Below are 139,922 nucleotides of genomic sequence, written 5' to 3' on the forward strand. Positions count from 1 at the left end.
TTCTGTTCTGCGTGGCAGAAAGTGTGTTCGCTGTGCGATGTGCCCAGCTTGCCCACCAGCTGCTGGAACTGAGGCCCTGGTGGGGGAAAAGCAGCCACCACATGGTAAGACCTATCACTCCCTCCACAGCCTTGACTCCCCAAATTTTCTGGGAACCCCTGCCAGACAGCCCCCATCCCTCTGCATGGGACTTCCACTTGAGAACTAGGACAATAGTTTTCTCCCCAGGACCAAGGGAGAGACTTGGAAGCTGAGAGGTCAGATCTCCCAGCTAAGTCACACAGCTGACACCTGGTTCCCCCAAGGCCCAGGACTTGAGGGGGGGAGGGAGGTATTTGGGCTCCAACTGTAGGGCACTCCAAAGCTATGGCCTGGCGCTTGCCTGGTGGGAGGATGAAGGGATGCCTTTGCCTCAGAGATCCTCCCAGCTGTCCCCTCCTTCCATTTCCTGGGGTGTCCTGGAGGAGGAGACCCAGACACAGATCCCACAGCCTGGCAAGCCGCCTGTCTCTACCGATGCAGGAGATCCTACAGCCTGTGGAGGGCCAGGACCTGCTGAGCTGCTCCAGCTCTGGGCCGCTGACACTCTGATGGCTGACGCCACACCCAAACCACTGGGGCCCTGCAACCAAGTCTGCACTGTGACCAGGCCAGGAGTCCTGGAGCCAGCCCAGGAGGACTCAGTGGCCATTCCTGGACCTGAGTGGGGATTTTAACCTCCCCGCTCCCGGTCCACCCAGCCCATGCACTGAAACGAGACTTTATTCTGAAGTTATTAAAAAGAACAGAGATGCTCCACAAGGATGCATGCAGCGGGGGAGGGACTCGGCCAGGGGTTCTGTGCTTCTTTCCCACTCAGGATGCTGGGGGGGGGGGCAGGGCTCCAGGGTGTGTCTGCCCATCTAACTGTGGGCTTGTGTGTGTGTGTGTGTCTGAGGGAGGCAAACTGCACAGAGGGGTCCATGGGTCTGTGTTCATCCAAGTGCTGAAAGACAGGCCGGCAGGGGGGGCGGGGGGGGGCGGTGCAGAGGACTCAGGGCTGGCTGCGGGGATCAGGAGGTTTTCCTTTGGCAGCATAACCTCCAGGCCAACAGAAGCTGAGCAGGAAGGGCCGAGCCCCTCCTGCAGGAAAGGGTGACTCAAGCTTTTCCCTTACCCCTCCCCGCCAATCCTCTCCCCTCCAAATAAAAAGACCTCTCCTCACCTGTGCTTGGTTTCTCCCCTCTCCACCCAGGCTGAGATGCACGGGGGTGGGGGAGCTTGCCTGGTAGTGAGGGAGGGAAGTCTGGACTCGGGGCTGTGCGTGTGGTAGGGAGGGAGGCTGGCTGAAATTCTGACATCTAGAAAGGGGAAGGCTGAGGAGGATCAAGCCAGAGCCTGCGTGTCTCCCTATCATCGCTGAAGGCAGATGCTGCTTTCTTGGCCTGGAGGGTACTAACCGCTTGCTTGGGTGTTGGGGAGACTGAGGGGTTCCCTTTTCCATAGGCTCCCCGCAGAGTGCAGACGCTGGGGGGAGGTCCTGTCTGCCCCTAGCCTGGATGGACACAAGGGAGAGGAAGCTGAGGGCCGGAAGAGGACCAGTGAACGCAGGGAGGAGGGGGGAACCTGGCTCCTCACTCAGAACTGGGAGGCGCTGCTGGGGTCGCACTGCAGCAGACGCACGATGGACGGGTCGCTTTTGGCTCCGCGGATGAACTCCTCCAAGGACAGCTTGCCTGCAGGACGAGGGCAACAGTGATTGGGGAGAAGGCAGCCCGGAAGTAAGGGGAGGCAAAGCCGAGCAGCTGGAGGAAAAGGGGTGTGGCGGCCCCGCCCCGTCCCCGCCCCTCACCATCGTTGTTAGTGTCCATTTGGCGGAAGATTTTCTCAGTCCTCTTTTCAGGGGTCGACTCGTCCTCCGGCATCTTCATCACCGACGAAACCATTTTGTAAATGGCCTGGGGATCGGGAATGGAAGGCAGGGGGTGAGAGGAGACTGCCTGGGCCACCCCCCAACCCCCACTCTTCAAATACGCCCCCAGCTACACTGATGATTATCGTTCCCGCCAGGGTGAGGTGGGGAGGGGGGCACGGAGGCGTAGGGAACCGGAGGGTTCACGAAAGAGTGTCTGGGAAAGCTTCCCAGAAGAGGGGGGCGCTATTGGAGTGAGCCCTGACCAAGTTCCCTCGGAGCGCTAAGTGGAAAAGAATTGCTGATCGAGAGACCTGCGTATGCAAAGACCCACAGCGGGAAGCTCTTGAGAGGGCGCCGGAAATTTGGGGGTGGCTGAGTGCAGGGGATATGTAGAGATGTTGGAGGACATCGAGGCCGAAGGTTCCGAGGATCAGTACGGAGTTAGCACTGCTTCTCAGAAACTCGAGGCCGCGGGCGCTCGTGGAGGGACAGGAGGCGTTTGCGCTGCGGTATCGCTGTGGCCGGCAGGGGGCGCTGGGCAGCACCCCAGGCTGGAAGGCGGGAGGCAGCTGGGCCCAGAGAGGGCGGGGATCATTATGCAAATAAACGCAAATGAGCATCTGCCAGGGGCGGGGACAGCCTGGGCCCAGAGCTGCAGTCGCCACTAGCTGGAGCTCTGGAGGCCACACTAAGGGAGGTTTTTGCGCTAAATGTATACAGAGCACGTAGGAATAGACTGAGTCCTGGAGCTCAAGGACCGGACCGACCCATCATATCAATCTTCCAGCTTTTTGCTACTGAAACCATCTCCAAGGAGCCTGCCTCTCTTCTCCCATACCAAAATTGACCCTGCCTCAGATCCAGCTTTAGCCTTCACACTGGTCTCTCCCAACCTCATTTCTTTGGTTCTGTCCCCCACTCTCTGCCTCTGAAAGCTCTTTCCAAACACAGATCTCCACCACCACGTCCCCCGCCCAGCAGACCGCCCCCTTTTTCCAGTTATACACAAGCCTCCCCCCCCCCCCCAGGCCTGCCATGCACTCAGCTCCTTCTGGATGCTGCCCCACGCTTCTTCTGCTGCCTCCCACTCCTCCTTGTGGCTCAGCTTACATAGCGCTTTCTTAGGGAGTCCTTCTCTGATCCAAGCTGGGTCAGGGCCCATGTGCTGGCACAGAGCCTCCTGGGCTTTTCCTTTGGGGACACCTCTCTGGAAATAATTACGCCTTTGTTGGATTGTTCCTAGTCTCCAGCATACAAATAAGGACCGTGGACATCTAGCTAGTGCGCATATCCCCAAAACTGAGCACAGTGCTGGGCACCTGGCAGGAAGGTCCCTTTTGAAAGCAGTTGGCACCTCCCACTGTCCACTGTACCAAGTCCAAACTGTTTGGCCCTTAGCATTCAAAGTACTTCACACTGTGGTCCCTTAACCTCTCTACCATCAGGTCTCTCCTGGTAGGTGATTCTGCCACAACCAATATGACTGCACATTTCAGATTTCCTAGCATTTACAGCCTTTGCCTGGGACAATAATACCAGCTACCATTTACCAGGCACCTACTATGTGCCAGGTACTTTACATGCATTATTTCTAAGCCTCACAACAGCCCTGAAAAGTAGGTATCATGATCCCCATTTTCCAGATAAGAAATAGAGGCTCAGAAAGGGAGTTGATGGCAAAGACAAGATTAGAACCTGCTCCCTCTTAGTTGCTGGATAGATGCTTGTGGAGTGGACCTGGAGTGGCATCCTGGTTCCAACGATCACTTGCTGTGTAGCCTTGGACAAGTACTTAACCTCTGTGAACCTCAGGTTCCTCATCTGCAAAATGGGAGCAGTATTGTCTAGAGGATTAAGTGAGATCCTATGTGTAGCACAGTGACTGGCTAAAGTAAGTGGTCAGTAAACGGCAGCTTGTATATAATAATTACTCATCCACCACATCCTCAGTTCTTCCCTGTCACACTTATACCCCTGTCATCAAGCTGGTCAGTGAGCTGGTCCTGCTCTCCCACCAGAGCAGGAGCCCCAGGATGCAATTTCTTCCCTTCTCGTGGACTCCCCTCTTGGCCACAGGGCAGGGTCCTGAGAAGGACTGTGCGAGTGACTTAAAGAGTAAATGCTCCCCTTGTGACAACTCTACTCCCAGGCCTCCTAATTAATTGTCTGGAATTGCTGCTCATTCATTGTTTCACTGGAGCTGACTTGTAATTAATTGGTCACGGGGGTTAGTAGAGCTCTGTCTGCACTGACCGGCTGGGACTGACTGATGGGCTGAGGTGAGGAAACCAGGGCCCAGAGAGCAGGGGCCAGCCAGGGAGTCCCGAGAACGCCCAAGGAATGGGACCCACTGGCGCCTCCAGCAGGCCAAAGTCGATACCAGTGCAGCCACACTAAGTGGTGAAACATGAACGCCCTGTTCCCACTGGTTGGTATCCAGCTGCTGCCCAATCCCTGAATAATCTGCCACCACCCTGGCTACCCCAACCCTTCCACCAGGACCCCCAGGACTCCCCACTGTCCATCAACTACGGATTTAATGCCTGGCCCACGGGAGTCATTGACAAACATAAAGGCTTTCCCCTAGTGATAGGCATAGGGAGGGGACCACATCCCAAGGCAGCCCATTCTACTCCAGCTGGAGAGAACAGACCAATGCCCTTAGTAACAGAGAAGCCAAGAGTCCAGTAGGGGCTGGATGAGTTGGAAGTGGAGAGCAGTCAGCAGAGCCGAGGGACGAAAAGAGAAAGGATTCAGAGAGGCAGAAGGACAGGGCGCAAGAGCTTGTGCAAAGCTGCGCAACAGGATTACTCAGGGCACGTTCCAAGGACGTGGAAAAGGCCATTCTGGCTACAGCAGAGAGTGTGCAGAGGGGAAAATAAGGTTTACCAAGTGCCAATTGCACACTGGGCCTTCTGCCAAAGTGCCTACCTCACTTTATACCTATAGTGGCCTTGAGGGTTAGTTAACATCCTCACTTTGCAGAAGGTCAGGAAAGCAGTGAACGAGAAATTGGATGGGTAAAAATAGGACCAGAGCCTTGAGGGTCTCTAAAGCTGGCCTGCGGGGCTGGATGCTTTAGAAGGTTTTTGAGATAAAGCTGACAGGTCACACTTAAATTTGTATTCAAATGGTGTTTGTTTCAGATCTTTAAACCTGTGAGATCAGAATCACCATCCCTATTTTTCAGGGCGGGGGGCGCACCATCTAATGGTTGAGGCCAGCTCCAGAACTGGAAGCCAGACCTCTTTCAAGAGGCAACTCTGCCCTGGCTGGTGTGGCTCCGTGGACTGAGCATGGGCTGTGAACTAAGGGGTTGCTGGTTCAATTCCCAGTCAGGGCACATGCCTGGGTTGCATGCCAGGTCCCCACTCAGGGGTGGACAAGAGGTAACCACACATTGATGTTTCTCTCCCTCTCTCCCTTCCCCGCTATCTAAAAATAAAGTAAATAAAATCTTAAAAAAAACACAAAAAACAAAGAGGCAGCTCTGAGTGGTGGTCAGCTTGAGCCTGACCCCACTTATTTGCTGTGTGACCTTGGACAAGTCACTTCACCTCTCTGAGCTTGACAAGGTTGTTGTAAAGATGCTCCGAGCTTACGGCTCTAAGCATCTCACCCAGCACAAGGTTATTAGCGGGCCCTCAACTGGTTGGGATGTGGCTCAGTAACCAGATGGAACGTGGCCCATGGATCCAGGCGGCCCACTCAGAGGCTGTGTGACCTCAGCAAAATGTCTTTACCTCTCTGAGAATTTGTTTTCTCTTGAGTAAACAAGGAGTGATAAAAACACAACTAGCCTGTACCCTGCAGAAATGTCAAACCTTGCAAGACAAAGAAAGGCTGAAGAACTGTTACAGACTGAAAGGGACTAATGAGACATGGAAACGAAATGCAGTGCGTGATCCCAGATCGGGCGAAAAAGAACATTGCAGAGACAGTTGGCAAAATTAGAATATGGTCTGTAAGTTAGACAACAACATGGTTTCTATGTTAAATGTCCTGACTTTGACAACCATACTAGGGGTTACATAAGGGAACATCTCTGTTCTCAGGAAATATATCCTGACAGACTCAGGGATAAAATGGGCTGCTCAGAACAACAACAAAACATCACACGCACACTCACACACGGCAGAACAAAAGTGGTCCAATGTTTATGGGTGAATCTGGGTGAAGTGTACACGGGAGTTTACTCAACTTTTCTTTAGATCAGAAAGTATTTCCCGGTAAAAAGTGTGATGAATGGACCGTGAGAGTAGCACCCGCCGCCACCTACCCACAAGGGAGGGCTGTCAAGAGGCTAAAGAGAGTTGGTGGGGCAGCTGCTGGGCCCCGCGCCTGGCATTCCGAGGGGCCCGGGGGCCCACCTGCACGATCTCGAGCATCTCCTCGCGGCTGATGTAGCCGTTGCCGTCCAGGTCGTACATGCTGAAGGCCCACATGAGCTTCTGCTCCAGGCGGCCACGCGAGGTCACACTCAGCGCGATGATGAACTCCCGGAAGTCGATGGTGCCGTCACTGTTGGTGTCGAAGGTGCGGAAGACGTGCTCAGCGAACTTGGAGGCGTCACCGTAGGGGAAGAAGTTGGCGTAGATCTTCTTGAACTCGTCCACGTTGAGGATGCCTGTGGGGCAGTCCTTGAGGAAGCCCTTGTACCACTCCTGCAGCTCCAGCTCCGAGAACTCCGTGTTCTCCCGCAGGTCCTGCAGCATCTCCGGCCGCAGCTTGCTGTTCTGCTTGCCCATGGCCACTGAGCCGATCCCACCTGGGTTCCCAAGAAAGTCAAGGAATGGAGAGGAGGAGTCAGGCCCTCCTGGTCCCTTGACACCACTCCAGGAGGGGCCCCAGTCACCAGCGCCCCCAGCCTCTCTTTGGACCCAGTGAGAGAAGGAGCTGGCCCGAGATCACACACCCTGCACCGAGGTGTCCTGCCTGTGACAGGCTCCACACCATTCCCCAGAACTTCACTTCCCCAGGGCACAGGCATGGGGACAGCGGGAGGGAAGGGGGCTCATGTTCCCTAAGGTCCCTCTCGGGGGCAGCCGCTGAGCCTTTACCGGGAGACACGATTTCACCCTCACAAAGCGAAGCCTGGGGACTAGTCCCATTTTACAGATGAGGAGACAGGATCAAGGACGTGAGGTGACTGGGTTCAAGTTACACAGCCATGGAGTGACAGGGCTGACTCCGAGAGCTGTCCCGGGAGGTGAAGAAAGGCTTCCGGTCCTCCTCCCTCCTGTGCACTGCCCCTTCACTGTCTCACATATGTCAGTACCACGAAACACCTGCAGCCCAGACGCAGGCCTGCTCGCACCTGCACCTGCCAACAGGTGGCGTAAGGCAGGTGTTAGCCTGGGTCCCAGAACCAGAACAGCGGAGTTGGAATCCCAGGTCTGCGTCTTCCCAGCTACCTGACCTGGGGCGATTTCCTTAAACTCTCTCTGCCTCATCTGTAAAGTGAGGGTCACAGTACCTACCTCATTATAGTGGTGGAGTTAAATTAGTTAATACATAGAAAGCATTTCAAACGATGTTTGCACATATAGTGCTTCATAGGTATTAAATAAACAGTTGCCACAAGACTCCTGCACAACAATACACAGACAAATACACACTGACACATAGGCTACACAGCCCCCCACTCCACACATCGGTGCCCATGCCACTTACATGCCAGCCCACGCCTACCGTGGGTTGCCATGCCTCCACACGAGACAACATTCCTTCTGCTGTACAACTCACATGTACTGACACAGGGCACCACACATGCACAACTCCCATGCCCTCTGCATCAAGACACACCAGCCCACGACCCCACATGTCCCACATATGCCATCACGCTCCCATGCTGACACCTCTCACATGGCCATCTGCCAGTGGGACCCCCAGGCACCCTTGCCATCTTTCTCTTCCAGAGGGGGCTGCAGCCCTTCTCAGACCTACAAGGGGCCCATTTTCCAGGGAGACCTGTGGCCAGCCAACCCTCCCCCAACACTTACCTTTCCTCTAGTCCACCCAGAAAGGTCCCCTCAGTGCAGGAGCTTAGAGTGTGGAGGGCAAAGGGGATGGCAATGGAGAGGAGACAGCCGGATAGCTCTGGGCAAGGATGTGGGAGTGTGTGCAGGCAGATCTTCCCTCAGCTTGGGTCTCTGACACTGGGCAAGGTGGCTCCTTGTGTGTGCATTTGCACAAAGCTCAGTGCACATGTAGGTGAGTGTGTGCGTGCGCTCACGGATGCTCACTGCATTTGTCTCCCCGTATGTTTCAGTGCCCCGAATGGGTGACTAGGTATGCACCCAATTACAGTGTGAGGGGGCTGTGCCTGTGTGTGTCCTCAGCAATATCTCATATGCGTGTTTCTGCAAGTTGGTCACCCTCCTTTCTAAATCAGCCCCTTTGGACCCAAGCTGAGCACCCACAGAACAAATGTGTGGGAGGGGGCTGAGAAATGCATGGGGCTGGGGTGGCGGAGTGGGTCTCTTAGTCCCTTCCTCAAGGTCCTAGGAACTGGGTCATCCGGGAGGGGGCAGATGGATGTGCTGGGCAGGAGAGATCTTCCAGTGCCCCTTCTTCCCTGCCACCCTCAGAGTTGCCCCCCCCAGTGGAAGACGTGGAAACCAGGGTGGTAGAAAATTCTGTTGTCTTGCAAAACATCCCCCTCCCAATCCCCCAAATGGCAAGGACCCACTGCTCCACCTCAGAAACCCGCCTCCAGGACCTTCCCTGAACCTCTTCCCAGCTCTCGCCCTGAGCTTCTGCCTCAATCCTTTCAGCACTGGAAGAGCTCCGGGCTAGTGGCCCCTCCTGGAGGGGGCGCTCTGAGCGGCCGAAGCAAGACTCCTGCGGGCTGTCCACTCGAAGGTCAGGACCCTGGAGAGCTCCACGGGTTTTCCCCAGAGAGCCCCCTCTCCCTGCGCACCCGGAGGGAAGATTCCTGCGAGGCGCAGAGCGGCGGGGTTGGGGAGCCCTGGACGTGGCCCCCTACCCCCGGCATGCCCCCTCCCCGCATCCCCCAGCCCCGGCTAGAGCGGCCCCCACTCACCCAGCGACGCGGAGACACCGACTGCGCAGGGAAGGCGGCGCTGCTGCAGCGCGCGGCGGCAGAGGCGGCCGGAGGGGCGGGCGGGGGGCCGGGGGGAGGGACTGCTAAGGAGACGCCCCGCAGCGTTCGCCCCGAGTCCCTCCTCTGGGGGGGGCGGGCCCCGCTTCCTCCCTTTCCCCTCCAGCTCTGGGGGTGGAGGGAGCGATGACTAGGCTCCGCCCCGCCCCTGCCCGGGAGAAGGAAGGGGATGCCCTCACTTCCCCGCCCCCCTCGCCGGGGAGCACCCGCCGCAGGAGCGGGGGGGCGGCGGGCCGCGGTCTCCACGTCTTCAGCCTCTCGACTCAGGTGGCTCGAGCGGGATGGCGGGGCTCAGTGCCCAAACACCTCTTTCCGAAGCCGAGGCCAGCAACACCCGGCCGCTTCAACGCCTGCCTCCCCCACCCCTACCTGGGCGCTGAGCCGCACGTCGGATCCGGATCCCGGCGGTGCGCTAATTGCCCTCGCTGCCCCCGCGCCTCAGCTGGGAAACATAACCCGGGGCTCTTCGGGGAGAAGGCAGCGCCCACTCCTCCACCCTTGAGGTTCTCTGGGACCAGGCACGCCCCCACCCCACCTCCGCCCTAGAGAGCGGAGCGCACCCCCGTATCCTGACCGCCCTTCAGGGTCTGCCTCGAGCCACCCCTCTCGAAATGGACCCCACCTCCCGACATGGATCTAACGTGCTCCTCCCCCACCCCATCCAGGAGCCCCCGCCCCCGCCGCCTCCCTCCCTGGTCTCCGCCGAGTGGGTTGGGGAGCATCTCTCTGCAGCCGGGGAGGAGGATTCTGAGCGGCGTCGAGGTCCGGCCTCAGCAGCAACCCCCTATCCTGAGCTCGAATTTTGCCCGTGCTCCATCTCTTAGAGGTGGTCCTTATTGTCCCCACCTCACAGATGAGGAGCCAAGTTCAGAGGGGTGACATGATCTTTCTGGGGTCCGACAGCTGGCGAGTAAAAGGCTTGGACTTTAGTCCACGTGCCGGCAGCCATCCATGGCGCACGCGTCCGTCCAGCACGAGCTGCGCGCCCAGCAGGGTTTTTGGCAGCGAGGTTACGGGAGCAGGCAGTAAACCCTGGACACGGAATACGAGTCCAATCTATTATAGGGCGCTGGACAGGTGTTTTTGGAAAAGCTGAGACCCGTCTGCCGAGGCTGGGATGGTGGCGGTGCTCAGGGCCATGCTGAGGACTGAGTTCCTTCCAGGTGAGACGGGAAGTTCTGGGGGCTTTGAGCAGAGTGAGGGGGTCTGACTTCCAGGTCAAGCTTACTCAGGCATTCTGTCAAAAGCAAACTTTGAGGACTGGGGACCAGGGTGGGACCAGGGGACCATCTTAGAGTGCGACATGACCGGGGCCTCGTTTCCGGAGGTCTTGAAGGCGGGCCGACTCCATTCGTCCTCTGACCGGGAGCTACCCTCCTCCCAATTCCGTGGCAGCAGCTGGGACCCTCCTGGCTCCCGGGGCTCATACCAAAGCTCCACCTCCAGGCTCCCAGACCAAGCTGCTTAGGCCGTTCGAGTGCCGGGCCTGAAGCCCCTCTTGCTTGAGGACAAGCAGGGAAGGGAGGTCCCAGCTGGAGGAGCTGGGGGGGCCAGGCTGTGGGGGACTGGGAGGCAGCTGGGCCCTCCAGAACATCCGTTCCGATGTGCGCCTTGGCGCTGGTGTTGGGACCCCCGATGGAGGCGTGAGAGACGCCAGACATGCGTGGGTGGTTCCCAGCTGCCTCCTGCGCCAGGACCTGGGGGTGGGGAGAGACTTGCTGCTTAGCCTGCACCTCAGGCCCTTTGAGCGACAAGCTCTCTCCCCTCTCCCCAGTAAGCGGGGAGGACCTTCTGTGCTTGGGCAGGGAGAGCGGCCTGCCCTGCAGTCATCGCTTCAGGCCCTCCTCCCCCTCCCCCCCTTCTGCCACCCACCGGAAGCCAGGATGCTCCCAGTCCGTTCTAGGTCCTCTCGCCCATCCTGTGGGTCTCAGTTTACCCTCCCGCGGGCTGCGCAGCCCCTCCCTCTGCTTCCCCCACTTTGCCACCCCAGCTCCATCTCCTCCAGGCTGACTCCTCCGCTCAGCCTGGCAGGAGGCCACTTCTGCTAGCCCCACGGGTTTTCTTCTCTGTGAGGGGGCTCTGATGCCCCAGCCCTCAGGACCCCCAGTCTTCATCCTGCCTCTTCTCTCCAGAGGGGGCTTCTGAAGGCAGAACCACAGCTCGTCCTCAGTCTGGGTGCCTCACCTCCCTTTGACTCTCCCTGCCCCTCAAGTGAGTAGGTGGGTCTGGAGGTAGAGTCTGGGCCCCGGGGGAAGGCTCTGCTGGGTGCTTCCCATCAGCCACCTCTCCTCTCCCAGGAGCCTAAGAAGCTCTGGGAGACCCCTGTGAGCAGAATGGGGAGGCTTGGGGTTCCCTACGCCGCACATCAAGGTTCTTGGCTCAAGACCTTGTGCCTTGAGAGTCAGCTCAGAAAGGGGGGTGGACAGGGGGCAGTTGTCAGGAGGCCTGGTCCCTCACTTCTGGATGACATGCAGCAAGTATCTTCCCCATCTGAACAGAAGGTTTAGACAGGGGACCTGGGTGCCTTAAGGTTTTCCAAGATCCGAGCAGGGACAAGACAGACCTCATTCACTGCCTCAGCGTCCCCCTCGGGCCTGAAATTCTGGACAGGAGCATACACAGATGAGGCCCCAGGGGCCCTGGGACCCTGCCCATGTGCCTCCCTCAAAGCTCTTTTGCACAGGTGGGAGTGTCCTTGCTGATGATATTCAGCCCTTCCCACCCCAGACTGGGGCGCCTAGAAGGAAGAAAAGGCCTGTCTTAGGGAAGATGTAGAGGGTGGCTGGGAAAAGAACGGAGCAGTGGGCAGGGGGCGATGGGAGGTGGAGGAGAGGGCAAGTCCGCAGGGAGGGGACGTCTCCAGCACCTGACGAGGGAGGAGAGGGCTGGCCACCTTCCCCTCACACCTAGAGAGGAACACAGCTGGAAGGATGCCGGAGAGAACAGTAGGGCCCAGGAGAGAGGGCGCCACTCGGCTCCCGAGCACCTACTGGATGCAGAGCGCTTTGCATGTATCACCGCATTTGACCGGCACTCATCCTGAGGAGTTAATAGTATTATTGCCATTTTATAGATGTGGAGACTGAGGCTTCAGAGAAGTGGAGTACCCTGCCCTAGGTAACACAGCAAGAAAGTAACAGCGTCAGCATTTGAACCAGTTCTATCTGACTCAGGAGCCCTTGCCCCTGCCTAGAAGGCTGGCAGGGAGGTAGGGGGAGGAAGCCCCTCCCCAACCCCTCAGAGGCCCAGCCCTCACCCTCCTCTTTTTGGTCCCAAATGATTTGGAAAATCCTGATGGGAGCAGATGGTGGGGACAGATGGAGGGAAAATCATCTCAGGTCTGAATTACACAAACAAACATTGATAAAGTGATTAAAACCTCAAGCCACCCTTTTCCAAAGGGCCCTGCCTACCCCAGCCTGGAGCACAGTGGACCCTCAGTGGAGGCCTGGGGGTCTCCGAATGCCCAACACCTTAGCCCAATGGATCCCGGCTTTCTGCCTGCCCCCCTCACCGCCAGGGACCACCCCCGGACCAGAGCCCAGGGCGACAGAGCTGCCAGGAGCACAGCCTGGGCCTGACTGTTCCCGAGAAAGTGGGGCCAGGAGGAACATAGTGAGGCGGCAGCTGGGGGTGTGTGGGAAAGTCCTGCGAGCCGCGACTGTGGAACTGGAGTCCGCAGCGGGAGGGGCGTCACGGTGGGGCCAGGGCCCCTGAGTAAACTTACTTTATAAGTGGGGTTTGGAGAGATGACTTGTCCACCCAGGTCACTTAGCAGCCTTGTAGCTCCCACAGAGGGGGGCAAACCCTGACCCACCCCCCACCCCACCCCCAGGGGACGGGGCAAGGTCCTGGAAGCTGCAGTTGGTTCCTTCATCTATAAAATTGAAAGAGTAGTAATACAATAATAGCGCCCCCACCCAAGGGGCATTGTGAGGATGGAGAGAAAACCTGTGCAGTTTGGGCACTGGGCCTGCACAGTCTGCGCCCAGTAAATGTGAATTCCAATCAGAGAATAGGGACTGCTTGGTGTGGGGGATGGGGAGATGGTTGGAGGTGGTCCCTCTACAGAGCAGAAGTTTGGGCTTGCAGACCCCCCCGGGGCTGCCAGGCTCTGCAGCAGAGAGATGCCTGCGATGCCCCCCAAGAACAGCACTGATCCCCAAGAAGGCAGCTGATCTCTCAGCCAAGCCCAGAAGCTGAGAGAGAGAAAGGGGCTGCATCTTTGCTGGTCCCTTGATACGAGAGCACAGACTTCATAGGACGACAGACCCCATGAAGATCCTGGGGTGGCCCCTTCCCAGCTTGGCGAACGCTGGCAGGAACACCCCCTAACCCTCCAGCTCCTCAGCAAAACCTGCGTTTCCAGCTGCCTCCTGGACTTGCTCCCAGAAGCCCACGGACACCTTGCACCCAAGCCAGCCGGTATCAAACACATCACCTTCCATCCCAGGCTGCCCTGTGCCTGGGGCCCTCCGCATCCATTAAACAAGCCGAAGCTCCACCCCATCAGGGACCCCTCACCTCCACACCTCCTTCTTTCCCAAGTCAGCCCTTCTTACTGGAGAATGTCTCTCGGGCCAGCCCTGTCCTCACCCCAGGGCCTCCTCTGCCCCTCTGCCTTGTCAGATGGCCCTACATGATCACTCTGGCCCTTTCACAGCTCTCTCCACCTTCCATTTCTCTAAATCAAGTCTCCTTCCGCTCTGCTTAATAACCTTCCATGGCTCCCCGTGGCTGACCCGAGTGAACAGACAGGCAAGCCTCTCTGTGAGTGACATGCCCCAGCCCTCACCTCCCACCTCAGTCTTACCGGCCTTTAAGTCCCTCACCAGTCCAGCACCTCCTGGACCAGACGGCCAGGACCTTCCCTACACCGAAAGAAGGGACCTGGAGTCAAGGCCGGGGAAGGGGCTTACTGCCCCCCCCCATGCCTGCATGTGGGCTTTAAACTGGAGGGGGCAGTGAGGTGGCACGGGCAGCTGGAGTCACATCCCACCGACCCTTGCTGCACCAACAGTCCCTCTCAGCCTCTGCTGGTGAACGAACTCTTGGCTGGAAGGGCCTCAGGCTCCGTCATAGAAGGGCGGTGACTTGCTTGAGGTCCTCCGGCCAGGCTCACCCATCTGCACGCCCCCCAAATCAGAAGTGACCCCTTCACATCTCTTTTGACAGATAAGCATTTGGGTCTTTTTTCCACATCCCCCGTGCTGGGCAGTGTGCTCCAGCCACTCCCCCTGGTCTGTCTGTGACCCTCTGAAAGTTCCCAGGTCCACAGCACATGGAAGTGGGGCAAAGGGCAGGAGGCTGTGCGTTCACTGGTGACCTCATACACGGTTCTGTCTGATGTGTCACAGCCTGCATATGGAACACTGAAGACTTGAGTCAAAATCTGGAAGCCTCTGGCAGCCCAGCTCTGCCCTGGGGGGTTGCCCATGGCCTCAGGGTGACTCTCCTCCCAAACCAGAAGAGCGGTTGGAATCCCCAGGCCCCTCTGTGCTCATGCAGTGCAGGGCTGGGCCGGGGCTGGGGCCGCAGGCCTGGCCCACCCACCACGTGCCATCTGTGTCCTCCTGGAGCTTCAGTTCTTCTGTGAAATGCCTCCTTCCCAGGACCGCTGTGAGGAGCCCTGGAAGACTCTGTGGAGGGCAATACACACAAAGGAGGCTGCTCTGGGACCCTCTAGGGCGCAGGGGGGCGCTCATACAGCCCCGAGGCAGGTGCACAGAGCAAAGGTAATATCCCAGCTCAAGGCTTCTACTGGCACCTGCTATTGTCCCTATTTTACAGAAGGGGAAACTGAGGCAAAGAGTGAACAAGTGCCCTGCCTGAGACTGCATGGGGTTAGAGCCGGATCCAAGATGCAACCCAGCTGTGCTTCTCAAACCCTCTCCCGGGGGCCAGGTTGCCTTGCAGACAGGAAGGCTTCCCTGAGAGTTCAGAGGGACCCAGACTCCCAGAACCCAACCCCTGGAGGCTGAGGTTGCCATATTCCAGGGGCCTCATGCTCCGATCTGTCTCCCTTGCTGGGAAGACTGACTGGGTCAGCTTCTCATTTCTGGAACCTTAGGTTCTCCCTGAGGCTGGGGATTGCCTTTTTGTTTCCATAGTAACAGTGAATAGAGGGGCCTCCAGAATCAGTGCAGAAATACTGCACAGAGACCTGCAAGCATGCATGTGCCCCGGGAATCCCTGGATGGGCAGCCTTGGGTGGGTGCACACATGCACACACATTGCTCACACACACTTTTGCACATGCACACGCCCAGTGCGTATGTGTGCACCCATGCCCCTTGTGAGCACAAGTGACCAAGCCGAGATTTGAGCCCAGGACCGTCTGGCTCCCGCCCTGTCCACCAGATCCTTTAATGCCAGACCCACAGATGCAGATGGGGAGGCCTGGCACGGGGCAGGGCCAGAGCTGAGGCCTCCCGACTGGAACGTGTGGGATCCCGGGGGTGTGATGGGGTCCTCAGGTTCCCTCTCAGGCCTCCTACCACTCCTGAGACTGAGGAGTGCGGGGAGCTCCAGAGGACAGCAGGGGGCTTTCCTTCCAATTATTTTTTCCCAGTTAGCAGGAGAGGAACTTTGAAGAGCAAGAACGAAGTCCGCTGGGAATTTCCTGCTGGTGAAGTCACCTGGGTTCTCTTGTGAGCTCCCTGCCCTTCTTGCAAAAGCAGGAACCCAGCTGCTGGGGGCCTGGCTCTCTGACCTCGTGGGCCTCTCAGGCAGGCCCTGGGGAAACAAGGGGATTGAAGGCCGAAGCTAGGCCAGGGGTCACCCTGAGCCAGGAGTATGTCTTCCAGGAGGCAGCTTTCAGCAAGAGGATGACCTGAGACTGAAAACATGCTGCTGCGAGGTAGTGAACTTCCCACCCTTGGAGGCGCCCCAGGGGAACAGACCCTGGATGCTTCTGGGTTAGAAAATTCAAAATAAGCAATGACCGAGTCCTGCACCCTTATCATAGTCATTGCCGTCGTTATAGCTACCACGGATTGGACACCCTTTGTGTCAGGCACTTTAAGATATATTACAACTGCCACCCCTGCTATTAAAAATAGCAGCTCCAGCCCTGGCCAGGTGGTTTATTTGGTTGAAGCGTCATCCTTTATGCCAGACGGTGGAGGTGTTTTCCCCGGTGGGAGCACATAGCTAGGCGGTGGGTCCAATCCCCAGCTGAGACGCACGCAGGAGGCAGCCAATTGATGTTTCTCTCCCTTCCTCTCTCTCTAATGTCAATACATATGTTCTCGGGTGAGGGTTAAAAAACAATAGCAGTTCCTGTGCGTTCGGCCCGTATGTGGCTGATCTTCATTGTCTCCTCACGGAACTATTGGGCATGAGCCCATTTACAGGTGAGGGAACTGAGGCTCAGAGGTTCAGTGACTTGTGCTCAGTGCAGCAGCAGCAGCAAGATTCAGGCTCCGCCTGGCTGCTGAGTCTGTGGTCTGCGCACGTGTGGACGGGCCAAGGGAGCAAAGCAGGAGGCTGGGCGACCTCTCCCAGCCAGGTGCTCTGTCCCCTTCCCTGTTCTGGGCTAGAGTGGCTTCACAATGACCAAGGTGGACGCCCTCTGCTGGCCGCGTCCTGGCTCTGCAGAGCCTGTTCTTTCAGATCAGGGGAGATCCTCCTGTACCTGGGATGCTGGAGCCCTGGAGGCTTGGACCCTGCCTTCAGATGGTGATACCTGAGGCCACCCAGCCACTCAGGGGCTGAGCTGAGGCTTGAGCCTAATAGCTGACCAATTCCCAGGTTCTTGGCCTTCCACCCTCCCTGGTGAGGAAGAGACATTACTTCAGTTGCCTTCCCTTCCTGCCGCACGCCCCTCCACGTCTTAGAGGCTATGGTTTGTAGCTGAGAATTTGTCTCCAAAAGCAAACCTGGGTCCAGGGCTTGAGGCAGTTTGAGACATGGAGCTGCCACTGACAGGCTGAGTGACGTTGGGAGACATTGTCACCCTTTCTGAGCACTGTCAGATGGGAGTCAGCTCCTGCCAGACTCTGAGGAGGTCCCCTTCTCCCAGTCGGAAAGATCCCCTCCTCCCCCTTCTGGTTCCTCCCTCCTCTCTCCTCTCTCCACCCCCTTTCTTCCTCTCTTCCTCCTCTTTTCCAGCCCCCATCACCACTCCCACCCCTCCGTGGTATGGGTGTTACTATTATCTTCGTTTTCAACAGGCAGCACCTGAGGCTCAGAGAGGCAGAGGAACTAGCCAGAGACACTCAGCCATGTGTTTCTGGTTTAGAAGGCAGACTTTGGAGAGCTGACCCCTGCCCCGTTTGCTCTCCACCTCCTCTCTCCTCACTCCCCGCATCTCATCCCTCAGCTCCTCCTACAGAAAGTGTCCTGAAGCCTCTGTCAACGTCTCTCCCTCTCCTTTGCCACGCCCCCCCCAGGCCAGGATCCATCATTTCTAGCCAGGCGACTGTAGCAGCCCCCTCGCCTCCTCACCGGTCACCTGGCCCAGTTTTCCACAGTCCCGTCTATGCACTGCAGCAGGTATTGTGAACCTTTTATTTTATGTAAACGGGATCACACCACGTCTCTCTTTAAGGCTCCCATTGCAAGCGGAATTAACCTAAACTTTTTCACAGCCCTCCCCGCCCCAGGCCCTATGCCCTTATCTCTTCCTTCCTGCTCAAGCAGCCCCAGTCTCATGGCTTCAAGTTTTCTTAACATACCAAGCTGGCCCCTGCCCCAGGGCCTTTGCACTTGTGGTTCCTGTGGCTGGAGCACCTTTCCTGTGATGTGTGCTATACCTGCCTGCTTCTCCTTCCTCAGTCTTAGCTCATCTGGCACCTCCTCAGGCCACACACTACCTCACATTACCCCACCCATTCTCTACCACAGTTAGCGTGGTTTTTTTTTTTTTTCTAGCCCCTGTGAGTCCCTGAAGATACTGTATTTAGTTAGTGGCTCACTTTTATTGCCTGTCTCTCCCACTAGAAGTCCATAGGGGTGGGTGGCCCTGGTTCACAGCTATGGCCCCAGGACCTAGCATAGCGCCCGACACTTCATAAGTGCTCCATAAGTATTTGTTAAATGAGAAAAGCCCTCCAGAGCCCTGACTTCTTTTGCCAGCTTGGAACAGTCTTTCAAATCAGCCCTATTTTCCCACTGTCATTGTCACGGCCCAGAGCCTGTCAGAACCCCTCCCACCCACCTGCCCACCCTACTCTGTTTCCCTTCCACAGAAACACAGCAATCCCAGGCCTCGGGACCAAATATTCTTTTTCCCCTCTGTCCTTTCCCCCTCATTTGACTAATCCTCACCTGTCAGTAGTAATTTAGCTCAAGCATCACCTCCTCCCAGCAGCCTTCCATGTTTTTCCTTTCAAGTTAATGCTTACTTCTGGCCCCTGTAGATTATTGGTGCCTCCTGGTCCCGAGAGTAGTCTGCTGTCTGTATTTTAAGAATGTGTTTCTCCTTCTCTACCATGGGAGCCCCTCTCAAAGGCAAGGACCAATCTGGCTCATCACCAGTCTGCCTCAGCACTCAGCACTCAACACCAGGCTGGCCTGGTGCAGGAGGTCCTCGGGAAATGCAGGGCTGGGCTGGTCTCATCACTGCTGCAGTAGGGGTGTTGGGGGTAAGACAGGTCAAACCAGTATCTCCCAGCCATGTGACTTCCTCTCTTTGAGCCTCGTTTTCCTCATCTGTAAAATGGGTGTAACAATCCCGACTTCTTGGGGTTGAGAGGGTTCCAAAGAAGTTTCTCTTGTGTATGTAACGTGTTGGCACATGGATGGGGTCGGGGCAGTGGCGGGGCCCTTCCCAGGTGTGGTCTGGACCCTGAGCTTAGCAACTGTCTCTTTGAGTTGCAAGCCTCCTCAAGCCCTCCAGGGTTGGAGAATGTGTGTCTTCTAGAATGTATGTCTTTCCTGGCCCGGGGCCTCTGCCTTGAGACACCCTCGGAGGTGAAGGCAGGAGGTAGGCAGACTGGATCAAACCCTAAACTTGGGGCCGAATGAACGAATTTGAGTCTTGGCTCTATAATTCACTGGCTGTGTGACTCAGAGCAAGTCCCCACATATCCGGAAGCCTCGGCTGCCCTATCTGGAATGGGAGCTAATGAGACACAGCCTAAGACTCAACATTACCTGGACAAACAGGCACGTCGTTAGTGGGAGTTTGATTATTATATCCCCAAAGCAATGTCCTGCTCTTCTGATTCTTCATATGGTTTGGGGTGTTGTGCATCGAGGGGCCTTCTACACCGGGCCACGGCCGTTCTGTGCGGCAACCAGGAGCCTTCCCATGGTTACCTGGGATCTGGCTGTGGTACCTGCAGCCTAGGTTAGGTGCCAGGACTCTGGGAAGCTCTAGATGCTCAGGGGCACCCAAGTGCTCCTGACCCCCCAGGTGCCAATGTGTAAGTGGCCAGCCAGCCCCCTAGGAGGGGCCTGGGGAACCTTCCCAATGGACCCACATCAGTGTGGCTCGGGAGGGCAGAGGCCCGCCCGCCAACCCCTGCTCAGATCCTCATTTGTGCACAGATTCATCTTTCCACTGCGGTATTTCCAGAATAGATGTTAAATAAATGTGCGCTGAGAGAACAGAATCATTCCATGCATTCAACAAACACTATGAGCACCTGCCGCACTTAGCTCTGCGTTAAGAGATTTGCATGGAGTGGATGGCCTTGGGGACTCCTCCCCGAGACCAGCCAGGGTGCCTTTGGGTCTTCCCAGTTCTTCCAGCCTCCAACCCAGCTTCCCAGGGTTGCCACACTCTGAGCGTCACGACTTTTCCCAGCATCAAGGTCATGCCCAAGCACCCCATGTGTCATGAGGTCTGGGAAGGTTGTGCCCCTACATTCTCCCCATCTTTCCGGCCCAACTTCAGCAATCCTTCCCCGTCCCTCTCAAACTCTCAGACACAGCCAATGCTGTGTGCTCCCCCCTCCCAATGCCCTACATCTACCTGGGGTTATACCGAGAGCGACCAGCAGGTGGTGCTGAGGCTCCTTTTTCCCCAGCGCTGGACCGGACTCCAGACCCCACTAGGACCCTGTCCCTCCCTCCTTTCCTCCCCAGCAGGAACAGGAGTGGGCTCTGTGCCCTCCAGATGACCCCTCTCTTTCCTGCTGGCTCCTGAAAGGAGACCTAAGAAAACGCCAGTTGCTCCAGCAGGCCCTGGGTTGTCCTTTCCTGCCTGGTGGGTGAGGGAGTCCCTAGGGGCCAAGCTGCAGCTGGCGGGGCGGGGCCGGGTAGGGTGGGGCAGAAAGCAGCTGCCGGAGAGAGAAAGAGAAAAGAGAAAGGAGAGAGAGAAGAAGAAAAAGAAAAAGAAAAAGAGGAAGAAAAGATAAAGGACAGAGAGAGGAGCTCTGGTTCCCAGGCTCCTATCCCAAACAGGCGGCTAGGGGCCTGCCCTCTGGACCAGGGCCACAACTGAGACCCACTCCAGAACCAGGTATGTGGCTGAGGACGCACATGGGGCTGGGGGAGTGTCAGCCTGCCCAGCAGAGCAGGCCTGGGGGTACTGAGGGGCTGGCCAATGAAATTTTGCTGCTCAGCAAGACCCCCTGCGTCCTCTCCCTTCTCACCCCTCCCAAGGTGATCAAGTAGAAACTCTGCGAGCATTAGGAGATGAGGGCTCTATGGTTGCTCTCCACTCATGGTGTGAATTTGCACCAAGCTCTTTCCATCTCTGGACCCGGGTTTATCAATATAAAAGGGGGAGTGGGGAACCATCTTGAAGATGGTTCTATGGGGTAACTTTGCAAGGGGTCCCCTCACAAAGGATTAGCCCTCCCAGGGGCGTCTGGAAGACCAGGAGGCCTTTAAGATCCAAAGGAATGCCTTTCTAATGGTGGAATTTCGGACGGTGGGGAGAGGGGCTCATTTGGAGAGATGGGCCGCCCCTCCAAGCTGCAGGCCCTGGGGCCTGGTCTATGCCTCTCTCCGCAGCCTGTTCCTCAGGGACTTGTGGGGGAGCGTGTCGCAGGGTGGGGGAAGGGAGTTTCCCTAGCTGTTCAGAGATCCTCCTTTGGAGGAGGATACAGTGGGTGCGGGGTGAAGACATTTTTCTTGCACTCCAAGGTGTGAAAAGAAGTGGATTGGGTAGAATGGGGTGTGGGACTGAGGTAGAGAGAGTGGTAGGCATATGGATGTCCCAATGTAATGAGGGAGGGGTCACCCAAGCCCTGTTATTAACGGTGGCTGCTTGCCCTGGCTCCAAAGCCTCTGCTCTTTAGAGTCATTAGCTCATTCACTGTTCACAGCAATCAGCCCTGTGGGTATGGGAGGGGTGGGGGCACTGGAACCGCTCCTCCCTCCCCCTGCTCTTGGGGAAAGGTTGCTCCAGATTGCTCCCTGGGTGGGAAGGGCTGGCACAGTGTTCTAGGCTCTCAGGGATCCCAGTGTGACCAAGCTCACTTTAAGTGGGTGGCGGTCGTGTGGAGCACAGGTTCCAGAATTGGATCAGCCTGTGTTCAAATTCTGGCTCTGCGGTGGGTCCTTGGGCAAGTCCAGGAACCTCTGCAGTCTCCTGTGCAAAATCTGAACAGCAGAGCAGGGCCTTATTGGTGAGAAGTCAGCAACATATTGCAAGTAAAGCTCTTCGCACAGTATGTGCCACCTAGTAGAGGCTCACTGTCACTCTCCTTATGGAGATAGAAAGGGAGGCCCCAAAAGGGGAAGGACTGGCCAGAGGTCACAGAGCCTGGGGTCACAGAACTAGGCCCTCCAGTGAGCCAGAGCCCCTACTGTGTGCACCCAGCACCTACCCTGCACTCCACAGTCACCCCATCCTTACTGTGATTAGGCCCGCCAGCTCACTCCTGCCTTAACCTGCAAGGCCTAGGGTCTGGGGTAGAGTGAGGAGTGAGTACCTCCAAAAGCCAAAGGATGGAAGAGGCAGAGAGAAGCATCTCCGTAACACTTGTTCTCCTTCTCCCTTGGTAAAGAGCAGAGATGGGGTTCGTGTGCGGGCTCTGTGCGGGGAGAGGGGCAGCGAGGTTGGGGCTGAGCACGGCGGGAGTGGAGAACCCCGTTTGCGCTCCTGCACCGGCGAGAGGGTGGGAGCGACCAGTTGTGGAGCTCCAGTTGTCGAGCTCTGTGGACCCAGTGGCCGGCCGAGTGGGGGGCGGGGTGGGTGGGGGCGCCCTCGGCCCTCGGCCCTCACTCCGCCCCGCGCCTCTCCCAGCAGCGGGGGTGCCCCCCTCCCCCCAGGCGCCCGACGTGGACGCGGCTGCCGCCGCCGCCACCGCCGCCGCCGCGCGGGAGTCGCTGTCCGCGGAGCCGACATGCAAGCGGCGCGGGGCGGCGTGGGGCGGCCGGGCCGCGGGCCCAAGTGCGAGCGCCAGCGGTCGCCGGGCACCGGAGCCGCGTCCCCCTGCGCCGCCCCAGACCGGCTGGCCGGAGCCGCGGCCATGCACCTCGGGCCGCCCCGCGCCACACTCCGCCTGTGGCTGGGCTGCGTCTGCCTCGCGCTCGTGCAGGCGGGTAAGGGGGCCCGGGCTGGGGCTCGGCGCGGGCTGGGCGGCGGGAGCCCTCAGTTCCTTCCCCCCCGCTCTCCCCGCTCCCTGGGAACCCGTCTCTACCCCCTCACTGCTGCTCCCTAACACCACCCTCAGCCTCTTCCCTGCCATCTTAACCCCCAATCCCATCCTCCAGCCCCTCCCCATCCTTTCCAGCCACCCCAGCCCTGGGATGTGGACCTTGTGATCCTCAGTCCCCTCATTCCATTGCCCTGAGCCTAGGCCTTTGCCTCAGTTGTCCTGGCTCCCTTCTCTGGCCCCGGGAGCATCTGAGGACACCAGTCCCCCCACCGTGGGCCTCCCTCCCTGTCCCCAAAGGCTGCAGGCCAACTCCACAGGTCAGAGAGGAACGGGGTCCCAGTAGGGTCCCAGTGTGCGTGAGCATGTGTGTGAGGACATGTATGAGGACTGGCCCCGGTGGCACCTGGTGGGTGAGGGTGGCCCCCTTAGCCTGGTGCAGTCGGTGTCTGGCCTGTCCCGTGAGGCCTGGCCTCATCCTCGCCCAGCCTCCCTGAGGCTCGCTCTCTCTCTCTGTCCCTTCTGGCTGCCGCTCCCTCCTTCATGTCTCCCTGTGCATCTCTCCGTGGCCCAGCACTGCCTCTCTCACTGCTTCCATCAGTGTGTCTGTCTCTGACACCCCACTGGACCGCTGTCTGGTCTGTGTGCCCCCACCCGCCTGTGTCCCTCTGGCTCCCAGTCCACGTCTGGCTTTGTCTCCTCTTGGATCTCAGACCCACTCATCTGTGGGGTGAGGGTGCGGCTCAGGCCCAGGTCTTCCCCCGTCAGCTCCTGCCCATCGTGAGATAGAGGCTGTGTGACTCCACTGACCTCCTAGAAGGTTCTTCCTTCCCCGACCCCCGGTGCCCCACCACTTCCTCCTGCTCCCTTCTCAGCTGACCCCCTTCCACCCTCTTCCCACATCCAGAAGGCGCCACCTACCCTGTGTTCTTGATTCCTGCTCTGAGTGACCCGGTCCCCCTGCCACCCCCACCTGGCCCTCAAGCTCACAGAGGCCCTCCCACTTCGCTCTGCCTGGATCGCGGCGGCAGTCCGGGGGACCCTCTCTCCGTCCTCACCCAATGCCAGGGCTCCCCCCAGCCTGCCGTTTCTCGGCCCACGCATCTTACCCCTTTCCTCAAGGTCACTCAGTTGACAGTGCAGAACTGTGGAAAGAGCACTGGGCTGGGATTCCTTTGACTGCTTTCCATCAGACTACCCTTCAGCTCCTGCAGCCCTGGCTAGCTGTGTCCCCCCAGCCAGCCCCCCCCTTCACGCCCCCCCCATTAGAGCTAGCTGGGGCCCAGGCCCCTCAGTTTCAGCTTGGACCCCGAGTAGGGCCACTTGTGGCCATCTGAACACAGGGAGCCTGGGCCCTCTCTGGCCTGGCCCTGCCGCCCTCCAAGGGACTGAGGCCCAAGTGCCACGCCATGGAGGCCTTGGTTCTTCCTCCCCCCACTGCATGGCCTGCCCCAGGTTTCCACCCCTGAGGCAGAGGGCCTGGGCCTCCCAGCAGGGGGGGCTCAGGCTCAGGTGCCTTCCTGTCCCCAGACAGCCCCTCTGCCCCAGTGAATGTCACTGTCAGGCACCTCAAGGCCAACTCCGCGGTGGTGAGCTGGGATGTCCTGGAGGATGAAGTTGTCATTGGATTTGCCATCTCTCAGCAGGTAACCCTCCGGGAGGGAAGAGCACATCCAGACAGCAGGGGTCGATGGGGCAGGAGAAAGGAAGAGGACTGAGGAGCAAGGCGAACGGGTAGAGAGTTGTACATAAGGCTTGAAAGGGGGGGCTCCAGAGGGGCTCAGTCAGTGAAGGGGGCTCCGGAGCCTTTGTTTGGAGCCTGAGAACTAAGAGTGTGGTTTGGATCTTAAACAGACCTGAGGTTTGGACCTGGCTCTGGTCCTCACGAAATGTGTGGCTGTGGGCCGCTTCCCTGCCCTCTCTGACCTGTCTCCCCATCTATAAATGGCGATGGTGATACCTGCAGAGATGAGGGGATGCAGAAGTCAGGTCCTGTATGCAGAGGGCTTAGCACGGTAGCCGGGTGAGCCTGTTATCGCCACCAGGGAGGCGCAGAGTAGGGCGGCGACTGAGCCCTGAAACAGGTGGCTCTTGCCTTGGCAGAAGAAGGACGTGCGGATGCTGCGCTTCATCCAGGAGGTGAACACCACCACCCGCTCGTGCGCCCTCTGGGACCTGGAAGAGGACACAGAGTACATCGTGCACGTGCAAGCCATCTCCATTCAGGGCCAGAGTCCGGCCAGCGAGCCAGTGCTCTTCAAGACCCCGCGAGAGGCGGAGAAGATGACCTCCAAGAACAAAGGCAGGCCCCTTTGCTGTTTGGGGGTGGAGGGTGGGGAAGGGCTGGTCAGGGCCACAGCAGTAGGAGATTGGGTACATAAACGCTTAGTTCTGGACTGTCTTATTGCTGCGACTCCAAGTAACCATCAACACATTCCAGAACCTTTTTTTAAAAGATGTATTTATTTACTTTTAGAGAGGAAGGGAGAGAAAAAGAGGGAGAGAAATGATGTGTGAAACATACATCAATCGGTTGCCTCTTGCACACCCCCAACTGGGGACCTGGACCACAACCCAGGCATGTGCCCTGACCGGGAATCGAACCAGTGACCTTTTGGTTTGCAGGTCAACGCTCAGTCCACTGAGCCACACCAGCCAGGGCTACAACTCCCTTTTTTTTTTTTAAAGATTTTATTTATTTATTTTAGAGAGGAAGGGAAGGAGAGAAATATCAATGTATGGTTACCTCTCGTGAGTCCCCTGCTGGGAACTGGCCTGAAACCCAGGCATGTGCCCTGACTGGGAATTGAACCGCGATCGTGTGGTTCACAGGCCTGCGCTCGATCCACTGAGCCACACCAGCCAGGGCTACAACTTCCTTTTGATAGATGTGTGGGCACCTATAGAAACAAGCACTCAGTGTCAGGCTCGGCCGCAGAGAAATGGCTGGCGGAGGACAGGAGCCCAGCCCTGTTTTCTCTCTCCCCACAGACGAGGTGACCATGAAGGAGATGGGGAGGAGCCAGCAGCTGCAGACGGGCGAGGTGCTGATCATCGTCGTGGTCCTGTTCATGTGGGCCGGTGAGTCTGACCTCCGGGCCCTTCTCCACCCCACCTCGGGGCTGGGGAGGACCCTCACCAGACCCTTCTCTCACAAAAACAAAGGGTGAGGGGTTTGGAGAGGGCTACGAGGTCAGAAGTTCCAACTCCTGCCTGGGACAGCTCTGGGGACCAGATCTGCGCCCTTCTCTAACTCAGCCCTCACCAAAAAAAAAAAAACAGCGGAGGGGGAACTGCCTTGCGGTGACATCCGCAGCCCCTCTGGCCGCTGCGCTGCGGGTCCCTGGGCCTCCGGGAGCAACTCAGGCTCGGGACACGCGCTCACCTCCTCATCCTTCTGCACTGGCTCAGAGACGCCTCCGTAAAACCTCCCCAGTCCGAGCACCAGAATGTCACTCCTGCCTCAGTGCCTCCGCAGCGCAGTTTGCCCCTCCTCCCACTTTTAAACCCCACTCAAGGATATGTTCACTGATTTTAGAGAAAGAGGGAGAGAGAGAAACATCGATGTGAGAGCAGCGTGGGTCAGTTGCCTCCCATGTGCACCCCACCCAGGCATCGAACCCACAACCTTTTGGTGTGTGGGACAGTGCTCCACCCAGGTGCGCCACCTGGCCAGGGATGTTTGTCCCTCTCTTCAGCCCATCTTAGATAAGTTAGTTGGACTTATATCTCTTTTCCCATTTATCTGTGAGCTCCCTGAGGATCAAGATCAAGTCTCATTTTTGTCCTTGGCCAGCGTGGCCGGCACAGCCACCCCATATGTACAGCGCTGCCCTCCAGGTAGCGCTACGGCTGTGACGGAGGAGAGGCAGCCTCGGGTTCCCAAGCAGCTCGGTCTGGGAGCAGCCAGGCCCCTCCTTACCTGTGACTCAGTGGGACGAGTGCCGAATAGGACCTTGTGTGGGAGCAGAGGAGGGGAATCAAAACAGGAAAGGCACGAAGAGCGGTAACGTGGATTTGAGCATGGCAGGGTGAATAGGAGTTCGCCAGGCAGCCAAAAAGAGGAAGGAAGGGTGTTCTGGGCACTGTGTGTTCAAGAAACAAATGAAGTTCACTCTGGCTCAGTGCAGCTGGGAGCCAAGGAAAAGGGTGAGAAGTGGGGGAGTCAAGGATGGTGAGGCCGTGCAGCGGACTGGAGTCTGTTCTGAGGGACCTGGCCGCCGTGCCGAAGCTGCGTTAGCATGGCGGGTGGGAGGGCCGGCTCTCTCAGGTAGAAGAATTTGGAAAACAATGTCCCACAGGCACATAGAAAAGCAGGCACTTGGGAAAAAGCAGGCAAAAACAAAGGTTTATACAAAAGAGGAGGTTTGCTTATGGTGCATTATTAGACTTGGCACAGATAGTATTACATCATCACAACAATATAAACAGTGAATTAACCCACAGTTGTCACGTGATTCTGTTAGGGTGGCAGGGAAGGAAGCAGGGGGAGTTGTGAGGCTTTATACACATTCAGCAGGGTACAGGCACTGGGGCGCACATCCCAGCTCTGCCCCTGGGCGGCCTTGCGTGGCAGCATCCCCTCTCCTAACCCGGGCGAGGTGAGGGACCCTCGCGGTGCTGTGAGGGGCGAGTCGGCTAGAGTGGGTCAGTGCCCAACACGGGGCTTGCCGCGTGTTTCTGTTCTCCCCTAAAAGATAAGAGGATTCAGAGATTTAAAAGGGGGGAAGGGAGGAGACACAATCACATGCATGTTGTAGAGGCCAACCCAGCGGCAGCGAAGGGGACGGTTGGCAAGGTCACAGGTTGGACGCAGGAGCCGGAGGCCAGAGGCAGACTGTTGCAGTTGTGCAGGTGAGAGACCATCTGGAGCTCGGCACCTGACAGGAGCTCAGCACCTGACAGGAGCTCAGCAAGTGCTCATGGGAGCGAGGCAGGTGGCGAGGACTCTGACTGCTCTCCCTTGTCCCCCCAGGCGTCATTGTTCTCTTCTGCCGCCAGTACGACATTATCAAGGACAACGAACCCAATAACAACAAGGAGAAAGCCAAGAGTGCGTCAGAAACCAGCACACCTGAGCACCAGGGCGGGGGTCTTCTCCGCAGCAAGGTGAGGGCTGGACTGGGACCTGAGTGGGTGGCCCCAGGTCTCCTGCACTGGGAGTCCCTGGATGGCAGAAGGGGTCAGCTCTGGGCCTGGCATGCCTGCAGCCAGGCTGAGCCAAGCCTGGCTGCTGCCTGTGTAACCCAGGGGATACTGCAAATTGATTTTGGATCCTGTCCTTCTGCAGGGAGCCAGGGGCCGGTCGGGGTTAAGAGTGGGGGCCCGGGAAGCGAATGGGGAGGACAGAACTCCTGACTGGTGTGGGACAAGAAGAGAAGGGCTTCCGAGCTCATCTCTGCTCCGGCTGTGCTGTGTGACCTTGGGCAGGTGCTTCATTACTCTGCATCTTCATTCCCTCTTGTGTAAAACAGATATGAAACCTTTCCAGTGCTGGCTCTGAGCAGCGCCGAAGACAGACAGTAGAGGATGTGAGAGGATCTCATGGTTCTGATGATGATTATCCAACAAACACCTGGCCCTCTCTACATTTCCTCCTCCCTGCACCCTAAACCCTCTGGCGTTCCGTCCTGTCTCTTGGCTTCTCTCTTTCTGGCACATTTTCCTGAAGCCTCTTATTAACCCCCATCTCCAGAAGCACCTCAACAACGTCTGTGGCTGAGGCTGTACTGAGAGGCAGATCTGCAGGATGTGAGAACCAGCCAGCAGGATGGCTCTGCGGGGGTGGACTTGGTACCAGGGACGGTGGGTCCAGGACCCGGGCTTGGCCATTTGCTGAGTGCAGCTGAAGGCTGGGTTTGGAAAGGCCGAGACGAGACACCAGGCAGGGCTGCTTCCTTCTCATACTCTCTCTGCTTCCAACCTCACAAGAAGTCTGTTCAGTTAGCCCTGGCCACTTCTCTCATCTTCCCCTCCCAGTTTTCAAACAAGCTCTCGGTGAACATCATCGAAGCGTGACCCCCTGTCTGCAGGGAGAAGGATTTTTCTTCTCTGCTGGTCCCCAGGTCCACAGGCACAGGGAGAGGGAGGGCCGCGGTGGGGGGAGGTGCAGCCAGCTGCACCCTTGTCTCTCCCGCCATGTCCAAGTCTGGTGAAGGAGGCTGAACTACAAACCCAAATTCTGCAAAAAATAAACAAGCCGCACCACTCAAAGGCCTGGCCCCATTCTGTAAAAGGCAAAGCTGCATGAGACACGGCCTCCTTTCTGCCTCTTCTCGTCTCCTGGACTGGATTTCTTCCTGAGAAGATGCACAGACTTCTGGGAGATGACGGGAACCTAGACTGACCGAAGCTGTTGTTCAGACCAAGGACCCCCAGGGAAGCCACGGGGCCACCCGCCGGCAGGGTCACGGCTGCCATCAAGCCTTCTCTGGATCCAGCCATCAAGGACTCGTTTGTGGTGTGAGGCGCAACTTTGTGAGTGTGACATGTTACCTGATTTGTCTCTTGGAAAACACGACCGAAGGGCTCCACTCCAGGGAAGAGAAGGGCTGCCCGAGCTGGCTGCCTGCATCCTGGCTTCTCTGGCCCTTCCTTTGACTGTAGAACCGTCAGTCTGGGCCTCTAAGAAGGAAAAGTTGAAAGACACCTGGAAGGTATGGGCCCCATTTCTTCTTGAGGAAAATCTCTCAGAGTTGTTTCAACGCTAGCTTGGACAACAGAAAAGGAACATTCCCACGGGTCATCCTGAGGACCGCTGGACCACGAACACTAGTGGGAGCTGCTGGAAGGCAGGCCTGGCCTCTGGGGTCTCCATATCTTGCCATCTCATCCAGGGTTCTGTGAAAGCTAGCCAGGGTCCTCATGTCCTTCCCTAGAGCCTGTGTGGTGTGAGGTGACAGGTGTCTCTCTCCACTGCCCCTTTCCGGTTAAAAAAAAAAAATGGTGCTTGATGAGGGAAGACAGACTCTTCTCTAGACAAGTTACAGCTGCTGAGTGCCTGCACGGGGAGAGACGGACCTCTGCATCTTCCTGCAGTGGCTACAGGCAGGAGTGTGGGAGGACTGCGCCTAGCACAAGCGTGGCACACAGTAGGTGCTCTGTGAATACCTGTTGAACTGAATAAGAGCAATAGCCCCCAAGCCAGAGAGCTGCAAGCCATCACCCAGTGACCACCCCTTGCTTCCGGTCTATAAAAGCTCTCCTGGCCGGGCCAGCCACCAGTCTGCAATGCCCGAGTGTGAAGCAGAGGGAGGGAGGAGGGACAGGGGAAAAGGCAGATGTTGGCAATACTAAGGGCTTCCTCATGGGAGGGCATGAGGCTTCACTCATTGTCTTGTGACTTCCATCCCTGCTGAATGGGGCTGCAAGGCCAAGGCTCCTTAGGGGAGAGGTCCTTACCTCTGATCCAGTTCGAGCAATAACCACTTTTTAAATGTAAAATAAAGAGACAAATGAAAAGGCACATCCTTGTCGTCTGGTAAATGCCCAAACGTTGCCCTCTTTTTCTGGCGGTTGGCAGCCAGTCAGTTCTCTCTCCATTTTGGCCTGCAGCTTCCCAGGGACACGCCTGCCAGCCAAGCTGGAGTTGGAAGGCAAATCTTGAACAGATGGGGGTGCACGTGTAGGAGGAGAAAATAGCTGCTCCATCCCCGCCCCCCAAACCAAGCTTAGGCTGCCTCACCACATAGGTATGCAGGCTGGTGCTGTTTTTAAAACAAAGGGCTTTCCCCTCGGCTGGGGCTGGTGCTCTCCATGGCCGAAGGAATGCTGTTCCATCTCTCCCAGGGGTGAGGAGGGAAGTGAAGGGCACTGCCAAAGCTGCCTGCTGCGAGCAGCACAGTGGGCGCAGCGCGCTGTTCGGGGCCGGGAAAGGAACATCACTCGGATCCGAACGGCAGACTGCAAGGTAGAGCGATGGTGCCTTTAGCTAAGGAGCAAACCGTGTTCGGGGCACCTCGCACATTTTGATCAGAACCAGCAGGAGCTCAGGCAGCAAATGTCTGAGCTCAGGGAAGGCTGTTCTGAGAGCAGAAGGGAGCAGGTCTCAGAGGCTGAGTGGGAAATTCATTAGCACACGGAGCTCTAAGCCAAATCCCAGAGCGCTACTTCCCAGGTCCTCGGTCTGCGTCGCCGAATGCTGGAGGAGCCCCCGAGTCAGCGTCAGGCGGAGGCAGCCGTGGGTGGGATTCAGGAAGCACTGCTCACGGCAGTTTCCTGTCTCCCCCTAGTCTGTATGCAGTGCATCAGCCGAGGGGACGAGGGGAGACGAGCGAACACACTCCTGGCTCAAACTCCACTGCCTTTTAATTAGCTCCCTACACCCCTGAGTTCTTTTAACAATTGAGCTTTTCCTGAATCAACATAATGGCACAGAACCCCACAGCTATGACTTGGGAAGTGGTCCTTTCTGCACCGCTCACTTAGCTCCACAGACTCCTCACAGTGTGGGCGGGGCCCAGGCCAATTCTGAGACTGAGCTCGGACTTGCAGACCACACAGAAGCCTGTGGAGAGGATGCAGGACTGACCGGCAGGGATGCGTGCGGCTCAGTGTGTTGATCGCCTTGGGATGCACCTAACACCTCAGGCCAGTTACTGGGGAGGAGGGCGGTTTCATCTGCCAAAACAAAGCGGTAAGGACAGAGGACTCCCAGGTGCCCCCCACCACACCTGGACTGGGCACTTGGGTCTGTTCCTCCTCAGTCCAGCTCCCTCAAGCACTAGCTTTTCAGGATGGGTGACCTCTAGAATCCACTCCTAAGATCTCTAATTCAGCTCTTTACAGAAATACATAAATTCAGACCTCCCCTTTACTTCTCACCTCCTTTAAACCTATTCCAGTTTTTGGATTTTGCTTTCAACAAGTGGCCACCAAGAACAAATTGTGTATATAAACAGGACGCCACACCTCCCCCAGCCCCAGCTCCAACCCCACCGAGTCCCCAAAATATTTCCAGACCCTCAAATGTCACTGGAAGCTGCATCGAAGAGCTTGCAAACAGTGCCTTCATGATACATTTCAGGACGAACACATGGACTGTTTTGAAGATTATCCAAATGATTACACTCCACCCCCTTCTTAATGGATGCTAGGGAGGGTCAGGTTTTCTTTCTGTCTACGGAATGTTCCAGCTGTCACGGGGGATGACAGGTGGGGAGGCAGGGGCTGGTTCACTGAGGAATTCCACCACTGACCAGCTGACACTTCTGGTGACAAGGGGCAATTCCCCTCACCCCGCCCCCCCACCCCCACCCCCGCCCCAACAGGTGCTCTGGCATACAGTGCAGGCCTGCTTTGAATCAGCCCCGGGAATAACCCGTTCTCTCTTAGAAAAGCAGAACACCACTCAGAAGAGCAGGGGACTGTTTTTCTAGTTTTAGGTGCCTGTTTTTGTCCCCACCCCACCCCACCGTAAAAGCTCAAAACAGGAGAATGCTTTAAAGAATGGTTACAGAATGAGCCCATTCCTTTTAGAGAAGGTCGGTTTCTCCTCCCCTTCCCATAACATGGAACAAACAAAGGATAAGAGAGGGACACACCATTTCAGAAAATCCAGCCCGGTCTCTGAAGCCCGCAATCCCATATTGGTAAAAAGGAAATAAGCAATTAGCGGACACAGGCTCATCTACCTGACTGGGTTAAAGCAGAGGTGTACGGGCCAGACAGCCCTCATATCCGGGCGAGAATATCAAACAGTATTTAGCAAATTTAAACTGAACCTTTTGCTTGGACTGTAAAATATATACTAGATAAAATTTATAGAGCAGCAGCACAGAAAGCCTGTCCAAACATGTCGCCACTTATTTTCTCAGTAAGAGCTGAGATTTGAAAAGCACTGGCTGACATAGGTGCTGAGCTATTACTGCCGTCCCTTTCATCCTTGCCCCTGGGGGGTAAGTCTAAGAAGCTCAGGTTCACAAAAGGATCTAAGGAACACTGTCTACCCGTACTTATCCAACCTTCAGCCCAGATTCTAGGAGCAGTCAATTTCCAAAGAACCGTCAATTTTGTACTATCAATTCTGACTTCACAACCCTTTCAAAGGGAGAATGTCCCAGGAGAGGGTCTTCCTTAATCAGGGCTAACTCTGGAGAGTAGACACGAAGGCCGGCCACACAAACATGGGAAGAAGGCAAGGTGACGCCTATCTGATTGGGCTGAGCCCTCCCCCCTCCGCAGGAACGGCAGCGCAGTGGTATTTCGGGCTCTCCCCACGTCAGGCTCCTGACATGCCCTATATGCAGCTGCAAATCCCAATCACTTCCAACCTCCCTTCACTGCTGGAACGCCGTTCTCAACACTGTAATTTACCCTCCAAAGAACAGGGAGCACGCACCCTTGCCTCCCCAGTACCACATTCTACTAATTGCCGCCCCCTCCCATATCCCACTAACCTGCCTACGCAAAGGAGGAAGGACCCTCCCTTCCAAGCCTGCAGCAGACGGTCCCAGAGCATATGCCACTAACGAGAACTTTTATTTCTTTTTAATGACATTAAACACAACTGCTACAAGAGAAGAAAACATGATAAAGAGGAGGCACCAAACTTGTTTCATAATTGATCCTGACAACAACTCAAGTAGCACAGGGTCCGCATTAGAGGCAAAACTACAAATAAACCACATAAACAGCACGTTTTTACTCTGCTTTATCAATCCCCCTGTGGTGAGAATGTCTTCATGGATGAAGGAAGCTGGTCAGGCAGTTAAATGTACATAACGTGAAATACAGCAAGAATTCCACATGAAATACTAGGCTTAGAGGCCAACACCAAACATGAGATGCATCTTTAAAAATATTAAAACTCCAGATTTCACCCACTACCACCTTTAAGGCGAGCATGCCTGATAATGAGTTTTCTTTAGCTTTTTTCCTCCTTAAAGAATATCATGTGAACTGCTCGAGAACAGTTTCTCCTCCTCCAGTCCAACAGATTTAATTAAGCTGCTAAAGCTTTGGAAAAACAGAATTATGTGAGCAGAGAGGAAATGTGATTGTCACATTTTATAGTTAACCCGTCAGTCATTTGATTGGCAAAGGTGATGCTCCCATTACACATTCAGACTTAAACCCTTTTGCACCGAGAAAGCAGAAACATGAGTCTTAGATTTTTGCCAAAGCGAAGCACTGTCCCTTTAATGGGCTATCTATGGGGAACCAGCACGCTATTCCAGCTATAATTATAATGGAATGTAACTATATAATTGTAACAGCCATGCTGTGCTCCCAAAGGTAGATGTTTGCTCGTCTCACTCTCTCAAGCTAATTTCGGGAAACCTGGAGAAGTGACTCATGACTGACAACAAAAACAGATTTGACCCTTGCCTTTGAACAGAACTTTTTAGCATTTTGGTCTCAGAATTAAACCAAATGTCCAAAGAGCAAGAATCCTTAACTGGATAAAAACAGTAAATACTTAGGGGCATCCATCTACATTTATTGGTGGCTGAACGACCAAGCTTTTCCCAAGTCCGTTTCTGAAGCAGGGAAGGATGTTCCGGATAGGTCACTCACAACAGAGACGGGGCTGGTGAAGCCACCAAACCAGACAGAGGCAGCTGGCCCGGTGTCACAGGCTGCACTTCAACGACTAGGTACGACCTCCACAGACAGGGAGCAGCAGCACGAATGCCGGACTGCACCATCACCCACACGACGCCTTGGGCTGTCCGTCCGCAAAGAAACAGCAAATGGCTAAGACAGGCGTGAAGAGGGCTGCACAAAGCCTGTCACTCGGGTTTGCAGCCTGATAAGGGACCTCTTCCTCAGACATGAAGAAGATGAATTTTGGGCACCAGTAAACTTTACTCCTGCATGAAGGCGTGGGTTTGCTTAGGCCAGGGGCGTTTTGGCTTAATGTTGGCTTTCAGGAGGCAGCCACCTTCAATTTAAAGAAAATAAAAACTGTATCAACTGAACACTGCTTACACACCACACACACACATACACACACACATGAACTTTATACAAAAAATTCAAGTCAGCAATGGGCATTTCCAAAAGGTGACAAGTTCTTTAAATAAAAATATTGTGAAAAATAAAACTCAAACTCTCCGAAGCACAAAAGAGCAGGAGATGAGCGGCTGCTCGGGACAGGACGCCACACAGGGACGTCCACTGTGGGTGGGACGTGGCGAGCGAGCTGCACGGGAGGTCGTCTCAAAGACTCTGGAACCGCTGGTGGCTTCGCTGATTCCTGTCCACCCACTCGGTCAGACTGTACCTCTCCAGAGGTTTCGGTCGGAACCGGGCATAGTTTCTATCAGGAGAGAGGGAAGGAAAACCAGAGAAGATGAAGGCTCCGGCTGGCATGGCCATGTGTATACCACCATTTTAAGAATATCATTACTTAAAGAAATCAAGTATGAATTTTTATATTTTAATTCTCACAACCATTACAGAAGTTTTATATGAAACTTACATTAGAACTGCTGTTTCCTTCCACATTCCAAAGCTATCCAATTCCCCTCAGACAGGCAATATGGTGTAAGTGGCACATGCACAAATGTTCCAAGAAAGCCCCATGTACAATGCGCGCTAATGATTAAGTGGGGAACACTCCTCCCCCCAGAAACATTTAGAACAGGATCTACATCTCAATGCTTGCATCGGAGTTGTACTTCCGGCTATGCCGGCCTCACTGTCTGGCACAGCTCAAGGTTGCTCAGGACACAGCAGTTAAAATTAGAATAAAATTCCCAGAGAAGGTAAATTGTCATGTGAGTATCACACTCCAAGTTTGGAGACTGAACAATTAATAGCAGACTTAAGGGTTTCTTGAGAGCCTCTTCAGTCGTGTGCTGGGCTGGGCTCTGGACATGACCCACTGAGCTGATGGAAGTCCAGTCTCAACTCCAGCCGCTCCTAACGACCACCTGGGAGGCTTTTTAAAGATAGTGATTCTTAGCCCCCGTCTCACCACCAGACTTACTGATTTATAATCCTCGTAGTCAGAGCCTGGACATCTGTATTTTTAGACACCCCACAAGTGATTACAAGGAATAGCCAGGATTGAAAATAATTCTAACAGTACCTGGCGTTTACCTGGCCCTATATGTAAGCACTTGCTGAATTCTTGAAGCACCTCATCTCATTCAATGCTAATGGCAATCCTGTGAGAAAAGCACTCTCATTAACAACTTGTACACAAAGGAAACTGATCTTCAGGTGAAACAACTTGCTCAAGGTCATAGAGGTCATATAGTGAAGTAGAAGGGCCAGGATGTGAATGCACGCCTGACTCCAGAATTTACCTAATAACCATTATACTACACTGTCTGACAGCCACAGAGGAAACAACGAGTGTACAGGCTGAAGTAAAGAGTGTCTAAAATGCTTGAAAAATAGCAAGTTCGCCAGTGTGACTGGAGCAGAGTGAACAAAGCACAGGCAGCAGGAGATGAGGTTGGCGAGCTGACTGTGTCGCCAGAGGCTGCCATCCTTACAGGAGACGTAGGGGTCAGGGAGACGGGAAGATGCGAGGTGAAAAGCCGCCGGGAAATTCTGAGCGAACACGAGGATCTGAGTCATGACTTGTGCTCTGAAGACCTCTCTGCCTGCAGAGCTGAGAACGAAGGCGAGGGCAACAGCAGGAGCGGGGAGGCCATTTCAGGAGACGTGCAATAATCCAGGGGACAATGGTATAAAATGGGTAGGTTTTAGATGTACTTTGTATGTACAGCTTATAGGATTTTCGAATGGACTGAATATAGGTAAGAGAGAAAGGAGTCAAAGATGACTCCAAGGTCTCTGGGTAACGGGATCAAAGAAACTGAATAAATCTGTAAAATAACACTGCATCAAGAATCCAGATTTCACAACTAGAAAGGCCCTTTGACATCCATTAGTCCAACACCTTAATTTTACTGATGCGAGGACCAGAGAAGTAAAGTAATTAGATCAAAATCATATAGCTAAGCCTTGGCTGGTGTAACTCAGTGAGCTGGCTGTCATCCAACAAAATGAAAGGTTGCCGGTTCAATTCCCAGTCAGGGCACATATGCCTGGGTTGCAGGCCAGGTCCCTGCTTGGGGGCATGCGAGGGGCTACCAGTCGATGCTTCTCTCATGCACCAATGTTTCTGTTCTCCCTCTTACTCCCTCCCTTCCCCTCTCTAAAAATAAATTAAAAAAAAATCATACAGCTAATTAAAAACTGCAAGGCTAGTATTAGAACTAGGTTTCCTGAATTTCAGTCCAGTTCTTATTCCATTATACTGTATTGTTTCTTGTTCCAGCTCTGGAATTAAAGAACAATTATAACCCAACTCCCCACCACATTCCTCCTGTGGCTAAATCCACCCTCTCCTCCTTCTTTCTAATCCCCCACTCACCGAATGGTGAGGTCCGAAGGATGCGAATGGTTATGCATATGATGAACTTGATCCATCAAAGAATACAGTTCCACCAAGGCACCTGTGAGACAGAGCAGTGGTTAGGAAGCCACTCAGCGAACTTCCATGTCAGCCTAGGTCAAAGCTTCGGAGAAGGAGAAAACAGGCGCTGGCCCTAACCCTGTCTGTTTATGACTATTACAAGCACTCGGCACAAAAACTACAAACTAGTGAGGAAAGCTTGTTCTTGGATGGTGATGATGATGATAATGAAGAATAACAATAACGATAGCCACCATTCATTCATTCTTTCATTCAGTAGTTATTAGCTCCTACAATGTGTGAAGAACTTTACTGGCCCCTAGAATATGGTGGTATATAAGACACTGTACCTGCCCTCAGGTGATTCCAAAATTTGTAATATGTACAGCGACAAAAAATATAGGCTGCAATGTGAGCAGAGAATGGGGGCTGGGGGCTAAGACAAAGTCCCCTCCAAGGGAAGTAAACTATAAGCAAGGATCTAAAGAATGTAAGAAGTTAGTGAGATAAAGGATAGAAGGTGGGAGTGTCCAAGAGAAATTGCTAATACAAAGGCCTAGAGACAGGAGACAGCAAAACACATTCAAGAAAGAAGAAACTGAGAAGTGAAGGGGGATGGGGGCTTTTTGCTCAACAAGAAAAATTGCTGAAGGCAATTTCTCAAGTACCCGGGAGTCTAGCAAGGTGCTAGTATGCATTTTACATGCTACCTTAATTCTAAAAATGCCTTAATATGGAGATAAATGCTATCACTACCATTTTAGGGATGGAAAACCATAGCTCAGGGAGGTAGACTTGCCTTAAGTGCTTATTAAACTGGACTCTAAACTAGCTCCTGTTGGAGTCCAGCTCTGCCACTATTCCATGACATTAATTTTGCAATTAAGGGCTGAAATGTAGGCTGAAGCTCACAAGAGCAGAAATTATCATCAGATGGAGGTATTATAAAACAGATGGCTGGGCCCTAACCCCAGAGTTTCTGATTCTGAAGGTCCAGGTGGGACCTGAGACTTTGCATTTCTAACAGATGCCCAAGTGATGCTGACGCTGCTGGTTTGGGAATGACACTTTGAAACCCACTGCCCTGGACAGTGGAGATTTTTCCCTCAGCCAGTTTACATATTTCTCATTATCACATCTACTGTGCTCTCAGGAACCAACAGCACTCTAACTAGGCTACAGACCCTCTTTTCAAGTTCTGGTAAAAAATATTAGCCCTGGCTGGTGTAGCTCAGTGGATTGAGCGTGGGTCTGCAAACCAAAGAGTCACCAGTTCGATTCCCAGTCAGGGCACATGCATGGGTTATGGGCCAGGTCCCCAGTAGGGGGCTCACAAAACACAACCACACACTGATGTTTCTCTTCCTCTCTTCCCCCTCCTTTCTCCCCTATAAACAAACAAATAAATAAATTTACTTAACTTTTAGGACCAATTTAATTTATCTGAAGCCTCAAGGAGCTGAACTTTGTACAAAAAGTATATACTTTGGAGTCAGGCATATGAATTAAAATTCCAATCCAGTCACTAACTAACTTTAACCCTAAGCAAATGATTTCATTTCTTCTAGCCCTACTTTATTCATCAAGGAACAGTGGACAATGATATTTACTTGAAGCTGAGCACTGAGAACAGAGTCCACAAGAGACCTAGCACAGTGCCCGGCACACAGCCCGTGTGCAGTGAGTAGCAGCCGCCAATTACTGCGGTGTTGTGGCCTCGGCACTGTGTTGGTTTATAACGAGCCTTTAAATGCTACGACAGTCCATCGCGACTTGTAAGGAAAAATGCCTAATAAATGCATCAGTCTACATATGAACTATGATACGCAGCAGCACTCAGCAAAACTTCTAACCATAATGAGATAATACTTTTCAGGAAAAATTTATAGATCCATTACATTAAAAGTTTTTGTGCAGTTAAAATAAAAAAGCACAACCAAGCCCTGGCTGGCGTAGCTCAGTGGATTGAGCGCGGGCCTGCGAACCAGAGTATCGCGGTTCGATTCCCAGTCAGGGCACATGCCTGGGTTGCAGGCCAGTTCCCCACAGAGGACGCATGAGAGGCAACCATACATTGATATTTCTCTCCCATTCTTTCTCCTTCCCTTCCCCTCTCTCGAAAATAAATAAATAAAATATTTAAAAAAAAAAAGCACAACCAAGGACAAAAGATGACAATTGACAAAATGAAAATATATCTGAAACATATTTGGCAAGGGTTTAATGTCCCTTTTCTAGAAAAATAATCACAAGCACAACAAACATAACACAAATAGGTCAAGGATATGAACAGGCAATTTACAAAAGTAACATGTGCACAATAAACAATAAAAACATGCTCAATATCACTAGATGGAAAGAAAACATATTAGTCTCATGTTGTAAGTTAATATAAATTGGGAACAAATTTCCCCTTTAAAAAGGGAAGTAACATTTTACTTTTAAAGATTTTATTTATTTATTTTTAGAGAGAAGGGGAGGGAGAGAGAAACATCCACGTGTGGTTGCCTCTCGAGTGCCCCGCTACTGGGGACCTGGCCCACAACCCAGCCATGCGTTCTGACAGAATCGAACCTGCAACCCTTTGCTTTGCAGCCCGCGCTCCATTCACTGAACTACACCAGCCTGGACTACACCCTACTTGTACGTCACTGACATCCATTCCCTCTTGCCCCCACAAAAGGACACTGTACTGGGGCAAAAATCAGCTTTGAATCATCAAAGGAGGGCTAGCAAGATACGCCCTGGCTGGTGTGTGGCTCAGTGGACTGAGCACCACACTGTGAAGCAACGGGCCACTGGTTTGATTCCCAGTCAGGGCATGTGCTTGGGTTGTAGGCCAGGTCCCCAGTGGAAAGCCACTGAGTGACAACCACACATTGATGTTTCTTTCTCTTTCTCCCTCCCTTCCCCCTCTCTAAAAATAAGAAAATAAAAATTTTAAAACAATTAAAAACAAACAAAACAAAACAGAAATGGAGATTCTGGTGTCCAATCTTAAAATGAAACAAGATTATCTATAGGCCGTGCCCTTCAGTTCACTCTTTTCTTACCACCTAGATTCTATAAAATTGCCCAGAAACCTATACACTTTAAACTAAAAGAAGAAAAAGATTAGTCAGTTAGGCCATGGAGGCTTCACGTATTCAACTGTTAGGTATCATAATATAGCAGCAGCAATTTACCTATCAGGCACTGTCCTATATGTATTAACACATTTATTCCTTGTAACAATCATATGTGGTATTTCCATTTTAGAGATGCAGAAAATGAGACACGGAGAAGTAATCTGTTCAAAGTTAAACAGCTACTGACAGAGTCCGAATTTCAACAATACCATGTTTCGAATGTTCTTTAAAATTTTTCTGGGACTGCCCTGATTAGTGTGACTCAGTTGGTCATACTGCAAAGCAAAAGGTCGCTGTTTGATTCCCAGTCAGGGCACATGTCTGGGTTGCAGACTTGGTGCCTGGATGGGGCATGTGAGGCAACCACCTGATGTCTCTCTCTCATACTGGCATTTTTCTCCCCCACTTTCCCATTCCCTTCTTCTTAAAAATAAATAAAATAATTAAAAAAAAAACAACCAAGGAAGGAAGGAGCACTTGTTTACACAGTGCTATGCCTTATTTACCTGGCACAGCACTATGTAAACAAGGACTCAGTAATTAGGTCCCAGCTCATGCACAAAAAATGTTAGTTTCCATTAGCACTTAGAACTTAATGATGAACTATGGTAACCTTTCTTATTAATAAGACTTAATGCTCTAGAGATAATAAGAGCTAACATTTACCAAGCATTTATTTTGTGCCAGGCACTTTGCTGACTGCTTTGCATGTATGCTATCATTTAATCCTAAAAATCACATACCATGTGGAGGCAAATACCACAATCTCCATTTAATTCATGAGTAAATGGAAGCTTATAAAAGATACTCTTCTCTCTTCTAGTAAATGGGAAAGCCAGGATTCAAACCCATCTGGAGCTAATAATCCAAAGACCTTATTCCAGCTCACTGCTTGACTCTCTTCTTCCTCCAAATTTAGAGATGCTAACAAGAATGGAAACATCATTTTTGTTTTGAATTTTCTCTTCCCTTCATAGTCTCCAACAGATGGGCTTCCTTAGACCAACAATCAGTACCATGAGCTTATTTTAAATCGTGGCTAAAAGGTAGTGAAGGCTGTCTTGTTTTGTAGCTAAGAATGAAATTCACCTAAGAATGAAATTAGGAGGAAAACCCCCTCAACATTCAGAAACGAGATCAGCAATTCTTCTAAACCTTAATCCAGAAATATGTAGCTGACTAGTTTGGGGGAAAATTCAGTCTAATAACTGTCCTTAATAAGTTAAAAGTGAATCAATTGTTATAAAGGACAGGTTTTATACAGCACCACACTTTGTACCACAGGGCTCAAGAACAGAGAATCTCTCAGCTGGAAAATCGAGCTGGCCTGGCACCAACAAGTCATCAAGTGCATCAGTCAGATACTCTCCTTTGTAATGCGGAAGTGAGCTTTAGTGATGGGAATGAGGGAGAGCAGTGCACAGGCAGGAAGCTAGGGAACAGACGCTTGAGACGGCTAATAGAGAGCAGAAGCAATCAATCAGCAGGGAGAACCCGGGTGGGGAGCAAAGGCACCTGTTTCTAGGATACCACGCTCTGTGGCTGATTCTTTCTACTACGAGGTCTGGCTATGTCGTTGAGCATCTAATAATCCTCATTTTTTCCCTATAAATCCTTAAACTTAGTTACTTAAAGGCAATCACAATGTCTCTATGCCATGCAACAAAAAAAATACCAAGCAGGGGGGGAGGGGGGGAAGGAAAGAAAAAAATGCGCTACAGGGGTGTAGGCTGCTCCTTTCCTGAATAGATTAATAAAATGGGAATAAAAAGGGAAAAAAAGATTAAGTAGAAAGTAAGAATGTAAACGTGTCGCCTATAGGTCAACAAAACTGCTGTGATCTAGCACAAATCTTGACTGATCTTCCTTGTAGACAAGGCAAAATGCAAAAGAAACAGTAATTATTATAAAACTCATTTGTGAAGTGACATCTAGGGGATACTGAATGATTTATGTGAGTTCTCAACAGTAATGCAGAGTAAGAATTTACGTAACTATTACTGATTTTGATCTTCAGGAAAAGTCGAAGGAGGGACTTCCACTCCCAGTCCCGATGAATGGGCTTACGTCCCATTGTAAGTTACTAGAAAATGGACAAAATATATGAAACTCTTTTCAGACTACTCAGAATTGTGTGCTCCCTGAGGAAAGGGAAAAACTGCAGGTGAGCCCTGAAAGTTCTTATGAGCCTGTTGGTCTATAAATTTTCAAAATAATTCTTTTAAACGAAGGGAAAAAACACCCACTTAATAAATAAACAAGAGCAGCCCTGGTTGGTATCACGCAGTAGATTGAGCACCAGCCTGCAAATCAAAGGTTTGATTCCCAGTCAGGGCACATGGCTGGGTTGCAGGCCAGACTCCCGGTTGGTGGCGTGCAAAAGTTTAGTTTCTCTCTTCTTCCCTTTCCCTCTCTCTAAAAGTAAATAACTAAAATCTTTTTTTGAAGTGTTGATAAACTTTTAGTCAGACTGATTAGAAGAGAAAAAACAAACTGCCATACCAAGAATGGGAAAGATGACATCACTATAGATACTATATAAAAGGATAATAAGGGAATATTAACTTTATGCCAATGCATTTAACAGCCTAGATGAAATGAACAAATTTTTTGAAAGAGTACCAAAGATTGCTCACTCAAGAAAAGATACTGATTCTTCTACTCTTCCAGAAAATTGAAAAGGTAGGGATACTTTTCAATTAATTCTGTGAGGCCAATATTACTTTGATACTAAGACCAGATGAAATACTTGTAAGAAAAGTATAGACCAACTTCCCTTATGAAGACAGATGCAAAAATTCATTAACAAAATTTTAACCAAATCAGCCTAATTCTTTTATTGCAGGATAATACTTTTAGTTTAGCACAGAATGCACAAGATCAGGAATGCAGAATTGGTTAACATGGGAAAATCAAATAGCATGCCATATTCTACCATGTATAATGTGCACCCATATTTCTGACCCAAACTCAGGGAAAATTTTTTTATTTTAATTTTTAAATCATTCATTCAATCATTTATTTATTCATATTTAGATACTTATTTTTTGACTTCTGCCAAGATGGAGGCATAGGTGGATGTGCCGTGCCTTCTCACACAACCAAGTTTAGAGACGACTAAATATTAGCAACAGAAAAACACAGCCAGAACATGGAAAATTGAACTTTTCGGAAGTCTGTTAACAACAAATTCTTCAGCCTGACCGTTAAGGGGCAAAACCAGCGGCTGGTGAAGCGGGATTGCACAGGTCTCGGTCAGCCGGACTCAGGCGGGAATCCAGACACGCGGAATCCAGGCGCAGGGTTGGACCTAGTGAGCGACCGCGGGGGAGACAGCGGGGGAGCGGTGCTGCGTGTTGACTGTGGTTGCGCATTTGTGCGCGGGTGGACAGGCGAGGGAGTGGGCGGTTGGACCGGGGCCGGCGGGTCCCCGCAGCAAACAGCAGTGAAGGGCGCCGCCATTTCCCCGCTCTGACCCCACCTCCACATACAGCGTCATAACCCAGCGACTCTGAGTGGCCTGGCCCAGGTGAACCACCTAAGACGCTAATCCTCACCCAGCTGTGAGAAACAGCAGAGGGGGTCGCCATTTCCTCACTCTGACCACGCCCCCACATACAGCGTCACAACCCAGCGACCTGGGAGTCCAAGGCGCCGCTTCTCACACTTAAAGGGCCAGAACAGACCAAAAATGTCGCAAGAAGATCTCAAAGCCCCAGAGCCCATAGATCTAAGCAATGAAGAAATAGCAAAACTCTCAGACGCACAGTTTAAAACACTGGTCATCAGGATCCTCACAGAACTGGTTGATTATACCCACAAATTAGACAAATATATGAAGGCGAAACTAATTGAAATGAATGGAATTGCACAGGACACCAATAGCAATGAAAAGGAAACTGGGACTCAGATCAATGGAGTGGACCAGAAGAAAGCAAATAATGGCCAAACAGAAAAGAGTCAAGAAGCAAGAATTCAAAGAAATGAGGAGAGTCTTAGGAACCTCCAGGACATCTTTAAATGCTCCAACATCCGAATTATAGGGGTACCAGAAGGGGGAAAGGCACAGCCACCAGTGGAAAACTTATTTGAACAAATAATAAAGGAGAATTTCCCCAATCTGGCAAAGGAAATAGACTTCCAAGAAATCCAGAAAGCTCAGAGAGTCCCAAAGAAGTTGGACCCAAGAAGGAACACACCAAGGCACATCATAATTACATTAGCCAAAATTAAAATGAAGGAGAGAATCCTAGAAGCAGCAAGAGCTAAGGGGACAGTCACCTACAAAGGAGTCCCCATCAGACTGTCAGCAGATTTCTCAAAAGAGACCTTACAGGCAAGAAGGGGCTGGAAAGAGGTATTCCAAGTCATGAAAACCAAAGACCTACAACCAAGATTACTCTATCCAGCAAAACTTTCATTTAGAATGGAAGGACAGATAAGGTGCTTCTCAGATAAGATCAAATTCAAGGAGTTCATCATCACCAAGCCCTTATTATATAAAATGTTAAAGGGACTTATCTAAGAAAAAGAAGTTAAAGAAACATGAACAGTGAAAGGACAACAAACTCACAGTTATTAACAACCACACCTAAAACAAAAGCAAACTAAAAGGACAGCTAGATCAGGAGTGGAAACATAGAAATGAAGATCTCAAGGAGGGTTAGCAACAGGGGAGTGGGAGGAGGAGAAGGGGGGAGAAGGTACAGAAAATAAGTAGCATAGACAGTAGATAGAAAATAGATGGGGGGGGGCAAGAATAGCATGGGAAATATAGAATCTAAAGGAATTGAGACACATGGTCATAAACTAAAGGGGGGGTAATGGTGGGGATGGGGGGTAGGGTAGAGGGGAATGAAGGGGGGAATAGAACAACTGTAACAGCATAATCAATAAAAAATTTTAAAAAAATACTTATTTTTTGTATTAAAAGAAATTTTAGCATTTACTTTTGAACATATTATGATACAAGAAATTTTATGTAACAAATAATTACAAAACACAAGAACAAATACAAGATACTAGAAATTTGATACGACAATCCAATTATCGTTTTCCAGGGCATTATTTTGCATACAGATATCATTATTGCTTTCTAGAGTCATGCTTTTAATGCATAAGCATAAGTAAAAGAATTAAAAACATTTCTATAAATACAAAATTAGGAATATTTTATTTTTCCCTCAAAAATTTGGGCAAAAAAGTGCACATTAAACTTGGCAAAATACAGTAATTCTCTAATTAACAGACTTATGAAATAAAACTGTATAATTTCAGCAGATGCAAAGAAAGTATTTAACAAAATCCAAAATCCATTTGTAATAAAAACTCTCAACAAACTATAAATAGGAGGAACCATCCTCAAGCTGATCAAAGGGTATCCAAAAGAAACCTACAACATAATAGTTAATGGTGAAAGACTACTGTTTTCTTCCTAAGACCAGCAACAAGTTACTCATTATTACCTGTTGGAACATACTGGATGTTCTAACTAGTACAATAAGACAATAAAAGTAAATAAAAGACATCCAAATAAGAAAGGAACAAGTAAAAGTGCACCTATTTACCTTTTTTTTTTTAAAGGAACTTCTCAGAGGCCGTGTGTCACTAAAACAAAAGATGGAAAGAGAGGAAGAAATGGCATCCCGAAAAGAGGGCCCACCCCAGGAGGGCAGCAACAGCACGTACAGGGAGGTTAGTTCTGGGGCAGGCCGAGAGGACAAGCATTGCCACCGGAGCAAAAAAGAACAGAAGACTCTAGAAAGAAGATCTCCAGAAAAAACTAAAGAGGAACTGATTGATTACTATGTATGTTTAAGCATTTAACGGGTAGAAGGAGGAACAATGATAAGGATATAAGTTGAATTTGTAAAAAACTTAAAGATAAATTCATTTGTAGTTTAAAGAAAAAGTGAGGTAATTTGCCCTGGCTGGTGTAGCTCAGTGGATTGAGCTCGGGCCTGCGAACCAAACAACCGCGGTTCAATTCTCAGTCAGGGCACATGCCTGGGTTGCAGGCCAGTTCCCAGCAGGGGACTCATGAGAGGCAACCACACACTGATATTTTTCTCCCTCTCTCCTCCCCTTACCCTGTAAAGATAAATAAATAAAATCTAAAAGTGAGGTAATTAAAAACTTCAGAAAAACAAGTAATTCAAGAAAGAGACCAGAACCACAGTATACCACTGAGATTGTACTGAACGGTATTCACTTGGCTGTATTACCAACAATGAATATTGATTTAACAACCATAGTATAACTACCAGAAAACAGAAAATAACAAGTATTGGCAGGAATGTAGATACTAGAACCTCTGTTCACTGTTACTGGGGTTCACTGTTACTGGGGTAGTAAAATAGTGCAACCAATGTTAAACTGTATGGAGTCTCCTCAAAAAATAAAAAATAGAGCCTTGGCCAGGTAGGCTCAATAGGTTAGAGCGTCATCCCAACACGCCAAGGTTGTGGGTTCAATCCTTGGTCTGGGCACATATAAGAACCAACCAATGAATGCATAAATAAATGGAACAACAAATTGGTGTTTCTCTCACTCTCTTCTTTCCTGTCTCTCTAAAATCAACTAAATAAAAATTTTAAAAAATATCCATATTAAAAAAAAATTTATTTTTTTAAAGGTTTCATTTGAGAGAGGGGAAGGGAAAGAGAGAGAGAGGGAGAGACATCAATGTGTGAATGCCCCTCACGTGTCCCTAACTAGGGACCTGGCCTGCAACCCAGGCATGTGCCCTGACTGAGAATCGAACTGGCAACCCTTTGGTTGGCAGGCCCATGCTCAGTCCACTGAGCTACACCAGCCAGGGCTGACTGTATTAGAAATTAAAAAAAAAAAAATTAACAGTAGAACTACCATATGATCCAGCAACCCCACTTCTGGTTACACAGCCAAAAAGTTAACAGCAGGGTCTTTAAGAGGTATCTGCACGCCTTGTTCCCAGCGGCGCTATTGAAAGAGCAGTAGCCATGGCTCGGCACTACCCCATGGCTGTGAGCCTCAAAAAGCCACAAGGTGGTTGTTTTAAAATTATGCCCTGGCTGGTGCGGCTCACTGGACTGAGTGCCGGCCTGTGAGCCAAGGGGTCACTGGTTTGATTCCCAGTCAGGGCACGTGCCTGGGTTGTGGGCCAGGTCCCCAGTGGTGGGGCGTGTGTGAGAGGCAACCATACATTGATGTTTCTCTCTTTCTCCTTTCTAAAAATAAATTTTAAAAAAAAAGCCACAAGATCACCAAGAACATAAGCACGCTGAGGCACAGCAGTCGCAGTGATCGCCTCACTGAACACAAGGTCCACGGGACATAATCTGAGAGGTGTGTGCTCTGCCCCTACAAACAATCCACCACGAAGCTGCTCAAGTTCTCCAAGGACAAGCGGGTGCTGCAGTTCATTGAGAAAACGGTGGGGACACACAACCACGCCGAGAGGAAGAGAGAGGAGCTCAGTAGTAGTATCCTTGCAGCCACGAGGAAGGCAGCAGCCAAGGACTGAACCTCGTCCCCTCTGTGTGTAGTAAAACCTTTTCAGGAAAAAAAAAATTTCATGAGGTAATAGTGATACTAATTAAAAAATCTATATAGAGGAGTATTAGCTAATAATTGCAGAAAAAGTGATACATTTATTTAGAAAATGAACATTTTTCTATCCAACTCTGAGTAGTAGCTGATTCAGGCAAGGATCATCAATGAATGCTTGAACCATCAGGTGAATAATTGCTGTGGGCAAAAGGCTGAATGGTCACCTGGCAAAGATACACATAACAGAATTACGTGTTTAGAAATTAAAGAGATCTTAGTGGTCTTTTTTACTCTAAGAACTTAAAAGAGACTATACCTATATTAGAATAATGGAGTTGAAGGGTGATTTATATTATATTATGTATCAATATGTACATTATTGATAAAATGAAATACGAGGATTAACCTGATGGAGAGGATTCAAAGTGAACTGGCAGGAACTGCATTAGAACCTGCCCTACTAATTTCTGTGCCTAAGAAAGAACCTAAGACACACTTTTCCAAGGTGAAATACCACTAAACATCTCACAAAGAAAGACAGGAGGCACTACACTCCCTCTTTATGCTCTGGCTGTTCTGTAATTCACATATAAACACAGAAGAAATGTACACTATGCCCCTGCACCCCTACAACGCGGTACAGAAAGTCTTTAAGTTTGGATGTATGACTACCGGACAGTGGGAAGCGACAAAGGAACTCAGTATCACACTGGGCTCCCGGAAGGCAGAAGCAAGTGTTGAAGGCCTGCGAAATTTTAACTGTTAATGTTAAATATTCTTAGATATCAAAGAGGAATTTCCTAAAAGATGCATTTTTTAAAAAGATTTTATTTATTGTTTTAGAGAGAAGGGAAGGGAGAGAGAAAGAGAGGGAGAAGCATCAACGTGAGAAATGCTGATCGGCTGCTTCTTGAACACGTGCCAATGGGAGACCAAATCTGCAACCTGGGCACATGCCCTGACCAGGAATCTAAGCCGAGATGCTTCACTTTGTGGGACAGCACCCAATCAACTAAGCCACACTGGTCAGGGCAAAAGATGAACTTTTTAAAAAACAACTTTTTATTATGGAATTTCTCAAATACATACCAAAGTATATGCTGCATAATGAAACCCCACAAACCCATCACTCAGCTAGCATCATTCATCAACATTTTATTAAAGCTATTTTAACTTTCCATACTGTTTTTTTCTTTTTTTTGAGATTTAAAAACCAACACCTGAGATCATATTATTTTACCTATAAAAACTTCAGCATGAAAAAAAATACACTTTCTTGCTAATACCAAGTATGCAATAAATGATGTTAGTTGCTATGGCTAGGTACTGTTCTGTGCATCATACTTTTACTTACGTGTAACATAATTTTTACACAAGTTAAGCCTCACTATCATCCCCATTTTACAAATGAGAAAACTAAGTTTTTGTTGGTTCAAGGTCACAAAGCCAGTAAGCAATGGTGCTAAGACATGAACCCAGAAGTTAACTTCGGAGTAGACTTTACTCTCCGAACCACTAAAGCACGCTGTCTTTCCTCTGTGCCAGTTATTCGAGCGGATTCTGACAGGATATAGTTGTTGATAAACTGCGAGAGGGACTGCTGAATGGGGGAGGAGACTGGAAAGGATGCTGTAAAATGAGCAGCTGCTCATTGCTTTTTTGGGGAAATTTCTTTTCTAAATGCTCCGACTGAGAAAGGAAAATGTATATCTGAATATATCAATGTCAGCTGCCTAGAATAGAAAAGTCATCTCGCCCTGACCAATGTGGCTCAGTTGGGTGTCATCCTGCAAAGTGAAAAGGTCGCCAGTTCAATTCCCAGGCAGAGAACATGCCGGGTCACAGGTTCATTCCCTGGTTGGGACACGTTCAACCGGTTGGTGTTTCTCTCTCACATTGAAGCTTCTCTCCCTTTCTCCCTCCCTTTGTCTCTCCCTAAAAAACAAATAAATAAAATCTGTAAAAAAAAAATAAGGAAGAAAAGTTGCCTCAGGGAGGGAAAAGCAATGATGGAGCCTCCTCCACAGAGGCTGAATACTGACAAAGGTCCTTTAATCCGTGGCTGCAGTGACTTGGGGCGGGGGGCCGGAGGGTTTTCCCAGTCCCACCAGACCTTTAAGGATAGCTCAAGCAAAGGGATCTCACAGTCGCAGGGCTGAGCAATCAGTATTAGTAATATTTGATTTCATGAAATCTTTGAGTCAAAAAATAGAAGGACCTGGAATAAAAAATTCTTCCAACGGATGTGTCAAGAGTTCTAAACCTTTTCACACATAGTCTTATAAAACAAAAAAAGAAAAAACCCACTAATTAATTCAAGATTTGTCAAAGAAAGGGGAGACTCCTCTGATCTTTGGCCCAAAATTCTTCTAAAACCCTCTCTGGTAATTTTAGAGTAACTGAACTACTTATCTTCTCTGTGGAGCCCACGTAAGGGCGTCCTCCTTCCGCACCCTCCGTGTTGCGCACGTACAGACAGACGGGCGCTCTGCCTGCCCCCACTGCACTTGGCCGTAATTCTGCTAGAGCACTGAGCAACAGTGCAGGGCAGTCCTCCTTCCTTCTCTGGGCTGTCCATTCCCAAAGGGCCAAGGCTCTCCCTCACTTCTCTTCACGTTTACAATCCCTAATATTCAAACCTAGCACCAGTGAAAGTACTTGAAAAAGATTTGCTGCATAAAGACACCGAAGGTGACGGAATATGGAGTTATCTTCATGAGAAGGCATTCTCTTACCAATATCTCTCTAACCTCTGCACCTTCAGTACAGCCCACAAGTTTCCTTTGAAAGGTTTTCCCATCAGCCAGCAGTTCAGGATGAACAACATCAACTCAGTCTCTTGAGGGCTACAGAAGGAGTGTAGCGATTTTGGTTTGCAACAGGTTTTAACAAACTAGGAATAATTCGGCTGAAAGGATCTGGAAGGTGGTCAAAGCCTTTCCAGAGTTTTTATACAGATAGCAAGATGCAGGAGGAAATCTGAAATGCTTGGTTTTTTATATTTAAATGCTAAAGGCAATAGGGAAAATAAATATTTCAAATAAAAATCAATGATTACTAAACAGTGCCCGGGCATCCACTTCTACCATTTTTCAGACAAAGAAAATCCTTGCAAAAAGTACAGGTCTAGTTACAGCGTCCGCCACGGGGACGATACTCCCCATGTACTGGTATGACTCTCTGGATCCCTCACTAACATGATTAGCCCAGCCACGTTGAGGATTATCTGGTTAGGCAATCCCTTTGAATGAACATTTTGGGGTAAGAAAGTTATCTTTCTCACTAACTTAAGAAAATTCAAAACCACCTCCCAATTGAAGCTATATTACATTGGAAAAAAAAGACCCGTTACATGGTCACATGCCATTCTTTGGTTACCGTGTTACCTTGGTTCGAGTCCACTGAGTCTTTTATATGAGCAAAGACATTCCTGACATAAGTCTGTTTCTTCCGTTCTAGATCTGATGGTGAAAATGTCGGAACACTAGTCCTGGAACAAAGCAAAGCAGGAGAAAAACAGTCTATTAGCAACGTGGTAAGTTTTATGGACAGAAGTCAAATACCACTAAACAATTAGAACAACTAGCTTTCGGAAATCAAGTGTGGAGTTGGGAGTAAAAAGAATATATACAACTATTTAGTAACAAGGCACAGGAAAGTGAAGACTACCTAGTTCCTAGAGAAGAATCTGTTGAGTAATTCAAGGTCAGTCAGGAAATAGCTAACTTCCTTCATAGAGCCACAGAAAAATTAAATGAGATAAAGACAGAGAAGAACCAGACGGATCTGGCAATTAGAACACTGGTGACCTTGGCAAGAACAATGTCTGGCCTCTGCTCACACTGACTGCACTACACTGAGGAGTCTGCGGGTGACAGTATGGAGGTAAGTCAATTCATTACTGTTCCAAAGCCTGACTTATGTTCTCTGGTGTAACTTCCATTCCAAGAAATTCACAAAGTTTCCAAGTTATGTAAACAAAAGAAAAAAAAAAGGAAAGGGACTTTAATCTTATTTGTAATATTTTACATTTTCAAAAGCAGAATAAATCTGTGTAATAAAACAATTGGGGAGAGGGGGTATAAGGGGATTAAATGTAATGGAAAAAATACAACAAAGACTAAACAAATAAATGGAAAGACAAATAAAAAACGTTTCAATATCACTGTAAAAAAGTCAACGTGACTCAACCTAAAAAAAAAAAAAACGGCCTAACGCAAAGGCCCACGTGCAGACACTGCCATCTCCTGGCAACGCGAGCACGGACTGAGCAGGCGACCCAAACCTGCCACCTCGGAGAATTTTCCCCCAGAACAGTTGTATGCAAGTTGGGAGAGATGACTACATGATTCTCTATGTTGTTACACAATTATTCTAACCTCCTATCATATGTGACCAGGCTCGCCCATACTGAGGAAAAGAAATCTTACATTTATACATTGCTTTCACTAATGTCTCTTTTTTTTTTCACTGCTTTTAGAGAGAGGGAGAGAGAGAAACTTTGATGTGACAGAGAAGCATCAATTGGCTGCCTCCCGTATGTGCCCAGACCCAGGATCGAACCTGTAACCTAGATATGCATCCTGACCAAGAACTGAAATTGCAACTTTTCAGTTATGGGATGACACTCCAACCGAGCCACACCAGCCAGGACACTAGTATGTCGTTTTAACTCTTCCAAAATAATCCTGTGAGGCAGCAGAGAAGGCATCATTAGCCTTTTATTGACAGACTAAGGTCAGAGATTATTCGATTTGCCCAGAACTTCAAGTATGCTCACTCCTGGGGCAGGGTTTCCGCTCCCCCCGCCCCCTGGGGAAAAAACAGGGGAACTGAGAAGATAAACCAAAGAAGAAAGCAGAATATTTCCTTAGACAGTTACCTGGCTTTGGCTTGCAGAACAGGAATGACTTTGCCTATTCTCTCAGGGACTTTCAGCTTCCCAGAATCCTTGTCAAGAACATCCTTTTTTTCAGAGTGGAAGAAATGCAGAAAGAAAGATGGTTCTTAGTTGTAAGAACATAACTGAACACACTATGGAAATATTCTTGAACTGAAGGCCTCAGAGGCCTATCCTTGATCCTCACCGTGTACCAGGCGCTATGCTAGTTCTTTAAATGAGTATAATCTTAAGGAAGAAAAGAACCCTAAGCAGTAGGGATTATTAAATTTATTTGGAACAAAGGGAACCAGGTTTAAAGTGGTTAAGTAAATTGCCCAAGACTTTTCAGCTCTCCCGAGGCTGATTCAGAGCTGTGCTGTACCTAATACAATATAACCAATGATGGCGATTTAGGCTGAAGCAAAAAGGGAAAAATAATAATAGTGAAATCATCAACAGAGTAATCATTCAATATATGGTAATTTAACCATGCATGCTTGTGTGAATATACTTTTTATTAATCTTCACCATGAAATATTACTCCAATTTATAAATAAGAAACGTGAGGAAACAGAGGCTACACAATCTGTCCAGGGTCTCGCTGCTCGATAGGGTTCAAACCCCAATGCGTTTGAAGACAAAGCTTTGCTATACAGCTTCTGAATGAAAATAATTTCCTTTTCTCTCCACCTTGAAAAAACATACTTACTTTGTCTGAGGAACTGGAAACGACTGGCACCCTCATCTCACTACTGGACTTATGGGGTCCGTTTCTCCAGGACGCCCCTGTGCGAGGAGTCTCTGAGTGGTCCGAGACCTGAGCGCAGGCAGGCGTGGGTTTCTTACTATCAGGCGTATTTTCATCAGGGACAGTCTGTGTAAAGCTATTATTCGAAGGAGAAGGGGGCGGGGGCCCATCCCAGGCGGAGTCGTTGGGACCGATCCCTTCGGAGTAAGTGCAAAGTCTGCTCCTATCCGGGCTAACAGCATCTTCTCTCAGGTCTTCTCCGAGGGAGGAGGGCTGTTCAACACCCGTGGGTGAATCAGTCTTGTCCTTATCAAACACGGCATCGCAAACCGTTGGATTAAATGGTGCAACCACTGTTAACTTTGCGTGGTTCTTTTCTAGTGCAAAGGGTCTATTTAATGGTTTTGTAGGCGTCGGTCCCTGACCAACTGATGTGTTCAGCTGAGGCAACCTGGAGAGGCCAGGAGTCTCCACTACTGGTCCACTGCTATCCAGTACATTTTCCTCGGCCTTATCTGCCTGCAGAAACTTCTCTTCCTCGTCGTCTGACTTCAGTAACTCCTCCTCCTCTTCCTCAGTGACACTGAAAAGGCCATCATCTTCTTCTCCTTCACTTGGGTCCAGCAAGGCATCATCCAGTGCATCCTCATCCAAGGAAGCCCGCGAGGGCACGAGTGAGCACATCATATCTGGAGAAGTAAGAGGCGGTTTTGCTGAGGAACAGGAACCTTATACCAACTCTGATCCGCTCTGTAGTGGGGTGGGTCCCAACATCTCTAATTCTTTACACTGTGACTTGTAACATGAAAAATAACCAAAATATTTAACTTTATCAGAATCATGGAAATACATATTAGAACAATGAGATACTTTTTTTCCCCCTTATCAAAATGATAAACATTAAGATGACAGTAATCCAGGCTGGTGAGGATGTGAGACAAAAGTACGCTCACACTGTCAGTGAGAGTGGAAGTCTGCACACTATTTGTGGGTAATAATTCCGCAATGCCATTTGACCCAGATATTTCACTTCTAGAAGTTTATCCTACAGAAATACCAACACAAACCACACACATGGATATATTTACAAGCATGTACAAAACACTATTATCCAAAACAGCCAAATACCGGAGACCACGGAAATGTCCATCACCAGGATAAGTTAAGTAAAATCGTGGCGCATTCATGCTATGAAATCGTTTACAACTACAGGAGTCCCCCTTACCTGCAGTTTCACGTCCCAGTTTCAGTCACCTGCAGTTTCAGTTACCTGAGGTCAACCGAGGTTCAAAAATATTAAATGGAAAATTCCAGAAATAATTCCTACATTTTAAAACACAGACTATTCTGAGTAGTGCAGTGAAATCTCACGCCTCCCCACTCTGTCCTGTCCAGGACGTGATGTACCCCTTTGCCCAGCGTATCCAAACTGCACATGCCACCAGTCACCTAGTAGCCATCTCAGTATTCAGGACAGCTGTCACAGTACTGCAGTACTTGTGTTTAAGTGACCCTTATTCTACTTAATGGTCCCAAAGTGCAGTGCAAGAGTAGTGATGCTGGCAATTCGAATATGCCAGAGAGAAGCTATACATTGCTTCCCATTAAGTTGAAATTATGTATGTAGAGAAAAAAACAGAGTATACGTAGAATTCATTAATATCTACAATTTCAGGCATCCACTGGGGGTCATGGAACATATCTCCTGCAGACATGTGGGGACTACTGTATTAAAAAAAAAATGACCCAGTCAGGGCACCTGCCTGGGTCGTAGGCCAGTTCCCACAGGGGACACATGAGAGGCAACCATACACTGATGTTTCTCTCCTTCGCCTCTAATAAGAAATAAATAAAATCTTTAAAAAAAGAGAGAGATCTGGATGTACTACCATGGAATAATATCCACAACATACAAACAAAACAAATATATATTATATACAATGTTTGCGTTTTCACAAATGTGTTCCTGTTGAAGTTAAAACACACAACTTTAAGAAATGTCTTCCACACTGTGTGGAGCTGCTGGTGTGAGCTCTGCCTCTGCCAGGAGCCCAACTGGCAGCAGTCTCAGCCCCTGTGAGCTACGCCTTTCAGGAGACTTGTCAAAATGATCGACTCCCACCTTCCTGCAGGCACAAAGGAAATTCAAGATCTTCTCATCCTTTCAGCTCTGCTAATTACAAAGTCAACTGTATTATGCTTTTAAGGTGCTCCATCTATTAATTTTCATCTTGATTTTTTTTAAATACCAGAAAGTTGGATTTTGACTCAAGAACACCAAAGAGAAACCTTTAAAGGAAAAATTATGCAACCAAGAAACTAGTTTTGCTCAACAGTTTATACTTTAAGGGTATCGCACGCTCTAGTAGGATAAATACTGGCTTAAAGTCCAAAGCCCTGAATTACAGTCTTGGTTCTGTCACTAACCAGTTGTTAACAATTTGGGCAAACCGCTTAACCATTTGGACTTGCTTCCTCATTTATTAAACGCAGAAGAGATGGAAAGGGGGGGCGGGCAGGCAATGTCTAAGCTAGTATTTTACATATTTCACGTCCACATCTGAGAAGCCGTAAGAAATTATTAAACACCAAACTCTGGAAAACTCATTGTAGCCTTTTGACTGTGAATTCTGCCTACCCCACTTGCCTGCACACCATGCCTGGAATTTGAGCTTTAGTTCCTGCATTCTTACAGAAAACACTTTCTGTGCTCTCCTATCATCACCCAGCACTGAGCTAGATAATATATGTAATTTCTAAGAAATAAAGATGTGACTTTCGCCCTCAAAGAATGTATACTCTTGCCAAGGAGGCAACAATTTAAAATTACACACCACTATGAGAAAATACTAAATGGTATGGTCAATAGAGTACTACAGAAAGAGTCAGAAGGGAAGGGATGACAGAATTTTAGAATTATGGTAAAAGGGGCCTATGTAGTAAACAGCATGGTGATTATAGTTAACAATACGGTATTTTATTCTTGAAAGTTGCTAAGAAAATAGATCCTAGAATTTTCGTCACAACAAAAAAATTTTAACTGTGAGGTAATATAGTCATACAGCAACATGTACATATATCAAATCACTATGTTGAACACCTTACACTAATAGTGTTATGTGTCAATAAAACTGGGAGGGTAGTAAGAGAAAGAAGGAAGTCAGACTTACTCATCTTAGAAGTGAGGTGGGAGAGAAAGGGAAGAAGTATTAACTATTATAAATCGGGCACTGTGAGACACTTTACAACTCTAATTTAACACTTCAACTTATCCCTGTAACACAGATCTTATCAAAGAAACTACATTTTCTGTTGTATTTAATCTTAAGAGTTGCTAAGACTTTTTCTCTTATTTTACCAGCAATTGAGAGTTCCAGGCACTGAAGCAGGTTCCTCTAAGAGAAAAGCAATTTCTCTGCCCAATGACCGAGTTTTTTCTTTTTTTAATTATCTTTAGAGGGGAAGGAAAGGAGAGAGGGAGAGAAATATGAATGTATGGTTGCCTCTTGTGGGTCTCCTGCTGGGAACTGGCCTGCAACCCAGGCATGTGTCCTGACTGGGAATCGAACCGTGACACTCTGGTTCGCAGGCCCAAGCTCAATCCACGGAGCCACGCCAGCCAGGGCCTGAGTTTTTTAAAAGTTATTTCTTTAGGCAGAAGAAAATTTTACTTTTGGAAATTTCTTTTTCACTTAAAGTTTGTGGCTGTCAATCACAAGTACCTCAGACACTGGGTTTAAGCAACTCCATTTCAGAGAAGCCCCTTCTGGGCCCCTACCCCTACTTTCACTCCAACTCCTTCCAAAAGGTCTAGTTCAAGCACCTGCTTGACCAAATTAGGAGTTCAATAGATTTTCACTCTTGGGAAACCAAAGTTCAGAAGCATACTGTAACTTAACCAAATACACGGAAGTAATAATGCTAGAACAAGGACCCAAACTCAAGACTAATTCCAAAGGCAATGTTTTTTCTTCTTTTACCCTTGTGGCAGACTTGCCTAGGGTTAGTCAGCAAATGGCTGAGCCTTCTAAATCCACTACACCCTCTAACATACATGAAAGATGGGGACACCAGTGAGGGCTTCTGTGCCTTGGCAAAACTAATTTAAGCCATTTTATTATGCAGAGGCTTCCCTTGGCTTCCCAGTGGAAAGGAAGAACATGAGAAATACCCTTGAATGGGGCCAAAACTCACTGGAAGAAACACATCATTACTTCACTGTGCACACTCAAGAACAACATCCTTCACAACCACTGGAAACATCAATTCCTATGCCACGCTGACATCCAGAGCCGCAGAGCTGGCTCTTTTGAGCTTCGCTCCCAGAATGTTCCAACGGGGCTGGAAGCAAAACCATGCACTACAATACCATATACATACAATTTTTAAGTTGCACAAATCATTCTCCTAATTTTACTTCCCCATTTAAAAACATACTCATAATTTAAAACATATGCAAAAATAACATAATTATATAATGTAATCCCCCACATACCCATCACCCAACCTGAACAACTATCATCCACATATTGCTAGTCTTACCCCATCCACCTCCTCGCTCGACCAGATTATTTTGAAGCAAATCCCAGGCATCACATCATTTTATTTGTAAATAACAAGAAGTCCTTATCATAAAGTATCTGGTTTAGATTTCTAATCATTCTATAAATGTCATATATTTTTAAAGATTCTTAAAAATCAATATCCAAATACAGCCCATACATCGCAATTGGCTGATGTCTTGTATTTTAATCTATAGATTCCCCATTTTTCTTGTAAGTTGTTAAAGAAACAATGCCACAAATTGTGTATGCATAGATACATATATATCACTAAATTATAAAAACATGCATACAAATAAGAAACGCCAAATTCAGGACAGTGGCTGTTTCTGGTCATGGGGAGGGAAGAGGAATGGCTGGGGACATAAGAGCTACCTGTTTTCTTAAACAAAACAAAACAAAACAAAGCCCTAAAACAAATGTGGCAATGGAAGATAAAGCTAAATGGTGGGTATCATGGTATTCATTTCTATAATGTTATATGCTTTAAATAAATATTTAATAATAAAAACATTTTTAAATGAGAAGTCAGTGGGGAATACAATGACTACCTTTTGAAGTTTCAAATGTCCTCCCTAGTAAAATGGGGTTGTTGGGGGAATTAAATGCGATCATGAACACAAAACACTTAGCACACCACAGGCACAATGTAAAGGCTGAGTTAAGTAGTGGCTATCGATGATACTACTTCCCTCCATGCACATCACCTCTCTGACCCCTTAAGGGTCTTAAGAGAAGCATACCAATGACAGGAAAAAGAATGCTAAACTGGTACAGAACTTCTAGTCCTTGCTTGTTGAGAAACTACCCAGTATGCTCTAGCATGGTGTCCAACCCACGGCTGCTAGCTGCATGCGGCCCAACAGTCGCAAATTTACTTAAAACCTATTTTTCTGCTCATCATTTTTTGTTAGTGTTTGTGTATTTCACATGTGGCCCAAGACAGCTAGCTCTTCTTTCAGTGTGGCCCAGTGATGCCAGAAGGTTAGACACCTCATCTCTTCTAGTTTAACCCAGCATTCAACCATTCTGTCACTAAATTAAAGGCCAGGTTGTGAGGACATCTAAACTGCGGGCAGATTCTGCAAACTAACAAATGAAGACTGTTAGATCTTCAATTGTTCAATCTAATAGAGCGGAGCTCAACTAAAATTCAGAAACATCAGCAATTCACTTGAAGTCTCTGAACCTTAATACAGATGAGAATACACATCTGAAAAAGTGGGAATTATTCACTGTTAACTTCATTCGCAGGCCATCATGAGATTCAAATGAGGACAAGTTTATGAAAGCAGTCTAACCCTAAAAGCCCTATACTAACGTAAGTTGGTATTTCATGAATTTGCAAGCGGGGGGGGGGGGGGAATCTCACATAAAACTGAAGTTCTGAAGTAAAGTTCCACAAGACTGCCTGCCTTAGTGCTTTTGTCTGCCACTGCACCAGCACCTGCCCTTCTTGGTACTTACTTTATAAGCTCCACCAAAAATATGAGAATCTCTTTATTTTTAAAGGAAGAATATTTTCCCCACCTCCCAACTCTCTCAATTCCTCTGCTCCCCACCCCTTCTGTGACCCTATTCTGTCCCTCCACGTCTCTCACTTGTCCACCCCCTTCTTCTTCACACTTCAGTTTACCACGCCCACCCTGCCTGTTCTCTAACCTCCCGGTTGCAACCTCAGAAACTGGTTCCCTTCCTATTTTTATCATACCTAAGAAACCTACTGCCTTAAAGCACAAAGCTTTGTTTTATTCAGGCCACTAAAACTGCAACACCAGCCACGACCCCATATCCCTCTTTCAAGGCTCTAAAACTAAGAGCATTGCCAAGGTGGATTTGACAGATATGAGCAAGGATTGTTTCCAAGGGACAGGACTTCCCCACTGGCCTTTCATTCCCAGTGCATATGCCTTGCACTCCGTAGGTTTTACTACCCTATAAAAGGGACAGATATAAAGTTTAAACAAGATCAAAGGGAGCTGCAATCATCTGTAAGAATTGCGCAACTCCCTTTGAGGTATCTGAAAAAGCTCTAGGACAGAAAAACAACCCAGAGTTGGAAATCTCTGCTGAGGGCCCCAGGCACTCCTCCCACGCAGACATGGAAGACCAATCTCTAAGCCGCAGCAACAGGTTTCTTTTTAAGAAAATTAAAAAATTTAATTTAGACATGTTTGCTAAAGCCTGGAGCCTGTAACACATCCACAAGAAACTTAAAGTCGGGGGGGGGGTACCAGGTGGGCAATTCAATCACTTTCTGGGCCCACCCTGCGTTCCAACTGCCCTCCCTCCGGCCCAGGAAGGAAATGGTGGACACCTCCAGTTCTTGAGAGCCAGGAGGAAGAGTGGCCCAAATACACCCTTTGGAGGTTGCCGCTTGACCTCCTCCAGCACTGCCTTAGAAATGCCACAGCCGCCAGAACAGCATCGCCCCGGGACATGGCCTTGGCACTTCCCTCCTCCCAGCTCCGTGGAGACCGGTAATTCCCGCCTCCCCGTGGAAGGCGGGAGAAGCTCTGGCTTGATCTCCGCCCCTCCCCCAACAGGGGCAAAAGCGGACCGTCGGCGAGCCAGCGCCAGCACCCCTGTTCCTGAGGATGGCTACCCGCTTACACATCGCGGCGGGACCAAGGCCCCCGCCCCCCGGAGTGGCAGGTCATCCTCTCCTTCCCCCACCCAGCAGGCGCGGCAGAAAGACCACTATCTCCTCCCCAGCTACAACCATCCCGCAGTGGTCCAGGGGGGCAGCGGCATAGCGGCATCACCCACCCGCTTACACTTCCATCCCTCCCCATCCCGCCTAGGCTGGGAGAACCGACGTCACTCCCCGCCTCTCAGGCCGCCGAACAACCTCCCTTTTCCTCTGCAGGGTGAGGGGCACCTATAGCCCGCCGACGTGGAGGTGGGGGCAGGGACACTCCCCTCCTCTTCCCTCCCGCCGCCATCACCTCAAGAACGAAAACGAGCCCTTCTCCCAGCAGAGTGAGAGACTCCCAACCCCCTTAATGGGGCGGACAGCGTACGCGGTCCCCAGAAGAAGCAACAGGCGCCCCCATCCTCCTTCCAGCCAGGGAATGCCGACCCCTCGCCCCTCCCACTCTTCACCTCCGGAAGCCGGGCCGAAGCCTGGGCGAAAGACCTCGCCTCACTCCGCCCCCTGCGCCATTTTATCGCCCCTCTCCCCGACCTCCCCCACCCTAAGGCAGCCCCGGCAGCTCCAGGGGGTGGGCAAACAGGCAGTGATTGGCAGGGAGACGCCCCGCCTCCCAGAGGGTGGAGCCCCGCAGGCTCCGTAATCCCGCCCTCCGCACCGCCTACCCCTCTACAAGCTCCGCCTCTTCTCGTCCCATCGAGCCACTCGACTTTCTTCTGCTCTTGACTTCGGACCACTTCCAGGCGGAAGGTCCAAGCCTAGCAAGCCGAGAAACGAGCTCAGCTGATGCAACCTTACTAGACCTGCAGAACGTTTCCCGGCACGCGGCGGCGGCGGCGGCGGCGGCGGCGGCGGTAACGACTGAGGAAAAGGGTGCGGGGTGCTGGACGGAGACATGGGGGATGCTCCGAGCCCAGAAGAGAAGCTGCACCTTATCACACGGAACCTGCAGGTTGGGCCTTAGAATTGAAAACGTGTCGCTGGGGACCTAAGATTTAGAGATCCTGAACCCCACTACTAAGTCTCTGGGGCCCGGGATCCACGCCAAGGCAGCAGTGAGACAGCCTGCAGTTCTCAATGTTGATCGGTCATTCACTCAGTCAAGTATCTGGGTACCACAAAAATCACATAGGCTTAACTCCCATCCCACCTACTATTACGTGCTAGGCGCTGGGGATGGGGATATGCCAAGGCCCTGCCTTCCCAGAGCTTGTCCGTAAAGAATGAGACGTTAAAAATGACCTGTAACCCATACAATTAATTACAACCAAAGAAAGTACTGGAAGTTACTACATGGGACTTTGAAATGAAATTAAGGTGAAGGGCTGGTCAGGGAAGGTTGAGGAAGTGTCCTCCAAACTGCGCCCCAAAAGCCCTGAAGGATGCGCATCCCTCTTCACTCCACAAAGTTCCTACTGTTTCCAGGAACAGCAGGAGTAGAAGTTAACCAGCGAAAGAATGGGGTGCAGGGATACATTTCAGGTAGAAGGAACCCAAATCAAGACTCAGAGGAGGGAAAGAACACTGATTCAGAGAGAAGGCTAACTGGACTGGAGTAGAGAGCAAATATAAGTATTTCCATGTATTGCTCATACTGCTCATTCCATTGCCTCCTTCAGGCCTCTGACTATTGTCACCTCTATCTGGAAGGCCTTTCCTGAACCACATGTTTTCATAACAAATTCCCTGCCACCAGAACTGCCTCATCCCCTGTTCTGCCTTTTTTGTTGTTGTTGTTTCTTCATAGAACTTGTCGCCATACTTGGTACTTGTTTATTTGGGAGAGGTAGCAGGGGCCAGGTCACGAGAGCCTTGTGGGCCTGTGTAAAATTGGGGTTTTATTCTAAGAGCGATGATTAGGACACAGCTTTTTTCGAGATACAATTCAGATACCATAAAATTCACCCTTTTAAAGTGTAAAATTCAGTGAGTTTTATTGTAGTTACAAGGTTGTGTAATTATCACTATTATCTAATTCCAGAACATTTTCGTCACTCTCAAAAAACCTATATCCCTTAGCAATCCCTTTCCATTTCTCTCCTCCCCCCAAAACTAGGGAAACACTAATCTACTTTGTCTCTATGTGTTGTTTGCCTATTCTGGACATTTTGTATAAATGGAATCATGCAAAATGTGGTCTTTGTGTTTGGCATCTCTTATTTAGCGTATTATTTCCAAAGTTCTACCATGCTCTTATCCCTATGAGAACCTCATTCCTTTTTAATGGCTGAATAATATTCCATTATATGGGTTAACTGTGTTTTGTTTATCCATTCACCAGTTGATGGACATGTGGGTTATTTCCACTCATAACTTGATCTTAACCAGAGATTCTTGCATGCTTCCCCTTAGTCAGTTCCTTTGTTTCCTAGCCTTTCTCCATAAAATAGTGTTGGTTAGGAATAGAGGATACACAAAGCTAAGGGCATTGACTCACTCGGATTTTAAAGGGTGAGTGATACGACCTTTCCTTGGGTGGCAAGAACCTCCAAGTGTCCAAAGAGGGGCTTGGAGGATGCAGGATCAATCTCCAACCAGCTTGGAGCACAGAATTTTAATAAGTCCTGCTAATATCCTTGGATTTGTTACCATGAGTCCAACAGCCTCCCCAGTCGTCCTTGAAGAAACACTAAAATCTCTTTTTATCTGCAGCGTACTGGACTGTTAGGAGTATCTCAGCATGTCGTAGGGCAAATGGGAATTATTAAAGAATTTAAACAGGTAAATGAGTTCATCAGATTTGGGGTGTTAGAGAGCTCTTTGGCTGCCTTTTGGAGCATGGATTGCAGAGAACAAGAGTAGATGTGGGAACCCTGGCTGGTGTAGCTCAGTGGATTGAGCGCAGGTCTGTGAACCAGAGGATCTCGGTTCAATTCCCAGTCAGGGCACATGTCTGGGTTGCAGGCCAGTTCCCAGCACGGGATGCACTAGAGGCAACCATACATTGATGTTTCTCTCCCTCTCTCCTTCCCCTCTAAAGATAAATAAAATCTTAAAAAAAAAAAAAAAAAAAGAGTAGATGTGGGAGACCTGTAAGGAAGCTGCTACAGTATCTTGGTGTAAGCTGATGGTGGCCCAGACTAGGTTGGTGGAATAGAGGAAGAGAGAAGCAGGAGGGTGTAAGAGCTCTTTCGGAGTAACTTGTGCAGCTGAGTGAGTGATAGTACCATTTACTGAACGAGGGGGAAACCGTAAGAGAAAGGGGTGGTTGGGGGGTAAGGCAGAAAGGTGAGAGCATGAGTTTAATTTTGAGCACACTGAGTTTGAATTAACTGGATTACTGACAGGTGTGAGGGTAGACCCCCCCAAAATAGAATTTATTTATTTAAAAATGTGTATTTATTCTTACATGTTTAAATTTCAGTCACCTTCAGAGTGCTCTTCATTTGATGCAATCCACCCATCCAGATGGTTTTTCCACTGCTCAAAACAGTTTTCTTTTTATTATATTTGATTGATTATATTTCTTATTGTTCTGCTTGGTTGGGGTGTTTTTTTTTTTGCTTCTTTATGTTCCAAGTGATTGGTTTGGTTCTCAGCTTCCTCCACTCTACTGTTGTTTCCCTGTAAATTGTTCTTTATTTCAATTAGTGTATCCTTCACTTCTGACTGAATCTTTTTTTATGCTGTTGAGGTCCCAACTAAGTTTCTTTTTTTTTTAATTTTATTTAAATTTATTTATTTATCTTTAGAGGGGAAGGGAGGGAGAGAAACATCAATGTATGGTTGCCTCTCCTGCGTCCCCTGCCGGGAACTGGCCTGCAACCCAGGCATGTGCCCCGACTGGGAATCGAACCGTGATCCTCTGGTTCGCAGGCCTGAGCTCAATCCACTGAGGCACACTAGCCAGGGCCCAACTAAGTTTCTTGATACTCTGGTTTCTCTTCATATTGCATAAATCTTTCACCTTTTACCAACTAAGTTTCTTGAGCATCCTTATAATCAGTGTTTTGAACTCTGCATCTGACAGATTGCTAATCTCTATTTTATTTAGTTCATTTTCTGTAGTTTTGACCTGTTATTCCCTTGGGCCATGTTTCTTTGTCTCCTCCCTGTGTTTGTCTCCTCCCTGTGTTTGTCTCCATGCTGTTATTCCCTGTCTTGGTGGCATGGCCTAATGTAGCAGATGTCCTGTAGGGTCCAGTGGCACAGCCTCCCTTATCACCCAAGCTGGGTACTTGAGGTACACCCTTCATGTGGGCTGAGTACACCCTCCTCTTGTAGCTGAGCGTTGGTTGCTGTTGGCAGGTCAATGCCCGGGGCATTGCCCGAGGGATTTACCCAGGCCCGTCAGCTGCAAGAACTGGCTGTGGCCACTGACCACTAACCTCTGCCCTCTGGAGGATCAGCTGTGCAGGGGCACGATGATGGTGCTCCAGTGTGGTTTGTAGCTGCCCACTAGATGTGCTGGCTCTGGGGTTTCTCGGGTGGTACAGGCCAAAGATGGCCCTGACCTGTGTTCTGCCCAGGGCCACCCTGCATGAGCTACAAAACAATCTGCAGATGGCCGCTACTTGTGTGGGGCTTGGAGGTTCCCAGGCAAAGCCAAGTTGTGAACCTAAGCTGGCTGCTGCTAGTGCTGTGCCTGGGGCCACTTAGCAAGAGGTTCAGGGGCTGGGAGCTCTCTGAGGCCAACTGTTGCTTATTTGATAGGATTTAGAAAGTTGTGAAATATGAGCCAAGACCAGCCATTCATATGGAAAAGCAGCTTGGGTGGGCCTGTAGTTGGGTGGGAGGAAACCTCTGTGGATCTCTAGTGCTGGGCAAACAGTGTTAGCCAGGTTGATGGAGTCTCAGCTATGGAACCCACCTGCTGGCTCTGTGGCTTTGTTGGGGGAGGGTTCAGAAAAGGAACAATGGCTTCTGCCAGCCTTTCTCTCTGGAAGAAAGCTGTCACCCAGCTCTCATCTTGATGCCAAACCCTTCAGTTCCTCTCCATGTGCCACTGGTGCCTTTCAAGTTGCTGCCTCAGTGCCAGATCTTAGAGGGAGTGAGTCCAAGTCTGCGAGGATTCTTTAAGAGGAATTGCTTGGGATTCCTAGTTACTTTCACCAGCTGAATCCCTGCTGGGTTTTGCAGCCAAAAGTTATGGGGGCTTCACTTCCCGGCACTGGAACACCCTGGGCTGGAGGGCCTGGTGTGGGGCAGGACTCCTCGCTCCCAAGGTAGCCCTCCTGAATCTGTATCCACCACATGTGGGTGTGGGACCAGCCCATTCAGCGTCTCTGCATCTGCATCCCTCCTACCAGTCTGGATAGATGTAGTTTCTTTAATTCCATAGTTGTCAGACTTCCATTCGACTCGATTTCTTTGTTTATATATATTTTATTTATTTGTTTTTAGAGAGGGGAAGGGAAGGAGAGAAACATCAATGTGTGGTTGCTTCTCATGTACCCCCTACTGGGGGCACAACTTGGGTCACAACCCAGGCATGTGCCATGACTGGGAATCAAACCAGTGACCCTTTGGTTCACAGGGTGGTGCTCAATCCACTGAGCCACACCAGCCAGGGCTTTCGATTTCTGATGGTTCTGAGTGATGGTTAGTCTATAGTTTAGTTATAATTTTGATGTGATTGTACAGGGCGGCGAGCCATGTTTACCTATGCCTCCATCTTGACCAGAACTTCCTCTACTGCTCAAAACAGTTTCTGAATTCTTCATTTTGTGCCTTTTAGTGCTTCCGCCATTTCTGTTTCACCTCATCCACATCAGCAAAATGTTTCCCTGTGAGGACTTTTTTCATCCGGGGAAACAAAAAAAAGTCGCTTGGGGTGAGATCGAGTGAATAGGTAGAAGGGAGCGTGGGGACCGTGTTGGTTTTTTGGTCAGAAACTGCTGAACACTCAAGTATGGTGTGGGCAGGTGCACCCACTCATAAATCACTCATCATGAAATGGGCAAACACATTGAAAGAGTCTTCAAAAAAATTTACTAGAGCTGAATGCAGCCTCTCACAATGCCAGCTGGTTTCCTAGAACACTTACGTAGGAGGGGAAGCCTGTACTACAGGAGGCCCACCCTCCAGAAGATGATTCTGGTTTTTGGGGGGGTGCCTCCTCGGACACAGTTCTACGTACGGGCGTGAGCAGGAGATTTGGGAGATACTAGCTCTTGAGTAGTCACTGAAGCCACTGAAGGGCATCAAGGAGAATGCAGAGTAAGAAGAGGTAGGGATGCAAGAATTGCTGATATTTAATGATTAGGGAGAAGAACAGATGCGAAAAAATCTTAAGTTCCAGCAGCCAGAGAAATAGGAAGAAAACTGATAATGAAATAGAGGAAGAAAGAAGAAAGTGTCTCGGGAAGGGAGTAAAAATTCAGAAGTCTTCATTGAATTAGCAACTCGGAGACCAGGTGTGACCTTAGCAAGAGCGTTGTCAGTGGTGTGCTGCTGTATGGAATTCAGACTCAAGTGGAAGATAAGGAATGGAGACCCAACAAAGAGGTAACTATTTCAAGAAGTTGGCTTTGAAAGGATGGAGCGTGTGTTAGAGGTAGTTGGTCAGGAAGACGTAATTGGAGAAATATCCCATTTCCCTAATTTCCGTGTCGTTTCACTGGAGTGGTTCAAGCAACAACGCCAACTTAGACTGGCTGTCACTCTGCACTAAGCATGGCTGGACGCCCTGCTGCTGGCTCTGAGCCTGGCCCCCCAGTGACACACGCCTTTGTTTTCCTTGTCACAGGGTAATGGATGAGCAAGGTGGGGCACCAGCATTAAACCAGTTCTTCTGCTTCCACAACAGGAGGTTCTGGGGGAAGAGAAGCTGAAGGAGATACTGAAGGAGCGGGAACTTAAAGTTTACTGGGGAACAGCGACCACAGGCAAGCCACACGTGGCTTACTTCGTGCCTATGTCCAAGATCGCAGACTTCCTGAAAGCAGGGTGTGAGGTAAGAAGTAATGTTTTAAACCAAGCAGTTGCCCTTGGGAAATGGCCAAAAGAAAGACTTGATAAGGGTAGGGCAGGGAGGAGGGTTGGGAGGTGCTTGGACAAATTCACTTTCGGGTGGTCCCTTATCTCTTATGTCCAGGTAACAATTCTGTTTGCGGACCTTCATGCGTACCTGGATAACATGAAAGCCCCTTGGGAACTCCTAGAACTCCGAACCAGCTACTATGAGAATGTGATCAAGGCAATGCTGGACAGCATTGGGGTGCCCTTGGAGAAGCTCAAGTTCATCAAAGGCACTGATTACCAGCTCAGCAAGTAAGTGCTTGATCCTCCACCCTCCTCGCGGCTCCAAGGCTCCTAGCTAATTACAGGCCTGTGAAGTCTAGGCATTCTCCCATTTGGATTAGAAGCTGTTTGGCTCTGCCTGTTAACCATTTAAAAATGTATACCCTTTGTCCTTTTAATTCATCCATCAAAAATATACGGACTAGTAAATGCCTAGGTACTCACTCTCCTGTTTGCTGGAGATGTAGATGTAACCAAAACAGAGTCCTTGGCTCTTGTAGAGCTCACAGCATCTGGGAGAAGAGTGATGAGCAATGCAGCCTCCCTTCCTCCTTCCAGCCTCAGCAAATACTGATCAAAGGAATGTGAAAGAAAAATAGTTCACTTGTTTTTCACCTTCCGAGCAACTTTTGTGGCTTCTTATCTTTGTCAGTTTTATTCATGTTTGTAATTATCATACATATAATTGTGTCCTACTTTTTTTTAACTTGACAGTTTTCTGTTGCCTTATAGCCTCCACATTTTTTTTAATTTTTAAAATCTCTCAAATAAGCATGTATCACTCTCCTAGTCACTTTCCTTAAGAACAACTTTTCAGGGTAAGCGTTGTTTCATCCCATTTCACAGGTAAGGAAATAAATTTCGTCTTCAGTTCACACAGCCAGCAAGTAGAAGAGCCAGGATATGAACTCACATCTCTCACTTACAAGTTAATGTCTCCTTTTACTTCATCTAACACAGTATTCTTTACTGTTCCCCACTGTTGGTCATTTAGAGTTTTAAATAAAGCATATAAACACCCTTATGTTAACAAATATTTGAATCTACAGCCTCGATAGAGTGCCTGAGATTTCACTCATTTTTACATTTATTCTGCAGATATTTAGGGAGCGCTCACGATATGGTGACAGGTGCTAGAAAGCAGGCAGAAGGGCGGGGTTTTCTGTTTAAACAGAACGGTTAGAGATCGCTGTGATGATACCAGACAAGGCCTGACAAAGGTGAGAGCAAGTCGAGCAAACATTTTATTGAGTTCTTAGTATATGCCAGACACTGTTATCTGCAAACTCAGGCAAGGTTTTTATTCTCCTAGAATAAAGGTGGGATACATAAAACTATCTTGCCACAAAGTCACTTGATTTTTTCCTATATAGAAAAGTGACTTCAAAGGAAGTCGGCTTTGTCAGTGCACGCCTTGACGCACTCCTCTATTCCAAACACGGCAGTGACAGTTAAAAATAAACCAAACCTCATAGCCAGGTTCAAAAACAAGCTGACCAGCTCTATGGTAAGAGAAAGGATGGAAATGCAACTCGGTGAATTGGGCAGAAGTTACGGGTCTGCTGGGGTCTTCTGGAAGTGGGCAGTGGGGATAAACCGGCTTCCGCTCCAATGCAGAGGATAAAGTAGGGCTTTCCCCCCTTTTCCGTTCTCGTTCCTACTCCTCAAAGAAAGTAGAGCTGGTATATGGGGCACTTCTGGCCACCTGCCTGGGTCTTTGAGGACTTTTATCAAGAATTGAACCAGCCCTGACTGGTTTGGTTTGCGGGCATGATCGCACAAATCAAAAGGTCTCAGACTTGATTCCGGGTCAGGTCACATACCTGCGTTGCGGGCCAGGTCCCCAGTTGGGGGTGTGCAAGAGGCAACCAACTGAGTTTTCGTTTCTCTCCGTTTCTCCCTCCCTTCTCCTTTCTCTAAAAATAAATAAATAAAGTCTTTTAAAAGTAAAATAAAATTATAATATTAAGAAAAATTGATAAAAACCACTTTGGAAAATAGTTTAGTATTACCTACTAAGTTCAAGATGCAAATCCCCTGTGATCCAGCAATTCTACGTCTAGGCATGATATAAAGGAACTTGTACATGTACACTTGTACATGTATACATGTACATCACATGTGCATGATATAAAGGAACTTGCACAGGATACACATATAAGAATGTTTACAACATCATTTAGAGATGTAAATACTATAAAATTGGAAAGAGACAGAAGTTGAGGGTAGTGGTTACTGTGGAAGAGGAGACAGTGGAATAGGGTTGTGGAGCGGTGCACGGGGTGGGGGTGGAAAGAAGGGGCAAAGAGCATGTGTGAGTGACCCACGGACATGGACAATGGTGTGGGCACTGACTGTGGGAACGGGGTGGGCTGGGTGGAGGGGAGGGCAAAGGGGGGGAAATTGGGACAACTGTGACATGATAAACAAACAAAAAAAGAAGCATGTAGGTTCTTTTTCCTAAACTAAGTAATGGGTACACTGTCCTTAAGACATTAAAGATAGACTGAGAAATTCTGATGTTCAGTTAATAGGTGTTCCAGAAGACAATGGAGGGGAATGGCAGAAAAGCAGTATTTTAAAAGATAAGTGAAGAAAAAGATGAATTAAAGCCATCTTTTAAAAAGAAGACATAAAAAGGGAATAGTATTTTGAATGAGAGGTTGGGTCACTCACATTTCAGAGCTCTCCTGAAGTGTGTTAAGATTAGGAGAGTGAATTCATGAGCTTTAGGATTAAACCAAGTCCTGGGCCCATTCTTAGCTGTCCCCCTTCCTCTCCTCATCAGAGAATACACACTCGATGTGTACAGACTCTCCTCTGTGGTCACGCAGCATGACGCCAAGAAAGCGGGAGCTGAGGTGGTGAAGCAGGTGGAGCACCCTTTGCTGAGTGGTCTGCTGTACCCCGGACTCCAGGTACTTGCGAGGGATGGAGTTGCCCAGTGACCCTTTCTGTTCTGTTTCTAACCACCGGTCAAAGCCTGGTTAAACTGGTGCACTTGCTGCTCCTTCACCGTGCTGTAGGCCAGGGGGGTCAAGTTCATTTTTACTGGGGGCCACATCAGCCTCGCGGTTGCCTTCAAAGGGCCGAATGTAATTGTAGGACTGTATAAATGGAACTACTCCTTAACAGTCAGGTGGGAGCTTGGCACTGCCACCAGGTAGAAACAAGGTGCCGGGCCGGATGAAACAAGGTGGAGGGTGGGATTCAGCCCTCGATCCTTGTGTTTGCCACCGGTGCTGTAGGCCCTCTTTGTCTCCCCCCTTCTCCCCATGCCTCCATTTCCTAGAAGAACCCTCTTTGACTTTTTCAGCTGTGAGTCTCCCCTACCTGTCTCTCCTTTAAAACACTGCTTATCCTGTGAACCTTCTTTAAGTTGATCAGTCTCTTCATTGAAAATTAATTTCTAGCCTCCCTGGCTAGTTTGGTTCAGTGGATTGAGTGCCAGCCTGGGAACCCCAAAGGGTCACGGTTGGATTCCATTTAGGGCACATGCCTGGGTTGTGGGCCAGGTCCCCAGTAAGGGGCACACAAGAGGCAAGCACGCTGATGTTTCTCTCCCTCTCTTTCTCCCTCCCCCTGAAAAAATTAATTTCAGAGCAATGTGTGAAAAGTACATTTTAGGCATGATCCTATTTTCTATTAAATAAAACAAGCACATCCTATTTTGAATGTGTGTAGTGAGTAAGGAGAATGATGGGAAAATACAAATCCGCTGGTAATACTGGTTACTTGAGGGAAGCAGGATGAAAATGTAGATAGACTTAACTTTTTCTTTGCATATTTCTGTAATGTTTGGCAGAAGGAAATCATTCTTCCCTTTTCACTGCCACTTGATCTTTCCACAAGTTAAACCTGGAGACATTCTAGATCTGCACTGTCTGCTGTGGTAGCCTCTAGTCTTAGCCAGAAGTGGCTGTTAAATGTTTAAAGTTAAAAATTTAGTTTTTAGTCACGTTGGCTAAATGTCAGTCACTCGCAAGTCACGTGTGGTTAGTGGCTACAGTGTTGGGCAGCACAGATATAGAACATGCTCATTATCACAGGAAGATCTATTGGACAGTGCTGTTCTAGACTCTTCCTGCCTGCCCATCTTTCTCTAGCTCTCCTTCCTCTTCCCTCCATCCAGCCAGACACTGAATTATATCAGTTCTACTTCGTTTTTTGAAAAATTTTATTTATTTACTTTTAGAGGGCAAGGGAGTGAGAAGGAGGGAGAGAAACATGTGAGAGATACATCGATTGATTGCCTTCCACACACCCCCAACTGCGCAACCCAGTTATGTGCCCTGACCGGAAATCGAATCAGCAGCCTTTCAATTCACAGGCCGGGTTGATGTGGATTCCGGCCAGCGGTGTCCATGGTGTTGTGGATGTAACAAACAAAATCACATGGTCTGCAGAAGTCCTGTGGAGAAAAGGGATGGCATGACCATTCTCTGAGTGAGCGAGCACCCTTACCCTGGCCTGGACAGGCTTTTATTGCTTTTCTGAGAGCATTACCTCAAGGAAAGTCTTCATTTATCATTGTCAGGCAGTAATGATCAAGTAACAGGTAACATTCCAGGAACTGTAAGGATTTATTCTGAGTCAGGGTCAGTTAGCTAAAGGGCCATAAAACTTTAGGAAACAAACTCATGTCATGCTTGGACCCTTATCAGAAAATTGAGGGCATTCTTAGCAAAGCCGGTTTCACAGGATTTCTTATATTCTTTCTTGGGCCTGATGGCCCCTGGGGAACCATGCATTCCTGCCCAAGGCTACACCGCCCTCTGGCATTGTTTCGGGCTCAAGTCAGGCTGGGGAAGTAAGGCAACCAAGAGATTAGGAGACTTCTTGCAGACAGAATGAGGACTCAGGCTATGTCAAAGCCAAGGGTTGAGGGCCCATCACCCCCTTTTTCTGTAGCCCCCCCCCCAGTCCTTCCCTGAGAGCAGCCTCTTTATGACCATGCCTGTCTTAGGTCATCCCTCCCTTAAGGAATCTTACCCGTCATTGGCTAACCAGTCATCCGTCTGGGGCCGAGCTGGGTGAAGTAAAAGGGGGCAGAGGCAGTGCCCCTGCTGGGAGGATAAGCTTTGTCTCCTTAGTGGTTTGTGGTCCCAAGGTCTCTTTGCTCAGCCTTAGCCGTGGGGGGTTATAGCTTCTGAAACCAGTCAGGGCAGTTCCCAACATGGGGGCTCAATCCGCTGAGCCACGCCAGCCAAGCTACCAATTCTACTTCTTAAAAATGTCAAGCCCCAACCCCCCTCTCCTTCCCTTCCCCTCTAAAGATAAATAAATTTAAAAAATTAAAAAAAAAAATGTCTTAAATTCAGCCTTGCTTTGTGTCCCCACTGACCAACTTTATCATTATTTGTCACCTGGACTCTCACAGCAGCTTTCCAGATACTTGCTTTGTCTCCAGCTCATAGGCCTCCACTCCAAGCTCTGCCATCTCACTGGTGTGATCTTTCTACAGTGCAGGTCATGTTTCTCCCTTCCTTAAACCCACTCACCAGCTGGGACAATGCTAGGCACCCTAACTTGACATTCAGGGTCCTTACCTACTTTTTCTGATGTCATTATCACTAACCACTTCCCACATCCCTTGGAAATTGTGCTTTCGCAGACTGAATCTCTCACAGTTTCCCTAAACACTTCACACCTCTGTGCCGTCTCACATTCTGTTTCCGCTGCGTGGTGAAAACCACCTAGAGGTTCTTCTAAGCCAAGTTCAGCCCACAGTCTGATTCTAGGAAGCCTTTACCACCACCTGTCTGACCAGATCCAGATAGTCATTTCTTTCTTTGTGTTAGCACTGTTCTTGAAATGAACATCTAGGTTAGCCCTCAGCACACTGTACTGAAGTTATCTGTTTACATGTCTCTCTCCTCAACTGGGTAACTGGCTTCTTGAAGGCGTAGTCTGGGTTTGATTCATCTCTGCATCGTGCACAGGGCTGGCACCAGGCCTGGCACGCAGTAAGTGACAGTGACTCTTTGTTTACAAGCTCAGCCTTGCCTTTTTCCCTGAGCTCGCTCAGCACCTTTTTCTGCCACTTACTTACCATTTTTCATAGGCTGCATTATTCAGGGAGTACCTTGACATGACCGTAGTTTGTCGTCTCTACCTCTCTCCCCCGCTGGACGGTGAGCTTCCTGTGGGCAGAGACTTGTTTCACCCCAGGGCCTCCGTGTGGAGCACTGCTCACTGAAGGCGCTCAGCAAGGGTTGATGCGGCTCTGGAGGCCGACACGGAGCCTGGTCGCTGCTCAGTTGCTTCCTGCCTCTACCTTCTGAAAAGCGTAGTGATTTTCAGAAGTTTCCAATTGCTCAGATACGTGCAGAAGAAATACAGTAGGAGTTCATGCTCCCGTGTTTCTGTCCACAGGCCTTGGATGAAGAGTATTTGAAAGTAGATGCGCAATTTGGAGGCATTGATCAGAGAAAGATTTTCACCTTTGCAGAGAAGGTTAGTATCCTTTTTCCCATCTTTTTTTCTCTTGAGCCTCAGAGGTGTGCAATTAAAAGTTACTGAAAATGCCAGTCCCACCACTCATAATCATATTGTATGGTAAGTATTATTTCCCTTTCTTTTACAGATGAGAAAACTAAGGATAGAAAGTTGTCCCGTGTATCAGTTAGTGACCAAGCAGGAATTAGCACCCAGATCTGTGGGACACACAAGTTTATGCTTTTGCTTCTAGCGGAAAGCTGCCCCAGACCTATTTGATGTTCCTCTTTCCTAATAGCTCAGTGTCCGGGGAAGGGCACTGGTCTCCTTTCCCACAGCATTTGGCCTGTTTGCTCTGGATCTTACGTAAACCACTCATCTCTCAGATGAGGTTTAGCAGGGCTTAAAGGAGGAAATTAGCACAAGCCCATAGTATTTTTTTTCCCTGGGAAAGAACTTGAGTGAGTTGAAAAGGGCTTTTGAGAAGTGGTTAGTATTTTTGAAAACATCTCAAAACCTCACACTGGCAGGCGTGGAGAGCAAACACTGCTGGCAAAAATTCCTGGACAGGGGTTGGACGGCGCAACTTGAATTATGTATGCAAGTGTATGTCATTATCAATTTAAAGCCAAAGTCTGGAAATAATCTTATATCAAATGACAAAGAGTTGGATCAAATGACAAAGAATTGGTTAAAAACATTATGATAAAGCCTTACAATGGAATATTATGTAATATTTGTATGTGGTTTTTGGATATATTTAGTGAATGGGGAAATGTTTCCAGTGTAAACATTTTTGATTAATCAAGTATTCTTTGTTCCATTTCATCTTCTCTATTAACTTTTTAGTTCAACCTTCTTTTATTATTCTAGCAGACATACAGCCCAGGTCTTATTTATGTATTACTCAGATGCTCTAAGATTGGTTTTTACATTTTTTAAGGGGTATAAAACAAACAAGGTTTGCAGGAAAGACCATATGTGTGGCCCACAAAACTTCAAATATTTACTATCTTGCCCTTTACAGAAAAGTTTTGCTCACCCTGCCCTGGAGGGGACACGCATCTTGTCGTTTAGCACAGTTTCAGTTGGGTATTTTTACCACTTCCCAACAATGCAAGGACACACTGTTCTATTCCATTTAATGCCTTCCTGCCCCTTCTGCAGTTGCAGTCATATATTTCACTGCTGTATGTATATTGTAAATCCTGAAGACTATTATAATTGCATTTAAACAATTTTCTTGAATACTTAGCATTACCCACCCTTTCTCTTACTCTTGATTTCTTCCTGCAGTTCTGTGTTTCTGTGCTTCCATCTGGGATCATCTTCCTTCAGCCTAAAAAGCCTCCCCTAGTATTTTGTGTTTGTAGTGCAGGTCTCTTGGTAAGGAGTGTTTTCCACTCGCTTTCGTCTGAAAACATCTTTCCTTTGCTTTCACTGGGTGTGAAACTCTAGGTTGGCAGTTATTTTCCTTTTATCACTTTGAAGAGTTGTCCCATCGCTTCTAGTTTCCATTGCAAAGTCACTTGTTGGTTTCTCCTTTGTGGATAATACATCTTCTCTCGGGCTGTTTTTAAGGTTATCTGTTTGTCTTTTTTTTTTTTTTAATCTTTAGAGGGGACGGGAAGGAGAGCAATATCAGTGTATGGTTGCCTTTCGTGCATCCCCCGCTGGGAATTGGCCTGCAACCCAGGCATGTGCCCTGATGGGGAATCGAACCACAATCCTCTGGTTCTCAGGCCCATGCTCAGTCCACTGAGCTACACCAGCCAGGGTTTCAACAATTTGACTATGATATTTTTTGCTATATGTTTCTTTGTATTTATCCTGCTTGGATTTTGCTGAGCTTCTTCAATCTGTGGGTTGATGTTTTCATCAGATTTGGTTAATTGTCCTCTGTTACTTCCTTAAATATTGCTTCTGTCCTATTCTCTCTCCCTTCTCCCAGGGTCCTAATTATATATAGGTTAGACCTCTTAATTGTGCCCCACACGTCTCTTGCATTCTGTTCTTTTCCTTTCATTGTTCCCTCTGTGTTTTAGCTTGGATATTCTCTTTTGACTTTTTTTTTTTTAAGATTGTATTTCTTTATCTTTATAGGGGCATGTGCCCTGACTGGGAATCGAACCGTGGTTGTTTGGTTCACAGGTCCGCCCTCAATCCACTGAGCTGTACCAGCCAGGGCTCTTTTGACTTTTCTCAAGTTTTTTGTCAAGTTTGACTGCCTTCTGTTGGATCCATTTCATATTGTATTGTGCCATTTTAGAACTTCCATTTGATTCTTTTTGTAGATTCTTATTCTTGGGTACAGTTCTCTGTCTTTTATCCATCTTGTCTATCTTTCCTCTATTCCCGTTAACAGACCAATCATAATTATTGAGACACCCTGATCTGCTTATTCTAATATCTGGATGGTTTCTAGCTCTGCTTTTGTTTTAATAATCAGTCACTTTTTTCTGCTTTCCATCTCTAGTACTTATTTTTCCTTTTTATTGAATTTATTGGGGTAACACTGGTTAACAAAATTATACAGATTTCAGGCGTACAATTCCACAAACACATCATCTGCACAGTGTACGGAGTGTTCACCACCCCAAGTCAAGTCTCCTTCCATCGCCATTGATCCCCCTCCCCTGGCAGTCCCCATCTGATACTTACAAACGTATCACAGTCGTTGTAGATACATTATAGAGGCTCTGGATTGTGTTTATTATATAGAGCGCTGTGTTTTCTGTAGACTATTCAGTTACTTACATATCATTACTTACTTACCTATCGTTAAATTACTTACATACCTTGATCCTGCCAGGGGTTGATTTCAGGCTTTGTGAGTACGGGTCTGTTGCAGTTTTGCCCTATTCTCACAATGTGGTTTTTATTCTTAGGCTGGGGTGTTTTTGGAGTCTCATACTGAAACTCGAAGGTGTTCACGAAACCCCTTCTGCTTTGATTGGACCTGAATTTACACATCTCCCTAGCACTGCGCAGCCCAAGAAATCTCTGCTCAGGTCCCCAGCCTCCCAGAGCCCGCTCTCGGCTGGGCTCCCTGGGTTCTCTCCCTATGCGTACACGGCTGTGAGTCAGTTGTTAAGTCAATGGGGAAGTTTGACTTAGATTTTTAGAGAGGGGGAGCCCTTTTCTCTAGAACCCTTCCCAAATCCTAGCCTCCTGAGAGCCCTAAACTTCACTCTCTGTCTTTTCTGTGCAGTCAGCCCGCTGCTTTCGGCCTAGTCTCTTTTTCTCAGCTCCTGGCTTGGGAAGATGTCCTCAAGGAGAACACCAGGGAAAAGGTGTGATCACCTTTGCTTTCCCTTCTCTCAAGACACGTAGCTGTACGCCTGTTGCTGTCAGTACCTGCAAAGTTATTTTACGTATTGCCGTACTTTACAGCTGTTTATGATGGGAGGGCCTATCCAATGGCCTCACAATATAATGCTAATAGAAAAGCTTTAGGGGAAAAACAACTTTGTTTACATTGTGATTGATATCAAAAGTTATATAATCGGTAGAAAAAAACAAAGATTAGAAGGAATATATGAAACAGTTAAGTTGCCAGCCAGCTTCTATGAGATCAGGGAACTGAGGAGGAATTCATAGTAATAGCTGCTTGGTGTGTTTCTTTCTCCCCCCTCAGTATCTCCCTGCACTTGGCTACTCAAAGCGGATCCATTTGATGAATCCCATGGTTCCAGGATTAACTGGTAGCAAAATGAGTTCTTCAGAAGAGGTAGGTTGCCAACTCCGACTTGAGTTTAGAGATCTTCAGCAGGAGATAGATTAAGGACTCAAAAGAAGAACTTAGCTAACTGGAATTCTCAAAAATTTAAGTTATAAGTAATCTGAAGTCATTCAATGAATTCCAGGGATTCTTGAGTAGTACCAAAGGACCCAGAAGCAGTCCTGAGAGTTTTCAGAGTTTTGCTACTACTGATAAAAATAACAAGCAAAAGTAATTTCTCTATTCATAGAACTGTGATAAAATTCAGCCGTGTTAATGAGAAGGCTGTGCTTGCATTTCACCAGCTAGCATCTTGATGCTTAGGGTAATGTTTCATATAACTAATATGGCATGTATACACTGTCTTATAACACTTAAAAGTTTAAGGAATGCACACTTTTGTTTTGTTCACTAAGAGTACAGAATAGAGGACTCAGTAGAGCCCAAAGTAGTAAAAGTTTGAGTTCAGAGTTCCCAAGCATGGCTTATCTTCAGAATCACTAGCAATTAAAAAAAAAGTTAGACCCTGTCCTTAGTTAGGTTCTGATAAAATGGTTCTGGGTAAACAACTCAGGAATCTATATTTTCTTTCAAATCCTGCTAGGTGATTCTGTTTAAAGTCACATTGGGATACTCATCTGGTTCTTTAAGTTTGACTTCTTGATCTTAAGTCAGAGATTAATGAATATATGCATGGAAACTGTTACTATTCTTTTTAAGAGAATATACTCATCACTTTTTGTCTCAAATTAAAATGCTCCTTGTGCCAGTTACGTCTCTGACAAAGTATCATATTACTCATCCTATTTGGTGACAGGCACCAGATTTCGATCCTGAGAATGTGTCAGAACTACTCGGGAAGCTTTGTGAAAATGCAGTACCTGGCCTGACCCCAGGAGATTTCCATCCATGAGTTTTGGGTGGGGCCCAGTAATTTATATTTTTTTGAAATGGTCCCAGGTGATTCATACACGGGCACATGTGGACCAGAATTTGGTAACCACTGAACTCAAATGAACATGAGCTTACTGGCTCCAAAATATGAAACAAATTCTACGCCCCCAAAATGGAGAAACGGCTCTAGGTAATTTGTGATACCTGGCGCTGGCCAGTGCCCTGAAACAAGTGCCCTCCCACACTGCCGGGGGCAGTGTTAATCTGCATGCCCCTCTCAGGGGTCTGGCGATTTTTTTTGGTAGTTTAAGGAAATAATCCTAAAGAAAGTAAAAAAAAACAACCAAAAAACCTCTGCTAGGCTGTGCATGGTAAAATGGTCTTATTTATTGGGTGGCGGTAATGTGAGTGGTCCTTCACTCTGATTAATTATACTTTTGTTAAAGTTATTTAATGTTTAAATCTTTCATTTAAAAAATTAAAATACAGAAAAAAATAAAATGAAAAATAGTAATAAAATAGAAAAAGTAAAATTAAATTTAAAAGATACATAAATAAAAAGGAGATATTAAAATACAGTTGGCCCTTGAACACGCATGGGTTAGGGGCACTGACCTCCCACACACACAGTGGAAAATCTAAACGTAACTTTTGACTCCCCAGACGCTTAACCACCAATGGTCTCCTGTTGATCAGGAGCGGTACCAGTAACATAAACAGTCTATTAACACATATTTTGTGTTATGTGCAGTGTATATTGTATTCTTATAATAAGGTAGAAAAAAGAAAATATTATTAAGAAAACAAGGAAGAGAAACTATATGTACAGGACTGTATGTATTGAAAAAAATATCACATATAACAACCACTCATTTCAAACCTGTGCTGTTCAAGGATCCTCTATGCAGAGATGAGTTGAGCATATTCTCACTTTCAACCACAAGAGGTCCTCTTCCCCTCCTTGGCTTCCAGGAATCCAAGATCGATCTCCTTGACTCGAAGGAGGATGTGAAGAAAAAGCTGAAGAAGGCCTTCTGTGAGCCGGGGAATGTGGAGAACAACGGGGTGCTGTCCTTCATTAAGCACGTCCTCTTCCCCCTCAAGTCGGGTGAGACATGCCCTGCTTTCTTCTCAGAGGCCGGGGGAGATGGCAGGGCCAGTGGTGGGAGTATGTACCGTCACGTGTCGTTTCACATGTGCGATTGTCACCGTCTTCCTCCAGGGCTGGCTTCCCTGATTCTCTGCTCTGAACTCTCATGTATTGCTGTACGGCTGCAGTAGAACTAACTACTTTTAACTGTGATTGGGTTGTCGCTGGGTTAGATTCTAAGTGGGGTGTCAGGGTGGGCAGGGGTGGTGGGAATGAGGGTGGGGGCAGGCAGAAGTAGAGGAAAAAAATAAACGTAAGGCACGATCCTTGCCCCTTGAGTTTGGGTGCTGGCCGGGCGTATAAAAGGGCCACACATCCAATTAAAAAAGTAATCAAACCACATAATAAAGTTCAAAGTACATGTATGGCAGAAACAACAGGCACCCACATATTGGGCCAGGAACGCCGGCTCTGCCATTGGCAGTGAGTTCGTTGGTGTGGCTCCTTCTCATTACAGAGTTTGTGATCCTTCGAGATGAAAAATGGGGTGGAAATAAAACCTACACAGCCTACGTGGACCTGGAAAAGGACTTTGCTGACGAGGTAACACCAGAGGAGGCGTAATCCCCACTGAACTCGCTCCAACAAACCCGCGTCTTACCCTGGCCGGGATTCTGGTTACGTGCCCCCGGGCTCTCTGTCCCGGTGCTCTCCGGGGATATTTTAATGGGTAAGATGAGGACTCTGATGGTTCACGGATCAGATGGGCAGACGGCACAAAGCTCGCCATTCTCCAAAGGGCTTCACCTGGAATGAAGGACCAAACCCAACCCAAAAGGAAACATTTCAGAGATGGGTACAAAATCAGGGTTTGAAAAAGAGACACAAAAAAGGACAAAATAGAGAGCCCTGGCCAGGTGGCTCGATTATTTGGACCATCGTCCCAGGCACCAAAAGGTTATGGGTTTGATTCCCAGTCAGTGCACATACCGAGGTTGTAGGTTCGATCCCCAGCATACAGGAGCCAACCAGTAGATGTTTTTATCTTTCCCGATGTCTCTCTTTCTCCCCCTCCTCCCGTCTTCTCTCTCTAAAATCAATAAAAACATACACTTAGGTGAGGATTAAAAAAAATCTTTTAAAAAAGATTTTATTTCTTTATCTTTAGAGGGGATGAGAAGGAGAGAGGGAGAGAAATATCAGTGTATGGTTGCTTCTCGTGGGTCCCCTGCTGGGAACTGGCCTGCAACCCAGGCATGTGCCCTGACTGGGAATTGAACCGCGATCCTTTGGTTTGCAGGCCTGCACTCAATCCACTGAGCTACACCAGCTGGGGGGGGGGGAGCTTTAAATAAATAAAGTGTTAATGACAGGGACAGAATAGAGGGTACTCTTCATTCAGCAGTCAGTCTTAACAGGACTTACCGGTGCGCATGCGTTAGGCACCGTGTTGGGCGCTGGCAGCACCAAGAGCACCGTATCCTCTTGAGGCTCACAGCGCAGTAGGAGAAGCCGACATATAAACAGGTATTTCCTGTCTTACCACCACACAACGAAGACACGTGCGTGGTCCAGACATCAGGTGGGAGGAAGTGATTAACCTGCTGTTGGGGGAGCCTTGCACAGGGGGTGGTATCCAGCATTTCACTTGAGTAGGAGTCCATGAGGGAGTGAACCATGCCGCGGGTCAGTGAGGTGAAACAGCGTGGTGTACCAGGGACCCTACATGGCTTGGTCTAAGTCTGAAAGGTGAGGTGGGGCGTTGTGGGATGTGCAGGCAGGGCCAGATCATACGGGGAGGACTTAATAATAGTGTGTCTGGGGAATGAAATGGGGAGTTGGGACGGACTCTGAATTTGAGTTGAGTCAGCAGTGTGATAGGGCTGTCAGAGATGCTAATGAAGTCCTGGCCCAAGTCATCAGAAACGTAGGTCCTAGAACCAGGGAGTCCGTGGTTCATTCAGTTCTCCATTGTGCTGCGTCCATTTGGGGTTGTGCGTGGCACCCCGGACTTTGATTGTATGAGGGTGGTTTGCCATCCGGGAGTGTTGGCGGCTGGAGGAGAGATGCCCCTACAGGCCACAGGCTCAACAGCATGTCACAGAAGCACAGGTGGAAGAACTGGGCGTGTTGGGCTGAGGAGCAAGCGTGGGCCCAGTCACCCTTGAGTGCACGAAGGACCCTCATAAGGGCACGGTTAGGTTTCTTCCTGGGGCACCAGAGGGCCAAACCCAGACCGAGGCTGGGGGCCACAGGGAGGCCTGCTTAGGTTCAGCCTCAGGAAGAACTTTCTAATGACCACAGGTACGTGGGCACGGACAAGGCTGCGCCACTTGACCCTGTGTTCCCCACCACTGAAGTGTCAGAGGCCAGAGGACCACAGGAGACAATGTCATATGAGGTTAGGGCACCAAATGGAGGAAAAGACACAGTGACCTCTGAGGTCTGTGGGCCCTCAGGGCCCACTTTTGGGGTATTTGAAAGTCACTGCTGTGAAACCTCGCTGCAGCTGCAGCCTGAGGTAGACCACAGAACCCGCCCTCCGCTCCCCAGCCCTGTGAACCGTCCTCTGTGGGAATAATGGGAAGAAAGAAGAAATGAGTTTGAATGAAGGGCCTGGAGCAACTGAGAGCCCTTTCTGTGCAGGTAGACTGCTCTGCCTGCACTGTCTCACCGCCACCACTGGTCACATTTGCCTGTAGATCCTTTCCTGTGGCCACTCAGCTGAGTACCTGAAGCTTAATGTACATTTAAATGTCCCCATGAAGCTAGTGGCTGCCACGTTGGACAGTGCAGGCCTAAAGCTTCTGTGTCATTAAAAATTCAGCATTTGCAAGGAAATGCAGGAATAGCCTCAGAAAACAAAACTGTAGGTGTTGTGTTACAGGTATTCATACCTAAGGGATATCCCCTCAGTCGCTGGAGGATCACTGCTGGCCAGATGTGGAATATAAAAGCAAATTACATCCCAGTTCATTGAAATTAAGTTAGGAGCTCCCCTCCAGCCCTTAGCAGCACTACTCACCATTTTCACCCCGTTGGTGATTTGATCCTGACTTTGACTCTGTGAGATAAAGGTATTATCTTCATTTTTCAAGCGCTTAGAGAATGCCTGGTTCGGGGTCATACAGCTACCTGGAACTTGAACCCCACGGCCCTTGTTCTTTCTTCTCACTCAGCTCCCGTTTGGGCTTTCAGCCCTGCCGTTGCCTGTATGAGTGTTTCTCTACCTGTGAATGACACCTGGTTAATGCCAGCACCCTAAGTGTAAATGGGGGAACCAGAAGATATTGGCTAATAAAAACACGTGGCCTCTAAAAACCTTCAAATTGGCATCAAATTCAGAGTCAAAAGACCTGCAGCCCGTGCGCCTGAGATTCGTAGGTTCAGCTGTCCTGCGCCCCATTCTGGTGCCTTACCTCACCAGGCTCGTGCGCTTTTCCAGGTTGTGCACCCTGGAGACCTAAAGAATTCTGTTGAAGTCGCCCTGAACAAGTTGTTGGATCCCATCCGGGAGAAGTTTAATACCCCGGCCCTGAAGAAACTGTCCAGCGCTGCCTACCCAGATCCTTCGAAGCAGAGTAAGGCCCAGGGGAAGGGGGGGGGGGGGCAGGGCCAGGGAGGGAGTGACGTCACCGGAACAGCCCGCCTATTTGTGGGCCTCTGAAAAGTCTGTCCTGTCCCAAGGGCCGAGGAAGCCTGGGGGTCAGGAGTGGGAGAATGTTGACTCCTGGGAGGAACTCGCGCCCTCTCGATTCTGGTTTGGTGGGTGCTGTGCGGAGCTCGTGTCCTGTTGCACCAGCACGGCCGGGCAGGAGGTGCTGGTGGAAGACGTGTGCGTGGTTCCTTTCTCGAAATCCTCTTCAGTCACGGAGACCAGCGGGGTCAGCCCGTGAGAGCAATGTGGCCGCTCGGGCAGAGCCCGCACAGCTTCTTGGAGGCTCATCTTTAGATTCTCGCAGTCCCTTCCACGTGTCTGACTGGCCCTTACTGGCCGTCCACCCCACCCAGAAAAGACTCAGCAAATATGTGTGGAATGCAGGAATGGGAGCACCTACTGGTGGCAGAGCTACCGTCCCCTCCCCTCCAGCCTAGTAACTGCGGGAAAGAGTAGACAGAAATCTAGTCCAGCCCTTCTCAAAGTTTCCAACCCTGTTTTAAGGAGGGTGTAACTCAGAAGTAGCATTCACGGTAATGTAAACTTTAATTGATCCATAAAAGTCCGAACCTCTAAAATAGAGGCCAGGATTCCCACGGTCCCTAAAATTTAATAATATTAATGGTGTTTCCTATTCAGGTTCTCAGCTACTTTGATGATGACATCCTACATGACTAATATATAAGTCTGTAAATCTTTTCAGTAAAGTTAAATAAGGAGGAAGGATTGGGTGATAGGTAGATGAAGGAAGGCGTAGTCAGTGGGTGGAGTCTGGGGACCCTGCATGAAACCTGCTGGCGTCCTCTTTGGTGGCATCAGCAGTTGATCTCTCATGGGGAGGAGGACCGTTCTGACCCCTCGGGGTCCTTCTCATTCCCAGAGCCAGTTGCCAGAGGCCCTGCCAAGAATTCAGAACCAGAGGAGGTCATCCCATCCCGGCTGGACATCCGTGTGGGGAGAGTCATCAGTGTGGACAAGGTAGGTGTTGTCACCACATCCCAGAGAGGCAGGTAGGGGTCAAGTTTGTCTGTTTCCATCTGGAGGAAACCTGGCCTGGGCTAGGAAGTAACATCCCTGAGGTCATATTGCAAGTCAGAACCCAGGCGTCTAATTCCAGGCCTCAGGCTTTTCCCTTTGCTGTCTCTGGGCCTTATGCAACCACACACAGCCAGGAACTCCGAGTGGGGGCGGGTGTTAGTTGGAGGGCACTTGTGTATTTGTTAAAGCCCGTGTGGTGGGTTCACCTGGTCTCCGGCAGCTTGCCCGGACTAGCTGCAGGCCTTATCCTGGGCCTGCGCCGTGTCTCGCGGACCCCCCACCCGGTACATACACAGGGAAGATGGTGAAGGGGGAGGGCTCTTCCTCAGAGACAGAAGGCTGTGCAACCAGTGGCCCGGACCACAGTCGTGGGCTTTCTCTCTCTTGCTCACTCTTTTTTTTTTTTTTTTAAGATCATATTTATTTTTATAGAGAGGGGAAGTGGGGAGAAAGAGAGGGAGAGAAACATCAATGTGCAGTTGCCTCTTTCATGCCCCCAACTAGAGACCTGTCTCATATCCCAGGCACGTGTCCTGACCCGAATCAAACCTGCAACCCCTCCATCTGTGGGACAGTGTCCGACCCACAGAGCCACACCCGTCAGGGCGCTGTGGGCTTTTTCTGCTCCCAGCTTTGATTGGCCTTTCACTGTATAGACCCAGCCGCCACCACGACCTTGAGAACTGCTGGCGCTCTCAGGTGGCGACACCAGCCATCGTCCGCTTCCATCTGTCTTGCATCCAGGACTGATCTGGAGTGGCCATGGTCGTCATGGTAACCCCCAGATAGTCTGGGCCGTTACTTCTCTCTTATTAGAGATTACCTCCACTTCTTACACAAGTAATTGGGCTCATTTTACTTAAATCCCACCTCTTGGTTGAGAGTAGAATGTACCTTCAAAGCCCAGTCTCCTGTGCGCTGAGACATGGAAAGTAAGTTCTAGAGGGTCCCTTGGGGGCTTCTGTAGGGAGATGTCCCTCCCTTTCCGGGGTCAGAGGGTTCTCCAGGTGCCATGATTTCTTCCATTATGACACTCTCTGGGTCTGGCGTCTCTTGCTGGCAGCACCCAGACGCAGACAGCCTGTATGTGGAGAAGATTGATGTGGGGGAGGCTCAGCCGCGGACCGTGGTGAGCGGCCTGGTGCAGTTTGTGCCCAAGGAGGAACTGCAGGACAGGCTGGTGGTGGTGCTGTGCAACCTGAAGCCGCAGAAGATGAGAGGGATCGAGTCTCAAGGCATGGTCCTGTGCGCTTCTGTGTGAGTGAGGGCTCGGGGCGGGGCACGGCCCTGGGAAGGCTGAGAGTGGGGGACTGGCCCAAGCAAGCGTTGGCCCTCCCCACGCCAGGTGGAAGCCCTGAGAACACTGGCCAAAAAGAGTGCATGAAGGAATTATTTCTTGTACGAGTACTCGGAATGAAGCGCTTTGCCCACAGCTAAAACAGAAAGGGGAGGTTCGAAGCAGTGTGTATGTGCCTGTCTCTCAACACTAACAAGAGGCGGAGCCGGGATTCAAACGCACTTCTCATGGGCTGTTAAGGCCTTGCTCTCGCTGTTGTCGTGCTCCCTCCCTCCCTCGAGAGCCAGGTTGTGGGTTTTCCTGACTCGGGATTTCGGATTTCGGTTTAGCCCTGGGTAGCCCCGCACTGATGAAGAGCAGGCGCGTCGTACAGCAGGGGCGGCCTCGGTCCCGGCGGGGCCTCCGCGGCAGCTGGAAGCCATCCATAACCTCACTCCTTGTCCTGTGTGTCCTCCCAGAGAAGGGGTCAGCCGCAGAGTCGAGCCGTTGGACCCTCCGGCGGACTCTGCTCCTGGCGAGCGCGTGTTTGTGAAGGGCTATGAGAAGGGCCAACCAGATGAGGAGCTCAAGCCCAAGAAGAAAATCTTTGAGAAGCTGCAGGTAAAAGGCTGTGGCGGTTCCTTTCTTGCCTGGGCTGAGTCCAGCCCTGCCTTTTCCCCAGCGGCCTTTCTGCGTCGCAGCCTCTCTCCCTTCCTCCTCCTGGACCTTTGCTGAAGGAGGCGCCTGAAGAGCAGGGGGCCCACCCGTACTGAGGGCCGACAGGCTACTTGAGGCACTGCCTGAGGGACTTCAGACAGTTCCTCGTTTGATCTGAAGTCTGTGATTAGGTGATCCCCATTTTACCTGGCAGGATACCTGCCAGGGCCACACAGGGTCACCAGAGGTGGGGGAGCCAGGATCAAAGCCCTGCCAGGGTCCCTGTCAGCCACCTTGATCTGGGAGAACTCGTTCTCTCCTGTCCCTCTGGGGCACTGGGCCACATATGGCCCGCCCCTGCGACCCCTGAATCCATTCACTCGACAAATACTGGGTCCCTCCTGTACCTCACACATGGTTGTGTGTCTGGGCTGCATCTGTGACTGAAGCAGCAAAAATTCATTCTCCTCGTGGAACACGACCTGTGTGACTTTTTCTAGGTAGTAACTCGTGCCTCCATCAGAGGGTTTCTGGAGTGAGTCCCGCCGCTCCGTGCCCCTTCGTGTGCCAAATGGCTTTGTCCCCTGCCTCCCTCCCCGGTTTTCCAGGATGGTTTTATGAGTCATTTTTTTGTTCTGGCTGTATAAAATAAATTTCCAGTGTAGATATGTGTAAGACATAAGACAAATTGAAAAAATAAAATATCCATAGTCCCATCACCTAGAGAGACTAAAGAATGTCACTAGTAGTATTTTCTTCTGGACTTCTATACATAGAAATACTTATAGTTTGAGTCATATCATATTGTTTTTTTTTCCTAAGGATTTTATTTATTTATCTTTAGAGAAGGGAAGGAGAGAAGAAAAGAAATATCAATGTATGGTTGCCTCTCGTGTGTCCCCCACTGGGAACTGGCCTGCAACCCAGACATGTGCCCTGACTGGGAATCGAACCGCAATCATATGGTTCGCAGGCCCGTGCTCAATCCACTGAGCTACACCAGCCAGGGCTTGAGTCATCATATTGTTTTTAAACTTTATGCCTGAAAAACTTTCTATCTTCTTAAATATTGAGGGGGGAATCTTAATGCGTTGTATTCTATCACTGTTACTATACCTAAGCAAATCGTTTACCCTACTGGACACTGAGGCCCTTCTCAGTTTTTCACCACGAGAAAGCCACGATGGATGTCCTGGTACATAGTTCTTTGCACATATTCGTGATTATTTTCTTAATTAGGCCCCTAAGATGAATTTTGTGCTATTGATTTGGCTCTGACTCCTGGTGACACTGTGAACGAATGACGTCTACAGTGTCCTGTCCTCCACAGCCTGCTCAGCTCCCGTAGACTCGGGCCCTCAGCTTCCTTTCGGAGTAAGCCCCGCTCGTATTTGGGCTTCCTCTTGTCCCGCTGCCCTCGCTTTCCCCACACGACTGTCTTGTCCAAGGAACCCTGCCTCTCGGATGGGCCCGAAGCAGGACAGCTTTTAGTTTTGTCATTTTGCCTCCAGCAATGTTTTGGGTTTACCTGAGTCAGAGGATGCGAGACTTTTTTTTTAATGGACTGAAAAAAAAAGATGTGAAGGCGGAAGCCTTTGGCAGCCTGCCCTCCAGGAGTGGAGTGCGTCAGTGTGCATGCTGGTGGTGTAGGCAGTCTGTTTTCTTGCAGGCCCGGCACCATCACTGTAATCACTTGTTTTGTTTGTTTGTTTCTTGCCCAGGCTGACTTTAAAGTCTCTGAGGAGTGCATTGCACAGTGGAAGCAAACCAACTTCATGACCAAGCTGGGTTACGTCTCCTGTAAATCGCTGAAAGGAGGGAACATCAGCTAGCTAACCCAGCACCCTCTACCCTTCTCTTATCATCCTGAGTCATCTGCTTGGTTTGCTCTGTCTTCTGTCTACCCATCCTCCAGGACACTGAAGCAAGAAGTTTGGGGCTCCATTAGGTACAGAACTTGGTAAGAGGCAGCGCAGTCTGCCCAGGCTCCAGGACCATCCCAGGCTGGCTGCAGTGGGAGGCCGACCTCCCAGGTAGTGATGAGGGCTGGGCGGCGGCAGCAGCAGCAGCGGGGAGTCCAGCTCTTCCTCCCTTGGCAGCTGACTTGAGAAACCTGGTTTTAATATAACGCACAGAAAAAAAATTTATGCCACAGTTCTTCTAATTGGAAAAATGCTGGTTTTCTGGTTTTCCTGGTTATCCCAGCAGCTGTGCTTCTCTGCCTGGGACCCGGTGCCTGAATTGGGTTAATTACAGCTTCTCCCCAACAGGAAATTGTGGGATTTGAAAAGGGAAGGGAAGGGAAAACAAGAGAACCTAGTGGTCTGCCACGTGGGTGGCAGCATTTGCCAAGGCCTGCCAGCCCTGAGGCTTGGCTTTGGAGGCAGGGTCTGCCCCGGGGCTCCTGGAATTTCCCAAGATTCTGCCAGGCCGGGACAGTCCCTAAAGCAGCTGTGTGGTTCACATCAGGAGTAGGTGGATCGCACGGCCTGGTTCATTCTCCGTAAGAGGCTGGGTACTTCTCCATGAGGCATCTCAATCAGTGTCATTAACCATCAGTGTCACGAACACAAATAAAATGTCTGAAAAGGTGTGTCTGGATGAGGCTTGTCTGTGAACTAGACCATCTCGGAAGAGAGCAACCCGAGTGTGCAGCAGCTGCCAAGCACCGCCCCCCACCGCAGTCCAGGGCTGCTTGTACCTTGTCCTCTTCACCCTGTGTTGGGTGGGGTGAGGGTCAATGGACACCTGACCTTCCCTCTGGCAGTGCTAAGCAGCAGAGGCCCCCCTAGGGGCCCGGTGCTTGCCATGAGACCGTTTTCCCTTCTAAATCTCGGCCCCACATACCACTCTACCCTCTCCCATTAAGCAGCAGCCACAGCCAAGTTTTAATCATTTAATTAACACTTGAAACACAGCTTCAGGGCAGAATGAATGGCTTGTTTATATAGTCATTATCAAAGACTCAAAAATTTAAAGAAATATATATATATACTTCTCTCTCTAACATTTCTGTGGAAATTAAAAATCAGAGGCTTTTGGTCTCTCCATCTGCACTAGATCAAGCTCATTTGCCCCAGAGGACAACGAGGGGATGTTTCTAGATCCTCCCTTTGTCCTCTGTCCCACCCGGTGGGGAAATAAAAGGTTCCAACTGAGGAAAAGGAGCTTGAGTAACATTTAGAGAATGGAGGGCAAGAGGGAATCTGGGCTCCCTCCCACCTCCAGCAGCTCCAAGGCTGCTGCCAGGACCTGGTTTCACGGAGGCCCTGGCCTGGTCCTGGTCCTGGTTCCCAGGGGCTTGGATCAGGAGCTCTGAGCAGAGCAGTGCTATTGACCATCTTCCTTCCTCAACTCCTGGGGCAGGCACAACACGTAACCGGCAGCAGCTCTCCATCAATTACCCAAAGGGCGATGGTTTACGGCTCCAGGAAGGAAGCAGTGAGAGGGCCAGAGGAACCTGGGCACTGGCACCACATCCCATGGTCCCAGCTCTCGTTCTGGGAGGAGGCCAAACTCCTCGGTGTAAGAGAAACAGCTAATGGGAAGCTTCCTTGCCAGACTCAAGCCTGAGTCACTGTGCAAGCCACAGGGGCCGGAAGGGAAGCCAGCTTACCTAGAGAGGTGGCACAGGCTAGAAATGGTCGCTAAAATTCCTGGAGGGCACATCAGTAGCAGAGATCAACTTCTTGGGGGGGGGGGGGGCAAACCACACATCCTGCTCCCTTAGAGCATGGAGTGACCTCCCCCCTCCCCCAATGATTACGGAAGAGCCTGGAATAGGATGTACCTCCCGCTTCTCATGCTCTCATCACTCAGTGCCAGCTCCCCCCAGTGGAGCCACCTGTGCTGAAAGGCAGCTGCACAAAGGCCATGAGCAGAGGCAAGGGAAGCCAGGTCAGGGGAGCAAACCTGTGGGGCTGGGCCGGGGCCACCGCCCACATGGGCTGTGCCTGTGGCAGTCTCCCCACCACCCACCTCTTTAGTGCTTCTGCCCGGCTGAGAGGGATGCAGCTTTGTCCCTGAAGAGCTGTGCCTGCCCACCCCAACCTGATCAGATGAAACAAGGGACAACTGCCAAGTGACCCCCAAGATGGCTCCCTATACTGTTCTGCCCTCTAAGGACAGAGCCTGTGAGCCCTTCCCCTCTGTTCTTTCCCCACCCATGGGACCAGGCAGCCTCCCACTTCCTGTTCCCAGCACGGAGCACCTAGCATAACTGGAAGGCAGGAGGGTGGTTGGTGGTAAGTTGAGGCACAGGAAGGCTAACCCTTGCTGCACCTTTTGTGCTTTGGAATTCCACGGCCTTGCTCCTGCCTCCAGCCTGTGGGAATGCAACGACTTGCCCACCTCCAAGAACTAAGGAGCAAACTGGATGAGAAGGATGGTCCCAGCTATGAGTTGGCTGCCAGGGATCGATGCTGCCGCCATGTAAACAGGCCCTTGGAATGTGGCTTCATGGGCCCTGGAGGGTGGACATGCAGTCTCCTTTTGAAAGTGCTTTGATTCCAGACTACAGGGTGTGCATGATTTGGACATTAAAAAAAACAGGAGCCCAAGGGAGGTGTTCTCCCAACTCTGACCTCAGGGCCAGCAGGGGGCGCAGCTGCCCACTCCCACCAGCTACCTCCTTCAAGATGAGGCTAAGGCCGAGACTCAAGTGGCAGCCGCTGGAGGTGACTCCATTAGGGAAAAGGCATGAGAGCTGGATGACTTGGAGGACAGGGTCAAGACCAGGCTTGCATAAATATTGAAGGCCGTGGAGGTTAAGGCTGCAGGCATCCTCTCTACTAGGTCAAGTCTCTGCCACATCCTCTCATCCTTGGAACTGCTCAGGTCCCTGAGATTGTATTCCTGGGAGGGGTCAGCAGTGCCAGTGAGATGCCTGGTGGTTAGACCAGCTCTTTCTGTGGGTCTGTGGGGGGAAAAAAAAGGAACACTCAGTAAAGGGCCTCCCCAGTTGGTTCTAGACATTAAAAGCCCAAGGCACATTCTTACCCCTCAGCTCACTGACCAGGCAACACATTAGACAATTCACCGACATTATCTGACACTGTGGTGGAGGCACCAACGTCCCCACCTGGCAGGCAGGCGCTTGAGGCCGGGGCGGGCAGACAAAATGGTGAAGCTGGAATTCAAACTCTGTACTTCTGATAACAAAGCCCCACACAAGAGGGATAATGAGGGAAAGAAGGGGAAGGGTCTAGTCCAGGAACATGTATAGAAGGCCCACAGGACCCATGGTAATGGACAACAGGGTGGAGACTGCGGGGAGGGGACGGGCAGGGCAGAGCAACAGAGAGAAACTTGGGACAACTGTAATTGAATTAAAAAATATACACACACATGGTATATGTGAAAAATAAAGCCACTGAAAAAACCAAGCCCCACATGCCATGCTTCTTCACAGCAGCTCAAGGCTGCCAGTCCGCCCTCCCCAGACATCCTGAGACCAGGGCAGTCAAAAGGTCCAAGAGCAACCCCTAGTGCAGACTCCGATACCCAGCCCCATCACCAGCAATGGGACCCACACCCTGCCACCGCCCACGGTACCTGAGCCAGGCCGATCCAGCTTCTCCGGCCGACCAGCTGCACCACACCTCCATTCTCCGCTGGCTCCCCCTTAGTCCTGCCCTCAGCATGAGGGAGCCCATTGGTCGGAGGAGCAGTGAGGGGCTCAGCCCGAGGAAAGCTGGGAGAGGCGGGTGGGGGCACTCCCACAGAGGGTTTGCGGGCCACAGGCGGGGGAGCCTTCGGTGACTTCTTTGAGGTCTGCGGCGATCGCTGCTCCGAGATGCTCCGAAGTTCAGCCACCAAATTTCGCTGGAGGTCAGCCTGGTTCTCGGGGGACACAGGCCGCTCCAACTGCAGCTTCTTAGTGCCCTTGGAGAAGATGAAGCTGGCCATAGAGGCGGGGGACTGGGGAGACCGTGGCTCTCCCTCAGGCGGCCCATTGGGCTGGGCACTCCCAGGATCTTCTTTGGCAGCCAGACTGGAGGCCTTGAGTCGGATGGCAGCTTGCAGCCCTGGGGAGGGGGCAGGCGCTGGACTGGCCCGCCCTGACAGGGCCCTTCGCAGTGGCTTCTGGGGGGCCAACGGCCCTGATGCTGGAGTTGGAGCCACTGTGGGAGCACCCACAGAACGCAGCCGAACCATCTGCAGGAGGGAGGGCGTGACCAGGGGGGCACCGGCCTCCTCTCTAGGAGCCCCACTGCCCTTGCTGCAGCCCACTGGTTCCTTCCGAGGAAGCTGGGCCACGTGCCCTGCGACAGGACTGTCAGGGAGGGCTGGCGGAGCTGGAGGGTCTGGGGTGCCGTGGGGCTGGCCCTGAGAAGAGATGGTAGCTGAGGGCGAAGCAGCCAGGGAGCTGAGAGGAGCCGGAGGGTCTGAGAGGCCTGCAGGCTCAGGGCCAGCCACGGAGAAAAAGGCCTCCTCTGGTGGGGGGAAGTCAGCCATGGACAGGTCCTGCTCCTCGGGCGCAGGAGGTGGGGGTGGGGGCCAGCTGGGGTCTTGGAGGGGCTCCTCAGCAGTCTCTGGGGCAGATGGGGCCTCCTCAACCACCTCTACCTTCTTATTGGGTGGTGGGGGTGGATGATAAGATGGGGGTGGGGATGGTGGCGGTGACTGGTCTTTGGGGGCAACAGGAGACTCCTGCGGTGGGGCCAGGGATGTCTGCAGGGTGGGACGGGACTCGGGACTGGCATCCATGGTAGCAATTGGCCCAGGGACCAGCGCAGGGGCAGCCAGAGCAGGGGCAGCTTGGTTAGGATTCTTGGGCTTGGAAGGAGGTGGGGAGAAGGGGGCCAGCACCTTGGGATGAGGAGGTATGACAAACCTGTCACCAAGGGTGGTTGACATCTGCGGACCAGAACGCTCTGAGGGGGCTGGGTCAGAGAAGGAGGAACACAGAGAGGTAAGGGAGGAGGAGACAGAGGCCCCAGGAGACCGGAGGGAAGTGACACGCTCTGGTTTAGGGGGTTGGACCTTGCCTGGGGAAGCAGGTGTCCCTGCTAGACCCTTGGGAGGGAGGGTAGGGGTACCACTTTGGCTCGAGTACCCACTGGAGGGTGACAGTGTCCGTTCTGGGGAGCGTGGCAGGTGCCGGGAGCCACCTGGAGACAAGCCAGGCACCCAACTGCCTGCTGCGTTGGATGAACAGGGGGCTGCCCCTGTCCCTTCGGACCCACCAGTGGTGGGCGGCCGAGGCAGCTGTGGCTGCTGCTTCCGCTCCGGCTTGGGAGGCAACCCCAAGGGCCCATCAGGAGCCGCTGAGCTCCGCTGACGGAGTGAGTAGGTCCGGCGGGGAGGTGGTGGGGGCCGCTTCAGCTTACGTAGGGACACGCTCCGGCTGGACAACTGCCCGCTGCTCCGAATACTGACAGTGTCCGAGGCCTCAGCAGTGCTGCCCCCACTGGGAGAGCCCCTCCCGCTGCCCCCCTGGGGCGGGGGTGCCACACTGTTGCTAGCTACAGAGCCCTCTGGCCGGCCCTCAGAGCCACCCTTAGAGGACAGGGTGGAGCCGTCCGACACGATGGTGTCAGAGGACTGAGAGTGGCTCCAGGTGTCACTGGAGGAGGACGGGTGGCGGCTGCGGGGCTGTGGGCTGGAGGCCGAGGAGAAGCGGCTCAGCGAGCGGACGGAGGCCGGGCTGGCCGAGTGCAGGCTGCAGCGGCTCAGGGTGCGCAGGCTGCAGCGGCCCAGGGCCACCACATCCACTGTGGGTGGTAGGACAGCATGTGGGATCAGTTTTGACAAGTAGGTGGCCTGGGGTGAGATGGACATGGCCGGGCTCAGAGGCTCAGGAGGCCCTGCCCCTCCTGTCAGTCCAGGCACTGCTAGGGACATGGGCCGGGTAATTGGTGGAGGCTGCGCCCCGGTAGACCGGCCAACAAAGGTGTCATCCCGATAGACACGGTCAATGTGGCGCTGCAGTATGGTCTCTGCCTTGGACTCAGCCTCCGCCTCTGCCTCCAGCGCCAGCAGGGACACCCGGACCCCTGCTCCTGAGGCCAGACCTGCTGGACGGCCATCCACCGTGGGGATTCGCACAGCGTCCCTCGGACCAGGAGGCCGAGGAGTGCCTGGTGCTTCGCGCTCACTCCGAAGGCCTGGAATGGACAGGAAGGACTTGGGAGTCAGCAGGCGGGTTGCCCAGGGCTCCCCACCCACCACTGCTACCCCCATAACCCAGGGCTCACCGAGTTCCTTCTGCACGTGCTGTGGCAGGCCCAGCACCGTGCTCCGCCGTTCCCGCCGCCGCCGCCCTGACTTCCCTGACGATCTGGAAAATGAGTCATGGGGTCGAAAGGTGGAGCCTGGGGGCCAGTACAGGGGAGAGAAACCATTAGAGCAGGTCTCGGGACATTCTGGAGACTATTAGTAACTCCGCAAAAAAAGATTTTCATAGGCAAGCAGGCGTGGGCAAAGCTAGGTCAGACAAAGCTAGGTACTTCTCTTCTGTAAGACTTCTGGAAGGCTTTCCCATTTTCCACTAGTGAATACCCACTACGGGTGTTAGCATGCTAAACACTTGGTATTCTTTCCAATACTATAAGTGCTCTTGTCTTCATTTTTGGAGAACATCAAACAGAAGCTCAGGGTGGTTAAAAGTTAGCCCAGGGCTACATAGCTAGTGAGTAGCGGTATCGGACTCGAACCCAACCCTCAACTGCCCTGCTCTGCAGTAAACGGGCATCTTGACTGCAGATACTCTGTTTCCTGAATTCACTGAATCACAGAGCCTCAAGAAATGCTAGATGAGAAGGAAAGCGGGATGCAAGCTGCAGGCGCTGGGACCCAGACGGTGCCTGCCCACCACCCGTCCACCCTGCCCAAGAATCCCAGCTGGTGGGCAGACACCTTTGCGCTGGATCATCTCAGAGCGGATGGAGAGAGCATCCTCTGCTGTGGAGCTCTCAGCCATGTACGATGTGGTCTGGCTGCAGAAGGAGATGCTATCTTCATCTGGCCCTGTCCTGGAGGACTGTTGAGGGAAAAAGGAGATCAGGTCCTGGCCTCAGACCAGGACAACCCCCAGAGGCCTGGATGGGGTTTACTGTTGCCTCTGCAGGGCCCTCCCTTAGAATGTCTGGCTCGGATTGCCCCCAGCATCACCCTGCACTGAGCAGACACTTCATGGTACAGGAAGCAGACAGATCCAAAAGGGTCCGGAGACAAGAGGGAAAAGGAGTCAGAATGAGCGGGGGGGGGGGGGCAAGGCTCACCTGGAGGCTCTGGGTGTCTCCTCGGTCCCAGCCACCCTTGTTCAGTTTCTGTTTCTCTGGAAGATACCAGAAAGGTGTGTTGGGCCAGGCCTCTCACCTCCAGAGCGGAGAGGAGTGCTGCACAGAGGAGGAAGGTTACCTTGGTGCTGCAGGGAGCGGAGCCCCTCCTGGGCCTGCGTGTGCAGCTCTTCCAGGTGAGGCAGTCGCCCGCTGGGGAAGAAGACATTGTCCTGGTGCTCGTCCACTGCAGACCCAGGCCCCTGGCCAGGCCCTACACTCAGACGCTTGTCATTCTCAGCCTTGGCTGAGCCTAGAGGGATGGGAGAGGAAGAGAAGTGAGGCCCAAAGGACAAGGGCACTCACAGCCGCACAGGGCCCCTGCACTCACATGCAGTGCCCACTCGGCCAACCTGTACACACAGCCCCAGGGCCATATACAAACAACATCCCCACGCATACCCAGATCTGAGTACCCACACCACACAAAAGGCCCCACACGGGACACCACACCGAGGGCTCACAAGCCCACCGCATATGCATACAACACCCACAGGCCTCGTTACGTACACAAAGCACCCAAGTATAAACATATCTGTGTGTACAAACTGCACATGAGGGGCCCCAACAGAACACACCCAGCTCCCACATATACACACAACATCCACAGTTCCAGTTCCACGCATAACAAACAATACCCAAACACACACACAACTGTGTACCCACACGTCACTCAGGGCCCCATGCAAAACACCAAGTACCCATACAGCCCACAACAACTACATTTCTCTGATCTCCAGACCCCAAGCTCCCCTTTACAGGAAAACAAAACAACACCCACCCTTTTCATAGACACCTTGGCCAGGGCCCAGACAGAAGAGACCACGGGACACTAGGAAGAGGTGGGAGCTAGCAGGAGTCATAACCAGATTACCAAGAAGTATCGGGGAGGAGGAATGAAGCAGGGATATGGCCTCTTGGGTCCCCTACTCACCCACGTGGCTGTCCTTTACAAGAAGAATAAGCAAGGTGGGGGAGAAAAAGGACCCAGGCCCCTACACCCCCCAGAAAGGAAGCTCCAGATGCTCTTGGGAAAACAGTCCCAGGTATTCCCCTCTCCTGCAGCTGCCCCTCACTCCCCCCCCACACACACACACAGAGGAGCCAGGGATCCATTACACAGGATCCTGTTACAGGCCCCGCCCACTGGGAAGTTGGTCATCTAATCCTGGGAATGGGGGACTGTGTCAGCACTCTGCAGCCCCAGCCCCGCTTTAAATGGAACCCACAACACAAGCAAAATAGCTGGGAGGGTCATGTGACCTTGGCAGTCAGTACCTTGAAGAGGAGCAAGAACAAAACACGCCATTAACGGGCCACGCCCACGGGTCAGGGGCTTCAGTGGCCCTTTCCTCCTCCCCCAGCCCAGGGAATGAATCCGCAGGAGTCCCACAAAGTCAGAGCTGGGAGGTCTCTCAGTGGTCCTTTCACCTAATCCCAATCTCAATTTTAAAAATCGGGAAAGGCTCAAGGAAGAAAGGAATTGCCTGAGGTCACCCAACAACTCAGTCAAACTGCACCACAGGACGAAATCCCAAGTTCCCAGAGGGACTTCCTGGGTCGCACGCAACCTGGGGACCCTCTGGCCCCCATGCCTTCATCCAGGCCTGAGAGTCCAGTTCCTGGGAGAAGTGGCCATCCGCCCACCCTCCAAACCTTCACCCCAGGGGGCTTCTAAACAGAATCCCACTGGTCATGCTCCCCAACTTCCAGAGGAATTGCTTTTTCCCTCTACTCTGCTCCCCATATTCCTTCCTTCCAGACACACCACCCAGGGAGGGGGTGCCCTTCCTTTCCGAACTGAGGTATTGGGAAGTACCCAGTAAAGTGTGGGTACTCCTTGGAGGCAGCCTCGCCCCAGGGCTGCAGGCTTCAAGGTCAGAGACACCTGGATCCATCCTCCCAAACACAAGCTGGGCCAGACAAAGGGAGCGGCAAAGCAGCTGGACAAAGGCGTGGCAGGGAACAGGGGAGTCTGGCCTCGTTACTGGACCCCATCCCCCATCGGTTACCCTTCCCCGGCCTCGATCACCCCATTCTACATCAGGGTCTGGCAAATGGAAATGTCGGGGATACCTCTTCTCCCCCAACCCAGCCACATCCACTCACCCTTCTTCTTAAAGAGCCCGAGGAGCGCGGGAAGGTGGCGGCCCAGGAATACCACCATGACAGCGGGCGCTACTCGGACCGTCACTATCCTGACCTCTCCAGAATGCCAGGCGAGGCGACGCCTTCCCCACAACCCCAGCACTAAGGGATACAGCCCAGCTGCGCTGCGCAGGTCCTGGCAGGGAAGGGGGAAGGGTTGCTCCCCAGGTCCTCCTCCCACCTTGGCTACTGGCCCCGCCCCTCTACCGACCCCGCCCCTCTACCGACCCCGCCCCTCAAGTGAAGCGAAGAGGCAGGAACCCTCTGTGTCTCACAGAGAAAGTGGCGGCCAGGGCCTGTGGGTGCTTGGCTCTGGTGGACAGTATGAGTAGAAGGGCTGAAGATACTCAATTCCAGGGTCAGACCACGAACCCTGTCCCCAAGTCCTTTTCTAAAGAGTCAGGAGCCAAAGCTAAGGCAGGGCTCCCAGCTGCCAGATGGTAGGTAGAAGAGCCACTCGCCTGGACTTGGCATGGTGCCCACCCCTGGCCCTCCTGGCTGGTGAGGGTGATTCCCTGGGGAAGGAGTTCAGAGCGTGGAGCGGCCAGGCAGAAGACCAGAATGCCTGTGGGGATGGCCAGGCCATCAGTGGAGAGGCCCCTGAAGAGATGGCGCCAGCCCAGGACACAGTACTGGGAAGCCAGGAAGCTGCCCGGAGTGGCAACCCTCATGTGTATGTTCAGCCCCACACTTTTCCAGTGACTTTCTTCCCACTTAGGTAACGAGACAGCAGCAACCCAGAGAAGCACTGTGAGCTCCCTGAGGTCACAGAGCAGAGACAGGCCTTCACTGTGACTCAGGGACTCTGCTGGATCACCAGGCAGAGAGAACAGAATTAGCCAAGAAACAGCTCTTAAGTGAGGGCAGGAGGGGAGCAGTACTTGGAGGGGAACGCAGGTCCAGGTTCAAATCCACACAAGTCATGACTTCATATAGAAACAAAGCCAACAACTCCTCTTTATGAGATTATTATATCCATTCATTCGATCAGCAAATACTTCTTAAGCTGGTCCTAAGGGGCTGTATCTAATGGAAAACTTTCTCCTGTTCACCAGCATATCCCCAGTGCCTACACCAGTGCCCAGTAATACTGTGAGCTCAGTAAATATTTGATGAATACATGAATGAGACAGACTAACAATATAATTTTAGATAGGGAAGACTCAAGAGCTGTGACAGGAAGAGGGTGCCTTCAAGGGACATCAAGGAAAGCCTCTCCAAGGAAAGAACGCTGGAACCCAGACCTGAAGAATGAGGACCAGCCAGCAAAAGCATGGAGCCTCCTATACAGAGGCATTCGGCAAGTACAAAGGCCTTGAGGCAGGAGCAGTGGGTTTTCCAGAACAGAGGCCAGTGTGGCTGGAACATGGTGAGCCAGAAAGAGAATGGTGGGAGGTAGGAGGCGAGGGCAGGAGCCGGATGTGGTAGGGCCCCGCAGGTCTCAGCAGAGCCTGAATTTCCCCCAGGAGGTTGGTCAGTAAAAATGAAGGTTAACCTGACTAATGACCATGTTAAAAAGAGATTCCCCCTAGCAACTCCAAAAGGTGTAACGAAGACTGTGGAAAAGAAAGCCCATGAACTATAAAGTGCCACCCCCACCAACTGGCCTGAGGATATCTGTCTCACAGCACCCTTCTCTCCAAGTCCCTAGGGACTGAAGAAGTCCCAAGGGCTCCCATGCTGCAAGACCCCTCTGCAGACCCTTCCCCCTTTGCTGCCCCACCTCTAAGAGACCAGTCAAGCAGATGGCAGAGCCCCTGCTCCCTGGAAAACAAACATCTGTGGAGCTGGATAGTGTATATGTCTGCAAATCACTGAATTCTAAACGCTTCTAAAAAATTGGCATTTAATCCCCATTTTACAGATGAGGAAATGGAGGCCAGAGAGGACAAGCATTATCAAGCTGGGAAATGGCGGCAGGGCAGCTTTTGCACTCAGAACAACTTGGCTCTGAAAGCCATCCTCTGTCCGCTGTGTCAGCTACAAACCTGATCTCCCCTCTGCAGAAGGGCCGAGGGGTCCCATACCCATAAATTCAAGGTTTCTTTTCTCTCTTTCTTTCTCTAAGATTATATTTAGTTAGAGAGATGGGAAGGGCGGGAGAAGGAGAGGGAGAGAAACTCCAATGTTGAGAAAGAAACATTGATAAATTTGTTGCCTCTTGTTCGTGCCCTGACCAGGGACCAAATCTACAACCCAGGCATTTGCCCTGACCAGGAATCAAACTGGCACCAACCAACTGAGCCACACCAGTCAAGGCAATTCACATCTTCCTGACCACTTACTTTCCTCTTCCCTCTCTCTTAGGTCAGGCCCATCCACCCCTCTTATTAGTCCCACTCAACCAGAAAAGAGCAGTAGACTAACACTTGCAGGGTGATTAATTCGTGCCAGGCACCGTGCCAGGTGCTGGTGGAAGGCAGTCTCTGCCCTCATGGATCTTACAGCAACAGCCCTTCGAGACAGGTACTCGAAGATACTCTCCTGGTAACTGGTCACTGACCTGTGAGGCTCAGAGAGCTGCCTTTAACCACGCAGGGTGCTGTCATCCTCGGCTTCCCCCTAACCAGGAAACAAAGGGCTGAGCTCCTACTAAGTCAGGGATGGGAGCACATCAGTTCCTCAAGGTCCCAAGTGCACAGCCGGAGAGTCAGGGTCACAGCTGCAAATTCCCAGCCAGATCCAAGGCTCTCACTCTTGATAACGCCTGGTTGCCCCAGCAACACCCCTGTCTTCTCCCACCCACAGTTTACCCAGAGCTTGAGGCTTCTCTGAGATACCCCACACACAGGTCTACACATCTGTGGCTTGCTAAGGGAGGGGCTCAGAAACCTGAATCTCAGATGGAGGGCAGGTACTGCACAAAGAAATCCAGGCCTTTACTGAAGGAAAAAAGAAGAAACAAAGAAATTCAGTCCTAGAGAGTGGAAGGACCCTTACCAAGGGCACACTTAAGAGCCCATGTTCTAGGACCTTCTTCTGCTCCAGGAGTCCAGAGGTGCAGCCTAAGCCTCCCCTTCTCCTCTACCTGCTTGAAAGAACAGGCTTCTGGATCTGAGAAGACACCTTACTTCTGGACATGCCCCCCACACATACACAAGGCACACAAGGAAGCACATATGCAAGTTCACGAGCTTAGGTCTGGTCTACCAGCAGAGGTGGGCGGGCACACACCTCCAAAATGTCCCACTGGGCCCAATCCCACAGGTGGGCGCTCTCAGGACCACATCCACAAAGCACAGCTAAGCCCCAAGTCTACATCCTCTTCACGCACAAGCTGGACTACAGACTCACACAGGGCCCTGCCAGGTGGCTGTGTGCATGGGAAGGCAGATGCACGTACCCCCCATTCTGGGGCTTTCCTGAGCCTGGAGACAGGGCAAAATGGGGGGGGGAGCCCCAGCCCCCAAGGCCATGCGCATGCGTCTGCACCGTCTTGGCAACGTCCTCCATGGGTGAGGCCTCAACCTGCCCTATTCCAGTGCAAGGGGCGGGGGTGGTGGCGGCGCACCCACAGCCAGGCAGACCTGACTCAGAGGACAGGAATGAGGGGGCGGGCACAACTGCCCAGGTGGCCTCTCTCGGGAACTGGAACCCTCCAGGCCTGACCTTGTCCCCACTCCACACCCCCCTCCACGTTCTGAGTGTGCCGCTGGACAGCTCAGGAGCCAGAACTCAGGGTGTTTGGAAGCTCTAGGCCTCAACCCCTGACTGGACCAGTGCAAAAACCAAAGCCCAAGAGGACTGGGGTTGGCCCATGGGAACTGAACCCAGAGCATATGTAGACTTCATTCTTTCAGAGGCAAGACAAAGAGAACTAAATATAACAAAAACTTTCAGGTGGAGACACTTTACACTTCTCAAAACACTTTCTCTTCTAGTCTTGTACACACCTAACAAGAAACCTGAAAGGTGCTTGTGACACTCCCTTTTTACGAAGGAACAAGAGGAGACATCAGGGAAAGTGACTTGCTCAAGGTCACCCAACCAGGAAGTGGCCCAGCCCTCGGTCGAACCTGGGAGTAGAACCTGGGTCTCACTCCAAAGGCCTAGCAGTTCTGAGTCTGAAGGAGTTAAGGGGTGAGGGGCCGCAGCCTGGGTCCTTGCCCAAAGAGGGGAGGCTCTGCACCCCACCTCTGCAGAGGGGGAATCCCCCTCCTTCCTTCCCTCAGTGGGAAGCCCCACCCAGCAGAGGCAGAGCTGACAGGCCGGTTCTAAGATAAACATTAGGGGGCAGGGAGTGCCCCGGACCGGGAGGAGAGGATCCCATCCTGAAGGTGCCTTGGGGAACGGCAGTAATACAGAGAGGAATTAGCTACAATAATATTAATAAATGTCATAATGAGTTTCCGGGTCAGTGTCTGCTCTCAACAATGATATAATAATCTCTTTCAGTAAGGGAGTAATTTTGACTTTCCAAAGCCCTTTCCTTTGTTCCTTCAAGGCACGATTATCCTCCTATAAATGCTGGAGAGGCAGGTATCAGTCACCATGAAGCCAGGGGAGGAAAAGGCTGAGAGTCAGAGGTCTGGACTCCAGGCCTTGGACAAATGAACCAGTCTCTCTGGGCCTCAGTCTCCTCATCTGTAAAGTGGGACTAACCCTCTTCACAGACTGCCTGGGAAAGTGAATGTCTCTTAGTGTGGGGTAGGTAAGGGGCCCTCTCAGACCCTTACCACACAAAGATAATAAGCTCGCCATTATAGAGTGCTGATTCATTGAAACACACATGGTCTCATTAAATCCCCGTCATCGTACAGAAGCACTCCCCAAGGGTCAGTGACTTGCCCAAGGTTACACAGCTGGAAACAGCAGAGTCAAGATGTGAGCCCTCTGACTGGCTGAAAAATCACGTTCTCACGCCACCAGAGGCTTCCTCTCCCACCCACTTCCAGAGCTCTCTTCAAATCTCAAGTGGACTTAAGGACCATTAAGATAGGGTTTGATAAGGGATACTTAACATAAGCTCCCTACCAGGTCCTCGGTGCCTTAGCCCCATCTGACAGCCCTGGCTCCAGTTTGGGAGGGAAGGGAATTGGAGCCCAGACCCAGATATCGCCCCTGCCCTGGGAGTCAGGAGTCCTAGGTTTGAACTCTCACCATCTCTCAGCTGCAACGTGACCCTGAGCCAGGCTCTGGCCTTTTCTGGGCCTCATTTTTTTTAGCTGTGAGGTGGGAGGGCTGGAAAATTCTTTCTCAAGAGCCTGCAGTATGTATGGCTTTGCTCCTAGAAGGAAGGCAGTGGTCCCTCACTTTGAGTCAGGGCCTGGGGCAGCAAGGAAGCTCAGCTTATCTCAGAGCCCTCAGACCAGAGGGGGAAGCCCAGGGCTCCTACACGCAAGTTCAGACATACAGTTGGTCACAAGCCTCTCTGCAGGAAAGGGGAGGAGACAGGGAGAAGCTGGGTGGAGGCATGGGGGTCAGGAGGAACAAGCCATCTCCTTGCTGAGGGACCTACCAAAGACCCCCGAGGTCCCCAGTCCAGCAGCAGAGATGAAAAGAATTTCAGGTGGTCTAATCCCACCAAAGACTTAGCCCTTCCCTCAGTCTCATCTGCAAGAGGGGGATGATAAACCTCCTACCAGGAGGAGGGCCATGTGGAAAGCTGACAGGACAATGCAGGGGACAAGGAGGCCAGTGGGAGTTGGGGGAAGTTCCCTGGGCTCCCAACTCCACTCCTCCAACAATCCCCCCAACTGTCCAGGACCAAGCACCCCCCCACCCACCCCCCACCACCCGAGGAGGTGAATAGAGTCATGGGCCCCACGATCCCAGCAGGTTAGAGTCTTTCCAGCAGTGAGGAGGCCTTGCCCCTCCACCCTCGCTCTCACCCTTCCCCAGGGTCCAAGGGCCTTTGATCCAAGGGAGCAATCCTTCCTGGAATCCCTCCCACTTTCCACCTGCTCCCTCTCTGAGCCCGAGGGGATTCCATGCTCAGTCCTGAACTGCCTCCCCTCCCTCACAGCGCACCCTCTAGTTGTGTTCCTCAGAGTTCAAACTCCCCGGAGCCTCAGGCTTTCTAGGCCCAGAGGACTCCCAGGCCCTTCAATCATAAGAGGAAACCATCTATCCCTAAACAGAGTGAAGACACAGCTTTAGAATCTGACAGACTTGGGTTTGAACCAAGATTCGGCCACGTCCTTCTTGAGTGGCCTTAGGAAAGTGACTTCACTTCTCTCAGATCCAACTTCCTCATCTGTAAAGTGGGGAGAATAACAGCTTCTAGATGGAGGACAAATGAATCGATGTAAACGTTTAGCATAGAGCCTCGTTTTTATCTTTGTGTTATTATTTCTGCTACAACCCCCGAGCCGAGCAGCCCTCTCTGGCCCTTACTCTCCACATCTGATTAATCCCAGGTCCTAGCACTCCTGTCACCTCCTCTGCAGTGTCCCTGCAGCTGCCACTCCTCTCCATCCCTACAGCCCCCACCCGGTCCCTAACCCTCACCCCATCACCTCTCCCCTGGATTACTGCAACAGCTCTGACTGCTCGCTCTAGCTTCCACTCTTACCACTCCACCCGCCAACCTGTCCTGCCTTGTACTTGCCTGCACACAGAGCCATCTCCCTCACACACAGCTTTCACAGGCTCCTCCCTTGCTCAAGCACCTTCACTGGCTCCCTATGGCTTGTAGACTCCAGCCCTACCTTGCTTGCCTTGCCTTCTTTCTTTTCCCTAATCCTCTCACAGACCAATCAAATGGATAAGTACTCGTCCCAGTCCCATACCTGGGCCTGAGACAGCAGAGGCTGAGGCCAGGGAGGCCTCAGAATCCTCTGCACAAGTAAAACCAAACGTACTGAAGTTTGCATTCACAACAGAACTTCTCCCAGGCGCCAGGAAAGGGCCTCAACTACTTTTCTCTCCAACCTCCACGCTGTCTCAACTTCATGCCTTCACTCACAACCACACCCCAGAGAAGAAATGTATCTCATTTAATCGACAACCTCATCCCAACCCTGCAGTCACTTCAAAGACCAAATTAAGACCATCTCCTTAGTTTTCGAAAACTGACCCCAACCCAAAAGCTTTCTGATACGTGGCCTAGAACACTCCCCAGCCGCCACACTCACTTCTCTGTTGCCTTGACATCACATTGGTTTTGGAGGAACACCTTAAAGCCTGGTTGACCCCTGAGTTACCGCAGGAACTGGAAGAGCAGGCTGCTAGAAGCCCCTGGCCTCTTCCTTCAGGGCCAGAGGGCAGCAAACTGTAAACACAGCCCTCCTAATCTCTCTTCCCACCACAAATGGTCACAAGTCTGGTCCTACAGTTGGTTCTCAGGAAACCATCAGTTCAGAGTAACCATGAAATGGCAGATGAAGAGCCCCAGCCCCACCCACTCCATGCAGATCCCAAGAGGAGAGACAGGTGGGCAGAGCCTGGGTTTCAGGAGTGCTGGGACAGGGAGTGTACCGGAAAGTCCTGGAGGCTCTCATCAACCCACCTGCTGAGGAATCCTTAGACCGCCTACCAGAACTTAACCCTTTTCCTACTGTTATTTTGATTATCATGATTAGTCTTCAAACCACAGCAGGCAAATGACCTTGGGCAAGTCCATCTTCTCTGGACCTCAGTCTCTTTATCCATGAAATGGCTAGCTACACCGTAAGGGTCCCAAGAAGTCACCTAAGCTAAGCCCCCCTAGACACTGCCATAGGAGCCAGGTAGGTCCAGAGAAGTGAGAGCAATCTGCTCAAGGTCACCAGAGCCCATACCACAGCCACACTGAGAGCCCAGACCCCCAACTTCCCAGCCCAGGCTTTTTTCATGGCCCCCTGCATGGACAGATGAGATCATCAGGTTCAGTTCAGAACCTGAGAATGTGGGCCATCCTGAGAAATTATGGGTAGATTTTCCCACCACAGCAGAGGGCGCCCCACCCCATCCACCCTCCTGGGGATTTCTCACTCCCAGTGGGGATTCTCTCACTCCCAAAGACCAGTTGATACCCACCCCTGTTGGAAAGCCCTTATCTTCCTAGGAGATTGGGTGGGGGGGGCAGTGAATCCCCTGTTCCGCCCCTACCCCATCTCTAGATTCACCAGGTGGGGGAACTAGGCACCCTCAACCACCCCTCCCGCAGCACCCCTTGGGACTCAGGGATACCCTGAACTGCCGCACCCCCTGGGGGAACCCAGGAATCCCACCTCCCAGCTCTGGGGTGGGAGGCCTTCCCCATTCTTCCCTCCTCCCCCCAACTTGGACGCTGGAATGTGACCCGAGGACGGATCCCGCAGCACGCTGGGAAAGGCTGTGTTCCAGCTCGGTGGCTGCACTGAAAGGGGGGAGATGCGGCAGCGACCACAGGGACAGCGGGTGGGGGTAGGGGGACCGAAAGGCTGCGGTGTTGCAAGTGGGGGTGGGGAGGGAGCCCAAAGAACCAGTCCGACTCCTGATTGCGCCAGATGGATGTGGCCCGGAGCCTCCAGCCCCTGGTTTCCAGCTTCTCCCCTTCACCTTTATCTCCCCTCCCTCCAGCAAACTTTCAGCCTGTTGGGGGCTAAAGCCTGGAAAACAAGAGTGTGTATGTGTGTGTGTCACGCAAGTGCCTTAGGGTCTGTCTTTAATCCTGAGTGTGAGTTTGGCTGGTTGTGCGGTTCTGAACCTGTGTGTACATCTGTGTCCCTAACGTGTTGGGCAACTGCATCTACATGACTAATGTGTGTGTACGACTGTGGGTCTGAATCTGTGTGTGTGATGTAGTTCGTGTGGCTATGTAAATCGTAAACATAGGTATATGTGTCTGTCTCGGGATCTTTGCTTCCTCCAGCGATGGTGTGGATAGAAATGTGTATGTGATTTTTATGTCTGCACATCCATACATCTGAGTGGGTGTTGTGTGTGTTTAAATTGTGAACATGTACATATGCCTGTCTGTGGGTATTCGTGTATACATGTGTCTGTGTCTCTGTGTGCATGTGAAGAATCGGGTTTGTATGCGGGGAATTCCCGGCCCCCCACACTTACACCCGCCAAGCCCCGGGAGGGGGCAGCAGCGGTGGCGGCTGTTGCAGCAGAGAGACCCTCCTCCCTGCCTGCCCCGCCCCCACCCCGGCCCCTACCTGCCGGCCGCTTCGCCAACCGCCCGAACCGCCAGAAGCTGCGGGCCCGGGGGCCGCTGGGGGCCTTCCTCTTGTGGTGTGAGTTGCCCATGGTGGTCACGGGAGCCAGCACAGGAAACCTAGCACAGCTCAACCAGCCGGGCCGCCGGGCCCGCAGCCCCGGGAGGCAGGCAGAGAGAGGCGCGCGGGCGGCCACCGCAAGCGCCCCCAGCCCCAGCTCAGCCACGCCCCCAGGCTCTGTGGCCAATGGCCGGATCAGGGGCGGGGCTGGTGGAGGGGTGGGGCCTGGAGCGCCCCATCGGCTCCGCCCCCCAGGACCTGGGAGACCAGCTGAGCCACCCCGCCCAGAGCGCTCTGGGAAAGGCATGGCCTGTCCAGGTGAGGCAGGCAGGTAGCTCGCTCTCCCAGCCCAGAGGCCGCCATTCTGAGGACTGCATTGGAACGGAGTTAATTAGGAACAGGGCTCCAGATAGGAGGGGTCTAGAACCCTCCTGCTGCTAAGGTCCAACAAACATCACAGGTGTCTGTATGTACAAATATCAATCTGACCATATCTCGGTAGTAATGGTGTTCAAAATAACAGTAGTACCTTGTTACAATAGTGTGTAGTATGTGTCAGGCACTGTGTAACTGTTTTCATACATTACTTCATTTCATCCACAAAACAATTATGTAAGGTAAGTACTTTTATCATTCCCATTTTACAGACGGGGAAATTGAGGTTCCATGAAATCAACTGACTAGTCCAGAGTCAAACAGCATTAAGCTACAGAGCTAGGACTCAAACCCAGACTGACTCCAATGCCCACTCCCTGTGACATCGCTCCTCCAGTTTATGCCTCTGCCTGACCTTGAAGAAGAGCATAGTAATTTGGAATCTGTAACTGTGTGCTTGAACATGGCTGTGTAGTTGTGTACCTGTGTACATACCTGTGACCCTGAACATATAGCTTCCTCTCCATGTAATCATCTGTATATGACTATATGCCTATATCAGTATAATTTATTCTATTTCCAAATGTTTCGATGTGTACTTTTGTGTCTCTGCCTATGTAATTGTGACTGTCTCTCTCAAGGTGGCTGGAATCATGGGCTTTATGTATTTCAGTGGGTAACAACCTGCCTGTGTACATGTCAGTATAAATATGTGTATCTATGAACTGTGTGATTACAGGTGCTTTTGTGTATCGGTATGACTGTGTATGTTTACTGAGTGTGTGCCCATATCTACATATGTGTGGGTGTGTAAGTTTAAGTAATAGAGATTATAGTAGATAGACATACGTGAAACTACCCATGTCTGTGTGCATCTCCCCTTGTTGAAAAAACAACTCTTTTTTTTTCAACCCCAGGCCAAGTTATCGCCTCTTCTGAAAGCCTTCCAGGCAGTCATGCTGCCCCTCCCCTCTGCGTCCTCATAAGCACCCTTGTGCCCAGGGACCTTCCCAGATGCCCACAGCCTGGGAAATGCCTCTCCTTTACCATCACTCTGCCCTGTCTCTCCAACTAGGGACGGCACAGTATAGCAGAGAGAACACTGGGCTGGGAGTCCAGAGTCCTCAGTCCTAATCCCAAATGGCTCATCCTTTCTGCCACCTGGGCAAGCCCATCCAGTACACCACACTGCCTCTTATGCCCAGGTTCCAGAACACCCTGTTCCTTCTCTGCAAAATGAGAAAGTCAGAGATGTTCTCCCCACCTCCCCTGATGCTCATCTCTTGTTAAGAGTCTGAGGCGGATAACAGTGCAGTCTCTGTGGAGCTGTGTTTTACTCATCTATTCAGAAAATACTCGTTCACTGTATAGCAAACTGTGTGCACAGGACTCCCTGCTGGGCACAGAGAAGAGGGTCCTAGTGTCTTAGCTGGAAGAGACCTCAGACATCTGCTAGCCCAATTCCCTTGACTTACAGAAGGGAAGCTGAGGCCCACAAGGGGAAAGGTAGTATGGGGGAGCATAAACTGAGTGGGGGCAGATGTGCAAAGAGCCTTGAAGAATGCCTGTGAACCACGTACCATGGCTCTCACAGGAGCCCGTGCAAGAGCTGCCCACACGCACCAGTTCAGCCTCTTCTCCAACCTCACCCCTCTCATTCTCAGAACTCCAGCTACACAAAGTTGCTTGCCACTCACCACGACACACCTCACATAGGCCTTCACATATCTCCTTTCTCTTCCACCTTTGCCTGGAAGATTCCCCATTATCCTCTAGGCCCTGCTCCACAGTCTACTCCTCCGTACAGTTTTCCTTGCATGCTCTCCTCCCCCAGCTCAGTGCTCTGTGCTCCTACAGGCATTAGTGCTGCCCACTGATAGAAATCTGATCGTAGCTCAAGACTCCCCAGCACTGTCTCAACCAGATGACAAGTCCCTCAAGGGCAGTGATGGTCCTGGCAGTTACTTCTCTTAGTAACTCCAGGCCCAGCCTAGCGTCTGGAACACAGTAGGTGTGCCATACGTGTTGAACAGAAACTGGTGGAGGTGGAGATGGTAGGGCTTGCATACTGGTGGAGGTGGTGATGATGGCGATTAAGTACTGGTGGAGGTGAGGAGGTACGGGCAGAAGAGTCCAGGGCACTCTCCCAGCTTTACATTCTTTCACAACAAAGGCTGCGCTTGCTCCATAGCCAAGAGCATGGGAAGAAGTAGGTGGTACGGAAGGAGTGTGCACCAGAACTCCTGGAAGCACAACACTCAGCCTGAGTGTCCCATGACCCTGTGACCCTCTTGGACAATGTTGGGGAAGGCCTGTCCCAGGGAAAGGCCTGGAGAAGAGGGTGACAAGCGGCCCTACTTAAAGCAGACCCCACCAGTAGCCTCCTGGGAATCACTTTGCTGAAAGATATGGGGTTTAAACCTCCCTGTAAGCTACTTCCCATCCGTACCAAGCACAGAGCTGGGCACCTTGTGAGTGGAACTGATGGCCCTTGAGGAACGGGCCCCAAGGACAGTGGACACAAGGGCATAGAGTGCAGTAGAATGTAATAAACAGGGAGGTGGACAGTGATTTTCCCCTCCTGCCCAAGGAATGTTTCCACCTGCTTCCTTCCCCAAGTGAGCCAAAGGGCTAGAGATGGCCAAGGGGTCTGCGGCTGGAAAGGAGAGGTGTGCATACCTGCCCTCCCCACCCACCACGTTCACCGTTCACCGGGCCCACGTAACAGACAGCGCCTCCTCTCCTTAGTCTTCAGCGGCGTGCTCAGGCCAGGAGCAGCTGAGACGGCTTTTAGAGTTTGGGGAGAGGGGGATTTCCGAGGGGCAGGGAGGCGGGTAAGAGGAAGCTCAGTGCAGATTTTCTAGTCTCAGGATTTAGCCACCCCAGTTTAGCAAACCTTGCTGGCAGACTTGATTCAGGGGCAGGAGAAGAAGAGAATAGTGGGGGGTCCCCCCCCCACCTGAGGGGATTTCCAGGAGAATGCTGGGATGTGTGCCATGGATGCAGATTCAGGGCCTCCGCAAGGAGGGAGAGGCAGCTGGAACTGCGCACCCCCAGGTGTCGGAGGTAAGAGAGGGGATGGCGGCCGTCTTGGCCTCGGCTTCCTGCTTACCTTACCCCACCCCTGCTAGAGGTGCCTCTCTGGGACGGGAGTTTCCACGTGAAGTCTGACGCAGGAGTGGGAAAGCTGAGGCAAGTCTGGCAGGTGTGGGCCCCTTTTGAACCTCTAATGCTGGCTGGCTCTGTGACCTAGACCTCTCGGCCTCAGCTTCCCACCTGCATGTGCTACGTGGGCTCCCTGTGACATCTTGGGCCATCAATTCTGAGCATCTAGGATCCGGAGATGCTCATACACCAGGGGCTCATATCAGATCACCCACCTGTCACCCAAAGCCACTTAGTGCCAGGCCCTGTGCTGGGCACAGGGGAAAAGACAGTCACCGCAGCTCCTGCCCTCAGAGTATTCAGGACAGTGAGGTATGGTGACTTCTGCACCCCACAGGGCTCAGACCGCCAGCTGGTCCCATCCCCAGCAGGTGCCCCACCTGATTCTAGGGTTGCAAATCCCTGAACCCCAGCTTCTCCTCATCCTTTCATTGGAGTTCACATGTCACCTCCACAGGGAACCCATCCCCAAGCTCCCCCTGGGATCACCGTGCTCCCTCTTGTATCACATTATTTGACCCTTAATTACCTCCTTGATCTTGGTTCCTGGCCCCCTTGGATTGTGAAGTTCATGAGGACTGGGACCTTGTCTCTCATTCATCTCTCCCCAAGACAGTGGCTTATAGTAGGTACTTATACCTAATATTAAATACTGAGTAAGTATTTGTGAAATACACTAGTGGGGCTGCCTCTCTTGTCTGCACCCAAGGCAGACAATGTGCATCCCTTCTCAGGGGCCTGCAGGAAATGAACCCAGACTCCTCTATGGAAGTCACTGCCCCACTGAGTGACACACAGGCCCTTTCCTCAACAGGGAGGCATGGCATTATTAGGCTGTACTCTCCTCCTCCACCTTCCTGTGATATCCAGGCCCTTGGGTCCCCATGACTTGTCCGTGACCAATGGGAGGCCCTCCTCTTCTGGGTGCAGTTGCCACCCCTCTATCCCCAGCCCCTACCAGCTTGCTCCTTCAGCCCATTCTCAAAGCCACAGAATTCTAGAACTAAAAGGGATCTCAGAGGCCAGAAAACCCTATCTTTGTCAAGACAGGCCATGTCTGGCCCAGAGTTGGGCAGGACTTGCCCAGGTCATAGAGCAGAGCAGACCACAACCCAGGAGTCTCTCCACAACCCCACGCCAAGGGCAGTTCTCCCTGAGTGCGTGGCCAGAGTTCCTCTGGTTAAATCCACTGGGCCTGGCAAGACAGCACCTGAATTCTCACTATGGGTATAGGAGCCGCCCACACGCCCTCCCCCCGGCCCCGCCCTCGCCCTCTGCCCATTCCCCAAGAGAAACCTTCGGAGGGCTACAGACTCCTTTCCCCAAAGCTGGTCCCAAGATGCTACAAGGGTTATTCCTCTCCAGAATCAGAAACACGTGCAACCTCATATTGTTTTGTTAGGAGAGTGGAGCATCTGGTAGCAGACTGAGTGCTTCTGTCACTGCCATGCTGTGAACATCACTTCCATGCAGGCGGGGACCTTGCCTGTCACGGCCCAGGTATTCACATTACCTTGAACAGCGCTGAACACTACATAGTGCAGAGTGTGTCTTTTTCAGATGAATGAAGCTGAGTAACCTTGACCAACTTACTTTCCCCCTTGGGGCCTGTTTCCTCACCTACAAATGGTAGTCAATGCCTGTCTCCCAGGCTGTTTCGAGGACAGGGAAAACACTCACAAAGAAGCCTAGCCAGGGCCTGGCACGTAGAACCTTCATGTTACTTCTCTTCAAATCAGCCAGCTCCCTGTCCTTCTTCCACACCCTGCTCACCTCCTCCTGAAAGCCTCCCCTGATTATTGGGCTCCAGGCCTGGCATCTGGCCCAGAAACACTTCCTTCCCACACGCATTTGTCTAGAGACCAAATGACATTTCTGGAAAATATGGATCCCTGTTTGTTTGCCTTTTCTCCTGCCTGTACCCTCCCATTGGACAAAGGTAAGACTCCACCTTCTGTGGGTTCTCGGTAACCATCACCACCCCCAGTATGCAAGGTGTCACCAAGTGAGTTGTTTTCCAAACATGCATCGGGATGAAATTAGCCAATTCCAAGAACCTGCTACTGTCTGGACCACCCTCTACAGTTCAACGCACTCAGTCTGTTATCTAATTTGATCCTTGAAACAGCCCTGTAGACCCTGGGTTTAATGTCTCTGTTTCACAGATAGGAAAACTGAGGCTTGGAGGAGTTACTAACTTGCTGGTATCTTGGTGTCTTGTGGCCTGAGGGGGGCAGACCAAGGCAGCACAGTTATCCAATCGGCCCCAGAGCCCATCCTTTCAAACTGGGTCCTCAAATCACAGGTAGTTAATCTTAAAAACACAATAATAGCAATCCCTTGCATTTCTGTGCTGACTTCACTTTCATGTAATTTTCCCATCCTCTCTTATGAGAATCTTGGAGAAACAGAAAAGTTATAGATCCATCAACAGAGACAGTAATGGACTCAGTGAGGCCACAGAGGCGTTGCCTGCCCCCCGTCATGGGGCCTACCGTAAGCCACTGGGCCAGAACTTGAACTCTCATTTGCCCGACTCTTCCCATTCTACCAAGTTCCCTCACTTCTCTCTGGGCCTTTCCCATCTGTGAAATGGGTTGAGTGAGAAGACCTTTACGCCTTACCCAGGAGTCCATGTCCTTGGGAGCATGATGGAAACAGAACCAGTTCAGGAGGCAGATGATTTAAGTTCAAATCCCAGTTTAGGTGAGAAATTTTTCAACCTTTTTCATCGCATGGCACACATAAACTGATTACTGAAATTCTGTGGCACATAAGCCCTGGCTGGTGTGGCTCAGTGGACTGAGCACGGGCCTGTGAATCACAAGGTTGCTGGTTCCATCCCTAGTTAGGGCACATGCCTGGGTTGTGCGTCAGTCCCCAGTAGGGGGTACATGAGAGGCAACCACACATTGGTGTTTATCTCTTTCTCCTTCCCTTCCCTCCTCTATGAGTAAATTAAAAAACTCTGTGGCACATCAGAAAATATATTTTTTGCCTATCTGACAAAGAAAAAAAGGTATGATTTTGATTCAGTCACACCAGAAAGCTATTGCTGTGTTGGCCGTTGTCTTTTTTTATTTTGCAACCTAAGGGGAAAGAGGTCAGTGCCCCTGACTAAACAGTCAGGTATCACATGTTTTTTAAATTCTTGCGACACACCGGTTGAAAATCACTGGTTTGGGCAAATCACTCACTCACTGTCCCTGAGCCTCAATTTCTTCATCTACAAATGGGTTCAAATGAGATCATGGACATGGGGCTCCTGGCACATTCAGAATAATCAGTAAATGTCAGGTTACCTCTCTTGTCTCTGTAGGTCTGTGCAGGGAATTGGGGGGAGCAGGGGGATTCCAGAAGACCAGTGCTCCAAGTTCTATGTCAAACTCAGCCTTCCCATCTCACAGCAGGGACCCAGGTTAGAGGAGCCAAGACCTGCACCTCCGGGCCTTTGGTTCAGAGAACGGGAGAGGGGACATAATGGCCTTCCTGGCAAAAGCCGACCTCCCAGGAATTTTCTGTGCACCTGTCCTTCCCATCTCCCCCAAATCCCATCTGAACATTTTCCCCAGAAAGAGTTAAACCCTCTTTGGGCTTCCCCCTTCCGGACCAACGGTGCCAGTGGAGATTAGAGAGATCGGATTTATTTTTCTTAATAAACAGAAAAGAAGTAGAGCCAGGCAGGTGACAAGGAAAAGACCGAATAATAGGAGGTTGGAGCAAAAGGGAGCAGGACTTGCTCCAGCTGTACCTGGGGCCACCCCCAGAGCTGAGGAAACAACAGCCAGGGGCAGGGAGGTGTTTCCTACACGTGGGCTCAGTCAACTGACCTGCTGCCCAGAAAGCCCCGTGCTACCTGATACCAAAACCTAAGGCGAGGGGAGGCCTGACCACTGACCCCATGACCTCTAACCCAGGCTGTTGGAGCAGGGACCCACGGGTGGGCTTTCCCAGCCTCTGCCTCCAGCCTGGTCCATTGCTGCGGGGCGCACCACTAGCCTCCAGTCCCCAATCCTGCGGTCTCACTGCAATCCATCCTGTTGCAGTTCTGACCCAGCGCTTCTTGAGTGAGACAGGGACGACTTTAGATGGAATCCCGGCCAGGCAGCCCCGGACAAACCCCAGGTCCTGTTGGGACTGTAGAGCCCTGGGTAACACCCCTTACCAAATCCTCCCTCAGAACCTCGCTCGCCATTCAGGGTGCTGGGGCTGGGAAGTCAGCCCCAGCACCCTGACTTCCGTTTGTGGCAGCGCTGCAGGGGAGCAGGGCCCTCATCCAAAAGGAAGATCAGGTCGGATGGCATCACACAAGAGTCTTTTCACCCTCTTCCTGATCCCTGAAGTGTTCCTTTAATTCTCCTCCAGAGGAGACGGCTGAAGGACACGGGGAGGGTAAATACGGGCGGAATGGGATGGGCCGAACACGCTGCCATTTCCTCACCTCTGGTGCAGCGGCAGAAGTGAAGTAAAGGTAGGTAGACGTGGGAGCATGGCAAGCCCCAAGGGAGCCCCACCCTTTTGCAGAGACGCCTGACCTCCCCCTCAAATGAGAGACAAAAACAGGGAGAAATGAGGGAACAGCCAAGCAAGTAGCCAAAAGAGAAGTGACCCCAGCAGGGATGGGCCAAGTCAGCCTCCTCCCCTTTGGACTGCCCGTCCTCAGGCCAGAGGGAACCCAGAGGCAGGAAATTAGTGATTGTATTTTAAGCACTCGCCCCAGCCCAGATACAGCCTCTCAATTAACTTGGGCCTCAGTTTCCCCCATCTGTAAGCACAGGTCCAACACAGGCACATTTCTAACAGGGGTGGGGGAAGGAGTGAAGGGGAGGGCGGGGTGGTTCCCATGGGTGAGCTCACCACACCAGGAGGTGGATGTTTGCAGTCTGGCCCAGGTGAGTGGTGAGAGCGACCAGGTGGGAAAAGCTAACACTGCCAGATTTTTTTTAAGTCTTTATTTTATTTGATTGATTGATTGATTGATTGATTTGAGAGAGAGAAGGGGGGAGGAAGGGAGAGAAAGAGAGAGAAACATTGATTTATTGTTCCACTTATTTGTGCATTCATTGTTTGCTTCTTATGTATGCCCTAACCAGAGGTCGAACCCACAACCTTGGCTGGCGTATGGGGACAAAGCTCTAACCAACTGAGCAACCCTGCTAGGCAACTCTGTTAGTTTTTAAAAACTTAAAGCATATGGGGCTGGCAACCCAGATCCACCCAGCCAGCTGAAGCACCTTTTGAAAGCAGGTGACCTTCCAGACCCAGGAGGACCCCCTCAACACCACCACCAAAGCCACAGGCCACTAGCCTCTCCCATTGGCTCCAGACCAGGTTCAATCCCTGACCCCCTGACTCAGCAGAGGGCAGAATCTGGATGAGTCTAGGGGATGGGGGATTGCCTTACCGTCCCAAGAGCCAGACTGCCAGCACTTCCTGCTTAGGTCAGGGATCCCAGATCTAGCCGAGGGCCCCCCCCCCTTCCTCAACGTAGAGTGTAGGCTGAGTGTAGGAAAAGCTGAGGGTCGGCGGAGAATGGGGTTGCCTGGGCTGAGCCCTAGGCCTTTCCACCTCCCCAGCACCGACGCCTAGCCTCAGCCCCCTCCAACAGCCGCGGACCCCCAGCGGAGCCACCCTGGCCGCAACCTGGGCGCCGCCCGCCGCGCAGCCCAGGTGTCCGGCGCCTTACCTCGGCCTTTGCCCTTGGCTCTCCTGGCCTTGTCATCCGCCTTCTTGGCCCGGGGGGCGGCTGCTTCGGCGCTCTCAACCCCCGCCGCCTTCTTCTTGCGCCGCTTGCCCCGCAGCCAGTTGAAGGCTCGGCGGAAGCCGGACGTGCCCGAGCGGGACTTCTTCTTGCGCGGGGGGTCTCCCGGGCCCCCAGGCTCGTCCGCCGCAGGTGCGGCGGGGGGCGCGCGGGCCGCCATGGCGCAGCGGGCGGACCTGGCGGCGGGGTCAGGCCCCCTGCGGCGGGGCGCCCATGCGTGGGTCGCACGGCCGGCTACCACGGGAGACGCGCCCGGAGAAAAGTTTGGGCGGCGGAGGCCGAGCCAGCTAGCGGCAGGAGGGGCGGACCAGCAGCGGGCGGGGCGCGGGGGGACGCCCGGAGGGACGGAGCCCGGAGAGGGAGCGGCCGCGGAGTGGGAGCGGCGCTGCCTGCTGCTGCCCCTCCCCGCCGCCCAGGCCTGGGCGCAGCGGGGTTGGAGGAGGGCGAGGTTCGGGGCCGACAGCCGGCGGCCCAGAGTCCCCGGAGTCGCGCGGATTGCCGGGGACCGAGAAGGCGGGGTCGCGGGGTGGGTCCGGGGGGGCGGTACTGAGGTTCTGTCCCGGCGGGGCCGCTAAAGGGTGTTCAGTTCTCTAAAGGGAGGCATTGATGGTGGTTGGAGGATTTGGGGAAAGGAAGACGGTACTCAGGGAAGGGGGAAGAGAAATGCTGGGGCTGGACCCCAGAGAGCTTGGTGTTCTGTGTTTGGTCTGCAAAGAGATGAGAGATTCTGGAATTTTTTTACCTGGAATAAGGGGATTCTGAGAATTCTTTCTAGGACCGGACAGTATTGAAAGTTTTGTTCTACAGATTGAAGATTCAGAAGCGCTTGAGGCCACTTTACTCCCTTCCCTTCCCTCATCTCGTCTTCCCTCAGCTTCCTACTATCCCCAGTGTGGAGGTGGGGCCTAAGCCTCGGGAGCGAGGGGGATGAGAACGGTGCCTCAGTTTACCCCACTGCTAGGCTGTGAGGCCCCCAAGGTAGCCCGGCCTGGGTCTGGATTTCCCACTGAGATGCTCAAAACTGATGGGGGCTGATTTGGGGCTCTATAAACGCACAGTTTATAAAGTGCTTTCAGATCCTCTGCCGGTGAGAAGTGACTGAGGAATGTGGTAGGGAACTATGAAAAGGTTGCGCTCATTCCCTCCAGGCCTCTGGCTCTTTACTATAGCTGACCAAGCTCTTTTATATCTTTTCATCCCACAGCAGGCCCTGACCGGGTAGCTCAGGTGGTTAGAGCTCCTTCCCAATGCACCAAGGTTGCACTGAATGCATAAATTAGCGGACCGACAAAATCTCAATCTCTCACCCCACCCTCAGATCAATCAATAAGTATTTTCTTTTTAAAAATATTTTATTTATTTATTTTTAGAGAGAGGGAATGGGAAGGAGAAAGAGTGGGAGAGAAACATCAGTGTGTGGTTGCCTCTCACATACCCCCTACTGGGGACCTGGCCTGCAACCCAGGTGTGTGCCCTGACTGGGAATTGAATGAGTGACCCTTTGCTTCACAGGCCCGTGCTCAATCCACTGAGCTACACCAGCCAGGGCAATCAATAAGTATTTTCAAAAAATAATTCCACAACAAGCTAGGAGGGAAGCAGAACAGGGAGCGTTATCCCCAGAGTACAAGAGGGAAACTGAAGCCATCAGGAGACAATGACTGGGGACACAGAGTGGTCAGCAGTGGAGGAGCCAAGGCCAGCAATCTCCATCTGGTCTAGGTCTGGTCCCAGCGGCTAGAAATTGCCCCAGGGGCCAGTTGCTGGTTCAGAAGTCTTGGAATCCCCTTCTGGGTCCCCATGACCCAGAAGGGCATCACGAACACCCCACCAGGAAGAGTTTGTCTTAGTCACCCAAGCTGACCCTGGCCAGGTGGCTTTCTCCTGGTCCTGGCCATGTCTGGTGGTGCCCATGTCTGCCATGGCACAATGTAGACAGCACTCACTATAATATTGTGGGATGAGGAGAGTATAGAGTGTAACCTCTTTAACCTGCCTTAGCTCCTGAGTGTCCCCAGAGCTCAGCCCTGACAAACCTGGGCCATTGCTGACACTCTCCCTGCCTGGAGGGTCTGGGGCAGATCACTGTCTTTGCCAGGTCTCAGTTTTCCATCTCATAACCATTCATCCTGGGCCAGCCCACAAGCCCAGAGCACCCATTCTGGCTCAAGCACTGTCACACACAGGAATCACACTGGACCCTGTCCTTATGCCCTCTGCCCGGCCCTGTACTAGCCCTAAGGACCCTGCCTCTCCCTCAGCTGGTGAGCATCAAAGGACAAGTGTCACAGGTAGGGCTGAGACTGGGAAAGAGAGCGGCATGCAGGGCCTCGGCCTGTTGGACAGTCTGGATGCACTGGGTAGGGAAGAGAGAGGAAGGTCCTTGGGAGGGGTGATCAGGAGAGGAATATTGGTTAGACTTGTCCCCCATCCACCCTTCTGTACCCTCTTCTTCCCAGTGGTGAAGACACCTATGTGGTTTGCAGAGCCCAGTACAAAATGAAAATGCAAGGCCTTTGTTCAAAAATTATTAAAAGTTTCAAGAGGGCAGTAGCAGAGCATTCAGCCAAACGCGGACCATTCCAAGAACAGGTCAATGTGTGGCAACATCCCTGAAGCTGACCCTTCCAGTGGCTCTCATACTGTTTCACTGAAGGCTCCCCTCAAACCAGAATGCCCAGAAGTTAACCCGTATATTAGGTCCCCTGGTTTGGAGGTGAGGAGAGGACAGTAGGGAGTGGACAGCGGACAGCATTACATTCCCTTCACCGTTCCTAACTACAGCACCCAGACATTCTCACCTCCACCGCCATCCTGGACCAACTCCAGGCCGGCGTCCCCCAGCTTTGCCTTTGGTCCCCTGACCTAATGGGCAGACATGCTTCTGAGATGCCAGAGAGAGCCAGCCTGGGGAGAGCTGGCCTGCAACCTTGCTCTCTGGATTCGTGAATGCTCAGCTCAGCTGCATGTCCTTGTTGGCCCCACGAGCCACCGATGAAACTAACCTCCCAGCATCCCCATGAGCAGGGCCCAAAGTCCATTCTAGAGCCAGGCTGTCACCTGATCAGAAAGGAAGTACCAGCTCGTCCCCAGGGTGGAAGCAGCAACAACCAATTCGGGGGTGGCAGCCCCCTCCCCCTGCTCTCTAGCTTTGCCCCCTCTGTTTTTGGAAAACCCAGATACTGCCCTCACAGCCATGCAACCTTCCCTCACCCTCCACCTTGGGAGACCTGCCTTCCACAAGCTCTGGCTTTGTCCCTTACAGGGGCCTGGCCTCCTCCCTACAGACTCCAGCCTGGGCAGCCAGGCCAAGGCGTGGCTGAGCCTCCCTCATTTTATAGGGACACCAGGGAGGAAAAGAGCCTGCAAATCACACAGCCAGGGGTGGGAGCACCTGTGGCTTCCCTCAGTGCTCAGACCAATGAGAGGGCCTGGAATCGCAGTGGAGGGCGGGGCAGCTCTGCAAAATTGAAGATGTTGAGAGTAATAGTGTTCCTGTTCCATGGACAAGAAAACAGAAGGAGGGGGGAGGGACCGGCCAGCAGTCACACAGCCACCTCGGGCAGAGGTGGAATTTAAAGCTGATTTGTGTTTGTATGTGTGTGTTTGTACATATGTGTGTGTCTCCTAACTGAGCGCCTGCTTTGTACCAGGCACTCCCCCACCCAGCACAAGCTGTTTTCAAGAGTTAGCAGTTAAGACCCTGGAAAAGGGGAGTATTTATCACGGGGCCACATCTGGGCCTTCAGAAACCTTCTGAAATGTTCTTGATTCACTTGGAATGCACCTTCATGTGTTTATCTGGGAAAGGGGTCTGCACCTTTAACCAGCTTCTCCAAAGGGGTTCTATTTCAGAATGAATTCCAAGAATTTATCCTTTGATCCTTTTTCACGAGCAGAGGAGAGAGAAAGGGGCTCCTGGCCTCAGATGCACCTCTCCCGTCTGCCTAGCCCAAGGGTGATGGGAGAGCCCCGCAGGTCCCATCTCTCCAGTGGCCATTCCTGCGTCCCCGGTCCCCTACTGCGTGGCTCCCGGCATCTGTGGCAGCATGTTAATATCAAACAACCTGCCTGCTGAGGTCTTCTTTGATCCTCCCAGCCTCTCTTGGAATCAGCCCCCAGTCTAATTCCACCCACTTTCCCTGCTGGGCTGAGAGGTGGAATAACCCCAAGGTGTTCGGGGTGTGTGGCTGGAATCAGTGTAGTGTTGTGGACTCCCAGCTCTGAGTTAGTGCCAGCTCCTGGGAGGCCGAGGGAGGGAAGGTCTGAGAGAGGTGGGGGAAGAGGTGAGAGAGCAGGGGGGAGACAAGGGAGAAGGGAAAAGTAGCTGTTGCCACTGCCCGGACCCCAGTACAGCGTGAATCCTCCCCTCCCCTCCCCTCCCCTCCCCTCCCCTCCCTCCCCTCCCCTCCCCCTCCCCTCCCTCCCCTCCCCTCCCTCCCCTCCCCTCCCCTCCCCTCCCCTCCCCTCCCAGGTATCACCTCAGCACCAGCTCTGTGCTCCAGGGTCCAGACCAACCATATTCTGTGATCAGATCATCTCTCTCCTAGTGTAGAACAGTGGTTTTCAAACTTTTTCTTTTTGTGTTGGGAATTTTATCTTTCCCCTCAAACAAAAGCTACCCGAATTTTATCTCCTTAGATAAAGGGGAGAAAAGCACTGTTTTATAGGTACAAACTCATTTTACAGCTCAGAACATATAACCTTTACTCATCACAAAGTAAACCAGCAGGAACAAGGATGACATTTTGATGGACTGAAAATTTGCAACCCCGAGTTGCAGGTGATGGTTATGGTTTGACCTGAGAGCCGGCACGCCATTCATTTCCGCGTCAGTCTGTTTTGGTCCGTAATTAGAAAAGACTGAGCTTCATCGACAAGCAGGGGCAGACAGCGAGTTGTAACAACTTGGTAAAAATGTGAGGAGAAGCTTCAGTCTGAAGTCTGCACAGAAATGAGTTACCCAGCTTAAGGGCTTGTCAAAAGTTAGCCTAAGCTAGTTGTCACCTCAGCCACTAACTCTCAGGGTGTCCTTGGGCAGGACAGTTGCCCGCCCCGGATACCAGTTTTCACGGTGGAACATGGATCAGTTTACCCAGGAAGAGGACGTGTGTGGAGGTATCTGAGTGTGCGGCAGGGTGGTGTTGGGGGCGGGGTGCAATGCACACACGCAGAAGCCCCATTACTCATCCTCACCATCCACCCCCATCCGAGCTCTGGCCTGAAGAAGGGGCCACAAAACCACTGAACTACCCAAGTTCTCAGGCAAAGATAGGTTTCCATGGAGACGTGCTTTGTTTCCCAACTGTCTGGCTGCATCTGACAAGGACAGAAAAAGCCGAAAAGCTCAGCCAGATGGACACTGACCTTGGCAGAGACAGCAGGGATTTCCTGACCCCAAGAACCACAGGGCTCACTGCTCTCTAAGGCGAGGGGTTCAGTGCTCCGTTCTCACCCCCAAAATAGGGGGATGACCAGTCTGGCCTGCAAGCTGATACGACTTCATGTAGGGTTGCTGGGTGGAGCCCCCAAGGTGTCTGCAGACACCCACCCCGCCAGTCATGGGCAATAGGACTGGCCCTGTGCCCAAGGGCAGGACTGGAGGGAAACGCCCACACTCAGGGCCTTTGGGAAGCTGGAGGAGGGGTGAAGACCCGTGGAGCAGAGCTCCCTGCCCATGACCAGAGGGAAACAGCGGGATGCGGATTCTCAAAAACAGCCTGCCCACCATCCTGCACAAACCCAACGAGGGTCCCACACAAACCCAGGGAGCCGCAAACAGGTTGCCTCCCCACATGCACACTCGAATACACAGACACACACAGCAAAACAAACCCAGATACACACTGATACGCAGAGACGACCGTAAAGACTAAGGTACGTAACACTAGACGAGCTGGTATCTAAACACAGGCACAGAGACATAAGAACATACTGACACCAAACCCAGGCACAGACGCACCCCCCCACACACACAGAGGCACACACAGGCTGACACCCAGATGTACACAGGAACACAAACGCACACGTTCCCAGATGCACACACCCTCATACACTGACAGCCACTGATACATAAACACACACAGCTACTCACTGGCCCATTAACCAGACAGAGATACACAGAAGTGCTGCGGTCCGGCCGCAGCGGGTCAAGGGGTCCCACAGGTGAGGGTAAGGCGTCGGCGCTGGGTAACAGGCGACATCACACCTCAAAGGACAGTGAAGCTCTGTTCCGTTTATTGCAAGTACAAGCAGGTTTTTATATTTTCATTTTAGGTAGTGATTAACATTTGCAGTATAACATGATCATTTAAGCAGAAAAAATCAATACAAAGGTAATCAGTAAAAGTACGAAAGTTCTCATAGATTTAGTTAAAGATTATTTTAACTAGGAGAGCCATTAATCAAACAATTAGAAGTATCTTATTGTATATTAAAGTTTCTCAGAATTTGGCATAGGGCAAAAGGATACGCTAGATTGAGTAGAGAAAATAGGAAATTTATTATAAGGCCCTTGTGATGTCTAACTTAGCTATCTACCTTTTTTTTTTGCTTAAAATGTTTTTCTGTGTACTATAAATTCTGACTCCCTAGTGACTGTTTAGTTTGTAATAACTAACTAGCTTTTGTTATTTCTTTGCCTGTCTAGTTGATATATATTCTTATTCAAAGTAAAGGAGGGGCTATTCCTATGTTGCAGGGGGCTTTTAAGGGTACTTCTTTTAAGTTTCTCTAGGAGTTCTTTTATAGACATGTTTTGTACTTTGATTCCCTCTAAGAAAGCAGTGAGGTCATCTCCTGATTTCCTAGAGTATTCTATCTTATCTTGGGTGTTTTTCCAATGATCTGTTATTGATTAAGCTTGAATTCTCAGATTGTTCTGGTTGTTTCCTTGTGCCTATATTCCCTGACGTTCTAGTATGATATTATTATTCTGTTCATTGAGCCGGGAAAGGTCTAGGCACACTATCTGAATCACTGCCAGGGTATTCATAATGATTAAAGCAGAAAAGGTCATGATCCCCAAAGCAAGCACAATCACAATAGGTATTGCAGGGCCTTCCATGCCACATCCACCAGGTTGGAAACTGCTTCCTTGAAGTCTTACACCCCCTCTCAGGACCTTGTCACGGAGAGAGGGATCCAACAGTGGACGCGGCAGTGGACATGGCACAGAAGGCCTTGTTCTATAAACATAAAGAATCAAAGAGTTGCAAGTAAAGACACAGATACACAAACCCCAGGCAGAAACCCAGGAAAGGGGAGGAGAAGAAAAGGAAACTGACACCCGGGTGAGGGTCGATGCTGCACAAGCAGCACCAAAGGCTTGTTATCTGTAGGGTCTTTGAAAGACCCTCCCAGCAACCTGTGAAGGTGGGAGCGCTATTAGCCCACTTTTCACCAGCGCGATCAGGCAGAAAACACACGCCTGTAAAAGGCCCGAATGGTGGGGAAGTTGCGTAAAATGTAAAAGCGCCTCTTTACACACCTTCCCCATCTCATTCCAACCACTATTATTAGTGGGCAGCGTACACTTTGTCTGTGCATGTACATACAAGCATTTAAAGATACTACAAGTTTGGACAAGTTTCCACAAAACCAACTCAGCTAGGTTAAGAAACGGGATCAAGGTCATGTAACTAGTTAGTAGCAGAATCAGGATTTGGATTTAGCCCCGGCTCACTTCCTCGGAAAGGACCTTTCTGCTGCCTCAGCCCACAGGCAGCCGAGGATGCAAGTTCACAAAGGGGAGGCCCAGGGGCAGGGGGAAGGGCTGCATCTCCCCACAGGGGAGGAAGGCAGTCCCGACAGGCTCTCTGCCTGATTGCTCTGCTCTGAGTCCCTTGGGTCACTCTTCTGGCTAAAGGCGTTGTCCCTGTAAATTCCTGTTAAAGGGCAGGCGTATTCCTAGGACTGGAACCTTTGAATCATTGACCTCAGCAGAGCACCTGGCAGGTGACTAAGTGATTCACACACTCAGAACTCCTCCCCCAGGACCGTCATATCAGCTTCCCCAAGTCCCCTAACCCCTAGTCCCTAATCAATCTTTTCTCTCCGTTCCCCAGAGGGGACCGACCTTTCCTAAGGCCAAATGGAGACCTTGTCCTTCCACTGCTTAAATCTCTTCCTGTTATCTCCAGATAAGTCCCAGCCCCAGGACACACAGAGCCCTTCTCTCTCTGTGACTTGACCTGCCTCTCTCCATTTTTCCATTTGGCAAAGCGCTTCTCCTTTATAACCAGCTCAACGGCTCCTCTGGTGGAATGTCCCTGACTGCCCCGGGCGGAATCCTCCCCTGCTCCCCCTCCCCACCACCCGCCCCACAGAGCTTGTCCAGGAGACACCCACCACAGGACTCGAACCATTTTCACCCTCCTGGCATCTTCACGGATAGACTGACCAGCTTCCAGGTCCTGCCCTAAGTGCATGACACAATTGCCTCCCTTAATCCTTACAACAGCCCCACTGAGATAAGTATTGCCCTAACTGGTATGGTTCAGCAGGCTGGGCATTGTCCTGCAAACCAGAAAGTGGCCAGTTTGATTCCCTATTTCGATATCCGATTCCAAGTCAGGGCACATGCCCGGACTGAAGGCCGGGTCCCTGGTTGGGGGCCTGATAGAGGCAACTGACTGGTGTTTCTCTCCCTCTCCTTCTCTCTCCCCTTCCCTCTCTCTAAAAATAAGTGAATAAAATCTTAAACACAAAGAGAGAGAGGAAAGAACTATTGTCCCCATTTTACAGATGGTATAATGGAAGCCCAGAGAAGTTAAGTCCCTTCCTCAAGGTCTGATTTTCTCAGAAATCAGCCCTTGGCCAAGCCACATACAATCATGCTTCCATCGTTCCCCCAGCAGCTAGAGCAGACACTCTGAGACTGGAAACTGGCACAGGCCTGGCATAGTGGGGAGAAGTCCAGTGAAGGACTGTCAGTTGGGGTACCCATCCATTTGCTGTACGCGTGAATGACAGAATCAGAGAAGATGGGAGAGACATTGGGAGGCTGGAGCACCCTGGGAGAGCCCCCGCTCACTGGGTGTCCCCAGGAAGTCACCGAAGGCTGAAGGGCCCCCATGTCTGGCTGCGGTGCCCCTGGAGCCTGGCAGACCCTGTCGGGAGAGCCGGTGTGCTCTGGCTCCTTCACGCGTCCCTTCAGTCAGGAGCTCTCAGCCGATCTGTTATTAAATATTTACAGTTTCCCACTCTGCTCAGCTTGGTGCCAGGCCCTGGAGGAGGAGACCAGAGGGCAGGGGACGTCGAGCTGTTTATAGTTAATGATCACTTGTCAGGTGTCACCAAAGCCTCCCAGTAGCCCTGCAGGTTGGATTCTCAGCCCTATTTTTGCAGCTGGAGAAATGAGGCTCAGAGTGGGGAACACACTTGGTCCCAGACCACACAGCCAGCGAGCCAGGATCCAGACTCAGGCATCCTTCCCCTGCATCCGGCACCCCACCCCCCCAGCCCGGGAGGATGTGGGCCCGGCAGCTCGCAAGAGACCCAAGGAGGCCATTTTTGAGGTGGGGCTGTGGCTAGAACACTGCCGCCCTGGCCAATTGTCTACAATAACAACAGCCTGCATTTGTCCAGCACTTTCCCTTCCATTAGCTCATTCGGCCCTCCCCAGCATCCCTGCGGGTGCCTATTATTATCTCCGTTTGACAGATGAGGGATGGACGCTCAGGGAGGTGAAGTGACTTCCCCAAGTTCGCACAGCCAGTGCACAGCGGAGCCGGAGAACATTTGGGGACCCTAATCCTCCTCCTGCGTCTCCCTGCTGCCTCGCCTTCTCACTTTCACTGCCTCCCAGTCTTCCACGGAGCTCCAGGGAGCTCTCTAAGACACACATGTCAGCCCGTGCCCTCCCAGCCCTCACACGGCCACGCCTTTGCCTGTGGCCAATTGCTCAGCTTTCCCCTGACTTGTTCACCTTTCAAGCTCCTACTCAGCCTACAAGTGCCAGCTCAAATGCTACTTTCTCTAGGAAGGCTTCCTGGGTTGGCTTTCTCCATACAAACCTCTAATATTTTATTTAAGTGTTTGTCTCTCGGCGCAAGACTGTGAGCTCCTTAAGGGCAAAGATAATGCTTTTTCAGCTCTGTCTTCGCTGCACGTGGCTTTGCATTCTCAGTACGTCCTTGTGGGACGAATGGACACCATCCCTGGGGGCTGGGGCTGCTGGAAGGTGATGGGGCAGTAGCAGAAATAGGGAGGGACATCAAGAAGAGAAACTAGTGTTTGGGAGGAAATTCTGGGAAGGGATTTTGCTTTTGGCCATTTGTAGTCTGAGGTACCCCTAGGACATCCGACTGGACACGCCCAGTAGGCAGGAGGTGGGGGTGGGGTGGGAGGAAAACTGGCCAGGCAGACAGGATAGTGACAGCAACTTACCATGTGCCAGACACAGCACTAAATGCTTTATGGACATTTTCCCATCTGATCACCAGGAGGTACATAACACCAGCCCATTTGATGGAGGAGGAAGTTGAGGCTCAGAGAAGTAAATTAAAGTATCCAAAGTTACACAGCTAGTCAATGGCAGAGTCAGGATTTGAACCCAGACCCATATGCTGTCAAAGTCCATCTCTGTCATCCCTTCCCTATACAGTAGACTAGAAAGGACTAGAGCACATACCTTTAAGGGGGAGAGAGGAAGCTGAGCTCAGAATGGGAACTATTTGTCCAAGACATAGAAGGGGAACCAGCAGGGTGGTGTTTGAAGCCAAGAAAAGAGCTCCAGGATGGGCCTGGGCAACAGTGCCCATTGTCCCTGAGAGATCAGACTGGGCCGGGTGAGGGCTCTGGCAGCTAAGAGGCCAACTTCCAGGGAGTCAGCAATGGGCCTTGCAGCGTGGGAGGTGAGGAAGTGGAGGTGATTGGCTGGGAAGAGGAGAAAACAGGGAAGGAAGGGAGCAGCCCAGAGGCATGGGTATGAGGCCCAGGAAGGTCGGGCAAGTGGGTTTGAGCTGACCTGGAAATACTGAGGAAGGGAAGCAAGCGGGCGGGAGGAGGAGGGGTGAGCGGTGAGCATTCTCTGTTGAGTCAGTGATGACAACTTGACTCAAGAACACCCTCAGTCTCTTCCTGGACAGCCCCAACCTTGTCCCTCCACTGTCCCACCCTACCTTGCAAGCCAACCCAGCCATGCTCATTCCTCTCTCCCGACCTCCCTCACCCAGCCCCCGTCATTCCCCAGAGGTTGTTTGGGACCAGCCACCCCCACCTCCAATCTGCTGTCTCACCCTCCCTGGCCCAGCCCGGTGAAGCAGGCAGGGAGGAGTTTCCAGGCAGGAAAGGGCTGAGTCACTCGGCCACACATCTGGTCTCAGATCTTGATACCCAGTTAGAAGGGGCAGGAAGGAAGAGGGCTCCTCCCCCACAGGGCTCCCCAGGCCAGTCCTCACGCTACCAGCTGGGTGAGACAGGCTGGGAGAGGAGCGTCCGTCTCATTAATGACCAGATTTTGCTGGGCTGCTTCACCCAGCCCAGCCAGGATTCTTTGCTTCTGTGATTGCCTTTAATGCTCAGAAAGCCCCGAAAAATAGTTTGTCACCTCTATGTCACAGGTGAGGGTACTCAGAGAAACAAAGTGGTGTAGGCAGGGCAACCAGGTTCGGGAGTTGGTCCAGAGGCGTCCCCATCCCATGCTGTGTGCACACAGGAGGGGGCGATGTTTGGAGACACTGGACAAAGGGATCGAGGAGCTTGGGCAGCGCGGCAGGTGATGAAGCTGGGTAGGGGGAAGCCCTCTGCCCACGTTGCTGCCGCTGCAGTGGTCCCTGCCCGAAGAACCCGTGAAGCCGGGCGCCCTCTCCTCCCCTCACCCCCTGTACTGTCCCTGCCGCTGTTGGCTGAACTAGAAGCTGTCTCTACTGCCTTCCTCAGCATCTTAAATCCTCTCCTCTCCCCTGTACGCTGAGAGGAATGGCAGGGGCCTTGGCAGGAAGTGGCCTGCCCTCCTGCGTGCTGCTGGGGCACAGTGTTCCCATTGTCCTGAGCGGAGGGAGGTGTGCAGGTCCCGGGGAGAGGAGGTGGCGGAGGTGGTGATGATGGTGGTGGATCATGCCAGGCCTCTGCTCTCTCCCAGGCTGTGCAGCAGGCTTCTCTGAGGCCCAGGCCCTTTCCTCAGACCATATCCAGGGTGACCGTGGCAGGTTACTTCCCCCTCCCAAATGCGGCTTCCCACGTGTACTGTACGGAAGAGCACACACATCAGCATCCTTCTGCAGGCCCAGGCCATCCCCGATATTAACTTCTGGTTGATTTGATTATATTCAGTGTGGTTACCGTCACAACCGTGCCACTTGATGCGTGACCTTGGGGCAAATTCCTGGACTTCCCTAAGTCTTGTTTTTTTGCCTGTTAATAATGGGAACAGCAATCATGCCACCCCCTCCCAGAGCGGTTGTAAGGGCGATTTAGACAACACCTAAAGAGGTACCACATAGTGTTTGTTTGTTTGTTTAAAATTTATTCAAGGACATTCTTTCATTGCCTTTAGAGAGACAAGGAGGGAGAGAGGAAGAGAGAAAGAAGCATTGATTGGTTGCTATCCCGTACGCACCCGGACTGGGGATCAAACCCACAACCCTTCAGTTAGGAGATGCTGCTCCAACCAGCTGAGCCGTACATCCAAGGCACACATAGTGGTTTGTTTTTTTTTTTTAAAAAAAAGCTAGTATTATTATTGAGGAATGTCTTTTTTTAAAGATTTTATTTATTTATTTTTTTAGAGAAGGGAAGGGAGAGAGAAAGAAACATCAATATTTGGTTGCCTACTGCACACCCCCTACTTGGGACCTGGCCCACAACCCAGGCATGTGCTCTGACTGGGAATCAAACCAACGACCCTTTGATTTGCAGGCTGGCACTCAAACACTGAGCCACACCAGCCAGGGCTTGAGGGATTTCCGATTACAAAATAAATTCATGCTCAAAGAGAATATGGGAAATGCAGGAATGCACAAAGTCATAAATAAAAATCACCTGTAATTCTGCTCAGAAGGACTTTTTTGTGATGATTTCTTACACAGAGTAGGACTACCCAACCGCACCCTCCAGGCACGGGTGTCCAGCCTGCAGTACCGACTGCAGGCGGCCCAGGACGGCTGTGAATGCAGCCCAACGCAAAATCACAAGTTTGCTTAAAACCTTTTCCTGCTCATCAGTGTTCATTTGTGTGTGTGTATTTAATGTGTGGCCCAAGACAACTCTTCTTCCAGTGCGGCCCAGGGACATGGAAAGGTTGGACGCTGCCGATTCAGGGGAATGACCCTCATGCTTCCGGGTGGGACAGGCAGAGTGGGGGTGGATACTCTTGGCGTCTGCTGCATCCTCTCTGGGCCTCACTTCCCAGTCTGTCTGCTGCATCCTCTCTGGGCCTCACTTCCCAGTCTGTCTGCTGCATCCTCTCTGGGCCTCACTTCCCAGTCTGTCTGCTGCATCCTCTCTGGGCCTCACTTCCCAGTCTGTCTGCTGCATCCTCTCTGGGCCTCACTTCCCAGTCTGTCTGCTGCATCCTCTCTGGGCCTCACTTCCCAGTCTGGGAAGGAAAGGGTTGAACTGATCAGGGAAGACAGACAGATTTAATTTTTCACGCTAACTGCTGCCTCAGCTGAAATGGCTCCAGGCTCAGAGTGCCAGGATCAATTAATCATGTCTGCAACGGATGCAGACAGGGGTAGTATGTGCATCCAGGGGAGCCACTGGCTAGAGTGTAAGAAATCCCTAAGAACCACTTCCGTTTTTAACTGAAAAATACTTCCCCCTTCTCATTCTACTCCCTGTTCCAGATCTCGGCTTCCTCTGAAAAATGGGGAGGATTCCTTGCCTCTTATCCCAACTCAGGCCTGTCCTCAGCAAACTTCTGAGGTCTAGGACCCGAAGTAGCTCCTATTTAACACATTATCATACCTTCTCTGCAGAGCCCTGAAGAGGGGAGCTGGGGACAGAGAAGGGTTTGCATGTTCTCCTCAGGAAAAAGGAAGCATGCAAATAGTATGCATACTCACAGTCATTTCTTACTCGCCCAAGCTAGCACATTTCAATACTAAATGCTCCCGTGCAAATGAATGCAAACCAGCACCTTCTCTCTCATTAGCAGTCATTGCAGTTCTTTGGGCAATAAGGCCATGTCCCAGCCTGAGTGGATGGGTCCAGGGTCAGGACAGCCCTCCCTACAGGTGAGAAAGTGGTCTGAGAGCTCTGTGAGGGGGACCTGGACTCAGTAAGGGACAGAGAATCTGACAGAGACAGGGACTTTGCAGGGATGGAGATGGGCTCGATCAAGGGGGAGGACCTCTGTAAAGAGACGGAACTCAGTGATGAGGAGGGTGCTGGCGAGGAGGGAAGAGAGAGATAGCTCACTGAGGGGATGAACTCTGAAGAATCTGAGGTGTGGTCCCACTGCTCAGCCCCTTCTCCCCGTCCCAGTCCTGGAGGCTTGCCAAGGAACAACTAGGGCATTCCCAAGATCTCTGCACAGGGCCGTCCTAAGATGCCTTTCTGGAAGCTGCCTCTGGCCTACAGGACCCCAGAGGTGGGAGGAAACTCCAGGGAAATAAGAAAACCTGGGGGGCTCTGGCTGGGTAGCTCAGTTGGTTAGAGCGTCATCCCAATACACCAAGGTTGCAGGTTTGATCCCTGGTCAGGGCACATGCAAGAATCAACCAATAGCCCTGGCTGGTGTAGCTCAGAGGATTGAGTGCCAGCCTGCTTGGTTCCTGGTCAGGGCAAAAGTCTGGGCTGGGAGCTGGGTCCCCAGTTGAGGGTGAGCAAGAGGCAACCCACTGATGTTTCTCTTACACATCAATATTTCTCTCCCTCTCTTCCTCCCTCCCTTCCCCTCTCTGTACAAATAAATGAATAACATCTTTTTTAAAAAATCAACCAATAAATGCATAAATAAGCAGAATGACAAAATCGATCTTATACTTCCGTTTCTAAAAATCAGTAAATAATTTTTTTAAATCTCTAATTCGAAGGAAGGAAGGAAGGAAGGAAGGAAGGAAGGAAGGAAGGAAGGAAGGAAGGAAGGAAGACAGATGCATACCCTGGCTGGTGTGACTCAGTGGATTGGGCATCAGCCTGGGAGCCAAAATGTTGCTGGTTTGATTCCCGGTCAGGGCACATACCTGGGCTGTGGGCCAGGTCCCCAGATGGGGGTGTGTGTCGCACATTGATGTTTCTCTCCTAGTCTTTCTCCCTTCCTCCCCCTCTCTCTGAAAGTAAATAAATAAAATCTTTAGAAAGAAAGAAAAAGAAAACCTGGAGAAGGTTCCCTCACCCTCCATGGCCACAGTCCAGACCGGGGTTTCAAACCCAGCAACCTTGGTGCATGGCAGCGGTCTCCAACCTTTTTGGCACCAGTGACCGGTTTCGTGGAAGATCATTTTCCACTGACCAGGAAGGGGGTGGGGATAGGAGGCGGAGCTCAGGCGAAATTCGAGGGAAGCTTCCCTGCTGGCCTGCCGCTCACCTCCTGCTGTGTGTCCTGGTTCCTAACAGGCCACCTGTGCTGGTCTGCAGCCCCAGGGGGTTGGGGAGCCCTGGTGTATGGGGACCACACTCTAACCAACTGAGCTACCCAGCCAGGGACAGACGTCCTTCTCACTGGCTCTTTGGAGCTCACTCCCAGCCCCCAGCCCTTTACTGAGCCCCATTCCCTTCACTGAGCCCCTGGGACCAGTGTTGTGTCCACCCAGTCTCTGGCCTTAACCATTCCAGTCACAGCCTCGTCTTCATCACGGCCCAGAGCACAGGGTGTGCGATAGAGGAGGCAGTGGCAAAGGGATCAGTGGTAGCCTGGAATGAGAGGTCAGCTACATGCCTCCTCAGTCAGCTGCCCCGGTGGCTCCGGGCCTGCTCTGTCAGTGGGACGAGTGCTGAGATGATGCCGCAAGCAGAGAGGCGGAGAGGCAGCTCCCCCTCTGGCCTGCCAAGGCTCAAGACAAGGGCTGGAACACAAGAGCAGGCATTGGTCCCACCCTGATCCCTTGAACAAGAGCTGCACTGTGTACACCCCTCCCATCCCCCCATCCCACCCCTCAGGCCAGGACAGGGTCAGGCAGGGCCACCCATGGAGGCCAGAAATAGGACACCGGGGCAGCAAGGGGCCAAGGGAGAGAGGCTGTGAGTTCCCGGGTCGGGGATATACAGTCAGACCAGCAGGCAGAGAGAGAGGCTGTGTGCTCACACCCGAGTCTGGAGTGACAGGGCGGCCACCAGGCATTCTAGGCATCTCCAGGACTCAGAGAAGCAAACCCATGTGAGGGAGACCTGAGCCCACAGCCATGGAGGCAGGGAGGGTCGAGCTGATGGTGACCCTGGAGCCTAGTACCCAAAGGACACAGGAATCACAGTCCCCTTTGCACGGCCATGGCCTTCATCAGAGCCCCCATGGCTCTTGGCTGACTCCGCTCACTTGCCCATCAACATAGTCACTGCAAGCCAATTCCGCCAGCCCTGCACAGGGCACAGGTGCAAAGAGATCAAGAGACACTGTCCCCAGCTTCATGAAAGTGGCTAAAATCAGGGTCTGCATTCTGGGGAGCTGTCTACGTTCTAAGTGCCTGCCTTGCCTACAGTCCTTTCTCCTGGTTTCTTGTCACCATACTCCGAACCAAGTGACCCAATTGCTCTGCCACTAACTGGACCAGAGGTGGGCCTGGCCCTCACTCAGTTGGCCAGAGGCCCATATGGTGGTCCAGCTGGAACCTGTCCTCCAGGAATCAGATTCACTAAACCACGCAGATCTTCTCTCAGGGAGGAAGGGAGCAACCCAGAGGAAGCTGTGAGCAGGAGAAAGAGGCCCCAGGAGCCAAGTACAGCCAGGCCGCTGGGCAGGCAGGCCATGCAGGGTGAACAGAAGTGGAGGCTCGGAATGATCTACAAGAAGAGCTTTAAGGGGGCAGAGGTCAGTGGGTAGTGGAATCTCAAATCCTTGTGACCAGCCGGTGAAGGGGGTGCTCCAGCCTGGGCCCACTTAGTCACACTGTCCCTCATCCCAGCACCTTGGTGCCCAGGAAGGGGCTCCAGGGCAGGAAGTGAGACTTCAACTAGAACAGGAAGTCCTGCCAGGCTGTTGGGCCTCACATGAGACTGTGTCACCTCGGGTCTGCAGTATCACGAGAACCGTCACAAGTCACAGTTTCTCATTTCTACCCACGTCTCATCATCTTTCCGCCTTTCTCTTGAAAACCCATGGCCAGTAAGCTCTGGGCTGACCCCACCTCGATCCCTGCCCCTGGTAGCACCAAGTCTGGGGCTATAGAGCTCAGGGTTCCAGGCCCGACTCAGCTGCCTTCTGACTGTGTGACACTGGACCAGCTGCCACACCTCTCCGAGCAAGACTGGAGTGAGTGAAATGACAACACAGGAAGGGCCAAGCAAATGGCCGGGGGTTCCTCAAATGTCAGCGTCCTTTCTCTGTCCCAGGTCCAGAGCCCTAACCTGGAGCCATTCAAGGGTCTGGAGGAAGCCAGAGGTCCTGTCCTGGGCCTTAGGAGCCATGGGATCAAACACACTCCTGTTGTGTGACTTGCACGATGACTTCTGGGGTGCTGGGGGCATCGAGCCTCCTGTTTTCATTGATCAAGTGGGGGTACAGTAGGGGCTTAGCTAATGTCAGGTCCTCTTTCTGGTCATAGAAGGCTGCCTGGAGTAAGGGCCTGAGACTCCCTTTCAATGGGAAGAGGGCAGACTGGGCAAGAGAGGGACTGCCCTTTAAGGCAGGAGGCTGGAGGAGGGGGCTGGCAGGAGGCGGGGCACAGGGCCGGCTTTTCTGACGGGTGGGGCAGGACTGGTGCCTCCCTTGGTCGGAGCAGTTGGAGGAGCTGCTCAGGGGACATGGGTTCTCGAAGGCTCAGACCTGTTCTGAGAGGACTCCGCCTGCAACACAGAGTCACACACACACACTTGTCTGTGTGGTCACACAAAGGCACTCTGCGCACACATATTCACATACTCTTTACACTCAGGGACATTCACACAGTCACCCACAGACACAAAGACACACTCAGAGACATTCACAAACTTATCCACAAGCATTTTTACAGCCAAGTACAGATACTCAAAGGCACATATTCACACACACGCTCCTGTATACAACATCCACACAGACAAGAGGGCAAACCCGCAGACACACACTTATTCACTCGAGTGCATTCACACAGACATCAACAGGAGCACAACTGTCCTCATTCCCACAAACCCAGGACATCTGCACAGACACAGAGGCCGACGCAAAGATGTGCTCAGACACATTCATGCATTCTTGCTCACAAGCTGCACACTTGAGTACATCCTTACATCAAAGGCACACACTCATTTTGTACACATTCCTGATACTCTGGAACATTGGCAGTGTTTGGTCAGATACACGCTCACACAATCTCCCTCGCCCAGCCCCGCAGGCATCCCCAGCTCTCCAGCTGTCCAGGCTCAACTCTTTCTCCCCACCCACTTCCCACCATCCTCTGGGGCCTCTGGGGCCTCCCTCTGGAGCTGGGGGAGGGAATGGGGCGGGTCTCACCCTGCTGATGTGGCAACACACGCACCTGCCTGGCCTCGCCCTCCTCTGGGAAAGGTTTAAAGGAGCAGGAATCCCAAACGCTGACCTCACCAGGTCTCTGCTTTTGTCTCTCACATGGGGAAAGTGAGGTTCAGAGAGAGGTTAGATGCTGAATGGGACTCGAACCCAGGACTCCAGTGCCAGGAGCAGAGTGGGGGGGGGGGCAGTGCTCGTTCCGTGAATGGGGATGATTGGGTTTCAGGATCACCTTCTGCCTGCCCTGGCCAGCTGCCTGTCCACCCAAACCTGCTCCTTTTCACTGTTCCCACTCTCCCTCACAGGCTCTCCCACCCTCTGGCAGGAGAGCATCACAGGGCCAGAGTCAGAAACCTGCCCATGCGATGCACACACACTCGCACGGCCATGACCAGTCACTGCCGAATCTGTCTCTGCGGGGCCTGTCTGACCCGGGTGGGGGGCAGCCGGTGCAGGGGGCAGCCCAGCTCTGCTACGTGACTTAGGGCAAGTCACTGCTTTTCTCTGAACCGCAGATTCCTCATCTGTAAATGGGGTGATCATCACACTTACCTTCCAAGATTGGACTGGTGAGAGAATGAAACAACATAGCAGAAGTAGAATACTACAGGGCCAGGCCCAGGGGCTCCAGACAGGTTTGGTGGGTGGTCAAAAACATGAATGAGTTTCCAGAACAGACTGAGTTGGGCCCGGCCCTACCCTCCTAGCGGATCCTACAGGACCAGCCTCTTGCGGAGTGGTTTGCTACTGGTCTTGCTGACGCTTCCGAAGCCCCGGCAGCCCAGCCCTAGTGGCTGTGCCATTTTAAGCTGAGGAGGGCCTGACTGCTGGGCAGGTGGCAGGGATGGAGAGGGGTCAGGGAGACACAGCCATGCCTGTGAGAATGGCCAGTCTAATGGGGGAGATCCAGGTCAGCTCTGCTCCTAGGGTACGCAGCCTAATCACACCCATTCTGTCCTCGGGGCCCCAGGACTAGTTTGTGGGGAAGCTGTGGCCCTGCCCCAAGGGCTCCGAGTCTGATGGGAGGCAGCCTAATCCAAGCACCCCCAGGCTGGTGGGGAAAACACTTCCTGGCCCAGCCCCTCACAGGAGTCGGGGAGACATAACACTCCCCCTGGGATTCCCAGTTTCAGGGGGTGATTCATCCTCTTCTATGGCCTCCAGACTCATAAAGGAGACAACACTTGTTCTCAGGACTCCAAGTCAAAAAAAGAAGAGAAAGCATACGCATGCCCAGGGCACGCAAGTACCCAGACGTGGAGACCCAGAAACGAGCACAGAATTTGCCTTTGTGTGTGTGCCTCCTGCACATGCCTATTTATGACTGTGCAAGTGTGACTCTGTGTGACTGTGCCTCTGACTGTGCCTCTGTTTCTGTGACTGTGCATGGGCCTCTGAGCTGAGGGCTGTTGCAAAAGATCGGTGAGTGAACCTGGCAGGGCTGACTCACTCATTCATTGGACATGTGCTCACTTTGTCCCAGTCATTGAGCCCTACAATGCCACAGGGCCCTCAGTGGGTGTGGTTCCTGCTCTTGGGGACATCGCTGTGTGATGGAGGTAGATGAAGCACCGAACAAGCATGAGGGCTGCAGGAACACAGGGGAGGGAGGCTTCCTGGAAGAGGTGATATTTAAGCTGCACTCCCAGACTTTAGAGTTGGGGGAAAGGGTGTTACAGGCAGAGGGAACAGCATGTGTAAAAACTGTGGACCTGAGGAGAGAGAACCCAGGACATGTTTTCTGAATTCACTGACTGGGTGGGGTTTTGGAAGAGGCAGGCAGGCAAGAAGAGGGGACATAGCTTCAGTTTTCTTTGTGTGTGTGTGTGTGTGTGTGGGAGCGTCGGGGGATAGTGGAAATAGCTGGTTTGCTTCCCTGAACCTGTACCTGGGGATGGAAGGACAGTGTCCACAGAAACCAGAGGGTCTTGAAGATGAAAGAGCAACTCCAGAGAGATGATACTGCTGGATGGTGGGGTTTAGAGGCTGAACTCTGGACTGACCTCTGGCCTGTTCTGGGGGCTGGGCAGGGTCAGGGGTGAGCGAAGAGAAGGGGAGGGAGAGGGAGAGGGAGAGGAGAAGGGGAGGGAGAGGGAGAGGAGAGAGAGACACACACTTAGGGAAGCTCCGGGGAGCCTGGGAGAAGGTCTGCAATAGATCCCAGCTGTAAAGGGAATTTAACAATAGCTCTCTCACGGGGTACGAATGAGAATTACACTACGTGCACTTTCCCAAGTTGCTCTCCCATGAGCCTCTAGGAGCTCATTTCTTCAAGAGCTATATTACTATGTTTCCCATTTTTTAGCTGAGGAAGCAAGTTCGGGGAGGCTAGAGGTTACAGAGCACGGCGTGAGAGTGAGGGGTCTGGACTGGAATCTGGTTTAAGACAGAGCTTAGCTCCTTCCCTTGAGTTCCTCAGCTTCTAGCATAGCCTTTTAAATTGGTTACCGGTGAATCTGGTGCTATTACTATTATCATTGTTTATTATTAGTAATCATTATGATCCGAAAGCATCCTTGATTCAGCTCCGGCTCCGATCTCCCTGCCTCCCGCGTGTAAAGCTCCGGGCCCAGGCGACCCCGCGCGGCCCCAGTCGGAACAACAATCCCTGGGACGCGGGGTCGATGTGGTGGCGCCCCTGGAGGCAGCGCTGGGTACTGCCACAAGAGCCCGCCAGCTGAGCGAGGTGGTCAGGACCCGCACATGGCCCCAGATAAGGGTCCCAGCTGGCGAAGAGGAAGGGGGAAAGAAAAAGAATAACACTTACCAGGAGACTCTTGTATACTGGCCAAAGTGGCCAGCATTTCCCTTACGTTTTCTCATTTAACACCCTGCTAACCTTATTTCCTGGAAGTGGAGCTGAGATTCACAGAGGTTAAGTAACTTAACCAGAGATGTAGACCTGGATTTGAACCCAACTCTGCCAAAGTTTGCTGCCATGCTCAGGACCCCTCCCAGCTAGGTCAAAAGGGGAAAAGTCCACCAAACCCTTACTAGACTATGAGCCCCAGGAGGTCAGGCATAAGAATAATGATGATGATTAAAAAATAATAATAATAAAATTAGTGGAGGCAGTGTACCGAATTCGAGCGTCACCACTTCCTGCATGTACGTCTTTGGTCAACTAGGTTGCTTAACCTCTCTGAGTCTCAATTTTACCAACAGTAAATGAGCTTTCTTAGATTAATATCATAAGGTTATAGCTGTTCTGAGGATTCATTGCAATAATGCAGATGAAACTCTTAGCTTAGCACCTGACATGTAGTAGGGGCTCAAGAAAACAGCCAATATCATTTACTTACCCAGATGCTATTTTTTTTGAAAACCAAGGAGCTAGGAATACAGCAATGAAGAAGTAAAGATATTGTTCTTGCTTTAGTGATTTCCTAGTCTCAGTGTTCCTCGGATCCAGCACATTGTTGGGTTAATAAATGTTGAAATGAATGCATAAAGGAATAAATGAATGAATAAATGGACAGACATACTGCAGTCGGTCAGTCCCTGGCTACAGTTTTGAGGAGAGTTAGAGGGAGAAAAGGGAGTTTTAAAAAATAATAATAACCCTGGCTGGTGTGACTCAGTGGATTAAGTGCAGACATGCTCATCAAAGGGTCGCAGGTTTGATTCCCAGACAGAGCACATGCTGGGTTGTGGGTCAGGTCCCCAGTAGGGGTTGCTCAAGAGGCAGCCACACATTGATGTTTCCCTCCTTTCCTTTCCCTCTCTAAAAAGAAATAAACAAAATCTTTTAAAAATAAAAAATAAGAGTTCATATTCCTTGGGCACTCACAAAGTATCAGTGCTTGACTGAATGCTTTTTGTATTCTCAGTTCATCCGCACCTGGAAGGTAAAGAGTGTTACCTGATTTCACAGAGAAGAAAATACTCTCTGGGAGGTAGAGTGACTTTCCTAAAGTCACACAGTGAGTAAGAGCAGAGGTAGGTTTTAGGCTTAAGCCTGCCGCCTTCAAATCTTGGATTCGAACTCTTGCTCCCTTGAAGCAGTGGGCTGGAGGGCCCTGCTGGGGCAACTTCCACCGTCTGCCTCCCACCTGTGGCTGGCTGGCTGGCTGGCCCTTCGGCACACAGAAACTCAGCGGAATGGCCTCCACCTGCACCAGTAATGATGGGGAATGTGCCCCTCTCAGCTTTCAGAGCAAGCTCGCTTCTACTGGCTCATGTGCTGAGCCTCACATTTGATTGTTTTTCACATCAGTCCTGTGAACACAGTATTCACTGCCCGTTCCATAGGCCGGGAGCTGCGGTTCAGAAAGGTTGGCTTTGCAAGGTCGGGCAGGTCAGGCTCCGGCCTGGGGTGGAAACAGCTATTCTCCCCTATGGCCCTACTTCCAAGCTTTCCCTCTGCTGGTCATCGCCTCATTCCTCCCTGCTCTCACAGCCCCCCCCCCCCAACCCTGTTCTCCTGGCCAGGGTGACTGTAGGCCTACGCCTGAGTAAGGTGAGCTAAGAGGGACCTCTGGGGACCGTGACTGGAGTGGTGACCAGGAGGTCACAGTTCACCCAGCATGGGATTTGATCTTTTCATGACTTCTCTGATTCTGGTTTTGGGTGGTGACCCTCTTTAGAAAGAGGGTCTCCCCCAAATTCTCTGCCAGGGGCTCATTTTCCCTGGGTGTCATTCTTACCTGAGGTGTCTCAGAGGAAAACAGGAACACACAAATAATGTGTCAGAAGAGGGTTTAATGAAGGAACTACTCACAGAGGTGTGGGCAGGAATGGTGAAGCGCCCTGGGGCTCAGGGCAATGGAATGAAGTCGCTCCCCACAGCCCCAAGGGGTCGAAGGGGGGGAGCCTCCTTAACGAACCTGGAGAGAGGTGCGTCCATGTGTGCAGACCAACCCACAGGACCTGAGGCTTTTGGGTGGAGGCGCCAAAGTCACAGGGGAAGGGGGGTTGTAAATATCTTGATCTCACTCTCTTCCTTCCTTCTGATCTCCTGCCAGTGTCTCCTATGGCCAAACTTCACCCGAAACCATAAGGCAAGGGGGCCCAGGAGAGACCGTCAGCAGGAGTCAGCCCCAGGACATGACCCATGACCCACGACAGGGCAGAGGAGTTGGCCCAGGGCTTCTGTTCCTGGGCTCTGCTTTTGTGGAAGGACAGAGAGACACTGGCTGTGCTTGTCTTTCAGAGCAGACTGTGCCTGCTACAGAGCATCCATCCTCATCTCTCCAGACCCAGGTTACTTTGTCCGCGAGGCTGTCCCCAGTCCCAGAGTCTCTCCCCTCCCTGGCTTCCCTGGTTCTCTGCCTACCACAGCACTCAGCTCAGTGATCTGGCATTATTCTCTGCACGGGTTCATCTCCCCAGGAGACAGTCCTACCATCCTCCACCCCGTGAGCTCTTTGCAGGCAGGGGTCTGGGCCAAGTA

The 139,922-nt window shown here is 51.1% G+C and overlaps 6 protein-coding genes across 19 annotated transcripts in view; 3 read left to right on the forward strand and 3 right to left on the reverse strand.

Moving 5' to 3' along the window:
• TMEM54 (transmembrane protein 54) overlaps positions 1-1,203 on the forward strand; it is a 7,353-nt gene extending 6,150 nt beyond the window's left edge. Inside the window, exons 4-5 of one of the 2 annotated variants that reach the window (XM_037149747.2) lie at positions 1-104; positions 465-1,203. The exon at positions 1-104 is cut by the window's left edge and continues 31 nt beyond it. In XM_037149747.2, the coding sequence (XP_037005642.2) occupies positions 1-104; positions 465-716 (356 nt within the window). In that variant the 3' untranslated portion in view covers positions 717-1,203. The remainder of the gene's footprint in view (positions 105-464) is intronic. The other variant, XM_037149746.2, reaches the window with a different exon arrangement.
• Positions 1,191-9,012, reverse strand: HPCA (hippocalcin). Its single transcript, XM_037149745.2, has 4 exons — positions 8,940-9,012; positions 6,265-6,662; positions 1,832-1,937; positions 1,191-1,715 (listed from the first exon to the last, which is right to left on the reverse strand). The coding sequence occupies exons 2-4, from the start codon at positions 6,640-6,642 to the stop codon at positions 1,618-1,620; spliced, it is 582 nt and encodes a 193-aa protein (XP_037005640.1). The 5' UTR covers positions 6,643-6,662; positions 8,940-9,012; the 3' UTR covers positions 1,191-1,617.
• Positions 9,013-22,261: 13,249 nt separating this feature from the next.
• Positions 22,262-29,978, forward strand: FNDC5 (fibronectin type III domain containing 5). Of its 2 annotated transcripts, none has more exons than XM_037149222.2 (6): positions 22,262-22,460; positions 24,044-24,159; positions 24,617-24,815; positions 25,505-25,594; positions 27,489-27,622; positions 27,988-29,978. In XM_037149222.2, exons 1-6 carry the CDS (start codon positions 22,262-22,264, stop codon positions 27,991-27,993), a joined length of 744 nt encoding a protein of 247 aa, XP_037005117.2. In that variant the 3' UTR covers positions 27,994-29,978. The 2 variants fall into 2 exon arrangements, with proteins under 2 accessions (XP_037005117.2, XP_053516273.1); XM_053660298.1 differs by lacking the exon at positions 27,988-29,978 and adding an exon at positions 27,274-27,367 and having other exon boundaries at positions 22,334-22,460; positions 27,489-27,616.
• A 4,482-nt stretch (positions 29,979-34,460) lies between these two features.
• Positions 34,461-60,918, reverse strand: S100PBP (S100P binding protein). Of its 12 annotated transcripts, none has more exons than XM_037149571.2 (7): positions 60,689-60,837; positions 54,404-54,448; positions 53,140-53,973; positions 52,431-52,513; positions 50,935-51,038; positions 36,849-36,930; positions 34,461-34,775 (listed from the first exon to the last, which is right to left on the reverse strand). In XM_037149571.2, exons 3-7 carry the CDS (start codon positions 53,863-53,865, stop codon positions 34,676-34,678), a joined length of 1,095 nt encoding a protein of 364 aa, XP_037005466.2. In that variant the 5' UTR covers positions 53,866-53,973; positions 54,404-54,448; positions 60,689-60,837; the 3' UTR covers positions 34,461-34,675. The 12 variants fall into 12 exon arrangements, with proteins under 12 accessions (XP_037005466.2, XP_053516271.1, XP_053516270.1 ...); XM_053660295.1 differs by lacking the exon at positions 34,461-34,775 and adding an exon at positions 34,801-35,628; XM_053660293.1 differs by lacking the exons at positions 34,461-34,775; positions 60,689-60,837 and adding exons at positions 35,639-36,080; positions 60,846-60,918 and having other exon boundaries at positions 53,140-53,867.
• A 311-nt stretch (positions 60,919-61,229) lies between these two features.
• Positions 61,230-88,721, forward strand: YARS1 (tyrosyl-tRNA synthetase 1). Its single transcript, XM_037149570.2, has 13 exons — positions 61,230-61,345; positions 67,142-67,288; positions 67,430-67,605; positions 70,145-70,274; positions 73,732-73,812; positions 77,432-77,524; positions 79,382-79,517; positions 80,017-80,102; positions 82,945-83,080; positions 84,038-84,135; positions 85,259-85,452; positions 85,951-86,092; positions 87,850-88,721. The coding sequence occupies exons 1-13, from the start codon at positions 61,289-61,291 to the stop codon at positions 87,958-87,960; spliced, it is 1,587 nt and encodes a 528-aa protein (XP_037005465.1). The 5' UTR covers positions 61,230-61,288; the 3' UTR covers positions 87,961-88,721.
• A 1,100-nt stretch (positions 88,722-89,821) lies between these two features.
• On the reverse strand, positions 89,822-116,437 carry KIAA1522 (KIAA1522 ortholog). The gene is given in 8 exon segments (XM_037149566.2): positions 89,822-91,043; positions 91,682-91,708; positions 91,711-94,236; positions 94,327-94,443; positions 94,988-95,111; positions 95,353-95,408; positions 95,492-95,662; positions 115,912-116,437. Coding segments are annotated over 8 exon segments (3,279 nt in total). The 5' UTR covers positions 116,147-116,437; the 3' UTR covers positions 89,822-91,020.
• Positions 116,438-139,922: the final 23,485 nt, after the last annotated feature.

Source organism: Artibeus jamaicensis, unplaced genomic scaffold (assembly GCF_021234435.1).
Source record: "Artibeus jamaicensis isolate MK-2021 breed Jamaican fruit bat unplaced genomic scaffold, CSHL_Jam_final scaffold_847, whole genome shotgun sequence".
NCBI classification, from domain to species: domain Eukaryota; kingdom Metazoa; phylum Chordata; class Mammalia; order Chiroptera; family Phyllostomidae; genus Artibeus; species Artibeus jamaicensis.

What these genes read in the sequence shown, in the direction of transcription:
- HPCA (XM_037149745.2), bottom strand. Translation starts at nt 6,642, where the DNA reads ATGGGCAAGCAGAACAGCAAGCTGCGGCCGGAGATGCTGCAGGACCTG. An exon ending in AGATGCTCGAGATCGTGCAG is followed by an intron (nt 1,938 to 6,264) that starts GTGGGCCCCCGG and finishes CCCGATCCCCAG; the next exon opens with GCCATTTACAAAATGGTTTC. An exon ending in AATGGACACTAACAACGATG is followed by an intron (nt 1,716 to 1,831) that starts GTGAGGGGCGGG and finishes CTCGTCCTGCAG; the next exon opens with GCAAGCTGTCCTTGGAGGAG.
- FNDC5 (XM_037149222.2), top strand. Translation starts at nt 22,262, where the DNA reads ATGCAAGCGGCGCGGGGCGGCGTGGGGCGGCCGGGCCGCGGGCCCAAG. An exon ending in GATGACCTCCAAGAACAAAG is followed by an intron (nt 24,816 to 25,504) that starts GCAGGCCCCTTT and finishes CTCTCCCCACAG; the next exon opens with ACGAGGTGACCATGAAGGAG. An exon ending in GGTCCTGTTCATGTGGGCCG is followed by an intron (nt 25,595 to 27,488) that starts GTGAGTCTGACC and finishes TTGTCCCCCCAG; the next exon opens with GCGTCATTGTTCTCTTCTGC.
- S100PBP (XM_053660293.1), bottom strand. Translation starts at nt 53,865, where the DNA reads ATGATGTGCTCACTCGTGCCCTCGCGGGCTTCCTTGGATGAGGATGCA. An exon ending in GTTCTGCAAGCCAAAGCCAG is followed by an intron (nt 51,039 to 52,430) that starts GTAACTGTCTAA and finishes GCTTTGTTCCAG; the next exon opens with GACTAGTGTTCCGACATTTT. An exon ending in CTCAGTGGACTCGAACCAAG is followed by an intron (nt 36,931 to 50,934) that starts GTAACACGGTAA and finishes TCTGTCTCACAG; the next exon opens with GTGCCTTGGTGGAACTGTAT.
- YARS1 (XM_037149570.2), top strand. Translation starts at nt 61,289, where the DNA reads ATGGGGGATGCTCCGAGCCCAGAAGAGAAGCTGCACCTTATCACACGG. An exon ending in CCTCTTCCCCCTCAAGTCGG is followed by an intron (nt 79,518 to 80,016) that starts GTGAGACATGCC and finishes TTCTCATTACAG; the next exon opens with AGTTTGTGATCCTTCGAGAT. An exon ending in ATGGTCCTGTGCGCTTCTGT is followed by an intron (nt 85,453 to 85,950) that starts GTGAGTGAGGGC and finishes GTGTCCTCCCAG; the next exon opens with AGAAGGGGTCAGCCGCAGAG.